General features: G+C 43.0%; 1 protein-coding gene across 1 annotated transcript; it reads left to right on the top strand.

Annotated features, from left to right (window-relative positions):
- Positions 1 to 47,405: 47,405 nt before the first annotated feature.
- Positions 47,406 to 129,909, top strand: STUM (stum, mechanosensory transduction mediator homolog). The gene is made up of 3 exons (XM_056568489.1): positions 47,406 to 47,635; positions 101,370 to 101,549; positions 128,911 to 129,909. Exons 1-3 carry the CDS (start codon positions 47,476 to 47,478, stop codon positions 128,943 to 128,945), a joined length of 375 nt encoding a protein of 124 aa, XP_056424464.1. The 5' UTR covers positions 47,406 to 47,475; the 3' UTR covers positions 128,946 to 129,909.
- The last annotated feature ends 635 nt before the right edge of the window (positions 129,910 to 130,544 follow it).

The raw sequence follows: 130,544 nt of genomic DNA, 5'->3' as shown, positions 1-130,544 counted from the left end.
GTGTTGTAGTGTATGGTCTGTATACAGGGGATCTATAGGACATGCAGTAATGATGTGTTGTAGTGTATGGTCTGTATACAGGGGATCTATAGGACATGTAGTAATGATGTGTTGTAGTGTATGGTCTGTATACAGGGGATCTATAGGACATGTAGTAATGATGTGTTGTAGTGTATGGTCTGTATACAGGGGATCTATAGGACATGTAGTAATGATGTGTTGTAGTGTATGGTCTATATACAGGGGATCTATAGGACATGTAGTAATGATGTGTTGTAGTGTATTATCTGTATACAGGGGATCTATAGGACATGCAGTAATGATGTGTTGTAGTGTATGGTCTGTATACAGGGATCTATAGGACATGCAGTAATGATGTGTTGTAGTGTATGATCTGTATACAGGGGGATCTATAGGACATGCAGTAATGATGTGTTGTAGTGTATGGTCTGTATACAGGGGATCTATAGGACATGTAGTAATGATATACTGTAGTGTATGGTCTGTATACAGGGGATCTATAGGACATGTAGTAATGATGTGTTGTAGTGTATGGTCTGTATACAGGGGGATCTATAGGACATGTAGTAATGATGTGTTGTAGTGTATGGTCTGTATACAGGGGCCCTATAGGACATGTAGTAATGATGTGTTGTAGTGTATGGTCTGTATACAGGGGATATATAGGACATGTAGTAATGATGTGTTGTAGTGTATGGTCTGTATACAGGGGATCTATAGGACATGCAGTAATGATGTGTTGTAGTGTATGGTCTGTATACAGGGGATCTATAGGACATGTAGTAATGATGTGTTGTAGTGTATGGTCTGTATACAGGGGATCTATAGGACATGCAGTAATGATGTGTTGTAGTGTATGGTCTGTATACAGGGGATCTATAGGACATGTAGTAATGATGTGTTGTAGTGTATGATCTGTATACAGGGGGATCTATAGGACATGCAGTAATGATGTGTTGTAGTGTATGGTCTGTATACAGGGGATCTATAGGACATGCAGTAATGATATGTTGTAGTGTATGGTCTGTATACAGGAGATCTATAGGACATGTAGTAATGATGTGTTGTAGTGTATGGTCTGTATACAGGGGATCTATAGGACATGCAGTAATGATATACTGTAGTGTATGGTCTGTATACAGGGGATCTATAGGACATGTAGTAATGATGTGTTGTAGTGTATGGTCTGTATACAGGGGGATCTATAGGACATGCAGTAATGATGTGTTGTAGTGTATGGTCTGTATACAGGGGATCTATAGGACATGTAGTAATGATGTGTTGTAGTGTAATGGTCTGTATACAGGGGATCTATAGGACATGCAGTAATGATGTGTTGTAGTGTATGGTCTGTATACAGGGGGATCTATAGGACATGTAGTAATGATGTGTTGTAGTGTATGGTCTGTATACAGGGGATCTATAGGACATGTAGTAATGATGTGCTGTAGTGTATGGTCTGTATACAGGGGGATCTATAGGACATGTAGTAATGATGTGTTGTAGTGTATGGTCTGTATACAGGGGATCTATAGGACATGTAGTAATGATGTGTTGTAGTGTATGGTCTGTATACAGGGGATCTATAGGACATGCAGTAATGATGTGTTGTAGTGTATGGTCTGTATACAGGGGGATCTATAGGACATGTAGTAATGATGTGTTGTAGTGTATGATCTGTATACAGGGGATTCTATAGGACATGTAGTAATGATGTGTTGTAGTGTATGGTCTGTATACAGGGGATCTATAGGACATGTAGTAATGATGTGTTGTAGTGTATAGTCTGTATACAGGGGGTCTATAGGACATGTAGTAATGATGTGTTGTAGTGTATGGTCTGTATACAGGGGATCTATAGGACATGCAGTAATGATATGTTGTAGTGTATGGTCTGTATACAGGGGCCCTATAGGACATGTAGTAATGATGTGTTGTAGTGTATGGTCTGTATACAGGGGATCTATAGGACATGTAGTAATGATATGTTGTAGTGTATAGTCTGTATACAGGGGGTCTATAGGACATGTAGTAATGATGTGTTGTAGTGTATGGTCTGTATACAGGGGATCTATAGGACATGTAGTAATGATGTGTTGTAGTGTATGGTCTGTATACAGGGGGATCTATAGGACATGCAGTAATGATGTGTTGTAGTGTATGGTCTGTATACAGGGGGATCTATAGGACATGTAGTAATGATGTGTTGTAGTGTATGGTCTGTATACAGGGGATCTATAGGACATGTAGTAATGATGTGTTGTAGTGTATGGTCTGTATACAGGGGGATCTATAGGACATGTAGTAATGATGTGTTGTAGTGTATGGTCTGTATACAGGGGATCTATAGGACATGTAGTAATGATGTGTTGTAGTGTATGGTCTGTATACAGGGGATCTATAGGACATGTAGTAATGATGTGTTGTAGTGTATGGTCTGTATACAGGGGGATCTATAGGACATGCAGTAATGATGTGTTGTAGTGTATGGTCTGTATACAGGGGATCTATAGGACATGCAGTAATGATATACTGTAGTGTATGGTCTGTATACAGGGGATCTATAGGACATGTAGTAATGATGTGTTGTAGTGTATGGTCTGTATACAGGGGATCTATAGGACATGCAGTAATGATGTGTTGTAGTGTATGGTCTGTATACAGGAGATCTATAGGACATGCAGTAATGATGTGTTGTAGTGTATGGTCTGTATACAGGGGATCTATAGGACATGTAGTAATGATGTGTTGTAGTGTATGGTCTGTATACAGGGGATCTATGGGACATGTAGTAATGATGTGTTGTAGTGTATGATCTGTATACAGGGGCCCTATAGGACATGCAGTAATGATGTGTTGTAGTGTATGATCTGTATACAGGGGATCTATAGGACATGTAGTAATGATGTGTTGTAGTGTATGGTCTGTATACAGGGGATCTATAGGACATGCAGTAATGATGTGTTGTAGTGTATGGTCTGTATACAGGGGGTCTATAGGACATGTAGTAATGATGTGTTGTAGTGTATGGTCTGTATACAGGGGGATCTATAGGACATGTAGTAATGATGTGTTGTAGTGTATGGTCTGTATACAGGGGCCCTATAGGACATGTAGTAATGATGTGTTGTAGTGTATGGTCTGTATACAGGGGATCTATAGGACATGCAGTAATGATGTGTTGTAGTGTATGGTCTGTATACAGGGGATCTATAGGACATGTAGTAATGATGTGTTGTAGTGTATGGTCTGTATACAGGGGATCTATAGGACATGCAGTAATGATGTGTTGTAGTGTATGGTCTGTATACAGGGGCCCTATAGGACATGTAGTAATGATGTGTTGTAGTGTACGGTCTGTATACAGGGGATCTATAGGACATGCAGTAATGATGTGTTGTAGTGTATGGTCTGTATACAGGGGGATCTATAGGACATGTAGTAATGATGTGTTGTAGTGTATGGTCTGTATACAGGAGATCTATAGGACATGCAGTAATGATGTGTTGTAGTGTATGGTCTGTATACAGGGGATCTATAGGACATGCAGTAATGATATATTGTAGTGTATGGTCTGTATACAGGGGATCTATAGGACATGCAGTAATGATGTGTTGTAGTGTATGGTCTGTATACAGGGGATATATAGGGCATGTAGTAATGATGTGTTGTAGTGTATGGTCTGTATACAGGGGATCTATAGGACATGTAGTAATGATGTGTTGTAGTGTATGGTCTGTATACAGGGGATCTATGGGACATGTAGTAATGATGTGTTGTAGTGTATGATCTGTATACAGGGGCCCTATAGGACATGCAGTAATGATGTGTTGTAGTGTATGATCTGTATACAGGGGATCTATAGGACATGTAGTAATGATGTGTTGTAGTGTATGGTCTGTATACAGGGGATCTATAGGACATGCAGTAATGATGTGTTGTAGTGTATGGTCTGTATACAGGGGGATCTATAGGACATGTAGTAATGATGTGTTGTAGTGTATGGTCTGTATACAGGGGCCCTATAGGACATGTAGTAATGATGTGTTGTAGTGTATGGTCTGTATACAGGGGATCTATAGGACATGTAGTAATGATGTGTTGTAGTGTATGGTCTGTATACAGGGGATCTATAGGACATGCAGTAATGATGTGTTGTAGTGTATGGTCTGTATACAGGGGCCCTATAGGACATGTAGTAATGATGTGTTGTAGTGTACGGTCTGTATACAGGGGATCTATAGGACATGCAGTAATGATGTGTTGTAGTGTATGGTCTGTATACAGGGGCCCTATAGGACATGCAGTAATGATGTGTTGTAGTGTATGGTCTGTATACAGGGGCCCTATAGGACATGCAGTAATGATGTGTTGTAGTGTATGGTCTGTATACAGGGGATCTATAGGACATGTAGTAATGATGTGTTGTAGTGTATGGTCTGTATACAGGGGATCTATAGGACATGTAGTAATGATGTGTTGTAGTGTATGGTCTGTATACAGGGGATCTATAGGACATGCAGTAATGATATGTTGTAGTGTATGGTCTGTATACAGGGGCCCTATAGGACATGTAGTAATGATGTGTTGTAGTGTATGGTCTGTATACAGGGGATCTATAGGACATGTAGTAATGATATGTTGTAGTGTATAGTCTGTATACAGGGGGTCTATAGGACATGTAGTAATGATGTGTTGTAGTGTATGGTCTGTATACAGGGGATCTATAGGACATGTAGTAATGATGTGTTGTAGTGTATGGTCTGTATACAGGGGGATCTATAGGACATGCAGTAATGATGTGTTGTAGTGTATGGTCTGTATACAGGGGATCTATAGGACATGTAGTAATGATGTGTTGTAGTGTATGGTCTGTATACAGGGGGATCTATAGGACATGTAGTAATGATGTGTTGTAGTGTATGGTCTGTATACAGGGGATCTATAGGACATGTAGTAATGATGTGTTGTAGTGTATGGTCTGTATACAGGGGATCTATAGGACATGTAGTAATGATGTGTTGTAGTGTATGGTCTGTATACAGGGGGATCTATAGGACATGCAGTAATGATGTGTTGTAGTGTATGGTCTGTATACAGGGGATCTATAGGACATGCAGTAATGATATACTGTAGTGTATGGTCTGTATACAGGGGATCTATAGGACATGTAGTAATGATGTGTTGTAGTGTATGGTCTGTATACAGGGGATCTATAGGACATGTAGTAATGATGTGTTGTAGTGTATGGTCTGTATACAGGAGATCTATAGGACATGTAGTAATGATGTGTTGTAGTGTATGGTCTGTATACAGGGGATCTATAGGACATGTAGTAATGATGTGTTGTAGTGTATGGTCTGTATACAGGGGATCTATAGGACATGCAGTAATGATGTGTTGTAGTGTATGGTCTGTATACAGGAGATCTATAGGACATGCAGTAATGATGTGTTGTAGTGTATGGTCTGTATACAGGGGATCTATAGGACATGCAGTAATGATGTGTTGTAGTGTATGGTCTGTATACAGGGGATCTATAGGACATGTAGTAATGATGTGTTGTAGTGTATGGTCTGTATACAGGGGATCTATAGGACATGTAGTAATGATGTGTTGTAGTGTATGGTCTGTATACAGGGGATCTATAGGACATGTAGTAATGATGTGTTGTAGTGTATGGTCTGTATACAGGAGATCTATAGGACATGTAGTAATGATGTGTTGTAGTGTATGGTCTGTATACAGGGGATCTATAGGACATGTAGTAATGATGTGTTGTAGTGTATGGTCTGTATACAGGGGATCTATAGGACATGCAGTAATGATGTGCTGTAGTGTATGGTCTGTATACAGGGGATCTATAGGACATGTAGTAATGATGTGTTGTAGTGTATGATCTGTATACAGGGGGATCTATAGGACATGTAGTAATGATGTGTTGTAGTGTATGGTCTGTATACAGGGGATCTATAGGACATGCAGTAATGATGTGTTGTAGTGTATGGTCTGTATACAGGGGATCTATAGGACATGTAGTAATGATGTGTTGTAGTGTATGGTCTGTATACAGGGGATCTATAGGACATGTAGTAATGATGTGTTGTAGTGTATGGTCTGTATACAGGGGATCTATAGGACATGCAGTAATTATGTGTTGTAGTGTATGGTCTGTATACAGGGGGATCTATAGGACATGTAGTAATGATGTGTTGTAGTGTATGGTCTGTATACAGGAGATCTATAGGACATGCAGTAATGATGTGTTGTAGTGTATGGTCTGTATACAGGGGCCCTATAGGACATGTAGTAATGATGTGTTGTAGTGTATGGTCTGTATACAGGGGATCTATAGGACATGCAGTAATGATGTGTTGTAGTGTATGGTCTGTATACAGGGGATCTATAGGACATGCAGTAATGATATATTGTAGTGTATGGTCTGTATACAGGGGATCTATAGGACATGTAGTAATGATGTGTTGTAGTGTATGGTCTGTATACAGGGGGATCTATAGGACATGTAGTAATGATGTGTTGTAGTGTATGGTCTGTATACAGGGGATATATAGGGCATGTAGTAATGATGTGTTGTAGTGTATGGTCTGTATACAGGGGATCTATAGGACATGTAGTAATGATGTGTTGTAGTGTATGGTCTGTATACAGGGGGATCTATAGGACATGCAGTAATGATGTGTTGTAGTGTATGGTCTGTATACAGGGGATCTATGGGACATGTAGTAATGATGTGTTGTAGTGTATGGTCTGTATACAGGGGATCTATGGGACATGTAGTAATGATGTGTTGTAGTGTATGATCTGTATACAGGGGCCCTATAGGACATGCAGTAATGATGTGTTGTAGTGTATGATCTGTATACAGGGGATCTATAGGACATGTAGTAATGATGTGTTGTAGTGTATGGTCTGTATACAGGGGATCTATAGGACATGCAGTAATGATGTGTTGTAGTGTATGGTCTGTATACAGGGGGATCTATAGGACATGTAGTAATGATGTGTTGTAGTGTATGGTCTGTATACAGGGGCCCTATAGGACATGTAGTAATGATGTGTTGTAGTGTATGGTCTGTATACAGGGGATCTATAGGACATGTAGTAATGATGTGTTGTAGTGTATGGTCTGTATACAGGGGATCTATAGGACATGCAGTAATGATGTGTTGTAGTGTATGGTCTGTATACAGGGGGATCTATAGGACATGTAGTAATGATGTGTTGTAGTGTATGGTCTGTATACAGGGGGATCTATAGGACATGTAGTAATGATGTGTTGTAGTGTATGGTCTGTATACAGGGGCCCTATAGGACATGTAGTAATGATGTGTTGTAGTGTACGGTCTGTATACAGGAGATCTATAGGACATGCAGTAATGATGTGTTGTAGTGTATGGTCTGTATACAGGGGATATATAGGACATGTAGTAATGATGTGTTGTAGTGTATAGTCTGTATACAGGGGCCCTATAGGACATGCAGTAATGATGTGTTGTAGTGTATGGTCTGTATACAGGGGCCCTATAGGACATGCAGTAATGATGTGTTGTAGTGTATGGTCTGTATACAGGGGCCCTATAGGACATGCAGTAATGATGTGTTGTAGTGTATGGTCTGTATACAGGGGATCTATAGGACATGTAGTAATGATGTGTTGTAGTGTATGGTCTGTATACAGGGGATCTATAGGACATGTAGTAATGATGTGTTGTAGTGTATGGTCTGTATACAGGGGCCCTATAGGACATGCAGTAATGATGTACAGGATATATTTAGCCTCCTGTTCACACACGGACTTACATTAGTTCTTTGCTCTCGTCCTTTCATCACAGATCTGGCGCTCGTCCTCTTTGAAGTTGTGAATATCCTACATTTTCCTGCTCATTACTCTTCAGTTTGCTAAATATTTACAGGCGACCAACAAATACGATCGCCTCCGACGTCGCCTCCAAATATTTATTTTTTCTGCTTCATTAATTGATGTTTGGGAAAAATACAACAATTAGAGTGAAATAAAGGAATAAAAAACAAACCTGTTGGTGAATGAATCTTTACAGGAAGCTCCGTGGAGAAATGATCTTTAATTGAGTATTTCAAGAAACTTTTTCCCTGGGGGGATCTATAGGACATGTAGTAATGATGTGTTGTAGTGTATGGTCTGTATACAGGGGGATCTATAGGACATGTAGTAATGATGTGTTGTAGTGTATGGTCTGTATACAGGGGATCTATAGGACATGCAGTAATGATATACTGTAGTGTATGGTCTGTATACAGGGGATCTATAGGACATGTAGTAATGATGTGTTGTAGTGTATGGTCTGTATACAGGGGGATCTATAGGACATGTAGTAATGATGTGTTGTAGTGTATGGTCTGTATACAGGGGATCTATAGGACATGCAGTAATGATATACTGTAGTGTATGGTCTGTATACAGGGGATCTATAGGACATGTAGTAATGATGTGTTGTAGTGTATGGTCTGTATACAGGGGGATCTATAGGACATGCAGTAATGATGTGTTGTAGTGTATGGTCTGTATACAGGGGATCTATAGGACATGTAGTAATGATGTGTTGTAGTGTATGGTCTGTATACAGGGGATCTATAGGACATGCAGTAATGATGTGTTGTAGTGTATGGTCTGTATACAGGGGGATCTATAGGACATGTAGTAATGATGTGTTGTAGTGTATGGTCTGTATACAGGGGGATCTATAGGACATGTAGTAATGATGTGTTGTAGTGTATGGTCTGTATACAGGGGATCTATAGGACATGTAGTAATGATGTGTTGTAGTGTATGGTCTGTATACAGGGGATCTATAGGACATGCAGTAATGATGTGTTGTAGTGTATGGTCTGTATACAGGGGGATCTATAGGACATGTAGTAATGATGTGTTGTAGTGTATGATCTGTATACAGGGGATCTATAGGACATGTAGTAATGATGTGTTGTAGTGTATGGTCTGTATACAGGGGATCTATAGGACATGTAGTAATGATGTGTTGTAGTGTATGGTCTGTATACAGGGGATCTATAGGACATGCAGTAATGATGTGTTGTAGTGTATGGTCTGTATACAGGGGATCTATAGGACATGCAGTAATGATGTGTTGTAGTGTATGGTCTGTATACAGGGGATCTATAGGACATGTAGTAATGATGTGTTGTAGTGTATAGTCTGTATACAGGGGGTCTATAGGACATGTAGTAATGATGTGTTGTAGTGTATGGTCTGTATACAGGGGATCTATAGGACATGCAGTAATGATATGTTGTAGTGTATGGTCTGTATACAGGGGCCCTATAGGACATGTAGTAATGATGTGTTGTAGTGTATGGTCTGTATACAGGGGGTCTATAGGACATGTAGTAATGATGTGTTGTAGTGTATGGTCTGTATACAGGGGATCTATAGGACATGTAGTAATGATATGTTGTAGTGTATAGTCTGTATACAGGGGGTCTATAGGACATGTAGTAATGATGTGTTGTAGTGTATGGTCTGTATACAGGGTATCTATAGGACATGTAGTAATGATGTGTTGTAGTGTACGGTCTGTATACAGGGGATCTATAGGACATGTAGTAATGATGTGTTGTAGTGTATGGTCTGTATACAGGGGATCTATAGGACATGCAGTAATGATGTGTTGTAGTGTATGGTCTGTATACAGGGGATCTATAGGACATGTAGTAATGATGTGTTGTAGTGTACGGTCTGTATACAGGGGGATCTATAGGACATGTAGTAATGATGTGTTGTAGTGTATGGTCTGTATACAGGGGGATCTATAGGACATGCAGTAATGATGTGTTGTAGTGTATGGTCTGTATACAGGGGATCTATAGGACATGTAGTAATGATGTGTTGTAGTGTATGGTCTGTATACAGGGGGATCTATAGGACATGTGTCACGATGCCGGCTGGCAGGTAGTGGACCCTCTGTGCCAGAGAGGGATTGGCGTGGACCGTGCTAGTGGACCGGTTCTAAGCCACTACTGGTTTTCACCAGAGCCCGCCGCAAAGCGGGATGGTCTTGCTGCGGCGGTAGTGACCAGGTCGTATCCACTAGCAACGGCTCACCTCTCTGGCTGCTGAAGATAGGCGCGGTACAAGGGAGTAGACAGAAGCAAGGTCGGACGTAGCAGAAGGTCGGGGCAGGCAGCAAGGATCGTAGTCAGGGGCAACGGCAGAAGGTCTGGAAACACAGGCAAGAAACACACAAGGAACGCTTTCACTGGCACTAAGGCAACAAGATCCGGCAAGGGAGTGCAAGGGAAGTGAGGTAATATAGGGAAGTGCACAGGTGAAAACCCTAATTGGAACCACTGCGCCAATCAGCGGCGCAGTGGCCCTTTAAATCGCAGAGACCCGGCGCGCGCGCGCCCTAGGGAGCGGGGCCGCGCGCGCCGGGACAGAACAGACGGGGAGCGAGTCAGGTAGGGGAGCCGGGGTGCGCATCGCGAGCGGGCGCTACCCGCATCGCGAATCGCATCCCGGCTGGCAGCAGGATCGCAGCGCCCCGGGTCAGAGGACGTGACCGGAGCGCTGCAGCGGAGGGAGTGAAGCGAGCGCTCCGGGGAGGAGCGGGGACCCGGAGCGCTCGGCGTAACAGTACCCCCCCCCTTGGGTCTCCCCCTCTTCTTGGAGCCTGAGAACCTGAGGAGCAGACTTTTGTCAAGGATGTTGTCCTCAGGTTCCCAGGATCTCTCTTCAGGACCACAACCCTCCCAGTCTACTAAAAAAAAATTTTTCCCTCTGACCTTTTTGGCAGCCAAAATTTCCTTGACCGAGAAGACGTCCGAGGAGCCGGAAACAGGAGTGGGAGGAACAGATTTGGGAGAAAAACGGTTGAGGATGAGTGGTTTGAGAAGAGAGACGTGAAAGGCATTAGGGATACGAAGAGAAGGAGGAAGAAGAAGTTTATAAGAGACAGGATTAATTTGACACAAAATTTTGAAAGGACCAAGATAGCGTGGTCCCAACTTGTAGCTAGGGACACGGAAGCGGACATATTTAGCGGAGAGCCATACCTTGTCTCCAGGGGAAAAAACGGGGGGAGCTCTTCTTTTCTTATCCGCGAACCTCTTCATGCGTGAAGAAGCCTGTAAGAGAGAATTTTGGGTCTCTCTCCATATAATGGAAAGGTCACGAGAAATTTCATCCACAGCGGGCAGACCAGAGGGCAAGGGGGTAGGGAGGGGGGGAAGAGGGTGACGGCCGTACACCACGAAAAATGGGGATTTGGAGGAAGATTCAGAGACCCTGAAGTTATACGAAAATTCGGCCCATGGAAGGAGATCTGCCCAGTCATCCTGGCGGGAGGAAACAAAATGTCGCAAATAATCACCCAGGATCTGGTTAATTCTTTCTACTTGTCCATTGGACTGGGGATGATATGCAGAGGAAAAATTTAATTTAATCTTGAGTTGTTTACAGAGAGCCCTCCAGAATTTAGACACGAATTGGACCCCTCTATCCGAGACAATCTGCGTAGGCAACCCGTGAAGACGAAAAATGTGTACAAAAAATTGTTTAGCCAACTGAGGCGCAGAAGGAAGACCAGGAAGAGGGATGAAATGTGCCATTTTGGAGAATCGATCAACGACCACCCAAATAACGGTGTTGCCACGGGAAGGGGGTAAATCAGTAATAAAATCCATACCAATCAGAGACCAAGGCTGTTCGGGGACAGGCAGAGGATGAAGAAAACCAGCGGGCTTCTGGCGAGGAGTCTTATCCCGGGCACAGATAGTGCAGGCTCGCACAAAGTCCCCAACATCCGTCTCCAGAGTCGGCCACCAATAGAAGCGGGAGATGAGTTGCACAGATTTCTTGATGCCCGCATGACCTGCGAGATGGGAGGAGTGACCCCATTTGAGGATTCCGAGGCGTTGGCGTGGAGAAACAAAGGTCTTTCCTGGAGGAGTCTGCCTGATGGAGGCAGGAGAAGTGGAGATCAGGCAGTCAGGTGGAATGATGTGTTGCGGAGGGAGATCAACTTCTGAGGCATCCGAGGAACGAGAGAGAGCATCGGCCCTAATGTTCTTATCGGCAGGACGAAAGTGAATCTCAAAATTAAATCGGGCAAAGAACAGAGACCACCGGGCCTGGCGAGGATTCAGCCGTTGGGCCGACTGGAGGTAGGAGAGGTTCTTGTGGTCGGTGTAGATAATAACAGGAAATCTTGATCCCTCCAGCAGATGCCTCCATTCCTCAAGTGCTAATTTAATGGCTAGAAGCTCTCGATCCCCGATGGAGTAGTTCCTCTCCGCTGGAGAGAAGGTCCTAGAGAAAAAACCACAAGTGACAGCATGCCCGGAAGGATTTTTTTGTAGAAGAACAGCTCCAGCTCCTACTGAGGAGGCATCAACCTCCAATAGGAAGGGTTTGGAAGGGTCAGGTCTGGAGAGCACGGGAGCCGAAGAAAAGGCAGACTTGAGTCGTTTAAAGGAGTCTTCTGCTTGAGGAGGCCAGGACTTGGGATCAGCATTTTTCTTGGTTAAAGCCACGATAGGAGCCACAATGGTAGAAAAATGTGGAATAAATTGCCTGTAATAATTGGCGAACCCCAAAAAGCGTTGGATAGCACGGAGTCCGGAGGGGCGTGGCCAATTTAAGACGGCAGAGAGTTTGTCTGGATCCATCTGTAGTCCCTGGCCAGAGACCAAATATCCTAGAAAAGGAAGAGATTGGCATTCAAACAGACATTTCTCAATTTTGGCATAGAGTTGGTTGTCACGAAGTCTCTGAAGAACCATACGGACATGCTGGCGGTGTTCTTCTAGATTGGCAGAAAAAATTAGGATATCGTCCAGATATACCACAACACAGGAGTATAACAGATCACGAAAAATTTCATTGACAAAGTCTTGGAAGACGGCAGGGGCATTGCACAGTCCAAAGGGCATGACCAGATACTCAAAGTGTCCATCTCTGGTGTTAAATGCCGTTTTCCACTCGTCCCCCTCTCTGATGCGGATGAGGTTATAGGCGCCTCTTAAGTCCAATTTAGTGAAGATGTGGGCACCTTGGAGGCGATCAAAGAGTTCAGAGATGAGGGGTAAGGGGTAGCGGTTCTTAACCGTGATTTTATTAAGACCGCGGTAGTCAATGCAAGGACGTAGGGAGCCATCTTTTTTGGACACAAAGAAAAATCCGGCTCCGGCAGGAGAGGAGGATTTACGGATAAAGCCCTTTTTTAGATTCTCCTGGACGTATTCGGACATGGCAAGAGTCTCTGGGGCAGAGAGAGGATAAATTCTGCCCCGGGGTGGAGTAGTACCCGGGAGGAGGTCGATAGGGCAATCATAAGGCCTGTGAGGAGGTAGAGTCTCAGCTTGTTTTTTGCAGAAAACATCCGCGAAGTCCATATAGGCCTTAGGGAGACCGGTTACTGGAGGAACCACAGAGTTACGGCAAGGGTTACTGGGAACCGGTTTTAGACAGTTCTTGGAACAAGAGGACCCCCAACTCTTGATCTCCCCAGTGGACCAATCCAGGGTTGGGGAATGAAGTTGAAGCCAGGGAAGTCCAAGGAGAATCTCCGAGGTGCAATTGGGGAGGACCAAAAGTTCAATCCTCTCATGATGAGATCCGATGCTCATAAGAAGGGGCTCCGTGCGGAAACGTATGGTACAGTCCAATCTTTCATTATTTACACAATTGATGTAGAGGGGTCTGGCGAGACTGGTCACTGGGATGTTGAACCTGTTGACGAGCGAGGCCAAAATAAAATTTCCTGCAGATCCAGAGTCCAAGAAGGCCACTGTAGAGAAGGAGAAGGCAGAGGCAGACATCCGCACAGGCACAGTAAGACGTGGAGAAGCAGAGTAGACATCAAGGACTGTCTCACCTTTGTGCGGAGTCAGCGTACGTCTTTCCAGGCGGGGAGGACGGATAGGACAATCCCTCAGGAAGTGTTCGGTACTAGCACAGTACAGGCAGAGGTTCTCCATACGGCGTCGTGTCCTCTCTTGAGGTGTCAGGCGAGACCGGTCGACCTGCATAGCCTCCACGGCGGGAGGCACAGGAACAGATTGCAGGGGACCAGAGGAGAGAGGAGCCGAGGAGACGAAACGCCTCGTGCGAACAGAGTCCATATCTTGGCGGAGTTCCTGACGCCTTTCAGAAAAACGCATGTCAATGCGAGTGGCTAGGTGAATAAGTTCATGTAGATTAGCAGGAATTTCTCGTGCGGCCAGAACATCTTTAATGTTGCTGGATAGGCCTTTTTTGAAGGTCGCGCAGAGGGCCTCATTATTCCAGGACAATTCTGAAGCAAGTGTACGGAATTGTACGGCATACTCGCCAACGGAAGAATTACCCTGGACCAGGTTCAACAGGGCAGTCTCAGCAGAAGAGGCTCGGGCAGGTTCCTCAAAGACACTTCGGATTTCCGAGAAGAAGGAGTGTACAGAGGCAGTGACGGGGTCATTGCGGTCCCAGAGCGGTGTGGCCCATGACAGGGCTTTTCCGGTCAGAAGACTGACTACGAAAGCCACCTTAGACCTTTCAGTGGGAAACAGGTCCGACATCATCTCCAGATGCAGGGAACATTGGGAAAGAAAGCCACGGCAAAACTTAGAGTCCCCATCAAATTTATCCGGCAAGGATAAGCGTATCCCAGGAGCGGCCACTCGCTGCGGAGGAGGTGCAGGAGCTGGCGGAGGAGATGACTGCTGAAGCTGTGGTAGCAACTGTTGTAGCATAACGGTCAGTTGAGACAGCTGTTGGCCTTGTTGCGCTATCTGTTGTGACTGCTGGGCGACCACCGTGGTGAGGTCAGCGACAACTGGCAGAGGAACTTCAGCGGGATCCATGGCCGGATCTACTGTCACGATGCCGGCTGGCAGGTAGTGGACCCTCTGTGCCAGAGAGGGATTGGCGTGGACCGTGCTAGTGGACCGGTTCTAAGCCACTACTGGTTTTCACCAGAGCCCGCCGCAAAGCGGGATGGTCTTGCTGCGGCGGTAGTGACCAGGTCGTATCCACTAGCAACGGCTCACCTCTCTGGCTGCTGAAGATAGGCGCGGTACAAGGGAGTAGGCAGAAGCAAGGTCGGACGTAGCAGAAGGTCGGGGCAGGCAGCAAGGATCGTAGTCAGGGGCAACGGCAGAAGGTCTGGAAACACAGGCAAGAAACACACAAGGAACGCTTTCACTGGCACTAAGGCAACAAGATCCGGCAAGGGAGTGCAAGGGAAGTGAGGTAATATAGGGAAGTGCACAGGTGAAAACCCTAATTGGAACCACTGCGCCAATCAGCGGCGCAGTGGCCCTTTAAATCGCAGAGACCCGGCGCGCGCGCGCCCTAGGGAGCGGGGCCGCGCGCGCCGGGACAGAACAGACGGGGAGCGAGTCAGGTAGGGGAGCCGGGGTGCGCATCGCGAGCGGGCGCTACCCGCATCGCGAATCGCATCCCGGCTGGCAGCAGGATCGCAGCGCCCCGGGTCAGAGGACGTGACCGGAGCGCTGCAGCGGAGGGAGTGAAGCGAGCGCTCCGGGGAGGAGCGGGGACCCGGAGCGCTCGGCGTAACAACATGTAGTAATGATGTGTTGTAGTGTATGGTCTGTATACAGGGGATCTATAGGACATGTAGTAATGATGTGTTGTAGTGTATGGTCTGTATACAGGGGATCTATAGGACATGTAGTAATGATGTGTTGTAGTGTATGGTCTGTATACAGGGGGATCTATAGGACATGCAGTAATGATGTGTTGTAGTGTATGGTCTGTATACAGGGGATCTATAGGACATGCAGTAATGATATACTGTAGTGTATGGTCTGTATACAGGGGATCTATAGGACATGTAGTAATGATGTGTTGTAGTGTATGGTCTGTATACAGGGGATCTATAGGACATGTAGTAATGATGTGTTGTAGTGTATGGTCTGTATACAGGGGATCTATAGGACATGCAGTAATGATGTGTTGTAGTGTATGGTCTGTATACAGGAGATCTATAGGACATGCAGTAATGATGTGTTGTAGTGTATGGTCTGTATACAGGGGATCTATAGGACATGCAGTAATGATGTGTTGTAGTGTATGGTCTGTATACAGGGGATCTATAGGACATGTAGTAATGATGTGTTGTAGTGTATGGTCTGTATACAGGGGATCTATAGGACATGTAGTAATGATGTGTTGTAGTGTATGGTCTGTATACAGGGGGATCTATAGGACATGTAGTAATGATGTGTTGTAGTGTATGGTCTGTATACAGGGGGTCTATAGGACATGCAGTAATGATGTGCTGTAGTGTATGGTCTGTATACAGGGGATCTATAGGACATGTAGTAATGATGTGTTGTAGTGTATGATCTGTATACAGGGGGATCTATAGGACATGTAGTAATAATGTGTTGTAGTGTATGGTCTGTATACAGGGGCCCTATAGGACATGTAGTAATGATGTGTTGTAGTGTATGGTCTGTATACAGGGGATCTATAGGACATGTAGTAATGATGTGTTGTAGTGTATGGTCTGTATACAGGGGATCTATAGGACATGCAGTAATTATGTGTTGTAGTGTATGATCTGTATACAGGGGATCTATAGGACATGCAGTAATGATGTGTTGTAGTGTATGGTCTGTATACAGGGGGATCTATAGGACATGTAGTAATGATGTGTTGTAGTGTATGGTCTGTATACAGGAGATCTATAGGACATGCAGTAATGATGTGTTGTAGTGTATGGTCTGTATACAGGGGATCTATAGGACATGCAGTAATGATATATTGTAGTGTATGGTCTGTATACAGGGGGATCTATAGGACATGTAGTAATGATGTGTTGTAGTGTATGGTCTGTATACAGGGGATATATAGGACATGTAGTAATGATGTGTTGTAGTGTATGGTCTGTATACAGGGGATCTATGGGACATGTAGTAATGATGTGTTGTAGTGTATGATCTGTATACAGGGGGATCTATAGGACATGCAGTAATGATGTGTTGTAGTGTATGATCTGTATACAGGGGATCTATAGGACATGTAGTAATGATGTGTTGTAGTGTATGGTCTGTATACAGGGGGATCTATAGGACATGTAGTAATGATGTGTTGTAGTGTATGGTCTGTATACAGGGGCCCTATAGGACATGTAGTAATGATGTGTTGTAGTGTACGGTCTGTATACAGGAGATCTATAGGACATGCAGTAATGATGTGTTGTAGTGTATGGTCTGTATACAGGGGCCCTATAGGACATGCAGTAATGATGTGTTGTAGTGTATGGTCTGTATACAGGGGCCCTATAGGACATGTAGTAATGATGTGTTGTAGTGTATGGTCTGTATACAGGGGATATATAGGACATGCAGTAATGATGTGTTGTAGTGTACGGTCTGTATACAGGGGATCTATAGGACATGCAGTAATGATGTGTTGTAGTGTATGGTCTGTATACAGGGGCCCTATAGGACATGCAGTAATGATGTGTTGTAGTGTATGGTCTGTATACAGGGGATCTATAGGACATGTAGTAATGATGTGTTGTAGTGTATGGTCTGTATACAGGGGCCCTATAGGACATGTAGTAATGATGTGTTGTAGTGTATGGTCTGTATACAGGGGGATCTATAGGACATGTAGTAATGATGTGTTGTAGTGTATGGTCTGTATACAGGGGATCTATAGGACATGTAGTAATGATGTGTTGTAGTGTATGGTCTGTATACAGGGGATCTATAGGACATGCAGTAATTATGTGTTGTAGTGTATGGTCTGTATACAGGGGGATCTATAGGACATGTAGTAATGATGTGTTGTAGTGTATGGTCTGTATACAGGAGATCTATAGGACATGCAGTAATGATGTGTTGTAGTGTATGGTCTGTATACAGGGGATCTATAGGACATGCAGTAATGATATATTGTAGTGTATGGTCTGTATACAGGGGATCTATAGGACATGCAGTAATGATGTGTTGTAGTGTATGGTCTGTATACAGGGGATATATAGGACATGTAGTAATGATGTGTTGTAGTGTATGGTCTGTATACAGGGGATCTATAGGACATGTAGTAATGATGTGTTGTAGTGTATGGTCTGTATACAGGGGATCTATGGGACATGTAGTAATGATGTGTTGTAGTGTATGATCTGTATACAGGGGCCCTATAGGACATGCAGTAATGATGTGTTGTAGTGTATGATCTGTATACAGGGGATCTATAGGACATGTAGTAATGATGTGTTGTAGTGTATGGTCTGTATACAGGGGGATCTATAGGACATGCAGTAATGATGTGTTGTAGTGTATGGTCTGTATACAGGGGCCCTATAGGACATGTAGTAATGATGTGTTGTAGTGTATGGTCTGTATACAGGGGATCTATAGGACATGCAGTAATGATGTGTTGTAGTGTATGGTCTGTATACAGGGGCCCTATAGGACATGTAGTAATGATGTGTTGTAGTGTACGGTCTGTATACAGGAGATCTATAGGACATGTAGTAATGATGTGTTGTAGTGTATGGTCTGTATACAGGGGGATCTATAGGACATGTAGTAATGATGTGTTGTAGTGTATAGTCTGTATACAGGAGATCTATAGGACATGCAGTAATGATGTGTTGTAGTGTATGGTCTGTATACAGGGGCCCTATAGGACATGCAGTAATGATGTGTTGTAGTGTATGGTCTGTATACAGGGGATCTATAGGACATGCAGTAATGATGTGTTGTAGTGTATGGTCTGTATACAGGGGATCTATAGGACATGCAGTAATGATGTGTTGTAGTGTATGATCTGTATACAGGGGATCTATAGGACATGCAGTAATGATGTGTTGTAGTGTATGGTCTGTATACAGGGGATCTATAGGACATGCAGTAATGATGTGTTGTAGTGTATGGTCTGTATACAGGGGCCCTATAGGACATGCAGTAATGATGTGTTGTAGTGTATGGTCTGTATACAGGGGATCTATAGGACATGTAGTAATGATGTGTTGTAGTGTATGGTCTGTATACAGGGGATCTATAGGACATGTAGTAATGATGTGTTGTAGTGTATGGTCTGTATACAGGGGCCCTATAGGACATGCAGTAATGATGTACAGGATATATTTAGCCTCCTGTTCACACACGGACTTACATTAGTTCTTTGCTCTCGTCCTTTCATCACAGATCTGGCGCTCGTCCTCTTTGAAGTTGTGAATATCCTACATTTTCCTGCTCATTACTCTTCAGTTTGCTAAATATTTACAGGCGACCAACAAATACGATCGCCTCCGACGTCGCCTCCAAATATTTATTTTTTCTGCTTCATTAATTGATGTTTGGGAAAAATACAACAATTAGAGTGAAATAAAGGAATAAAAAACAAACCTGTTGGTGAATGAATCTTTACAGGAAGCTCCGTGGAGAAATGATCTTTAATTGAGTATTTCAAGAAACTTTTTCCCTGTAAATTTTCAAAGCAGATGAAGAAATCAGCAGGGAATAGCCGGAGGCAGAGAAACCCGGCGGAGGAGACAGGACCATTAACTACTTAGGAGCAGCAACAAGGCAAGGAAATGAGTAGAGTGCGGATAGATAGGTAGATATGTGGTGAGCTTGTGGGGATGTAGGGTAGGAAGGGTGTAGCTGTGCAGTGATGAAACGGTGTTGGATTAACTCTTAACTATCGTGACGCCAGGGTGCGGGTTCTTCCTCTATATATATATTTTTAGGTTTTAGGTTTAGGTCACGTAGATTTAGGATTGAGTTTAGTTGAACTCACGGTTTTGTATTTGTAAGTTAGCAGGCTTCAGGCCTAGATTTGTCTTGCAGGTATACACGGAACTGCTCTCTCTCTGCTAGTCCGGAACCCAAGAGACCGAGGATTGGGTAACAGCGCCCTTATATGGAAAGGGGGCAGACTCATAGCTTATTGGATCCCACCAACCGTCAGTCCTTTCACAAAGCATTGTGGTACATCATGTGACCCACTCACGTGACCTGGAAGGTCCTTAAGCTTAATCTAACAGTAGGCATAGTAGTCATGTGACCTAAGGTCCTGGAAGTACTATACATATATATGCAATCTCCACCACAGCACTTGGAGTTATACATATATATATATATATATATATATATATATATATTAGAGATGAGCAAACTTACAGTAAATTTGATTCGTCACGAACTTCTCGGCTTGGCAGTTGATGACTTATCCTGCGTAAATTAGTTCAGCTTTCAGGTGCTCCGGTGGGCTGGAAAAGGTGGATACATTCCTAGGGAAGAGTCTCCTAGGACTGTACCCACCTTTTCCAGCCCATCGGAGCACCTGAAAGCTGAACTAATTTACGCAGGATAAGCCATCAACTGCCGAGCCGAGAAATTCGTGACGAATCGAATTTACTGTAAGTTCGCTCATCTCTAATATATATACCGGTAGGATCCTCCTAGTGGGATAACCCCTTTTCACCTCTTCCTTCTTAAATTTTATGTGTTTGATGTATATAATTTGTATAAAATATATATATATATATATATATTATACAAATTACATACATCAAACACATAAAATTTAAGAAGGAAGAGGTGAAAAGGGGTTATCCCACTAGGAGGATCCTACCGGTACGCAGGAACTCTGACTTTGGGGACTAAGCACACAAGGTACGGTACAATGTACAGTATCGGGACACCACAGATAGGATATAAGTATAAGTAATAGTGAGCTGATAGGGGCAGGCTGTGTGGGAGCTCTGGTCATTAGCTTCACTCTTCAATAGTGTTCAAGGAACAGCAGCACACCAAAATGTGTGCAAAAAGTGGTATACGTTTATTCCATCAATCCAGTGCAATCCAGAGCAACGTTTCTGCGACCTCACGTCGCCATTTTCAAGCTCAACTGAGTGATCCCATGTGCTTATTTATATATACATAGTAATTAACATCATTAGCCAATTATCATGTAATAATGTTAATTACTATGTATATATAAGTAAGCACATGGGATCACTCAGTTGAGCTTGAAAATGGCGACGTGAGGTCGCAGAAACGTTGCTCTGGATTGATGGAATAAACGTATACACCACTTTTTGGACAAACTTTGTGTGCTGCTGTTCCTTGAACACTAGATAGATAGATAGATAGATATATATATATAGATTAGATAGATAGATAAACAAAGAATAAGTTGGCCAGCACTATTGTTTCCAAACTATCATACGGACCTGGCTTACAGGTGCAGGCTGCTGGGTTAAATATACAGCAACAGGAGAATACAGCAGCACACTGCTAGCACAAAGATATAGATAAAACATGAGCATATAGATACAACATGAGAAGCTATTCAGCTATGGTGCAGTAATGAAATAGTGAGATACTTAGCTTGCAATTTGGCGGCCAAATAGCTTGAACCGTCCCACCACGGTAAGGTGATCTCATTGGGGCGGACCCTACACGATGAATATGCCTCTGTATGAATAGATAGATAGATAGGAGATAGATAGATAGATAGGAGATAGATAGATAGATAGATAGATGGATAGATATGAGATAGATAGATAGATAAATAGATAGATGGATAGATATGAGATAGATGGGATATGGGATAGATAGATAGATAGATAGATAGATAGATAAAGAAAAAGATAGATAGATAGATAGATATGAGATATATAGGATATGCAGGGCCGGTTTTAGGCTTAGCATGGCCCTAGGCTAAATCAAAAGTGGGGCCCCAAAAGTCGTAATAGTTCACTAACCAGATTTGCAAATTTTTGGTCACTTCCAATACCATAAAAAATATCTAAAAAGCAATTGAAAAGCCCCATTAAAACAAAAATGGTACCGATAAAAACTACAAATCAGAGCGCAAAAAATTACCCTCATACATCCCAATATACAGAAAAATAAAAGAGTTATAGGGATCAGAATAGTACAATTTAATCTTTTTGTGCAGTCCCCCCACATTAGGTTGGCAGTACAGTTCCCCCCACATTAGGTTGGCAGTACAGTTCCCCCCACATTAGGTTGGCAGTACAGTTCCCCCACATTAGGTACAGTACAGTTCCCCCACATTAGGTGCAGTACATTTCCCCCACATTAGGTGCAATACAGTTCCCCCACATTAGGTGCAATACAGTTCCCCCACATTAGGTGCAGTACAGTTCCCCCACATTAGGTGCAGTATAGTTCCCCTACATTAGGTGCAGTACAGTTCCCCCCTTATTAGGTTGGCAGTACAGTTTCTCCCACATTAGGTTGGCAGTACAGTTCCCCCCACATTAGGTTGGCAGTACAGTTCCCCCCACATTAGGTTGGCAGTACAGTTCCCCCCACATTAGGTTGGCAGTACAGTTACCCCCACATTAGGTTGGCAGTACAGTTACCCCCACATTAGGTTGGCAGTACAGTTCCCCCCCCCCATTAGGTTGGCAGTACAGTTCCCCCCCCATTAGGTTGGCAGTACAGTTCCCCCCACATTAGGTTGGCAGTACAGTTCCCCCCCCATTAGGTTGGCAGTACAGTTCCCCCCACATTAGGTTGGCAGTACAGTTCCCCCCACATTAGGATGGCAGTACAGTTCCCCCCACATTAGGTTGGCAGTACAGTCCCCCCCCCCACATTAGGTGCAGTATAGTTCCCCCCACATTAGGTGCAGTATAATTCCCCCACATTAGGTGCAGTATAGTTCCCCCACATTAGGTGCAGTATTGCTCCCCCACATTAGGCAGGCAGTGTTCCCCACATTAGGTGCAGTACAGTTCCCCCACAGACATTCAGCTTTCAGCTATATACAGTGCATGGCTGGAGGCTGTATGTCTGTGTAGTGCCCCACTTCAGTGTTCCGACCACCGGTCCTCCAGTCAGGGGTCACGATCTACTGCTATGGCCCATAGACCAAAGCAGTAGGTCCCGGGACCGGAGGACCGGTGTTCGGAGCACCGAAGAGGACGTGCTGCCAGCTGGAGCTGGTGACTTACCATTCCGGCCGGCGCGCGTCCTCCTTACAGCTCCGCTCCTCCGTCAGTGACGTCCCTACGTGCACTAACTCCCGTTTAAAGTTAACGCGGTGGGTGCCACAGAAAGGTAACTGGGACATCCTTGTGTCCCAAAAAGATTTTTCGGGTCACAGGAATGTTCAGAATGTGACAGGGGCCCCTGCGGGCTGCTCAGTGGCGGCTGCGGATCCCCCCCGGGCTTGATTAGGCCTATGCTGGGAAGCCGGCAGGGGCCCCCTGGGGGATGGGGGCCCTAGGCAATTGCCTGGTTTGCCCCCCCCCCCTAAGACCAGCCCTGCCCCTGAGGTCAAGGACCACCCTTCAGGAGTAACAACCTTAGGTCCAGAATCAACCGGCACCAAGTCAGGTTTTTCTATGTATGTTGCCTCATACCCTTATGTGAAAATTGTTGTAGAGGGGGTACATTTAGAGGCCTTGATTGACATGGGTTCCCAGGTATCCACTATCCCACAAGAAGTGTTTTATAGGTATTGGGGACCTGAAATGTTGTGTGAACCCGACGACATGGATTTTAAAGTGGTGGCAGGGAACGGGAAACCAGTACCCAGGCATGTGTACTGGAGGGGCAAGCTGTGCATAACTAGCTTGCCCCCTGACTGGTGAGCAGTTAAGGGGTTAAGAAATGTACAGGCAAGGATTTTAGCTCCCTCCCCTGCCTGCAAAACTTGTGGGTAAATATAGTGGTATGTCCCATGGGTGGGGGGGGGGGGGGAGGAGTGCACCAATCAGGGGTTTAATAGTTTACCGGGCTTTCAGGGGCCCTCCCCTGGGTATTTATAGCTGTGGTGCCTCCCTTCCCCCCCTCAATCTGCCCAGGACCCGGAGTTTTGCCCACCCTCCCTCCCTTTTTTGTATGTCTGTTTATTGTAAGTCACAGCTTGGCGGTAAGAAGACGGTGAAAGCGGGGTCAACCCGGGGTAGACCTCCACACAGGACGGTGTGGCAGCACCTCTCGGGTTGGCAAGAAGCCAATCGGTGTCTTTGTTACAGTTAAATTGTTATTTATATAAGTAATTTTATAAATAAAGCTGTGGCCGATCCCCACCCACGGAAAAGTTGAATTGTTGTTGTGTCAGTTATTATTTAATTATTTATTGTAGTAAGGGGGAGGGGTAGTTATAGCCTGCTAGGAGCTAATTGGGTCTCAACAGTCTGGGAGCCCACCATACAAGTGGGAGAGTATGTCCTTAGAGGACAAGGTGTAATTATAACTAATGTAAATGATAAAAGTGCAGCAGAATTTATCCTAGGGATGAACATTATGAGACACTGTTTTGAGGAGATTGTAGGGTCACTGCATGCATCTCTCCCTCACATGTCACCCTCAGGCCGGCGAGCTGCGCAACACCATCTAAAGACCCTGCAAGCTGAACAGAAGTTCGTCAACCACCAAGGGGAGATCTGTTGTGTGAGGATTCAGGATATAAGGTCTGTGACCCTCCAACCACAGACGGAAACAGTCATTTGGTGTTGTGCCCGACCAGGGGTGAAGAATCAAGATAATCGGGCCTTATTGGAACCAATTCAATTGGAAGACTACCCTCTGGTCCGAGCAGCGAGGAGTCTGGTGACCGTCACAAATGGAAGAGTTCCAGTTCGAGTGGTTAACCTATCGGATGTCGCTACCAGGCTGCCCAAGTATACTCCTGTCGCTCAGCTCTACCATCTTGGGCCCAAGGATGTATTGACAAAGCCGCAAGTAGCCCGACAGCGGACCGCCCAGATTACACATGTCGGCTCCATGTGTAATGTGGGCGGTCCGCTGTCAGGACTCAGCTGCAAATTGGGGATGAGAACACTCCTAGAGACCAGGTTGGTGGGGTTATCCAAGTGGCCAAACAATATCAGGAGGCCTTCAGCAAACACCCCACTGATTTTGGCCGGACCACGATGATCCAGCATCGGAGCCTAACCGAAGATAGCCCTCCAATCAAAGAAAGACATCGCCCAGTGGCCCCTGGTATGTACCAGACAGTGAAAAAGATGTTGACAGAGATGAAGTAGGCTGCTGTCATCCGGGAGAGCCAAAGTCCTTGGGCTGTCCCTTTGGTCCTTGTCAAAAAGAAAGACGGAACTATTCGCTTTTGTGTGGATTACAGAAGGCTGAATAACGTCACTCACAAAGATGCCTACCCTCTACCTCGAAAAGAAGAATCTCTAACCGCCTTGGGATAAGCTGCCTATTTCTCTACACTAGTCTTGACTAGTGGATATTGGCAAGTAACGATGGCAGAGGAAGACCGTGAGAAGACAGCGTTTGTGACCCTGATGGGGCTTTTCGAGTTCAAAAGTATGCCCTTTGGGTTATGTAATGCACCAGCCACCTTTCAACGCCTAATGGAAAGATGCCTTGGACATCTCAACTTCCAGAGTGTGCTCCTATATCTGGACAATGTCATAGTTTATTCCAAGACATATCAAGAGCATCTGGACCATTTGAAGGAGGCGTTTCAAGTTCTGATTCAGCACGGGCTAAAGATCAAACCCTCTAAGTGCCATCTACTGAAGCCACAGGTCCACTATCTTGGACATGTAGTTAGCGCAGAAGGTGGTCAGTCTGATCCAGAGAAAGTGAGTGTTGTTAAAGGGGTACTCCGGTCCTTAGACGCTCCGCCCCTCAATACAAGCCTATGGGAGGAGGCATGACAGCTGTCACACCCCCTCCCATAGGCTTGCATTGAGGGGCGGAGCGTGACATCACAAGGTGGGCGGAGGCGTGACGTCACACGCTGCCGGCCCCATGGTCGCCGGTTATCAGACCTGGAGCGAACATGCTCCGGGGACTGATTTTAACTGGGGTGCTGCGTGCAAGATCACGGGGGTCCCCAGCGGCGGGACCCCCGCGGTCAGGCATCTTATCCCCTATCCTTTGGATAGGGGATAAGATGTATAAGCGCCGAAGTACCCCTTTAAGGACTGGCCTACCCCGCGTATGGTGCGGGACATCAGGAGCTTCCGGGATTCCCTGGCTACTACCGGCGCTTCCTCCCTCACTTCGCACAAATTGCTGGACCCCTTACAGCTCTTCTCTGGGGTACCGCAAAGGAGAACTACAACGGAAGACTCCCGATCCAGTGGGCTGAGGAACAAGAGACAGCGTTCCAAGCTTTGAAGTACCTGCTCACTGAGCCGCCTATCTTGGCGTATCCTGATTATGGTCAGCCCTTTAGGCTGTACACTGATACCAGCTTCGAAGGCCTGGGAGCTGTCCTCTCCCAGGTACAAAAAGGTAAAGAAAGGGTGATAGCCTACGCCAGCAGACATCTGCGAGGAGCAGAGAAGAATGACACCAACTACAGTTCTTTTAAGTTGGAACTCCTTGCCTTGGTCTGGGCGGTGACTGAAAATTTTAAGGACTATCTAGCAGCCACCCCTTTCACCGTTTACACTGAAAACAACACGGCACACCTGAATACAGCGAAACTGGGAGCCATTGAGCAGCATTGGGCCTCTAGACTGGCCAACTACAACTTCAACATTAAATACAGAAGTGGCAAGTCTAACGTGAATGCTGATGTGCTATCCAGTATGGCCCCTGGCGAAGAACCACCCACTGAGGACGAGTGGGAAGATGTGGAGATGCCCCCATTCTATCAAAGGTTCGTAAGTTAGAATGTTCTGACTACACAAAAAGGCGGTGAACCTGGATCTACCAAGGTTTCTGAGGACCATTATACGTGGAAGACTCTACAAGATGAGAGCCGAGTCATGGGGGATCTGTTGGACTACTTACTTAAGAAGAAAAAAAAGTAGCCACCCGTCTACGTCAGTCACAGTGTGACTTTGAATTGAAAAGGTTGTGGAGCCAAAGAAACCGACTGTTCCTCTATAAAGGACGGCTATACAGGAACTCATTGGATCCAGTCTCTGGTGAATGATTCCATCGGATCCGGATACCAAGAAGAGATGCTGCCATGGTCCTGAATGCCTATCATGATCAGTTGGGACACTTTGGAATCCATAAAACTGAAGCCACCATCAGAAAGAGGTTCTATTGGGGGGATGTGAGCAGACATCGAGAAATGGTGCGGAGAATGTACTGTCTGCAATGTCACCAAGAACCTCCGCAAGGATGCGAGAGCACCCCTACATTCCATTTAAACCGAAAGGCCCAACCAGCTGGTCGCTTTGGATCATGTGAAGCTGTCTTCTACACGCTCGGGCTATACTTACGCCCTTACCATGGTGGACCACTATTCCAAGTGGGAGGTGGTAGTGCCCGTCAAGGACCTCACGGCAAAGACTGCAGCGCAGATGTTTTATACCCACAGGGTCCAGACCTTGGGATGACCTTGGGAGTCGGTTTTTGCGGATCGAGGAACCGCCTTTGAAGCCCAGCTGTTCCAGGAAATGTGCCAGTTCCACGACTGCAAGAAGCTCCGGATTACAGCTTGCCACCACCAAGGGAATGGACGGTGTGAGAGAATAAACCAGGTCTTCATACATATGCTGAGAGCTGCGTCAGTGTCCAAGCACGAAGAATGGCCACGACTCCTGCCCGAGCTGCTGGAAATCTATAATACCACCATCCACTGCTCCACAGGCTACACTCCCTTCTTCCTTATGATGGGTTGACATGGGCAACTTCCTAAAGACCAAGCCTTTGGGCTGCAAGCACCCTTCAACAACTCTCCACAAGCCTCACAAGACTGGGTCTCTGAACACCAGCGGAGGATTCAAGAAGCCAAGGAGATTGTTGGAAAAAAAAATGGGCGAGGCCCAGGAACGTCGGTGGAGAGACTACAATCACCACGCATCTGCTAAGCCGTTGCAACTGGGAGACAGAGTCTGGCTCAGGAAATTCCCTAGGACACACAAGTTGGACTCCATCTGGGAGACAGAGCCTTATACCATCACTGCTGTGCCATACCCCGATTCAGATGTCTATGAGGTTCAGAAGACTGGATTTGAACCGCAGGTGGTTCATAGCAATCAAATTAAATTGTGCCTTAGGGAGGACTTACCGGAGCTGCCTCCTCCTGCCCCCATAGCTGACAGACCGGTGAGGGTCCCAGGAGAAGAGATTCACCCATCAATGGACATTCCGATGTTCTCTCCTCTCCAATCTGCAATGTTCTGTGGAGTACCCTGTCCAGCTCCAGCACAACCATCATTAATTAGTCTCCTCTCCTGCTACAAACTTGTCTCCAAAGACAACTCCAGGAAGGTCAGAACCCTTCTGACCCATTACAATGGCTTCTCTCAGTCCAGGACTGAATAGGACTCCTGCATCCAGCCCTCAAGCTGGTCCCTCCGGGACTGAAGTCACAAGAGAACCAACAGTGGAAGATGTTCCTGAAAGCCAAGAGGTGATGTTGCGTCGGTCTCAAAGGTCGACACAGGGAAACATTCCTCTCAGATACCAAGACTGACTTAATTCAATATATTGAACACATAGTACATCTCATAACTCTCATTAGTGTACTTCCAATAAAATTCCGTACACATAATTCCAAAACATATCTAACATAAAGAAAAAAAAAACTCAGCTTTTGGGACTGTAACATGCTATTTTCCAGTTCCATACCACTGTTTATGCACTAACATGTGTTTCCTTTGTCCTTTACGTGTTCAGGGTGCTTTTTCTGGCCAGAAGATGCTCCTGTAGCTCACTAAAATACATGTATCGTGAAAGGTAACAGTATGTAAGTGTTATCTAGTCAGAGTTATAGGGGTAAGAGTGTAATACCTATAGACCCTAGTAGCTAAGGCATTGGTCAGAAAGCCTCAGGCAACCCAATCCGAAACAAGTGTATAACTTAGGTAATAAATATGTGGTATAATAAAAATGTGGTATAGAACAAAATAGTAAGTGAGATTATTATTCTGGTATGTAGAAACATCAAAGTCGTTATACATACTTCTAGTCGTATATTAGTCTATTTGTCAGTCAATAAAAAAATTATAAAATATCAGTCAAATGTTATTCGGTATTAAATCTCATGCATAGGTGCATAATAAAGTAAAGTAACATGGTGATACCATGCTTACCAACCCTGTTTGTGACTTAATTCATTATAATCTTGTTGGAGCTTGCATGGACATTCTATTATGCGCAAGGACTCTCTCTTGTTATTGCCTACAGCCCGATTAAGGACATTCTTCATTATGCCCAGGACTGTGTTGGACTTTCTCATTTCATGCCTCTGTCTTTGGCGACCTTCGTTGAGGACAACTTATTTTAAGTAAGGGGGTTTGTGGTGTCCCGGTACAGGACTTAGTCCTGTCCCTCTGTCTAAAGTCCCCTCAGCCAGAGTCACTCCATGCTAATGGGCTCTCCTGAAGAGTTAACCCCTGGTCGCCTCTTAACCCCTTAAGGACTCAGGGTTTTTCAGTTTTTGCACTTTCGTTTTTTCCTCCTTACCTTTTAAAAATCATAACCCTTTCAATTTTCCACCTAAAAATCCATATTATGGCTTGTTTTTTGCGTCGCCAATTCTACTTTGCAGTGAAATTAGTCGTTTTACCCAAAAATGCACGGCAAAATGGAAAAAAAAATCATTGTGCGACAAAATTGAAGAAAAACGCCATTTTGTAACTTTTGGGGGCTTCCGTTTCTACGCAGTGCATATTTCGGTAAAAATTACACCTTATTATTCTGTAGGTCCATACGGTTAAAATGATACCCTACTTATATAGGTTTGATTTTGTCGCACTTCTGGAAAAAATCATAACTACATGCAGGAAAATTTATACGTTCAAAAATGTCATCTTCTGACCCCTATAACTTTTTTTATTTTTCCACGTACAGGACGGTATGAGGACTCATTTTTTGCGCCGTGATCTGAAGTTTTTATCGGTATGATTTTTGTTTTGATCGGACTTTTTGATCACTTTTTATTCATTTTTTAGTGGTATAAAAAGTGACTTTTGACTTTGGAATTTTTTTGCGCGTACGCCATTGGCCGTGCGGTTTAATTAATGATATATTTTTATAGTTCGGACATTTACGCACGCGGCGATACCACATATTTTTATTTTTATTTTTTTTTACACTGTTTTATTTTTTTTTATGGGAAAAGGGGGGTGATTAGCCGCGGGTCCCGGCCGTTGATGAGCGTCGGGACCGACGCGATATGATGCGGGATCGCGGCGCGATCCCGCTTCATATCGCGGGAGCCGGCGCAGGACGTAAATATACGTCCTGCGTCGTTAAGGGGTTAATGATGTAATATTCAATGTATATATTTATATATTTAAAATATAGGATGCCTCTGTATAGGTCCTTAGAGGTCACGTGTCTTTAATTTATGTTATACTATGGTTCAAGGACCTTTGGGTCGTGTGTTATACCCAGAGTTCCTTGGGTCAGGACTGACAGGATTGGCTATCCAATGAGCTTTGTTCAACCCCCTTAATATATAAGGGGCTGCTTCCACTAAACTCACTCTCTTAGTTCCGGACTATCAAGCAGCACTAATCTTATATCGCATCATCAATTCAAGTTAGGCCTGAAGCCTGAAGCCGATTCTTCCGCAGCCACTAAACCGTGAGTTATCCAGCTCAAAATTACTAAAATCCTGTGTGACTACTGCAACTCAATTATCATAAATTCAGTAGCACAGCAGCTAGCAAATCAAAGCTCAGCGATATCTCAGAAGTCCCAGCAACCCTGTGAGGAACCTGAACTACGTTCTCTATACAAAGACTGTCTTGTTATCTGCAGTTGCATAAAATAAGCAGTAAATTATATTCTGGTTTTCATAAATATCTGCTGTGGACATTCCGTTATTTCTCCCTACCGTTTATGGGATGGTTGGCGGTAGACCCATTAACCATTAGGAAACCCACCCTGGCGTCACGATAACAAAGGGTTAATTCCAATACCCCACACTAGTACTCGTAACACCCTATTCCACCATTCCACCCAAGACACCACATATTATATAGCAGTATTAGTATAAAGGGTAATAGTAGTATTTGTCACGATTCGGCTTACAGGTAGTGGATCCTCTGTGTCAGCGAGGGATTGGCGTGGACCGTGCTGGTGGACCGGTTCTAAGAGGCTACTGGTGTTCACCAGAGCCCGCCGCAAAGCGGGATGGTCTTGCTGCGGCAGTAGCAACCAGGTCGTATCCACTGGCAACGGCTCAACCTCGCTGACTGCTGAGAAGGCGTGGGACAGAAGGACTAGGCAGAGGCAAGGTCAGACGTAGCAGAAGGTCGGGGCAGGCGGCAAGGTTCGTAGTCAAGATGGATAGCAGGAGTTCAGGTAACACAGGCTTTGGACAACACTAAACGCTTTCACTGGCACAAGGCAACAAGATCCGGCCAGGGAGTGCAGGGGCAGTGAGCAGATATAGCCAGGGAGCAGGTGGAAGCCAATTAAGCTAATTGGGCCAGGCACCAATCATTGGTGCACTGGCCCTTTAAGTCTCAGAGAGCTGGCGCGCGCGCGCGCCCTAGAGAGCGGAGCCGCGCGCGCCAGCACATGACAGCAGGAGACCGGGACGGGTAAGTGACTTGGGATGCGATTCGCGAGCGGGCGCGTCCCGCTGTGCGAATCGCATCCCCGACGGCCATGTCAGTGCAGCGCTCCCGGTCAGCGGGACTGACCGGGGCGCTGCAGGGAGAGAGACGCCGTGAGCGCTCCGGGGAGGAGCAGGGACCCGGAGCGCTCGGCGTAACAGTACCCCCCCCTTAGGTCTCCCCCTTTTTTTGTCCGACAACTGCTTTACCTGGGACGAGGACACCGGGAGTAAATGGAGGGTTTCCTCAAAGGCAGGCAGTACAGCAGGAGTGGGAATGGGGAGGGAGGGCAGAGGGCGAAGCCTGGCACGGGGCAGTGTGTCACCAGGACGGGGGCCATGAGGAGGCACTGAGGCTTGCCTGACGGGACTGGGAGGGGGGGAGAGGCACTTCCTATGGCAAGCAGAGTCCCAGTTCTTGATCTCCCCGGTGGTCCAGTCAAGGGTGGGAGAATGAAGCCGGAGCCATGGCAGACCGAGGAGGACCTCAGAGGTACAGTTGGGAAGGACGAAGAACTCAATCACTTCGTGATGGGTTCCAATACACATCAAGAGAGGTTCTGTGCGGTAACGCACGGTGCAATCCAATCTGACTCCGTTGACCGCGGAAATGTAGAGCGGCTTGACGAGACGGGTCACCGGGATGCAGAATTTATTCACCAAAGACTCCAAAATTAAATTCCCAGAGGCACCAGAGTCCAAGCAGGCCACGGCTGAGAGGGAGGAGTTGGCTGAAGGAGAAATCCGCACGGGCACCGTGAGACGTGGAGAAGCAGACTTTGAACCAAGAGACGCCACACCCACGTGAGCTGGGTGCGTGCGTGCGTTTCCCAGACGTGGAGGACGAATAGGGCAATCCACCAAGAAATGCTCAGTACTGGCACAATACAGACAAAGATTTTCTTCCCTACGGCGATTCCTCTCTTCCTGGGTCAGGCGAGACCGATCCACTTGCATGGCCTCCTCGGCGGGAGGCACAGGCGTAGACTGCAAAGGATGCTGTGGGAGAGGTGCCCAGAGATCTAAGTCTTTTTCCTGGCGGAGCTCCTGATGTCTCTCAGAAAAACGCATGTCAATGCGGGTGGCCAAATGGATAAGTTCTTGCAGGTTGGCAGGAATCTCTCGTGCGGCCAGCACATCCTTGATGCTACTGGATAGGCCTTTTTTAAAGGTCGCGCAGAGAGCCTCGTTATTCCATGATAATTCGGAAGCAAGAGTACGAAATTGGATGGCGTACTCGCCCACTAAAGAATTACCCTGGACCAGGTTCAGCAGGGCAGTCTCGGCAGAAGAAGCTCGGGCTGGTTCCTCGAAGACACTACGGACTTCAGCGAAGAAGGACTGGACTGTGGCTGTGGCAGGATCATTGCGGTCCCAGAGCGGTGTGGCCCAAGACAAGGCCTTTCCTGAAAGAAGGCTCACTACGAACGCCACCTTAGACCGTTCTGTAGGAAACAAGTCCGACAACATCTCCATATGCAGGGAACATTGGGACAGAAATCCACGGCAGAGTCTAGAGTCCCCATCAAATTTGTCCGGCAAGGACAAGCGGAGGCTAGGAGCGGCCACTCGCTGCGGAGGAGGTGCAGGAGATGGTTGCTGCTGTAGCAGAGGCAGAAGTTGCTGTAACGTGGCGGTCAACTGCGACAGCTGCTGTCCTTGTTGGGCAATCTGCTGCGATTGCTGAGCGACCACCGTGGGAAGGTCAGCGAGACTTGGCAGCGGCACCTCAGCGGGATCCATGGCCGGATCTACTGTCACGATTCGGCTTACAGGTAGTGGATCCTCTGTGTCAGCGAGGGATTGACGTGGACCGTGCTGGTGGACCGGTTCTAAGAGGCTACTGGTGTTCACCAGAGCCCGCGCAAAGCGGGATGGTCTTGCTGCGGCAGTAGCAACCAGGTCGTATCCACTAGCAACGGCTCAACCTCGCTGACTGCTGAGAAGGCGTGGGACAGAAGGACTAGGCAGAGGCAAGGTCAGACGTAGCAGAAGGTCGGGGCAGGCGGCAAGGTTCGTAGTCAAGATGGATAGCAGGAGTTCAGGTAACACAGGCTTTGGACAACACTAAACGCTTTCACTGGCACAAGGCAACAAGATCCGGCCAGGGAGTGCAGGGGCAGTGAGCAGATATAGCCAGGGAGCAGGTGGAAGCCAATTAAGCTAATTGGGCCAGGCACCAATCATTGGTGCACTGGCCCTTTAAGTCTCAGAGAGCTGGCGCGCGCGCGCCCTAGAGAGCGGAGCCGCGCACGCCAGCACATGACAGCAGGAGACCGGGACGGGTAAGTGACTTGGGATGCGATTCGCGAGCGGGCGCGTCCCGCTGTGCGAATAGCATCCCCCACGGCCATGTCAGTGCAGCGCTCCCGGTCAGCGGGACTGACCGGGGCGCTGCAGGGAGAGAGACGCCGTGAGCGCTCCGGGGAGGAGCAGGGACCCGGAGCGCTCGGCGTAACAGTATTCCTGTGAAGTATTATATTGCAGTATTAGTATAAAGGGTAATAGTAGTATTCCTGTGATGTATTATATAGCAGTAGTATTAGTATAAGGGGTAGTAGTAGTATTCCTGTGATGTATTATATAGCAGTATTAGTATAAGGGGTAGTAGTAGTATTCCTGTGATGTATTATATAGCAGTATTAGTATAAGGGATAGTAGTAGCATTCCTGTGATGTATTATATAGCAGTATTAGTATAAGGGGTAGTAGTGTTCCTGTGATGTATTATATTGCAGTATTATTAGTATAAGGAGTAGTAGTAGTATTTCTGTGATGTATTATATAGCAGTATTAGTATAAGGGGTAGTAGTAGTATTCCTGTGATGTATTATATAACAGTGGTATTAGTATAAGGAGTAGTAGTAGTATTCCTGTGATGTATTATATAGCAGTATTAGTATAAGGGGTAGATGTAGTATTCCTGTGATGTATTATATAGCAGTATTATTAGTATAAGGGGTAGTAGTAGTGTTCCTGTGATGTATTATATAGCAGTATTTTTATGAGGGGTAGTAGTAGTATTTCTGTGATGTATTATATAGCAATATTAGTATAAGGGGTAGTTGTAGTAGTATTCCTGTGATGTATTATATAGCAGTATAAGTATAAGGGGTAGTTGTAGTAGTATTCCTGTGATGTATTATATAGCAGTATTAGTATAAGGGGTAGTTGTAGTAGTATTCCTGTGATGTATTATATAGCAGTATTAGTATAAGGGGTAGTAGTAATATTCATGTGGTGTATTATATAGCAGTATTAGTATAAGGGGTAGTAGTAGTAGTATTTCTGTGATGTCTTATATAGCAGTATTAGTATAAGGGGTAGTAGTAGTATTCCTGTGATGTACTATATAGCAGTATTAGTATACGGGGTAGTAGTAGTATTTCTGTGATGTCTTATATAGCAGTATTAACATAAGGGGTAGTAGTAGTATTCCTGTGATGTATTATATAGCAGTATTAGTACAAGGGGTAGTAGTAGTATTTCTGTGATGTATCATATAGCAGTATTAGTATAAGGAGTAGTAGTAGTATTCCTGTGATGTATTATATAGCAGTATTAGCATAAGGAGTAGTAGTAGTGTTCCTGTGATGTATTATATAGCAGTATTATTAGTATAAGGGGTAGTAGTAGTATTCCTGTGATGTATTATATTGCAGTATTATTATGAGGGGTAGTAGTAGTATTCCTGTGATGTATTATATTGCAGTATTAGTATAAGGAGTAGTAGTAGTGTTCCTGTGATGTATTATATTGCAGTATTATTATGAGGGGTAGTAGTAGTATTCCTGTGATGTATTATATAGCAGTATTAGTATTCCTGTAATGTGTTATATAGCAGTATTATTAGTATAAGGGGTAGTAGTAGTATTCATGTGATGTATTATATATCAGTATTAGTATAAGAAGGAGTAGTAGTATTCCTGTGATGTATTATATAGCAGTACTATTATTAGTATAAGGGGTAGTAGTAGTAGTATTCATGTGATGTATTATAAAGCAGTAGTATTAGTATAAGGGGTGGTAGTAGTAGTAGTAGTATTCATGTGATGTATTATATAGCAGTAGTATTAGTATAAGGAGTAGTAGTAGTATTCATGTGATGTATTATATAGCAGTATTAGTATAAGGGGTAGTAGTAGTAGTATTCCTGTGATGTATTATATATTAGTATCATTAGTATAAGGAGTAGTATTCCTGTGATGTATTATATAGCAGTAGTATTAATATAAGGAGTAGTAGTAGCATTCATGTGATGTATTATATAGCAGTATTAGTATAAGGGGTAGTAGTAGTAGTAATGCTGTGATGTATTATATAGCAGTAGTATTAGTATAAGGAGTAGTAGTAGTATTTCTGTGATGTATCATATAGCAGTATTAGTATAAGGAGTAGTTGTAGTATTCCTGTGATGTATTATATAGCAGTATTATTATGAGGGGTAGTAGTAGTATTCCTGTGATGTGTTATATAGCAGTATTAGTATAAGGAGTAGTAGTGGTGTTCCTGTGATGTATTATATTGCAGTATTATTAGTATAAGGAGTAGTAGTGTTCCTGTGATGTATTATATTGCAGTATTATTAGTATAAGGAGTAGTAGTAGTGTTCCTGTGATGTATTATATTGCAGTATTATTAGTATAAGGAGTAATAGTAGTATTCCTGTGATGTATTATATTGCAGTATTATTATGAGGGGTAGTAGTAGTATTCCTGTGATGTATTATATTGCAGTATTAGTATAAGGAGTAGTAGTAGTATTCCTGTGATGTATTATATAGCAGTATTATTATGAGGGGTAGTAGTAGTAGTATTCCTGTGATGTATTATATTGCAGTATTATTAGTATAAGGAGTAGTAGTAGTGTTCCTGTGATGTATTATATTGCAGTATTATTAGTATAAGGAGTAGTAGTAGTATTCCTGTGATGTATTATATTGCAGTATTATTATGAGGGGTAGTAGTAGTATTCCTGTGATGTATTATATTGCAGTATTAGTATAAGGAGTAGAAGTAGTATTCCTGTGATGTATTATATAGCAGTATTATTATGAAGGGTAGTAGTAGTAGTATTCCTGTGATGTATTATATAGCAGTATTATGAGGGGTAGTAGTAGTATTCCTGTGATGTATTATATAGCAGTATTAGTATTCCTGTGATGTGTTATATAGCAGTATTATTAGTATAAGGGGTAGTAGTAGTATTCATGTGATGTATTATATATCAGTATTAGTATAAGAAGAAGTAGTAGTATTCCTGTGATGTATTATATAGCAGTACTATTATTAGTATAAGGGGTAGTAGTAGTAGTATTCATGTGATGTATTATATAGCAGTAGTATTAGTATAAGGGGTAGTAGTAGTAGTAGTATTCATGTGATGTATTATATAGCAGTAGTATTAGTATAAGGAGTAGTAGTAGTATTCATGTGATGTATTATATAGCAGTATTAGTATAAGGGGTAGTAGTAGTAGTATTCCTGTGATGTATTATATATTAGTATCAGTAGTATAAGGAGTAGTATTCCTGTGATGTATTATATAGCAGTAGTATTAGTATAAGGAGTAGTAGTAGTATTCATGTGATGTATTATATAGCAGTATTAGTATAAGGGGTAGTAGTAGTAGTATTGCTGTGATGTATTATATAGCAGTAGTATTAGTATAAGGAGTAGTAGCAGTATTCCTGTGATGTATTATATAGCAGTATTAGTATAAGGGGAAGTAGTATTCCTGTGATGTATTATATTGCAGTATTATTAGTATAATGAGTAGTAGTAGTATTCCTGTGATGTATTATATAGCAGTATCATTAGTATAAGGGGTAGTAGTAGTAGTATTCATGTGATGTATTATATAGCAGTAGTATTAGTATAAGGAGTAGTAGTAGTATTCCTGTGATGTATTATATAGCAGTAGTATTAGTATAAGGAGGAGTAGTAGTATTCCTGTGATGTTTTATATTGCAGTATTATTAGTATAAGGGGTATTAGTAGTAGTATTCATGTGATGTATTACATAGCAGTAGTATTAGTATAAGGAGTAGTAGTAGTAGTATTCATGTGATGTATTATTTTGCAGTATTATTAGTATAAGGGGTATTAGTAGTAGTATTCATGTGATGTATTATATAGCAGTAGTATTAGTATAAGGAGTAGTAGTAGTAGTAGTATTAATGCGATGTATTATATAGCAGTAATATTAGTATAAGGAAGAGTAGTAGTATTCCTGTGATGCATTATATAGCTGTAGTATTAGTATAAGGAGTTGTAGTAGTATTCCTGTGATGTATTATATATTAGTAGTATTAGTATAAGGAGTAGTAGTAGTATTTCTGTGATGTATTATATAGCAGTAGTATTAGTATAAGGAGTAGTAGTAGTATTCATGTGATTTATTATATAGTAGTATTAGTATAAGGAGTTGTAGTAGTATTCATGTGATGTATTATATAGCAGTATTAGTATAAGGGGTAGTAGTAGTAGTATTGCTGTGATGTATTATATAGCAGTAGTATTAGTATAAGGAGTAGTAGTAGAATTCATGTGATGTATTATATAGCATTATTATTAGTATAAGGAGTAGTAGTAGTATTCCTGTGATGTATTATATAGCAGTATTAGTATAAGGGGTAGTAGTATTCCTGTGATGTATTATATTGCAGTATTATTAGTATAAGGAGTAGTAGTAGTATTCCTGTGATGTATTATATAGCAGTATCATTCGTATAAGGGGTAGTAGTAGTAGTATTCATGTGATCTATTATATAGCAGTAGTATTAGTATAAGGAGTAGTAGTAGTATTCCTGTGATGTATTATATAGCAGTAATAGTATAAGGAGTAGTAGTAGTATTCCTGTGATGTATTATATAGCAGTAGTATTAGTATAAGGAGTAGTAGTAGTATTCCTGTGATGTATTATATAGCAGTATTAGTATAAGGAGTAGTAGTAGTATTCCTGTGATGTATTTTATAGCAGTGGTATTAGTATAAGGAGTAGTAGTTGTATTCCTGTGATGTATTATATAGCAGTAGTATTAATATAAGGAGTAGTAGTAGTATTCCTGTGATGTATTATATAGCAGTAGTATTTGTATAAGGAGTAGTAGTAGTATTCCTGTGATGTATTATGTTACAGTATTATTAGTATAGGGGGAATTAGTAGTAGTATTCATGTGATGTATTATATAGCTGTAGTATTAGTATAAGGAGTAGTAGTAGTATTCCTGTGATGTATTATATAGCAGTATTAGTATAAGGAGTAGTAGTGGTATTCCTGTGATGTATTATATAGCAGTATTAGTATAAGGAGTAGTAGTAGTATTCCTGTGATGTATTGTATTGCAGTATTATTAGTATAAGGGGTATTAGTAGTAGTATTCATGTGATGTATTATATAGCAGTATTAGTATAAGGGGTAGTAGTATTCCTGTGATGTATTATATTGCAGTATTATTAGTATAAGGGGTATTAGTAGTAGTATTCATGTGATGTATTATATAGCAGTATTATTTGTATAAGGAGTAGTAGTAGTATTCCTGTGATGTATTATATAGCAGTATTAGTATAAGGAGTAGTAGTAGTATTCCTGTGATGTATTATATTGCAGTATTATTAGTATAAGGGGTATTAGTAGTAATATTCCTGTGATGTATCATATAGCAGTATTAGTATAAGGAGTAGTATTCCTGTGATGTATTATATAGCAGTAGTATTAGTATAAGGAGTAGTAGTAGTATTCCTGTGATGCATTATATAGCAGTAGTATTAGTATAAGGAGTAGTAGTAGTATTCATGTGATGTATTATATAGCAGTAGTATTAGTATAAGGAGTAGTAGTAGTATTCATGTGATGCATTATATAGCAGTAGTATTAGTATAAGGAGTAGTAATAGTATTCATGTGATGTATTATATAGCAGTAGTATTAGTATAAGGAGTAGTAGTAGTATTCATGTGATGTATTTTATAGCAGTAGTATTAGTATAAGGAGTAGTAGTAGCATTCCTGTGATGTATTATATAGCAGTAGTATTAGTATAAGGAGTAGTAGTAGTATTCCTGTGATGTATTATATAGCAGTAGTATTAGTATAAGGAGTAGTAGTAGTATTCATGTGATGTATTATATAGCAGTAGTATTAGTATAAGGAGTAGTAGTAGTATTCCTGTGATGCATTATATTGCAATATTATTAGTATAAGGAGTAGTAGTAGTATTCCAGTGATGTATTATATTGCAGTATTATTAGTATAAGGAGTAGTAGTAGTAGTATTCCTGTGATGCATTATATAGCAGTAGTATTAGTATAAGGAGTAGTAGTAGTATTCATGTCATGTATTATATAGCAGTAGTATTAGTATAAGGAGTAGTAGTAGTATTCATGTGATGTATTATATAGCAGTAGTATTAGTATAAGGAGTAGTAGTAGTATTCATGTGATGCATTATATAGCAGTAGTATTAGTATAAGGAGTAGTAGTAGTATTCATGTGATGTATTATATAGCAGTAGTATTAGTATAAGGAGTAGTAGTAGTATTCATGTGATGTATTATATAGCAGTAGTATTAGTATAAGGAGTAGTAGTAGTATTTCTGTGATGCATTATATAGCAGTAGTATTAGTATAAGGAGTAGTAGTTTTCATGTCATGTATTATATAGCAGTAGTATTAGTATAAGGAGTAGTAGTAGTATTCATGTGATGTATTATATAACAGTAGTATTAGTATAAGGGGTATTAGCAGTATTCCTGTGATGTATTATATAGCAGTATTAGTATAAGGAGTAGTAGTAGTATTCCTGTGATGTATTATATAGCAGTATTAGTATAAGGAGTAGTAGTAGTATTCCTGTGATGTATTGTATTGCAGTATTATTAGTATAAGGGGTATTAGTAGTAGTATTCATGTGATGTATTATATAGCAGTATTAGTATAAGGGGTAGTAGTAGTATTCCTGTGATGTATTATATTGCAGTATTATTTGTATAAGGAGTAGGAGTAGTATTCCTGTGATGTATTATATAGCAGTATTAGTATAAGGAGTAGTAGTAGTATTCCTGTGATGTATTATATTGCAGTATTATTAGTATAAGGGGTATTAGTAGTAGTATTCCTGTGATGTATCATATAGCAGTATTAGTATAAGGAGTAGTATTCCTGTGATGTATTATATAGCAGTAGTATTAGTATAAGGAGTAGTAGTAGTATTCCTGTGATGCATTATATAGCAGTAGTATTAGATTAGTATAAGGAGTAGTAGTAGTATTCATGTGATGTATTATATAGCAGTAGTATTAGTATAAGGAGTAGTAGTAGTATTCATGTGATGCATTATATAGCAGTAGTATTAGTATAAGGAGTAGTAATAGTATTCATGTGATGTATTATATAGCAGTAGTATTAGTATAAGGAGTAGTAGTAGTATTCATGTGATGTATTATATAGCAGTAGTATTAGTATAGGGAGTAGTAGTAGTATTCATGTGATGTATTTTATAGCAGTAGTATTAGTATAAGGAGTAGTAGTAGTATTCCTGTGATGTATTATATAGCAGTAGTATTAGTATAAGGAGTAGTAGTAGTATTCCTGTGATGTATTATATTGCAGTATTATTAGTATAAGGAGTAGTAGTAGTATTCCTGTGATGTATTATATTGCAGTATTATTAGTATAAGGAGTAGTAGTAGTAGTATTCCTGTGATGCATTATATAGCAGTAGTATTAGTATAAGGAGTAGTAGTAGTATTCATGTCATGTATTATATAGCAGTAGTATTAGTATAAGGAGTAGTAATAGTAGTATTCATGTGATGTATTATATAGCAGTAGTATTAGTATAAGGAGTAGTAGTAGTATTCATGTGATGCATTATATAGCAGTAGTATTAGTATAAGGAGTAGTAGTAGTATTCATGTGATGTATTATATAGCAGTAGTATTAGTATAAGGAGTAGTAGTAGTATTCATGTGATGTATTATATAGCAGTAGTATTAGTATAAGGAGTAGTAGTAGTATTTCTGTGATGCATTATATAGCAGTAGTATTAGTATAAGGAGTAGTAGTAGTATTCATGTCATGTATTATATAGCAGTAGTATTAGTATAAGGAGTAGTAGTAGTATTCATGTGATGTATTATATAACAGTAGTATTAGTATAAGGGGTATTAGCAGTATTCATGTGATGTATTATATAGCAGTAGTATTAGTATAAGGAGTAGTAGTAGTATTCATGTGATGTATTATATAACAGTAGTATTGGTATAAGGGGTATTAGTAGTAGTATTCCTGTGATGCATTATATAGCAGTAGTATTAGTATAAGGAGAAGTAGTAGTATTCCTGTGATGTATTATATTGCAGTATTATTAGTATAAGGAGTAGTAGTAGTAGTATTCCTGTGATGCATTATATAGCAGTAGTATTAGTATAAGGAGTAGTAGTAGTATTCATGTGATGTATTATATAGCAGTAGTATTAGTATAAGGAGTAGTAGTAGTATTCATGTGATGCATTATATAGCAGTAGTATTAGTATAAGGAGTAGTAGTAGTATTCATGTGATGCATTATATAGCAGTAGTATTAGTATAAGGAGTAGTAGTAGTATTTATGTGATGTATTACATAGCAGTAGCATTAGTATAAGGAGTAGTAGTAGTATTCATGTGATGTATTATATAGCAGTAGTATTAGTATAAGGAGGAGTAGTAGTATTCATGTGATGTATTATATAGCAGTATTATTAGTATAAGGAGTAGTAGTAGTATTCATGTGATGTATTATATAGCAGTAGTATTAGTATAAGGAGTAGTAGTAGTATTCATGTGATGCATTATATAGCAGTAGTATTAGTATAAGGAGTAGTAGTAGTATTCATGTGATGTATTATATAGCAGTAGCATTAGTATAAGGAGTAGTAGTAGTATTCGTGTGATGCATTATATAGCAGTAGTATTAGTATAAGGAGTAGTGGTAGTATTCATGTGATGTATTAGATAGCAGTAGTATTAATATAAGGAGGAGTAGTAGTATTCCTGTGATGCATTATATAGCAGTATCATTAGTATAAGGAGTAGTAGTAGTATTCCTGTGATGCATTATATAGCTGTATCATTAGTATAAGGAGTAGTAGTAGTACTCCTGTGATGTATTATATAGCAGTAGTATTAGTATAAGGAGTAGTAGTAGTATTTCTGTGATGTATTATATAGCAGTATTAGTATAAGGAGTAGTAGTAGTATTCCTGTGATGTATTATATAGCAGTAGTATTAGTATAAGGAGTAGTAGTAGTATTCCTGTGATGTATTATATAGCAGTATTAGTATAAGGAGTAGTAGTAGTATTCCTGTGATGTATTATATAGCAGTGGTATTAGTATAAGGAGTAGTAGTAGTATTCCTGTGATGTATTATATAGCAGTAGTATTAATATAAGAAGTAGTAGTAGTATTCCTGTGATGTATTATATAGCAGTAGTATTTGTATAAGGAGTAGTAGTAGTATTCCTGTGATGTATTATGTTGCAGTATTATTAGTATAAGGGGTATTAGTAGTAGTATTCATGTGATGTATTATATAGCCGTAGTATTAGTATAAGGAGTAGTAGTAGTATTCCTGTGATGTATTATATAGCAGTATTAGTATAAGGAGTAGTAGTAGTATTCCTGTGATGTATTATATAGCAGTATTAGTATAAGGAGTAGTAGTAGTATTCCTGTGATGTATTGTATTGCAGTATTATTAGTATAAGGGGTATTAGTAGTAGTATTCATGTGATGTATTATATAGCAGTATTAGTATGAGGGGTAGTAGTAGTATTCCTGTGATGTATTATATTGCAGTATTATTAGTATAAGGGGTATTAGTAGTAGTATTCATGTGATGTATTATATAGCAGTATTATTTGTATAAGGAGTAGGAGTAGTATTCCTGTGATTTATTATATAGCAGTATTAGTATAAGGAGTAGTAGTAGTATTCCTGTGATGTATTATATAGCAGTATTAGTATAAGGAGTAGTATTCCTGTGATGTGTTATATAGCAGTAGTATTAGTATAAGGAGTAGTAGTAGTATTCCTGTGATGCATTATATAGCAGTAGTATTAGTATAAGGAGTAGTAGTAGTATTCATGTGATGTATTATATAGCAGTAGTATTAGTATAAGGAGTAGTAGTAGTAGTATTCATGTGATGCATTATATAGCAGTAGTATTAGTATAAGGAGTAGTAATAGTATTCATGTGATGTATTATATAGCAGTAGTATTAGTATAAGGAGTAGTAGTAGTATTCCTGTGATGTATTATATAGCAGTAGTATTAGTATAAGGAGTAGCAGTAGTATTCATTTGATGTATTATATAGCAGTAGTATTAGTATAAGGAGTAGTAGTAGTAGTATTCCTGTGATGTATTATATTGCAGTATTATTAGTATAAGGAGTAGTAGTAGTAGTAGTATTCCTGTGATGCATTATATAGCAGTAGTATTAGTAGAAGGAGTAGTAGTAGTATTCATGTCATGTATTATATAGCAGTAGTATTAGTATAAGGAGTAGTAGTAGTATTCATGTGATGTATTATATAGCAGTAGTATTAGTATAAGGAGTAGTAGTAGTATTCATGTGATGCATTATATAGCAGTAGTATTAGTATAAGGAGTAGTAGTAGTATTCATGTGATGTATTATATAGCAGTAGTATTAGTATAAGGAGTAGTAGTAGTAGTATTCATGTGATGTATTATATAGCAGTAGTATTAGTATAAGGAGTAGTAGTAGTATTTCTGTGATGCATTATATAGCAGTAGTATTAGTATAAGGAGTAGTAGTAGTATTCATGTCATGTATTATATAGCAGTAGTATTAGTATAAGGAGTAGTAGTAGTATTCATGTGATGTATTATATAACAGTAGTATTAGTATAAGGGGTATTAGCAGTATTCATGTGATGCATTATATAGCAGTAGTATTAGTATAAGGAGTAGTAATAGTATTCATGTGATGTATTATATAGCAGTAGTATTAGTATAAGGAGTAGTAGTAGTATTCATGTGATGTATTATATAGCAGTAGTATTAGTATAAGGAGTAGTAGTAGTATTCATGTGATGTATTTTATAGCAGTAGTATTAGTATAAGGAGTAGTAGTAGTATTCCTGTGATGTATTATATAGCAGTAGTATTAGTATAAGGAGTAGTAGTAGTATTCCTGTGATGTATTACATAACAGTAGGATTAGTATAAGGAGTAGTAGTAGTATTCCTGTGATGTATTATATAGCAGTAGTATTAGTATAAGGAGTAGTAGTAGTATTCCTGTGATGTATTATATAGCAGTAGTATTAGTATAAGGAGTAGTAGTAGTATTCATGTGATGTATTATATAGCAGTAGTATTAGTATAAGGAGTAGTAGTAGTATTCCTGTGATGTATTATATTGCAGTATTATTAGTATAAGGAGTAGTAGTAGAATTCCTGTGATGTATTATATTGCAGTATTATTAGTATAAGGAGTAGTATTAGTAGTATTCCTGTGATGCATTATATAGCAGTAGTATTAGTATAAGGAGTAGTAGTAGTATTCATGTCATGTATTATATAGCAGTACTATTAGTATAAGGAGTAGTAATAGTAGTATTCATGTGATGTATTATATAGCAGTAGTATTAGTATAAGGAGTAGTAGTAGTATTCATGTGATGCATTATATAGCAGTAGTATTAGTATAAGGAGTAGTAGTAGTATTCATGTCATGTATTATATAGCAGTAGTATTAGTATAAGGAGTAGTAGTAGTATTCATGTGATGTATTATATAACAGTAGTATTAGTATAAGGGGTATTAGCAGTATTCATGTGATGTATTATATAGCAGTAGTATTAGTATAAGGAGTAGTAGTAGTATTCATGTGATGTATTATATAACAGTAGTATTGGTATAAGGGGTATTAGTAGTAGTATTCCTGTGATGCATTATATAGCAGTAGTATTAGTATAAGGAGTAGTAGTAGTATTCCTGTGATGTATTATATTGCAGTATTATTAGTATAAGGAGTAGTAGTAGTAGTATTCCTGTGATGCATTATATAGCAGTAGTATTAGTATAAGGAGTAGTAGTAGTATTCATGTGATGTATTATATAGCAGTAGTATTAGTATAAGGAGTAGTAGTAGTATTCATGTGATGCATTATATAGCAGTAGTATAAGGAGTAGTAGTAGTATTCATGTGATGTATTCTATAGCAGTAGCATTAGTATAAGGAGTAGTAGTAGTATTCATGTGATGTATTATATAGCAGTAGTATTAGTATAAGGAGGAGTAGTAGTATTCATGTGATGTATTATATAGCAGTATTATTAGTATAAGGAGTAGTAGTAGTATTCATGTGATGTATTATATAGCAGTAGTATTAGTATAAGGAGTAGTAGTAGTATTCATGTGATGCATTATATAGCAGTAGTATTAGTATAAGGAGTAGTAGTAGTATTCATGTGATGTATTATATAGCAGTAGCATTAGTATAAGGAGTAGTAGTAGTATTCATGTGATGTATTAGATAGCAGTAGTATTAATATAAGGAGGAGTAGTAGTATTCCTGTGATGTATTATATAGCAGTATCATTAGTATAAGGAGTAGTAGTAGTATTCCTGTGATGCATTATATAGCTGTATCATTAGTATAAGGAGTAGTAGTAGTATTCCTGTGATGTATTATATAGCAGTAGTATTAGTATAAGGAGTAGTAGTAGTATTTCTGTGATGTATTATATAGCAGTATTAGTATAAGGAGTAGTAGTAGTATTCCTGTGATGTATTATATAGCAGTAGTATTAGTATAAGGAGGAGGAGTATTCATGTGATGTATTATATAGCAGTAGTATTAGTATAAGGAGTAGTAGTAGTATTCATGTGATGTATTATATAGCAGTAGCATCAGTATAAAGAGTAGTAGTATTCCTGTGATGTATTATATAGCAGTTTCATTAGTATAAGGAGTAGTAGTAGTATTCATGTGATGTATTATATAGCAGTAGTATTAGTATAAGGAGTAGTAGTATTCATGTGATGTATTATATAGCAGTAGTTTTAGTATAAGGAGTAGTAGTAGTATTCATGTGATGTATTATATAGCAGTAGCATTAGTATAAGGAGTAGTAGTATTCCTGTGATGTATTATATAGCAGTTTCATTAGTATAAGGAGTAGTAGTAGTATTCCTGTGATGTATTATATAGCAGTATCATTAGTATAAGGAGTAGTAGTATTCCTGTGATGTATTATATAGCAGTTTCATTAGTATAAGGAGTAGTAGTAGTATTCCTGTGATGTATTATATAGCAGTAGTATTAGTATAAGGAGTAGTAGTAGTATTCATGTGATGCATTATATAGCAGTAGTATTAGTATAAGGAGTAGTAGTAGTATTCATGTGATGCATTATATAGCAGTAGTATTAGTATAAGGAGTAGTAGTATTCCTGTGATGTATTATATAGCAGTATCATTATTATAAGGAGTAGTAGTAGTATTCCTGTGATGTATTATATAGCAGTATTATTAGTATAAGGAGTAATAGTATTCCTGTGATGTATTATATAGCAGTATCATTAGTATAAGGAGTAGTAGTATTCCTGTGTTGCATTATATAGCAGTATCATTAGTATAAGGAGTAGTAGTATTCCTGTGATGTATTATATAGCAGTATCATTAGTATAAGGAGTAGTAGTATTCCTGTGATGCATTATATAGCAGTATCATTAGTATAAGGAGTAGTAGTATTCCTGTGATGCATTATATAGCAGTATCATTAGTATAAGGAGTAATAGTATTCCTGTGATGTGCGCAGCTCTGGAGCAGGGATGAGGAGGAGGGATAACAGGGAGGAGGAGGAGGAGAGACTCAGCACAGTCTTCTCTGTCGCCATCTGACCCCACAACCCTCCACAACTTCCAGGACTCACATCTCCTCTGAGGGCAGAGCTGAGGGCACCATGGACATCAAGGAAGGGGACACAATAGAGAAGGGCGCAGCCAGTGGGGTGGTGGTCCAAGTGAGGGAGAAGAAAGGACCCCTCAGAGCTGCCATCCCCTATATGCCTTTCCCTGTGGCTGTCATCTGCCTCTTCCTCAATACTTTTGTGCCAGGGCTGGGTAAGTGCCATCTTATTTATATCATGAAGGGTGATGTGGGGTGATAGGCAGCTGTGGGCAGGAGAGCCCGTCCGGAGCCTAGAGAGCTGGGCTCCGCTCCCACCATCCACCTGTTCACTGGAAAGTTTGTTTCATGATGAAATCTGTTTATTCCGGGCAGAATTGTTACACAGGTGTTACTGACACAATGTAACAGACCGACAGCACTGATAGAATGTGACAGCACTGATACAATACAATACTGATACAATGTAACACTGATACAATATAATACTCATACAATGTAACACTGATACAATATTATACTGACACAATGTAACAGACTGACAGCACTGATAGAATGTGACAGCACTGATACAATACAATACTGATACAATGTAACACAGATACACTACAATACTGATACAATGTAACACTGATACAATATAATACTGATACAATGTAACAGACTGACAGCACTGATAGAATGTGACAGCACTGATACAATACAATACTGATACAATGTAACACAGATACACTACAATACTGATACAATGTAACACTGATACAATATAATACTGATACAATGTAACAGACTGACAGCACTGATAGAATGTGACAGCACTGATACAATACAATACTGATACAATGTAACACTGATACAATATAATACTTATACAATGTAACACTGATACAATATAATACTGATACAATGTAACACTGATACACTACAATACTGACACAATGTAACAGACCGACCGCACTGATAGAATGTGACAGCACTGATACAATACAATACTGATACAATGTAACACTGATACAATATAATACTCATACAATGTAACACTGATACAATATAATACTCATACGATGTAACACTGATACAATATAATACTCATACGATGTAACACTGATACAATATAATACTCATACGATGTAACACACTGATATAACTGATACAAGGTAACATACTGACAGCACTGATACAATGTAACACACTAATACTGTATAACTAATGCAATGTAACACACTGACAGCACTGATACAATATAATACTGATACAATGTAACACACTGATATAACTGATACAATGTAACACAAAGAGAACTAATGAGATGTAATACTGATACAATGTAACACACTGATACATTGTACCAATGGTAGAACTGATACAATGTATCACAGTGATATACCTAATACAATGTATCACACTGATATGTAAAATACTGTTGCAATGTAATAAACTGATAGACTGTAACACACTGATAAAACTGATACAATGTAGCACAGGGATAGGAATGATAAAATAACACACTGATACAATGTCATATGTGGATAGAACTGATAGAATGTAACACTAATAGAAGTTATACAATATAATACACTGATAGAATGTAACGCACTAATAGAAGTTATACAATATAATACAATGTAACACTAATAGAAGTTATACAATATAATACACTGATAGAATGTAACGCACTAATAGAAGTTATACAATATAATACACTGATAGAATGTAACGCACTAATAGAAGTTATACAATATAATACACTGATAGAATGTAACACTAATAGAAGTTATACAATATAATACAATGTAACACTAATAGAAGTTATACAATATAATACACTGATAGAATGTAACGCACTAATAGAAGTTATACAATATAATACACTGATAGAATGTAACACACTAATAGAAGTTATACAATATAATACACTGATAGAATGTAACACTAATAGAAGTTATACAATATAATACAATGTAACACTAATAGAAGTTATACAATATAATACACTGATAGAACTGTAGCACATGGATAAACATTACTGACAAAATACTGTAATATCACTGATATATTGTAGCTCTAGGACACAGACAAGACTGATGGAGCACACTAATAAAATGTACCAACCTGATGTGACTGATCCCGTGTTGCAGTCCTGGATATAAGGTGACACAGTGTGCGCACTATAAAGGCAATGCAGTTCATCACATATTTATAGAAGAATTCACATGAAACTGGTAGAAGATTCTTATTACAGATGACACTTATCAAAAGACGAGCTGTAATATACAGGTTTATAGGATTAAGAAAAGGAGAGTCCTGCTAACTCCTCCCACACACAGTGATTGACAGCTAACTCCTCCCACACACAGTGATTGACAGCTTACTCCTCCCTCACACATTGATTGACAACTTACTCCTCCCACACACAATGATTGACATCTTACTCCTCCCTCACACAGTGATTGACAGCTTACTCCTCCCACACACAGTGATTGACATCTTACTCCTCCCACACATAGCGATTGACATCTTACTCCTCCCACACACAATGATTGACAGCTTACTCCTCCCACACACAGTGATTGACAGCTTACTCCTCCCTCACACAGTGATTGACATCTTACTCCTCCCACTCATAGTGATTGACATCTTACTCCTCCCACACATAGTTATTGACAGCTTACTCCTCCCACACACAGTGATTGACATCTTACTCCTCCCTCACACAGTGATTGACAGCTAACTCCTCCCACACACAGTGATTGACAGCTTACTCCTCCCTCACACATTGACAACTTACTCCTCCCACACACAATGATTGACATCTTACTCCTCCCTCACACAGTGATTGACAGCTTACTCCTCCCACACACAGTGATTGACATCTTACTCCTCTCACACATAGCGATTGACATCTTACTCCTCCCACACACAATGATTGACAGCTTACTCCTCCCACACACAGTGATTGACAGCTTACTCCTCCCTCACACAGTGATTGACATCTTACTCCTCCCACACATAGTGATTGACATCTTACTCCTCCCACACACAGTGATTGACATCTTACTCCTCCCTCACACAGTGATTGACAGCTAACTCCTCCCACACACAGTGATTGACAGCTTACTCCTCCCTCACACATTGATTGACAACTTACTCCTCCCACACACAATGATTGACATCTTACTCCTCCCTCACACAGTGATTGACATCTTACTCCTCCCACACATAGTGATTGACAGCTTACTCCTCCCACACACAGTGATTGACAGCTTACTCCTCCCACACACACTGAGTGACAGCTTACTCCTTCCACACAAAATGATTGACAGCTTACTCCTCCCACACACAGTGATTGACATCTTACTCCTCCCACACATAGTGATTGACAGCTTACTCCTCCCACACACAGTGATTGACAGCTTACTCCTCCCACACACACTGAGTGACAGCTTACTCCTTCCACACAAAATGATTGACAGCTTACTCTTTCCACACACAATGATTGACAGCTTACTCCTCCCTCACACAGTGATTGACAAACTTACTCCTCCCTCAAAAAAGTGATTGACAGCTTGCTCCTCCCACACAGTGATTGACAGCATACTCCTCCCACACACCATGATTGACAGCTTACTCCTCCCACACACCATGATTGACAGCTTACTTCTCCCACGCACAGTGATTGACAGCTTACTCCTCCCACACAGTGATTGACAGCATACTCCACCCCCACACCATGATTGACAGCTTACTCCTCCCACACAGTGATTGACAGCGTACTCCACCCCCACACCATGATTGACAGCTTACTCCTCCCACACACAATGATTGACAGCTTTCTCCTTCCACACAGTGATTGACAGCTTAATTCTCCCACACAGTGATTGACAGCTGACTCCTCCCACACAGTGATTGACAGCTGACTCCACCTACACAAAGTGATTGACAGCTTAGTCCACCTACACAAAGTGATTGACAGTTTACTCCACCCACGCATAGTGATTGACAGCTTACTCAACACAGGCTAATCAATGTCTCTCTTAGGAGTCCTGTCAGAATTGACTGCTTTTTCCTGCTCCAAATAATATATAATATCTAGTATTGTGATATAACTGATACAATGTAACACACTAGCATTGTGATATAACTGATACAATGTAACATACTAGCATTGTGATATAACTGATACAATGTAACACACTAGCATTGTGATATAACTGATACAATGTAACATACTAGTATTGTGATATAACTGATACAATGTAACACACTAGCATTGTGATATAACTGATACAATGTAACACACTGGTATTGTGATATAACTGATACAATGTAACACACTAGCATTGTGATATAACTGATACATTGTAACACACTAGTATTGTGATATAACTGATACAATGTAACACACTAGCATTGTGATATAACTGATACAATGTAACGCACTAGCATTGTGATATAACTGATACAGTGTAACACACTAGCATTATGATACAACTGATACAATGTAACACACTGGTATTGTGATATAACTGATACAATGTAACACACTGGTATTGTGATATAACTGATACAATGTAACACACTGGTATTGTGATATAACTGATACAATGTAACACACTGGTATTGTGATATAACTGATACAATGTAACACACTGGTATTGTGATATAACTGATACATTGTAACACACTAGTATTGTGATATAACTGATACAATGTAACACACTTGTATTCTGTTGCACTGATACAATGGAACACACTAGTATTGTGATATAACTGATACATTGTAACACACTAGTATTGTGATATAACTGATACATTGTAACACACTAGTATTCTGTTGAACTGATACAATGTAACACACTTGTATTCTGTTGCACTGATACAATGGAACACACTAGTATTGTGATATAACTGATAGAATGTAACACACTAATATTGTGATATAACTGATACATTGTAACACACTAGTATTGTGATATAACTGATACAATGTAACACACTAGCATTGTGATATAACTGATACAATGTAACGCACTAGCATTGTGATATAACTGATACAGTGTAACACACTAGCATTATGATATAACTGATACAATGTAACACACTGGTATTGTGATATAACTGATACAATGTAACACACTGGTATTGTGATATAACTGATACAATGTAACACACTGGTATTGTGATATAACTGATACAATGTAACACACTGGTATTGTGATATAACTGATACATTGTAACACACTGGTATTGTGATATAACTGATACAATGTAACACACTGGTATTGTGATATAACTGATACAATGTAACACACTGGTATTGTGATATAACTGATACAGTGTAACACACTAGCATTATGATATAACTAATACAATGTAACACACTAGCATTGTTATATAACTGATACAATGTAACACACTAGCAATGTGATATAACTGATACAATGTAACACACTAGTATTGTGATATAACTGATACAATGTAACACACTAGTATTGTGATATAACTGATACAATGTAACACACTGGTATTGTGATATAACTGATACATTGTAACACACTAGTATTGTGATACAACTGATACATTGTAACACACTAGTATTGTGATATAACTGATACATTGTAACACACTAGTATTGTGATATAACTGATACATTGTAACACACTAGTATTGTGATATAACTGATACATTGTAACACACTAGTATTCTGTTGCACTGATACAATGTAACACACTTGTATTCTGTTGCACTGATACAATGTAACACACTAGTATTGTGATATAACTGATACAATGTAACACACTAGTATTCTGTTGCACTGATACATTGTAACACACTAGTATTGTGATATAACTGATACATTGTAACACACTAGAATTCTGTTGCACTGATACATTGTAACACACTAGTATTGTGATATAACTGATACATTGTAACACACTAGTATTGTGATATAACTGATACATTGTAACACACTAGAATTCTGTTGCACTGATACATTGTAACACACTAGTATTGTGATATAACTGATACATTGTAACACACTAGTATTGTGATATAACTGATACATTGTAACACACTAGTATTCTGTTGCACTGATACATTGTAACACACTAGTATTCTGTTGCACTGATACAATGTAACCCACTTTAGTGCTGATCAATGACCGTGTCCCGGACGTATCTAGCTGATTACATCTGACAAGAGATCAGCGGCGCGGACGGTGTAACCAGCCGTGGTTATGTATATGGATGAGGTTGTTGAGCAGAGGGAAGGTGTCGGTGCTATGTGTCAGGCATTAATATATAAACAATATAACCAGTGCACACAGCAGGATACGGCGGCTCCATCGTGTCTATAAATGGGATTATTTCTGGGACATGGGGACAGAGTAGACTTTGTGCTGTAGCTGGAACCTTATGATTAGGGGGCGATCATGATTGAAACTGGGTCACTGCTTCTTTAATATTCCTATGGAGGGGACTGTGATTGTTTCTAATGGCACAGATGTTGCAGAACTTCTTGTTGCAGAATCAGCTGAGCAAGTTTTTGGATCCCATTATACCCAACCACCAGGGATACTAAATATTAAAAAATAAACCATGGTGAATATAGGATATTTAACCCCTTTATTACCCTAGACCACCAGGGAATACTAGAAACAATAAAATATACCAAAGCGCACAAAGGATATCTAACCTCTGTATCACCCAAGAACACTAGGGATACTAGAAAGTAGAAAATAAATCAGAGTGGATAAAGGATATCAAACATCTTTACCACCCTAGACCACCAGGGACACTAGAAATAATAAAAAAAAAAAAAAGCCATGGTGGATAAATAATATCCTTTTCCACCCTAGTCCACCAGGAATACTAAAAATAATACAATAAACCAGTGTGGATAAAAGATACCAAAACCTCTTTACCACCCTAGACCACCAGGGATACTAGAAATAAAAGCATAAGCTATGGTTGATAAACAATATCCTCTACCACCATAGACAACCAGGAATGCTAGAAATTTGAAAATAAACCAGGTTGGATACAAGAAAACCCCTTTACCATCCTATACCCAAAAGGATACTAGAAATAATAAATTAAATAAGGGTGAATAATAGATATTTTTAACACCCTAGTCCACCAGGAACACTAGATATAATAAAATAAGTCATGGTTGATAAACAATATTTACCATAGATCACCAGAAATACTAGAAATTAGAAAATAAACCAGGATGGATAAGGAATATTTAACCCCTTTACCACCCTATACCACCAGGGATACTAGAAATAATAAAATAAATCAATGTGGATAAAAAAGATATTAAATCCCTTTATAACTTTAAATGAACAGGAATGCTAGAAATTTGAAAATAAACAAGGGTGAATGAAAGAATATCAAATACCGTAACCACCCTAGACCACCAGGAATACTAGAAATAATAAAAAGAATAAGGGTAAATACAGGACCCCATTACCACCCTAGATCACCAAAGATACTTGAAATAATAAAATAAGCCGCAATGGATAAACAATGTCAAACTCTTTACTACCTTAGACCACCAGGAGTACTAAAAGAGAAAAACAGACAGTGTTGATCAATGATATCAAACCCTTTTTGCCACCCTAGACCACCAGGGATACTATACATAATTCAAAAAACAGGGTGTTTAAAGGATATTAAACTCCTTCATCACCCTAGACCACCAGGGATACTAGAAATTTGAAAATAAACCAGAATAGACAGAGGATATCACTAGTGTTGAGCGTGAATATTAGCAATTCGAATATTTGTAATACAGTAACCCCCCGACGTGCGATGGCCCCGACATATGATCAAATCGGCATACGATGCTTTTATATGTCGGGGCCATCGCATTAACTGCTATCAGACAGCGCAAAATGCTTAAGCTGCTGTCTTATAGCAGTTTAAGCATCCCGGACAGGTTCACTTACCTATCCCCGCTGCTCCGGGTCCACTTCGCGATCCTCTGGCATTTTCTGCATCTTCTCCGGGGTCCGGGCCTTGCTTTCCGGCGTCGTTAATACATCGCTGCACACGCCCTCCCGGCGTCGCAACGTAATAACGTCACCAGAAAGCGAGGCCCGGACACCGGAGAAGATGCGGAAAAAGCCGGAGGATCCTGAAGAAGACGCCGGAGCAGCGGACAGCATCGGGAGCCCCTGGGACAGCATCGGGAGCGGTGAGGACCTGGTCCGGAGCGGCGGGGACAGGTGAGTATAACTTCCTATACTTTACATTGCACGGATCCCTCAACATACGATGGATTCGACAAACGATGGGTCATTTGGAAGGAATTACCATCGTATGTTGAGGGACCACTGTACATATTTTTTCCCACAGAACACATCACAGTGATCTCATCTCTCCCGGCTTCCAGCTTGTGATCTAAAGAAGACTTCTATATTATTTACTGTATTAGACTGGAGAGCGAATATTCACAAATAACGTCACTAAAATTAGACCCATTATCACTTCTGTATAGACCAAGAATATTAGGAGATAGATAGATAGATATGAGATAGATATATAGATAGATATGAGATAGATAGATAGATAGGAGATAGATAGATATGAGATAGATAGATAGATAGATATGAGATAGATAGGAGATAGATAGATATGAGATAGATAGATAGATATGAGATAGATAGATATGAGATAGATAGATAGATGATAGATAGATAGATAGATAGATAGATATGAGATAGATAGATATGAGATAGATAGATATGAGATAGATAGATATGAGATAGATAGATAGATAGATATGAGATAGATAAATATGAGATAGATAGATATGAGATAGATATGAGATAGATAGATCGATATGAGATAGATGTGAGATAGATAGATATGAGATAGATATGAGATAGATATGAGATAGATAGATATGAGATAGATAGATAGATAGATATGAGATAGGTAGATATGAGATAGATATGAGATAGATAGATAGATATGAGATAGATAGATATGAGATAGATAGATATGCGATAGATAGATATGAGATAGATAGATATGAGATAGATAGGTAGATATGAGATAGATAGATAGATATGAGATAGATAGGTAGATATGAGATAGATAGATATGAGATAGATAGGTAGATATGAGATAGATAGGTAGATATGAGATAGATAGATAGATATGAGATAGATAGATATGAGATAGATAGGTAGATATGAGATAGATAGATATGAGATAGATAGGTAGATATGAGATAGATAGATATGAGATAGATAGATATGAGATAGATAGGTAGATATGAGATAGATAGATATGAGATAGATAGATATGAGATAGATAGATATGAGATAGATAGATAGATATGAGATAGATAGATATGAGATAGATAGGTAGATATGAGATAGATAGATATGAGATAGATAGGTAGATATGAGATAGATAGGTAGATATGAGATAGATAGATAGATATGAGATAGATAGGTTAGATAGATATGAGATAGATAGATATGAGATAGATAGGTTAGATAGATATGAGATAGATAGGTTAGATAGGATAGATAATACAGATAGGTTGATAGTTGTCCGCATTTACGCAAACGAAAATAACCGCAAATATATCGAATATGCAAATTTCTCGAATAATGGACAAATATTCATCCATATATTTGCGAAATATCCCAAATTTGAATATGGCATATGCCTCTCATCACTAGATATCACACCAGGAAACAAGAAATGAGAAAATAATCCCCATGGATACAGGATAGCATAGTTATTCAATTCCCTAGACCACCAGGGATACTAGAAATTGGAAATAAACTCAGATTGATAAAGGGTTAAAAAAAAAACTCCTTTGTTTCCCTTTATCAAAAAAAATAATACTATAAAAGTGAACTGCAACGAGTAAAGGATATAAAACTCCTTTATTATTTCCCTAGACCACCAGGGATACTAGAAATTAACCATTAAGCCACTATAGCATCCACTATATACTTTTCCTAAACCACGCTATGTAAATTGTCTGATATAATACGTGTATATAGTGGGGGTGGGGGGTGGGGTGGAATGAACTGGTGCCAGAAAGTTAAACAGATTTGTAAATTACTTCTATTAAAAAAATCTTTACTCTTCCAGTACTTATTAGCAGCTCTATGCTACAGAGGAAATTATTTTCTTTTTGAATTTCTTTTTTTGTCATGACCACAGTACTCTCTGCTGACACCTCTGTCCGTGTCAGGAACTGTCCAGAGCAGCATAGGTTTGCTATGGGGATTTTCTCCTGCTCTGGACAGTTCATGATACGGGCATCAGGTGTCAGCAGAGAGCACTAAGGACAAGACAAAAAAGAAATTCAAAAAGAAAATAATTTTCTCTGTAGCATACAGCTGCTAAAAAGTACTGGAAGTAATTTACAAATCTGTTTAACTTTCTGGCACCAGTTCATTTAAAGAATTTTTTTTTTCCACCGGAGTGCCCCTTTAAAAAGGAAATTATACATCAAGCTCCCCCTAGTGGTGGATGTTGATAGCTATAATTTAACCCCTTAATGGGGTATTCCAGGCCAAAACTTATTTTTATATATCAACTGGCTCCAGAAAGTTAAACAGATTTGTAAATTACTTCTATTAAAAAATCTTACTCCTTCCAATAGTTATTAGCTTCTGAAGTTGAGTTGTTGTTTTCTGTCTAACTGCTCAATGATGATATCACGTCCCGGGAGCTGTGCAGTTCCTATGGGGATATTCTCCCATCATGCACAGCTCCCGGGACGTGACATCATCATTGAGCAGTTAGACAGAAAACTTCAGAAGCTAATAACTATTGGAAGGATTAAGATTTTTTAATAGAAGTAATTTACAAATCTGTTTAACTTTCCGGAGCCAGTTGATATGTATATATATATATATATATATATATATATATATATATATATATATATATATAAAGGTTGTGCCTGGAATACCCCTTTAAGGATTCAGAATTTTATTTTTTTTTGCCCCAAAAAAAAAAAAAAAAAAGTTAGCAGCAATTTAACCCCTTGGGGTTGCAGATTTTTTTTTTTTTTTTTTTGCAAAACTACAACTCTCAGCATGCCCAGACAGCCTTTGGCTGTCTGGGCATTCTGGGAGTTGTAGTTTTGCAACAGCTGGAGGCACGCTGGTTGGAAACACTCTAGAGCAGTGATACTCAACTGATGGACCTCAATCTAGACCGATATCACAGCCGCCAATTGTCTGGGAAACGGCAAGAGAAGGGATCCAATCTCCCTGCATTCAACTGTATTAGTGTCTTTAAGACGCAGATGCAGCTGAATAGTGGAGCGCTGGCCGGGGGAAGGGAGAAAGAGCTGCCCAATTCTTCTGCTCTGGCCAGGCCTGACTAGAAGAGACCAGAGCAGCGATGCAACGTGGGGGTCGGGACAGGTGCGTATTTTCAGGGAGACAGTTGTGTTCTCCAACCTGTTTGACAATATTATATTTAGGGGCTCAACATGTGGCAGTATTGTATTCAGGGGCACAGTGTGTGGCAGTATTGTATTCATGGGCACAGTGTGTGGCAGTATTGTATTCATGGGCACAGTGTGTGGCAGTATTGTATTCAGGGGCACAGTGTGTGGCAGTATTATATTCAGGGGCACAGTGTGTGGCAGTATTATATTCAGGGGCACAGTGTGTGGCAGTATTGTATTCAGGGGAACAGTGTGTGGCAGTATTGTATTCAGGGGCACAGTGTGTGGCAGTATTGTATTCACGGGTACAGTGTGTGGCAGTATTGTATTCATGGGTACAGTGTGTGGCAGTATTGTATTCAGGGGCACAGTGTGTGGCAGTATTGTATTCATGGGCACAGTGTGCAGCAGTATAATATTCAGGGTACACTGTGCAGCAGTATTATATTCAGGGGTACAGTGTGTGGCAGTATAATATTTAGAGGGCACAGTGTGTGGCAGTATAATATTCAGGGGTACAGTGTGTGGCAGTATTATATTCAGGGGCACAGTATGTGGCAGTATAATATTTAGAGGGCACAGTGTGTGGCAGTATAATATTCAGGATAGGGTATGTGGCAGTATTGAATTTAGGGGTACAGTGTGCAGCAGTATAATAATCAGGGTACAGTATGTGGCAATATAATATCCAGGGGCACAGTCCTTCGTATATTATATTGAAGGGAACAGTATTTGCCAGTATTGTATTTAAGGGCACAGTGTGTGCCAGTTTTTTATTCAGGGAACAGTGTAAGGGCAGTATAATACTCAGGGGCACAGTGTTTAACAGTATAGTATTCAAGGGTACAGAGTATGTGGCAGCATTATATTCAAGGGCACAATATGTAGCAGTATTATACTGTATATAGGGGCACAGTGTGTAGCAGTATGAGATTCAGAGGCACAGTGTGTGACAGTATTATATTTAGAGGGTACAGTGTGTATCAGGATTAGATTGAAAGGCACGGTGTGTGGCAGTATTATATTCAAGGGCACAGTATGTGGCAGTATTATATTCAAGGGCACAGTATGTGGCAGTATTATATTAAAGGGTACAGTATGTGGCAGTATTATATTCAAGGGTACAGTATGTGGCAGTATTATATTCAAGGGTACAGTATGTGGCAGTATTATATTCAAGGACACAGTATGTGGCAGTATTATATTCAAGGGCACAGTATGTGGCAGTATTATATTCAAGAGTACAGTATGTGGCAGTATTATATTCAGGGTTACAGTATGTGGCAGTATTATATTCAAGGGCACAGTATGTGGCAGTATTATATTCAAGAGTACAGTATGTGGCAGTATTATATTCAAGGGTACAGTATGTGGCAGTATTATATTCAAGGGCACAGTATGTGGCAGTATTATATTCAAGGGCACAGTATGTGGCAGTATTATATTCAAGGGTACAGTATGTGGCAGTATTATATTCAAGGGTACAGTATGTGGCAGTATTATATTCAGGGGTACAGTATGTGGCAGTATTATATTCAAGGGTACAGTATGTGGCAGTATTATATTCAAGGGTACAGTATGTGGCAGTATTATATTCAAGGGCACAGTATGTGGCAGTATTATATTCAAGGGTACAGTATGTGGCAGTATTATATTCAAGGGCACAGTATGTGGCAGTATTATATTCAAGGGCACAGTATGTGGCAGTATTATATTCAAGGGTACAGTATGTGGCAGTATTATATTGAAGGGTACAGTATGTGGCAGTATTATATTCAAGGGTACAGTATGTGGCAGTATTATATTCAAGCGTACAGTATGTGGCAGTATTCAGGTCATACAGGCAACAGGGGATTTACATACTACGTGCTGTATGTATTGCAACATCTGGAGAGCCACAGTTTGGAGACCATTGGTCTAGGGGATCTGTATTTAGTTACAGGGTCTTCTCTGGGGTCTGTATTTATTTTGTAAGTTCCATACACTTGTATGGAACAGATTCCTATAATGTCTGGACGTAAAAATGTATAGATTTTTTTGCTACCTGGGTATGTGAGCCAAAGACCCCCCCCCAGCTCTATTTGTAGTGGTTTGGGGGGCACTATTTCGTTGTTCACCTCTGGCAGCCAAAATGCTAGGTGGGCCCCCTGAATGTCACGTAAAATAAACTTTCTTTGTGTCATGGAAGGAGCTGTGAGCAGAATCCCGGGCGGCTCCGGTCACATTAATGTCTCCTTGTTTACACTTCCGAGGCCGCTGTAAATCTCCATCCAGAATTGTTTGCAACAAGGGATCGCGGCCGTTCCGACTCTGTAGGAAATCGTAGCTGGCGGTAAGTGGGAACATAATCTGCTCGGACGGATTCGCAAATGTAATATTTATTATTTACAGGACTTTCTCTGATTCTTCCTATGTGAGGTGAAATATCTGTGGCAAAGAGAATGCATTGTATTGTATCAGGTCACAGGGGTCAGGAAAATATGTAATAAAGGGGCACTCCGGTGGATTTTAAAAAAATTTTTTTTAAATCAACTGTTGCCAGATTTGTAAATTACTTCTATTAAAAAATTTTAACCCTTCCAGTACTTATCAGCTGCTGTATGCTCCATAGGAAGTTCTTTTCTTTTTAAACATATTTTCTGTCTGACCACAGTGCTCTCTGCTGACACCTCTGTCCGTGTCAGGAACTGTCCAGAGCAGGATAGGTTTGCTATGGGGATTTGCTCCTGCTCTGGACAGTTCCTGACAGAGGTGGCAGCAGAGAGCACTGTGGTCAGAATGGAAGGAACTACACAACCTTCTCTGGAGATGGCATGCTTTTCCGGGCATGCTGGGAGCTGCAGTTTTGCAACAGCTGGAGGCACACTGGTTGGGACACAGTGGGCTAAGTGCATGCAGATGACATATACATATATAGTAAAATACACTGCATAGCAATACATTTACAGAAATAGACCTGAGACTGAGCTGGAGACCTTTGAGGCAACAGCCACCCGAACAGTGTTCATGGTAGCAAAAGGTGACCCTGCTCTGGGACATCACAACCGAGTGCAAGGATGTCAGCAGCCCAACACAAGCATTTTCAGCATGTTCCCGGTGTCTAGTAGGCCCCAAGCCCCAAAGCAGACTATGGCCTACGAGAGGACAACATAAACAGGGAAAGACTCAGGAACACAAGGAAGAATGTGCCATAGAAATGGAGCTAGGTGACTATATATATTTTAAGGTGTTCGAAAGAAAAACTCTATAGGGAGGTGCGCATAAAAGATAAGCGGCACAAAGGGGTATTATTTTTGAATGGGGACACAAAGGAGGCAATTACTGTGCAGGGTATTAATGGGACACTGTTATGGAGGCATGAAAAGTGTCATTTATTTTGTAAAGCCTACAGGGGGCACAAGAATAATATTACTATAATATTACTATTACGAGACCTAAACAAGGTCTCTGTTATTACCAAGAGAGTAATAATTCTTTTTTTATATAGCGCACGCAGGTTCTGCAGCGTTGTACACTGAAATTGGTCCCTGGGGGCTCTTAATCTAAAGTATGTTTTAAAGTGTGGGTGTGGGGGACACAAATACGGGGGGAACCTACAAACTCCTTGCAGATGTTGTACACTGGTATTATTGGTAATATTAGTCTTAGTATACAGGATTTGGTCAGTAACAGTATGATGGCAATATGTATGGTGATTATATTCCTCTTTGTATACTGGTATTATTGGTAATATTGGTCTCAGTATACAGGATGTGGTCAGTAACAGTATGATGGCAATATGTATGGTGATTATATTCCTCCTTGTATACTGGTATTATTGGTAATATTGGTCTCAGTATACAGGATGTGGTCAGTAACAGTATGATGGTAATATGTATGGTGATAATATTCCTCCTTGTATACTGGTATTATTGGTCTCAGTATACAGGATTTGGTCAGTAACAGTATGATGGTACTATGTATGGTGATTATATTTCTCCTTGTATACTGGTATTATTGGTAATATTGGTCTCAGTATACAGGATGTGGTCAGTAACAGTATGATGGCAATATGTATGGTGATTATATTCCTCCTTGTATACTGGTATTATTGGTAATATTGGTCTCAGTATACAGGATGTGGTCAGTAACAGTATGATGGTAATATGTATGGTGATTATATTCCTCCTTGTATACTGGTATTATTGGTCTCAGTATACAGTATTTGGTCAGTAACAGTATGATGGTAATATGTATGGTGATTATATTCCTCCTTGTATACCGGTATTATTGATAATATTGGTCTCAGTATACAGGATTTGGTCAGTAACAGTATGATGGTACTATGTATGGTGATTATATTCCTCCTTGTATACCGGTATTATTGATAATATTAGTCTCAGTATACAGGATTTGGTCAGTAACAGTATGATGGTAATATGTATGGTGATAATATTCCTCCTTGTATACTGGTATAATTGGCAATATTGGTCTCAGTATATAGGATTTGGTCAATAACAGTATGATGGTAATATGTATGGTGATAATATTCCTCCTTGTATACGGGTATTCTTGGTAATATTAGCTAGGAGTAAAATTATTTTGCAGTATACTATTATACTTACATTGCATTCTAAAAGTCCTTTACACCCTTCTCATTATGGAGTATCGGAGCAATATAGCATGTGAAAAAAGTGAAAGGGTGTAACAATTTTCTGAACGCAGTGTATGCGCTGGGTCCCTGTGCAGCTCCTTAGCTGGTGCCTGTATTTGCTGACTCTTTGCACTCAGAGCTATATACTGGGGACCTGGATATATCCTGTCTGTAGATGTCAGGTCTCCAAGGAGTAACGACTGATGGAAGAGACAACACAACAACAGATGGAACCTACAGTATGTCAGGGACAGGGACCTACATATGGAAAGTGACGTGTGAGTGGCGGCTTCTAGGCAGCACTGTAAGATCTAAGGGGGCACTATACATTATGTGGGGCACTATACATTCTGTAGAAGCACTGTAAATTCTGTAGGGCACTGATCATTCTATAAAAGCACTGTAACTTCTATGGGGAGCACTGTACGTTCTATAGAAGCACTGTAAATTTTATAGGGATGCTTTACATTCTGTAGAAGCACTGTAAGTTCTATGGGGGCACTGTACATTCTATAGAAGCACTGTAAGTTTTATAGGGACATTTTACATTTAAAGGGGTACTCCGGTGCTAAGACATCTTATCCCCTATCCAAAGGATAGGGGATAAGATGCCTGATCGTGGGAGTCCCGCAGCTGGGGACGCCCGTGATCATGCACGCGGCACCCAGTTTGTAATCAGTTCCCGGAGCGTGTTCGCTCCGGGTCTGATTAAGGCGACTACAGGGCCGGCGCCATGTGACGTCACACCTCCGCCCCCGTGTGACGTCACGCTCCGCCCCTCAATGCAAGCCGACGGGAGGGGGCATGATAGCCATCATGCCCCCTCCCGTCAACTTGCATTGAGGGGCGGAGCGTGACGTCACACGCCGCCGGCCCTGTAGTCGCCCGTAATCAGACCCAGGGCGAACACGCTCCGGGGACTGATTACAAACGGGGTGCCGCATGCATGATCACGGGCGTCCCCAGCGGCGGGACTCCCGCGATCAGGCATCTTATCCCCTGTCCTTTGGATAGGGGATAAGATGTGTAAGCACCGGAGTACCCGGAGCTTTACATTCTGTAGAAGCACTGTAAGTTCTATGGGGGCACTGTAAAGTTTTATAGGGATGTTTTACATTTAAGTTCTATGGGAGCATTGTACATTCTATAGAAGCACTGTAACTTCTGAGGGGGCACTGTACATTCTGTAGAAACATTGTAAATCCTATGTCTGCACTGTACATTCTATAGAAGCACTGTAAGTTCTATTTGGGCACTGTACATTCTATGGAAGCACTAGGTTTTATAGGGACATTTTACATTCTGTAGAGGCACTGTAAGTTCTATGGGGGCATGGTACATTCTATAGAAGCACTAAGTTTTATAGGGGCATTTTACATTGTATTTGGGCACTGTAAGTTCTATTTGGGCACTGAACATTCTATGGGGTACTGAACATTCTATGAGGACACTGTCCATTCTATAGAAGTACTGTACATGCTATGGGGCACTGTCCATTCTATAGAAGTACTGTACATTCTATGCGGCACTGTCCATTCTATAGAAGCACTGTACATTCTACGCAGCACTGTACATTCTATAGCAGCACTGTAAATTCTATAGGGCACTGTCCATTCTATAGAAGCACTGTACATTCTATGCGGCACTGTCCATTCTATGGGGGCACTGTCCATTCTATAGAAGTACTGTACATTCTATGGGGGCACTGTCCATTCTATAGAAGTACTGTACATTCTATGCGGCACTGTCCATTCTATAGAAGCACTGTACATTCTATGCGGCACTGTACATTCTATAGAAGCACTGTAAATTCTATAGGGCACTGTCCATTCTATAGAAGCACTGTACATTCTATGCGGCACTGTCCATTCTATAGAAGTACTGTACATTCTATGGGGGCACTGTCCATTCTATAGAAGTACTGTACATTCTATGGGGGCACTGTCCATTCTATAGAAGTACTGTACATTCTATGGTGGCACTGTCCATTCTATAGAAGTACTGTACATTCTATGGGGGCACTGTCCATTCTATAGAAGTAGTGTACATTCTATGGGGGCACTGTCCATTCTATAGAAGTACTGTACATTCTATGGGGGCACTGTCCATTCTATAGAAGTACTGTACATTCTATGGGGGCACTGTCCATTCTATAGAAGCACTGTAAATTCTATAGGGCACTGTCCATTCTATAGAAGTACTGTACATTCTATGGGGGCACTGTCCATTCTATAGAAGTACTGTACATTCTATGCGGCACTGTCCATTCTATAGAAGTACTGTACATTCTATGGGGGCACTGTCCATTCTATAGAAGTACTGTACATTCTATGGGGGCAATGTCCATTCTATAGAAGTACTGTACATTCTATGGGGGCACTGTCCATTCTATAGAAGTACTGTACATTCTATGGGGGCAATGTCCATTCTATAGAAGTAGTGTACATGCTATGGGGGCAATGTCCATTCTATAGAAGTAGTGTACATGCTATGGGGCACTGTCCATTCTATAGAAGAACTGTCCATTCTATGGGGCACTGTCCATTCTATAGAAGTACTGTACATTCTATGGGGGCAATGTCCATTCTATAGAAGTAGTGTACATGCTATGGGGCACTGTCCATTCTATAGAAGTACTGTACATTCTATGCGGCACTGTCCATTCTATAGAAGTACTGTACATTCTATGGGGCACTGTACATTCTATAGAAGCACTGTAAATTCTATAGGGCACTGTCCATTCTATAGAAGCACTGTAAGTTCTATAGGGCACTGTCCATTCTATAGAAGCACTGTAAATTTTATGAGGGCACTGCCCATTCTATAGAAGCACTGTACATTCTATGGGGGTACTGAACATTCTATGAGGGCACTGTACATTCTATGAGGGCACTGTAAGTTCTATAGAAGCACTGTACATTCTATGAGGGCACTGCCCATTCTATAGAAGCACTGTACATTCTATGGGGGTACTGAACATTCTATGAGGGCACTGTACATTCTATAGAAGCACTGTAAGTTCTATGGGGCACTGTACATTCTATAGAAGCACTGTAAGTATTTTTCGGCACTGTAAATTCTATAGAAGCACTGTAAGTTCTATAGTACAGATCAAGGCACATTGGATAATATGGTATAGCCTTATAATGTCTTTCTCTACATTGTTGCCGCTAACAATACAGACTTTTGGTTTTATATAAAGTTATGATTTTGCTTGGCAGCAGCCGCCTGGCATTGATAGCTACAGTTCAGCTTCCCAGTGACCTTTTCTATGTCATCTGTTCTCTCTGTCAGTGTATTATAAAGTGATGTCAGCCATAATGAAGCCAATCTATAGACCAGGATGACATATAGTTGTAATATGTGATGGGGGGGGGGGGGGGGTGATATGGCGCCGTCATTAGCAGCGGATGGGGAATCTCCGTGAATTGTGTATGATGCTTATTGGTCTCCGGAGGACGGTGTCACAACCTCAGGGATTCAGCGCACATAAATATTTGCTGCCATTGACAAAATACGCTGTGATATTGTGCGACCGGTGTTATATGTTGGATGTCTGTAGATGTGATATATTGTTATAATAAATGCAATTGTGAATTCATCTATATCATGTTTTTCTTTATCAATGTTCCCAATCAGGACACCTCCAGCTAATGCAAAACTACAACTCCCAGCATGCCCGGACAGCCCAAGGCTGTCCGGGCATGCTGGGTGTTGTTGTTTTGCAACAGCTGGAGGCGCCCTGATTGGGAACACTGATCTATATTAAACTTAATTTATTTGAAATTAAATGTCAGCTATATTCTTGTATATAGGAGCAGTATTATAGTAGTTATATTCTTGTATATAGGAGCAGTATTATAGTAGTTATATTCTTGTATATAGGAGGCAATTTTTATTGTGCAAACAAACAAAATTACAATTAACATAATTTCTTACAATGCAAAACAAAAATAACAAGCATTGTACACACAATGACTACTCAACTAGAGTATGTACAGAGTAATATTAAACTTAGAAAGTCCACATTTGCTGGAAAAGGAAAAACACAAAAAATGTAATAAAATAACATGACATCATCTGTGTTAAACCAAAGAGACATTCCTCCATAATTTCCCATTATTTTGGTTCCTCCGTATCTCTAATGACTTTACCCACTGGAGCTCGGACATGATCTGTCTTACTGCTGTGATGTGGTGGAATGGCTCATTGTGTATGGACACTCTAGTTCTCATGTGCCAATGGTAATATTTAATGATTGTTATAATTATGTACATTGTCCCCCTGTCTACAGTCCTGTTACTGGATGGTACAGCATATATGATGTCAGGATACGTCAGGTTCTGCAGTAATGGGATGTTCAGCTTACTGGACACTTCTTCCCATATCCTCCTCCCGGCCCTGCAGTCAGATATGAAATGCTCCATGGTCTCCTCCTGCTGACAACCCAGAGGACAGTTCCTATCTGAGACACTTAGATATTTCAGGTTACCCCTGACAAAGAGCCTCCCATGGAGCGACAGCCAAGCTATGTCAAAGAATTTTGCGGGGAGTCGTTTCCCATTGAGGAACTTAAGACTTTCCTGTAAAGTGCTGGTCACACAGTCCCTCAAGGCAAGTGGAGAGCAGAAGAAAGCCCTACAAACCCTTACGTATAGATCCTTCCTTGGCTTACTCTCTATATAGGACTTCTCAATGCGCCATCTCTTCAGACATCTGAGCCCGTATTCCAGGTACGGGGGGAGGTAGTCACGCGTCCATCTCCCCCTCTTGAGACTGCCGCCTCGCACCCAAGACTCTGCAAAAGGCAATATCCAGTCCCTGATACTATTCGCCCACAGGGAGCTGTTTGAGTCCATGCAACCAAAATTAACTTTTAGAAACATGGAGTCAAAGAACACCCTTGGATTCAGCATATCCAACCCACCCTCTCTCCTCTGTAGGTAGGTGATCCCTCTTTTTATCAGGTTCAACCTGTTCCCCCAGAACATTTGGAAGAACAGGCTAAAGAGCCGAGCAGAGAAAGATTCTGGCAAAGGAAAAACAACAGAGACATACAAAAAGACAGGGACCAGGTAAGTCTTCAACATTTTAACCCTTTCTCTATAGGTCAGCCTCCAGTTCTTCCATCGCTGAACCTTTGCATTTCCGGCTTCCAACTTCTCTTCCCAATTTAATTTGGCGTTATCGTCCCTCCCGAATTTGACCCCTAGGATTTTAATATAGGAGGAGGCTCTCACAAATTGGAGCAGATCAAAGTCTGGATCAGAATCAGATATCCAGAGAGCTTGACTCTTCTCAAGGTTGACCAGAGACCCTGAGGCCTCCGAGTAACTTCTGATGGCTGCAGACAACATCTCCACCTCACGAGGCTCAGATATCACTACAGTCACATCATCCGCGTAGGCAACAACACTCAGGGGTAGGCAGTGGGGGACCGGCACCCCCTGAAAACCACACTCCTGCAGTGACCTCAGAAACGGGTCTAAGGCAAACACATACAGCAGCGGACTCAGTGGGCAACCTTGTCTCACCCCCGCCTCAACCCTGAAGGTGTCACCTTGCCAACCATTGATCAGAGGAAAGCTCTCGGCCTCACAATACAAAGTCTTCAGCCAATCGATGAATTGTCCCGGAATACCGTACTTTGACAAAGTGGCCCATAGATACTCGTGATCTACTCTGTCAAAGGCTTTAGCCTGGTCAAGACTCACAACATATCTCCCACACCTCAGGGCTTTACATCTCTCAAACATCTCCCTTATGGAGATCACTGCCCCAGAGATGTTCCGCCCTTTTACTGTGCCATACTGACAGCCTGCCAACAGTGCCGGGGACAGACAAACTAACCTAGAAAACAGGATTTTTGCCAGAATCTTCCTGTCGACATTCAAGAGGGCAATCGGCCTCCAGTTCTTGATGTCACTCGGCTCTTTACCTTTAGACAGCAGAATCAGCGAGGACACTCTCATGGATGGAGGCATCAGGTGACTTTCTAGACAATTTGTGTAAACATCCACGAGGATTGGAGCCAAGAGGTCTCTGAATGTCTTATAGAATTCTGCTGTTATCCCATCCGGACCTGGTGCCTTCTTCAGATGTAACTTATCAATGGCCTCTTTGACCTCTGCCACCGTCAATTCTGCTGTCAAAGGAGAAAAGTCCAAATCATTAGTATCAGGGAGCGGAGTTGTCTCCAAGAATTGGGTCATCTTGTCTCTATCCAAAACCTTCCTCTGAAACAAGTCAGCATAGTACGATCTCACCACCCCCAGGATACCCTCCCGAGATTCCTGCAAAACACCCTGGGAGTCAGTGAGACCGGTGACAGATTTATTTGCCACCCGCTCCCGGCAATTCTCAAAGGGATCAGGAGACCCTAAGGACCCATAATCCCGTTCAAGAACCAGGGAGGTATACCTGCTGTACTGATACTGCCTTATCTCAGATTTCAGCCGGTCTATCCTTTGTTGGTCCCCACCCGCCGAATACAGTGACTCCAATTCTTTGCGCAGCTTGAGATACTGGCCATACTTACTCTTCCCCTTTATAACTGACAGTCTCTTTAAGAGGGTTCTGATCTCATCCTTGACATCCTCCCACCAGGCGGCCATATCATCATAGAAGTCCACCCTCTCTAGCTGACCCTGTATAAGAGAGTGAACCTGTCTCTGCACAGAAGGATCCTCTAATAGGCTGGAATTCAGTCTCCACAACCCTCTACCTGTCTCAGGACACCGTGTGACACCCAAACAGAAATATAAGGCCAGATGGTCAGAATAAGGGACGATCTTCTCATCTTTCTCACCAATCGTCTCTGTAGGACTAACCAGAGCCAAATCTATCCTACTGCTTCTTCCACCACAAAAATAGGTATACTTTGCCTTCCGACCACCCTGCACAAACACATCTGACAACCCGGCCTGTAGAATGATGTTGTTTAAGACCTTGGAGTCTCGTGTCAGAGGTCTATTAGAGGATCTGTCACTAGTTGTTCTGGAGGCATTAAAATCTCCAGCCAAGATGACGGGGACAGACGTGAAGAGATATGGCTTCACTTCATTATAAAGGTTAACCCTTTCAGTCACTGTCTGTGAACCATAGATATTAATGAGTCGGAGCCTTCTACCCCGAATAGTAACTTCTAGCATTAGGCACCTTCCCATCAATACCTCTGTCAGCCTATGTACAGTTACATCATTGGTGGTAAACAGAATAGAGACCCCGGCACTTGGTTCCACAGCCAGTGACCAAAAGGATGGACCAGACCGCCATTCCTGCTCTGCCTCACGTAACAGTCCTTGAGTATTTAAACGTGTCTCCTGTAAGAAGAAGATGTCAGCATCAATAGACTTTAGATGGTCATATACGACGTGTCTGGTCCTCCTCACTCTGACACTGTTCACATTACTGGAGAACACTTTAAGGGTAAAGTCGGCCATCATAACAAAGGAAAGCAGAAGAAGCAGATATGTCACCCCCATCATCACAGATCTGAGTCCGAGCCCTCCTGCTGACCACCTGTTTCCATGTCCGATTCGGACAGACGTTTATCCCGCGGGGGTCTCCTTTTTGTGGGGGGATCACCCTCTTGGTCCTCATTAAATTCATCTACCACTCGCTTCAACTCCCTCTCCATCTCTTCCTCAGCGTCTGACTCTGACAACACACTGTACCTATTTGTGATGGTCATTACACCTGACCCGGGGTCTACTTTCTTTTTGGAGGGCTTTTGGACAGTGGTCCATTCCTCCTCAGGCTTACGGCTGGTTTTGTCTTTTTTCCGTCTCTTCTGCGGATTTATTGATGCTGGGGCGGAAGAAGACATGGCCACAACCTGCTCAGTGACCTCCCTGTTCCCCTCAGTGGCTCCTGGCTGGGACTGGTTGGGCACTGTGTCACCAATATTGTCACCCATATTGTCACCCCTAGTGTCACCTACAGTGTCACCCATATTGTCACCCCTAGTGTTATGCTGAGGCTTGGGCTGTGTCACTGCTGACCCGGACACCAACGTCTCCTCCTCCAGGTCCTCTGCCCCCTCCAGCAGGTCCTCATCAGGGAAGTCCTTACAGATGTTATGCCAGGCGTCAGGACAGTCCCTGTGGGAGTGACCGGTCTTACCACAGAGGTTGCAGCGGATATTCTGGCAGGTGGCGCTGACATGGCCGATCTCCCCACATAAATTACACTTCACCAGGGTGCACACACTCGCGATATGACCGGTCTTCCCACACTTGAAGCATTTTCTGGGCTGACCTGCATAGAAGCAAACCCCTTTCTCCTGACCAATGAAAAATGAATTGGGCAGATGTTGGGTAATGTTATTAATCTGCCGTAACTTTACCAGGACCTTCCACCCGCCCGTCCATATGCCGTCCTCATCCCTGGTCTTAGTCAGGTCTGACATTAGGTCACAGTGCCTTTTTAACCATACAACAATATCCTGGGGGGGACAGACTCGTTCCAGAATATAATGGTGACGTTCGCTGTGTCCGGTCTGGAGATGGGGACAAAGCTGAACTTATTCCAGCCATCAGCATCTCTCACCCGGGTGACATGGGCCCAGAAGCGGTCCAGGTCAGACATGAGTTTGAAGCTGACGTCATAGCCCTGCCTGTCAGGAAGGTTTATCACTGCCAGGATGTTAGATGGCAGGAAGCCCATTTGGTGGCACAGAAGTTCACGGACCACAAACCTCCTGTCAGGCAGCTCCTCCTTGGCCCCTCTATGTCTGAACCTGACCACGTTCCTCCTCTTGAAAGCCTGACCCGTGTAGTTTACATTAGACATGAATGGTGACCCACGACTCCAGGCATTACCAGAGGAGGCGCCACTACTTCTACCCTCCTGCTGTACTTGGGGGCGCTGTGATGGCTGCTGACCAGCCGTACTAGGGGGGTCTGACACTTGTGTGACTAAAGGGGGGAAGTGTTGTGCATCAGACTGTACAGCCCCCTCCCCACCATCAACCTCTATACTCTGGGGGTCACAAGCCTCTGAAGGCTGAACTAATGGTGGACCTGACCCCAGAGATGACCCCAGATCCCACACAGACTGTGAAGCGCCCCCCTCTGCAGACACATTATCAGTAATATCACATACAGTCATATCAGTGCAGTCACTGGCAGCATGATCCTGCACTACAGAGCCCAGCAAGCCCTGCAGAGCCATGTCCTGTGAACTCTCTGCTGCACTGCTGCCTTCAGGTAAGAGTCCACAGTCCTGCTGCTCTCTACTGCGCCCAGGGGCTTGTGGTGACTGCACAACGGTTACAGAGTTACCTTCTGGTAGGAGTCCATAGTCCTGCTTCACCGTGCTGACTGCTGGGACTTGTGGTACCTCTGGAGGAGTCTCTGCAGGTCTCTGATGTTGCTGGACGCTTGCTTCTGCTTGTCTGTACAAATCCCCTTTTTCAAAAGGGAAGCTGGCTGGTCTGAGGAGTGGTCTTGCACAGGACTGCTGGATGTCCTCTTGTCTTGTACAGGACTGCTGGGTGTCCCCTGGTGAGGCTGAAGACTTAGGTGCAGCAGTAGATGGAGATGACTTTGTTGCTGGTCTTTCCTTATATCCCTCAAATCGCTGCTGGTTTCTGAAGGTCTCAGCGACTGGTCCCATCTGGTCCAATACGTCCTCCATGTCCTGCACAGTGTCAGCGAGCTGCACAGCGAGGGAGCTCAGCTTCTTATCATGTACAGCCTGGTTATTGGGGTTTGCTGCCTTTAGCTTGTAAATACATTCAATTTGTTTCTGCAGCTGTAACTTTGTCTTTTTTAAAGTCTCAAGTCTCTTTACCAGAGCTGGGATCTGCTCGGCCAAACATAGTTCAGGCGCCCGCTGAGTATTGGGGGGCCGCACTGGTGGGGTACTCACAGGACTCTGCTTCTGAGGTGGGATCTGTCTCGGTGCTGTGGTCACTGCTGCAGGGTCACAATCTCCAGACTGGGGACTGGGCCCCTGGTTCTTCTCAGTGACCGCACTTGTGGCCCCCTGAAGCCTTCCTGCTGTACTCCCTCTGGTCCCCTCTGGCGTGCTTGTAACTTTTGCGCTGCTCCCGCTCCCGTATCGTGTGCGGTCAGAACGTATCAGAACAGGCTGCTGCAGATTCTCCTGCATGGTCTGCTTCTCCAGGGATGTTCTCCTCTGTCTGACTGCAGGAGAGGTGGATTGTACCTGCAGCCATTACCTTACTTGATGAAGTTTCTTTCCTCACTTCCACAACTTTCTTCTCATCTGTGCTTCTTGCTGCACCAGAACTGACAACATTCTGAACATTTCTCACATCCATAGAAACTTTAGGATTTTCATCCATGGTTTGTGGTGTCCGGGGATTAATTCCCAGAATAGGCCGAGAAGCCTGGGCCTTGCTTGGGGAGCTTCCCCACCCAGGGTGGCCCCGCCCCGGGCTTTCTCCAGACATCAGGAGAGCTACACAGACACAACCTCTCAGCTAGGAGGCAGTATTATAGTAGTTATATTCTTGTATATAGGAGCAGTATTATAGTAGTTATATTCTTGTATATAGGAGCAGTATTATAGTAGTTATATTCTTGTATATAGGGGCAGTATTATAGTAGTTATATTCTTGTATATAGGAGGCAGTATTATAGTAGTTATATTCTTGTATATAGGAGCAGTATTATAGTAGTTATATTCTTGTATATAGGAGCAGTATTATAGTAGTTATATTCTTGTATATAGAAGGCAGTATTATAGTAGTTATATTCTTGTATATAGGAGCAGTATTATAGTAGTTATATTCTTGTATATAGGGATAGTATTATAGTAGTTATATTCTTGTGCATAGGAGGCAGTATTATAGTAGTCATATTCTTGTATATAGGAGCAGTATTATAGTAGTTATATTCTTGTATATAGGAAGCAGTATTATAGTAGATATATTCTTGTATATAGGAACAGTATTATAGTAGTTATATTCTTATATATAGGAGCAGTATTATAGTAGTTATATTCTTGTATATAGGAGGCAGTATTATAGTAGTTATATTCTTGTATATAGGAGCAGTATTGTAGTAGTTATATTCTTGTATATAGGAGCAGTATTATAGTAGTTATATTCTTGTATATAGGAGCAGTATTATAGTAGTTATATTCTTGTATATAGGAGCAGTATTATAGTAGTTATATTCTTGTATATAGGAGCAGTATTATAGTAGTTATATTCTTGTATATAGGGGCAGTATTATAGTAGTTATATTCTTGTATATAGGAGCAGTATTATAGTAGTTATATTCTTGTATATAGGGGCAGTATTATAGTAGTTATATATTCTTGTATATAGGAGCAGTATTATAGTAGTTATATTCTTGTATATAGAAGGCAGTATTATAGTAGTTATATTCTTGTATATAGAAGGCAGTATTATAGTAGTTATATTCTTGTATATAGGGATAGTATTATAGTAGTTATATTCTTGTGCATAGGAGGCAGTATTATAGTAGTTATATTCTTGTATATAGGAGCAGTATTATAGTAGTTATATTCTTGTATATAGGAAGCAGTATTATAGTAGATATATTCTTGTATATAGGAACAGTATTATAGTAGTTATATTCTTATATATAGGAGCAGTATTATAGTAGTTATATTCTTGTATATAGGAGGCAGTATTATAGTAGTTATATTCTTGTATATAGGAGCAGTATTGTAGTAGTTATATTCTTGTATATAGGAGCAGTATTATAGTAGTTATATTCTTGTATATAGGAGCAGTATTATAGTAGTTATATTCTTGTATATAGGAGCAGTATTATAGTAGTTATATTCTTGTATATAGGAGCAGTATTATAGTAGTTATATTCTTGTATATAGGGACAGTATTATAGCAGTTATATTCTTGTATATAGGGGCAGTATTATAGCAGTTATATTCTTGTATATAGGAGGCAGTATTATAGCAGTTATATTCTTGTATATAGGAGGCAGTATTATAGCAGTTATATTCTTGTATATAGGGGCAGTATTATAGTAGTTATATTCTTGTATATAGGAGCAGTATTATAGTAGTTATATTCTTGTATATAGGAGCAGTATTATAGTAGTTATATTCTTGTATATAGGAGCAGTATTATAGTAGTTATATTCTTGTATATAGGGACAGTATTATAGCAGTTATATTCTTGTATATAGGGGCAGTATTATAGCAGTTATATTCTTGTATATAGGAGGCAGTATTATAGCAGTTATATTCTTGTATATAGGAGGCAGTATTATAGCAGTTATATTCTTGTATATAGGAGCAGTATTATAGTAGTTATATTCTTGGAAATCTTTCGTGATCTTCTATATACCTGTGTTGTGGTCTACCTGGACGATATTTTGATTTTTTCTGCTAACCTAGAAGAACACCGCCAGCATGTCCGCATGGTTCCTCAGAGACTTTGGGACAATCAATTATATGCCAAAATGGAAAAATGTCTCTTTGAATGTCAATCTCTTCCCTTCCTAGGATATTTAGTCTCTGGCCAGGGACTCCAAATGGACCCGGACAAACTATCAGCCGTATTGGATTGGCCACGCCCCTCCGGACTCCGTGCTATCCAAAATTTTTTGGGGTTTGCCAATTATTACAGACAATTTATTCCACACTTCTCCACTATTGTGGCCCCAATCGTGGCCCTAACCAAGAAAAACGCCAATCCTAAGTCCTGGTCTCCCCAAGCGGAAGACGCATTCAATCATCTCAAGACTGCCTTTTCTTCTGCTCCCGTACTCTCCAGACCTGATCCATCTAAGCCCTTCTCGCTGGAGGTAGACGCCTCCTCGGTGGGAGCTGGAGCAGTACTCCTACAGAAAAATTCTTCCGGACATGCTGTTACTTGTGGTTTCTTTACTAGGACCTTCTCTCCGGCGAAGAAAAACTACTCCATTGGTGATCGAGAATTACTGGCCATAAAATTGGCGCTTGAGGAATGGAGGCACCTGTTGGAGGGATCCAAATACCCAGTTCACAAGAATCTCTCTTATCTCCAGTCTGCCCAACATCTGAACCCTCGCCAGGCTAGATGGTCGTTGTTCTTTGCCCGTTTTAACTTTGAGATTCATTTTCGCCCTGCTGACAAGAGCATTAGGGCCAATGCCCTCTCTCGTTCATCAGATGCCTCTGAAGTGGAAGCCTCCCCGCAACACATTATTCCTCCGGACTGTCTGATCTCCTCTTCTCCAGCCTCCATCAGACAAACTCCTCCAGGGAAGACCTTCGTTTCTCCACGCCAGCGCCTCAGGATTCTCAAGTGGGGACACTCTTCCCACCTCGCAGGCCATGCGGGCATCAAAAAAATCCATCCAGTTCATCTCTCGATTTTATTGGTGGCCTACCCTGGAAGCTGATGTTGTTGATTTTGTGCGGGCTTGTACAGTCTGTGCCCGGGACAAGACCCCTCGCCAGAAGCCTGCCGGTCTCCTCCATCCTCTGCCTGTTCCTGAGCGACCATGGTCTCAGATTGGTATGGACTTTATTACTGACTTACCTTTATCCCATGGCAACACAGTTATTTGGGTGGTCGTTGATCGTTTCTCCAAGATGGCACATTTTATCCCTCTTCCAGGTCTTCCTTCTGCGCCTCAGTTGGCGAAACAATTTTTTTTGCACATTTTTCGCCTTCACGGGCTTCCTACGCATATTGTCTCGGATAGAGGCGTTCAATTTGTGTCGAAATTCTGGAGGGCCCTCTGTAATCAGCTTAAAATCAAGTTAAACTTCTCGTCTTCTTATCATCCCCAATCCAATGGGCAAGTAGAAAGAATTAATCAGGTTCTTGGTGATTATTTGCGACATTTTGTTTCCTCTCGCCAGGATGACTGGGCCGATCTTCTACCATGGGCCGAATTCTCGTACAATTTCAGAGTCTCTGAATCTTCCGCTAAATCCCCATTCTTCGTGGTGTACGGCCGTCACCCTCTTCCCCCCCTTCCCACTCCCATGCCTTCTGGTTTGCCCGCTGTTGATGAGGTGACTCGGGACTTCTCCACCATCTGGAAAGAGACTCAAAATTCTCTCTTACAGGCCTCATCCCGGGTGAAGAAACATGCCGATAAAAAAAAGAAGAACTCCCCCTGTTTTTTCTCCCGGAGACAAAGTGTGGCTCTCCGCCAAGTATGTCCGCTTTCGTGTCCCCAGTTATAAACTGGGACCACGTTATCTTGGTCCTTTTAAAATCAAATGCCAAATCAACCCTGTCTCCTACAAACTCCTTCTTCCTCCTTCTCTCCGTATTGCCAATGCTTTCCATGTCTCTCTCCTTAAACCACTCATCCTTAACCGCTTCTCTCCCAAAGTTGTTTCTCCCACTCCTGTCTCCGGGTCCTCTGACATCTTCTCGGTGAAAGAAATTCTGGCATCCAAGACGGTCAGAGGTAAAAAAAAATTCTTGTAGATTGGGAGAATTGCGGCCCAGAGGAGAGGTCATGGGAACCAGAGGACAACATCCTTGACAAGAACCTTATCCTCAAATTCTCAGGTTCTAAAAAGAGGGGGAGACCCAAGGGGGGGGGCGGGTACTGTTACGCCGAGCGCTCCGGGTCCCCGCTCCTCCCCGGAGCGCTCACAGCGTTCTCCTGTTCGCAGCGCCCCAGTCAGACCCGCTGACCGGGTGCGCTGCGATAATGTCCCCAGTCGGGATGCGATTTGCGATGCGGGACGCGCCCGCTCGCGATGCGCATCCCGACCCGCTTACCAGACTCGTTCCCCGTCTTTGCTGTCCCGGCGCGCGTGTCCTTGCTTCCTAGGGCGCGCGTGCCGGGTCTTTGCGATTTAAAGGGCCGGTGCGCCACTGATTGGCGCATCGGTTTTAATCAGTACCTTCACCTGTGCACTTCCCTATTTATACCTCACTTCCCCTGCACTCCCTCGCCGGATCTTGTTGCCATCGTGCCAGTGAAAGCGTTTCCTTGTGTGTTCCTAGCCTGTGTTCCAGACCTCCTGCCGTTGCCCCTGACTACGATCCTTGCTGCCTGCCCTGACCTTCTGCTACGTCCGACCCTGCTCTTGTCTCATCCCTTGTACCGCGCCTATCTTCAGCAGTCAGAGAGGTTGAGCCGTTGCCGGTGGATACGACCTGGTTGCTACCGCCGCTGCAAGACCATCCCGCTTTGCGGTGGGCTCTGGTGAATACCAGTAGCAACTTAGAACCGGTCCAACGACACGGTCTACGCCAATCCCTCTCTGGCACAGAGGATCCACCTCCAGCCAGCCGAATCGTGACAAGTAGTTATATTCTTGTATATAGGAGCAGTATTATAGTAGTTATATTCTTGTATATAGGAGCAGTATTATAGTAGTTATATTCTTGTATATAGGAGCAGTATTATAGTAGTTATATTCTTGTATATATAGAAGGCAGTATTATAGTAGTTGTATTCTTGTATATAGGAGCAGTATTATAGTAGTTATATTCTTGTATATAGGAGCAGTATTATAGTAGTTATATTCTTGTATATAGGAGCAGTATTATAGTAGTTATATTCTTGTATATAGGAGCAGTATTATAGTAGTTATATTCTTGTATATAGGAGCAGTATTATAGTAGTTATATTCTTGTATATAGGAGCAGTATTATAGTAGTTATATTCTTGTATATAGGAGCAGTATTATAGTAGTTATATTCTTGTATATAGGAAGCAGTATTATAGTAGTTATATTCTTGTATATATAGGGGCAGTATTATAGTAGTTATATTCTTGTATATAGGAGCAGTATTATAGTAGTTATATTCTTGTATATAGGAGCAGTATTATAGTAGTTATATTCTTGTATATAGGAGCAGTATTATAGTAGTTATATTCTTGTATATAGGAGCAGTATTATAGTAGTTATATTCTTGTATATAGGAGGAATATTATAGTAGTTATATTCTTGTATATAGGAGCAGTATTATAGTAGCTTTATTCTTGTATATAGGAGCAGTATTATAGTAGTTATATTCTTGTATATAGGAGCAGCATTATAGTAGTTATATTCTTGTATATAGGAGCAGTATTATAGTAGTTATCTTCTTGTATATAGGAGGCAGTATTATAGTAGTTATATTCTTGTATATAGGAGCAGTATTATAGTAGTTATCTTCTTGTATATAGGGGCAGTATTATAGTAGTTATATTCTTGTATATAGGAGCAGTATTATAGTAGTTATCTTCTTGTATATAGGAGGCAGTATTATAGTAGTTATATTCTTGTATATAGGAGCAGTATTATAGTAGTTATATTCTTGTATATAGGAGCAGTATTATAGTAGATATATTCTTGTATATAGGAGCAGTATTATAGTAGTTATATTCTTGTATATAGGAGCAGTATTATAGTAATTATATTCTTGTATATAGGAGCAGTATTATAATAGTTATATTCTTGTATATAGGAGCAGTATTATAGTAGTTATATTCTTGTATATAGGAGCAGTATTATAGTAGTTATATTCTTGTATATAGGAGCAGTATTATAGTAGTTATATTCTTGTATATAGGAGCAGTATTATAGTAGTTATATTCTTGTATATAGGAGGCAGTATTATAGTAGTTATATTCTTGTATATAGGAGCAGTATTATAGTAGTTATATTCTTGTATATAGGAGCAGTATTATAGTAATTATATTCTTGTATATAGGAGCAGTATTATAGTAATTATATTCTTGTATATAGGAGCAGTATTATAATAGTTATATTCTTGTATATAGGAGCAGTATTATAGTAGTTATATTCTTGTATATAGGAGCAGTATTATAGTAGATATATTCTTGTATATAGGAGCAGTATTATAGTATATATATTCTTGTATATAGGAGCAGTATTATAGTAGTTATATTCTTGTATATAGGAGGAATATTATAGTAGTTATATTCTTGTATATAGGAGCAGTATTATAGTAGTTATATTCTTGTATATAGGAGCAGTATTATAGTAGTTATATTCTTGTATATAGGAGCAGTATTATAATAGTTATATTCTTGTATATAGGAGCAGTATTATAGTAGTTATATTCTTGTATATAGGAGCAGTATTATAGTAGTTATATTCTTGTATATAGGAGCAGTATTATAGTAGTTATATTCTATATTAGTGTTTCCCAACCAGGACACCTCCAGCTGTTGCAAAACTTCAACTCCCAGCATGCCCGGACAGCCAACGGCTGTCCGGGCATGCTGGTAGTTGTAGTTTAGCAACAGCTGGAGGCCCCCTGGTTGGGAAACACTGCTCTATATGAGCGCTCAGACTGATGCTGACACATTATTTGTCCCATTGTTTACAGGTTGGGGGTAGATGTTCACTTTCTCTGTGGTGGGTGCTGGACTCTCGCCCTCCCGGCTGGGTATATACTGGTATGGGCAGAGTTTAGTGCGGGTGAATGGAGACGTCTCTTGGCATGGCATTTGCAGGGATGCTGCTTCCTACAGAACAATCTGTCACACTGGAAATGGCTCACGACACAATCTATTCCTGGAGAGAGATGGCTGATATGAGTGGACAGCTCCTTGTGCTTCCTTCTCTCCATCTTGGGCAGCCGCTTCTTTCCTTGGCTGAGAATCCACACACAGATGGCTTAAAGGGCAACTCCAGTCATGACTGATATTAACATCATTGGAGCGGTAAACATCTCTCTATGATACATGGTGAAGAATACTTTTCGTTATATACAGTTCTGCTGATAAAGAAGCACTCCAGGTTTTCATTTTTTTGTTTGCCCACATCAGGCACACTGACCATCTCCAGTCCTACATTGACATCTGCCGCTGCATTAATGTGTTTCATGACTGTAACTGGGTCATGTAATCCCCAGTCTGATTCACCGAAAATCAGGGGGGGGGGGGGAGATTTATCAAAACCTGTCAAGAGGAAAAGTTGCTGAGTTGCCCATAGCAACCAATCATTTTTCAGAGGCCTTTTAAAAAAAATGAAATAAGACATCTGATTGGTTGCCATGGGCAACTCAGCAACTTTTCCAGAGTGTTTAATGTATCAGAGGAAGTGGTCAGTCCTGGGTCAGCTGACTTCCTGTGAACTACAGAATAATAACCTATCAGATCGCTTCCCTCCCAGCTCTATCTGTATATTGCTGCTGCTGCTATCTCTATGTGATCAGGATGTATAGTAGTTATATACCTCCCCTCACAGCTCTATCTGTATACTGCTGCTATCTCTATGTGATCAGGATATAAAGTAGTTATACACCTCCCCTCACAGCTCTATCTGTATACTGCTGCTATCTCTATGGGATCAGGATATATAATAGTCATACACCTCCCCTCCAGATCTATCTGTATACTGCTGTTATCTCTATGGGATCAGGATATATAATAGTTATACACCTCCCCTCCCAGCTCTCTCTGTATATTGCTGCTGCTATCTCTATGTGTTCAGGATGTATTGTAGTTATACACCTCCCCTCCCAGCTCTATCTGTATACTGCTGCTATCTCTATGGGTTCAGGGTATATAGTAGTTATACACCTCCCCTCCAGCTCTCTGTATACTGCTGCTATCTCTTTGGGATCAGTAGATATAGTAGTTATGCACCTCCCCTCCAGCTCTATCTGTATACTGCTGCTATCTCTATGGGATCAGGATATATAGTAGTTATACACCTCTCCTCCAGCTCTCTGTATACTGCTGCTATCTCTTTGGGATCAGTATATATAGTAGTTATGCACCTCCCCTCCAGCTCTATCTGTATACTGCTGCGATCTCTATGTGTTCAGGATGTATTGTAGTTATGCACCTCCCCTCCAGCTCTATCTATATACTGCTGCTATCTCTATAGGATCAGGATATATAGTAGTTATACACCTTCCCTCCTGTTTTAGCTATATACTGCTGCTATCTTTATGGGATCAGGATATATAGTAGTTATACATCTCCCCTCCAGCTCTAGCTGTATACTGCTGCTATCTCTATTGGATCAGAATATATAATAGTTATACACCTTCCCTCCAGTTCTATCTATATACTGCTGCTATCTTTATGGGATCAGGATATATTTGTATACCTTCCCTGAGGCTGTGTTGATACGTTGTGTTTTTCAAGTTTATTTTCAAGTTTCTAACCTAAACGCAGTAAAGAAATGTGAAAAATGCTACAATAATTTAATGTGTGGTCACATCCTAAAGACTTTTCTTCATAAAACACTAGAATTCTGATTATAAGTCAAATCACTTTCTCCTTAAGGTTACGTTCCCACCTGGCATATAGGCAGTGTATTTTACGCTGCATAAAATCTGCAGCAGCAGTTGTGTAGTGAGTTCTGGAGGCGGAGCCACCGTCACAGTCACGCCGGCACACGGCCCCGCCTCCAAAACTCACTACACACATAGGACTGCCGCCGGAAAGCCTTGTGTGTATCGTGACCGAGGGATACGCAGCGTATTCCTGCTGATGCTGCCGATTTTAGGCAGCGTGAAATACGCTGCGTATACGCCAGGTGGGAACGTACCCTAAGGCGGTATTTCTCTAAAAAAAATCACTTTTAAATAAGAAAACGCAACTGAAGAAAACTGCACATATTGTGAACTGACACCACCCACTTATAAGTCTAATCAGTTCACCTTTATGACCTCCAGCACCAGCAGCCTAATTAGATGACCAGGTGCAGTGATCAGACTCCACCCCCTCTCCCTGCAAAGCCAGAGGATACATATTATTATATGGGAACTAAATGGCGGTATAATGTAATTAATGTAAAGTGCATATGGCAAAGTTATCTTGGCACTGTATGATAGAATGAAATGGGCTACATATGACGGTGTTATCTCAGCACTATATGACTGTATACGGAATTACGTAGAGAACTGTGCGATAACTATATAGTATTAGTATGTTGGGCTCTTTCAGCAAGCATATCATTTGTGCACAAGATGGCGGTATTATGTTGGCTGTATATGGCAATGTTATCTACGCACTATATGGAGGAAGTGTATTATTGGGCACATGATGGCGAAATTAGGCTAGGTTCAGACTATGGAATCTCCGGGCAGAAAATTACCGCCCGGAGATTCCGAGTTCCGCCTGCGCCGACTGAATTAGTCTGCGCTAGGACCGCGCGGACACTGCAGTCTCCTATAGACTGCTATGTGTTCCGCTAGGATTTCCGCCTGAAGAAAGAGCAACCCCTTTCTTCAGGCGGAAATTTTCCGGAAAACCATTCACTACACTATGCATTATAGTAAGCGGAATTTCTGCCGGAAATTTCAAAGTGAAAATTCCGGCGGAAATTCCGCAGTCTGAACCTAGCCTTAAAGGGGTACTCCAGTGGAAAACTTTTTTTTTTTTTTTTTTTTTAAACAACTGATGCCAGAAAGTTAAACAGATTTGTAAATGACTTCTATTAAAAAATCTTAATCCTTCCAGTACTTATTAGCTGCTGAATACTACAGAGGAAATTATTTTCTTTTTGGAACACAGAGCTCTCTGCTGACATCACAAGCACAGTGCTCTCTGCTGACACCTCTGTCCGTTTTAGGAACTGTCCAGAGCAGAATATGTTTGCTATGGGGATTTTCTCCTGCTCTGGACAGTTCTTAAAATGGACAGAGATGTCAGCAGAGAGCACTGTGCTCGTGATGTCAGCAGAGAGCTCTGTGTTCCAAAAAGAAAAGAATTTCCTCTGTAATATTCAGCAGCTAATAAGTACTGGAAGGATTAAGATTTTTTTAATAGAAGTAATTTACAGATCTTTTTAACTTTCTGGCACCAGTTGTACAAAGCTTTGTTATTTTGGAGCTGTATGACCATATGGTAGCATTACGTAGGCTGAAATTTAAATGACTACTGTCTGTAATGGTAAGGATGGGATGTGGAGCGAGTACCTCCAGCAGCACAGAGTATTTCAGGAGAACTTTGTGGTGATCGTGTTAGGACTGAGCACGGATATGTAAGGCGCAGGAGTCGCCATTAATTTCGCACATAGCCTTAATACATCTCTCAGCCGCCCCCACCCCAAGGGAATCATTTCATCTAATATTCCATTCAATACGGCTCCTTCAAGCGTAGTGAGTTTTTATTTCCACTGGGAATTAATTTTATAATTGATGTAATTAGGGATAATGACCGCCCCGACAGAAATTATCCGCAACGTAGATAGCGGCGGCTTGAAAAAGCTATTTACACGATTGGGAAATATGGAGCCGTAATAACCTGGGTGTGGAGAAAGATGTTTACGTTCAGCAGTGCTTCCTAACCAGTGGATCTCCAGCTGTTGCAAAACTACAACTCACAGCATGCCCGGACAGCCTTCGGCTGTCCGGGCATGCTGGGAGTTGTAGTTTTGCAACAGCTGGAGGCACCCTGGTTCAGAAACACTGCTCTGAGCATTGCTGTTGGTCTCCCATTCACTGCCCAGACCATGATACCTGCTGCTTAGTATGCTGGGAGTTGTAGTTTTGAAACAGCTGGAGGCACCCTGGTTGGGAAACACTGCTCTGAACATTGTTGTTGGTCTCCCATCCACCGTCCAGACCATGATACTTGCTGCTTAGCATGCTGGGAGTTGTAATTTTGCAACAGCTGGAGGCACCCTGGTTGGAAAACATTGCTCTGAGCTTTGCTGTTGGTCTCCCATTCACTGCCCAGACCATGATACCTGCTGCTTATCATGCTGGGAGTTGTAGTTTTGAAACAGCTGGAGGCACCCTGGTTGGGAAACACTGCTCTGAACATTGTTGTTGGTCTCCCATCCACCGTCCAGACCATGATACTTGCTGCTTAGCATGCTGGGAGTTGTAATTTTGCAACAGCTGGAGGCACCCTGTATGATAGAATGAAATGGGCTACATATGACGGTGTTATCTCAGCACTATATGACTGTATACGGAATTACGTAGAGAACTGTGCGATAACTATATAGTATTAGTATGTTGGGCTCTTTCAGCAAGCATATCATTTGTGCACAAGATGGCGGTATTATGTTGGCTGTATATGGCAATGTTATCTACGCACTATATGGAGGAAGTGTATTATTGGGCACATGATGGCGAAATTAGGCTAGGTTCAGACTATGGAATCTCCGGGCAGAAAATTACCGCCCGGAGATTCCGAGTTCCGCCTGCGCCGACTGAATTAGTCTGCGCTAGGACCGCGCGGACACTGCAGTCTCCTATAGACTGCTATGTGTTCCGCTAGGATTTCCGCCTGAAGAAAGAGCAACCCCTTTCTTCAGGCGGAAATTTTCCGGAAAACCATTCACTACACTATGCATTATAGTAAGCGGAATTTCTGCCGGAAATTTCAAAGTGAAAATTCCGGCGGAAATTCCGCAGTCTGAACCTAGCCTTAAAGGGGTACTCCAGTGGAAAACTTTTTTTTTTTTTTTTTTTTTAAACAACTGATGCCAGAAAGTTAAACAGATTTGTAAATGACTTCTATTAAAAAATCTTAATCCTTCCAGTACTTATTAGCTGCTGAATACTACAGAGGAAATTATTTTCTTTTTGGAACACAGAGCTCTCTGCTGACATCACAAGCACAGTGCTCTCTGCTGACACCTCTGTCCGTTTTAGGAACTGTCCAGAGCAGAATATGTTTGCTATGGGGATTTTCTCCTGCTCTGGACAGTTCTTAAAATGGACAGAGATGTCAGCAGAGAGCACTGTGCTCGTGATGTCAGCAGAGAGCTCTGTGTTCCAAAAAGAAAAGAATTTCCTCTGTAATATTCAGCAGCTAATAAGTACTGGAAGGATTAAGATTTTTTTAATAGAAGTAATTTACAGATCTTTTTAACTTTCTGGCACCAGTTGTACAAAGCTTTGTTATTTTGGAGCTGTATGACCATATGGTAGCATTACGTAGGCTGAAATTTAAATGACTACTGTCTGTAATGGTAAGGATGGGATGTGGAGCGAGTACCTCCAGCAGCACAGAGTATTTCAGGAGAACTTTGTGGTGATCGTGTTAGGACTGAGCACGGATATGTAAGGCGCAGGAGTCGCCATTAATTTCGCACATAGCCTTAATACATCTCTCAGCCGCCCCCACCCCAAGGGAATCATTTCATCTAATATTCCATTCAATACGGCTCCTTCAAGCGTAGTGAGTTTTTATTTCCACTGGGAATTAATTTTATAATTGATGTAATTAGGGATAATGACCGCCCCGACAGAAATTATCCGCAACGTAGATAGCGGCGGCTTGAAAAAGCTATTTACACGATTGGGAAATATGGAGCCGTAATAACCTGGGTGTGGAGAAAGATGTTTACGTTCAGCAGTGCTTCCTAACCAGTGGATCTCCAGCTGTTGCAAAACTACAACTCACAGCATGCCCGGACAGCCTTCGGCTGTCCGGGCATGCTGGGAGTTGTAGTTTTGCAACAGCTGGAGGCACCCTGGTTCAGAAACACTGCTCTGAGCATTGCTGTTGGTCTCCCATTCACTGCCCAGACCATGATACCTGCTGCTTAGTATGCTGGGAGTTGTAGTTTTGAAACAGCTGGAGGCACCCTGGTTGGGAAACACTGCTCTGAACATTGTTGTTGGTCTCCCATCCACCGTCCAGACCATGATACTTGCTGCTTAGCATGCTGGGAGTTGTAATTTTGCAACAGCTGGAGGCACCCTGGTTGGAAAACATTGCTCTGAGCTTTGCTGTTGGTCTCCCATTCACTGCCCAGACCATGATACCTGCTGCTTATCATGCTGGGAGTTGTAGTTTTGAAACAGCTGGAGGCACCCTGGTTGGGAAACACTGCTCTGAACATTGTTGTTGGTCTCCCATCCACCGTCCAGACCATGATACTTGCTGCTTAGCATGCTGGGAGTTGTAATTTTGCAACAGCTGGAGGCACCCTGGTTGGTAAACACTGCTCTGAGCATTGCTGTTGGTCTCCCATTCACTGCCCAGACCATGATACCTGCTGCTTATCATGCTGGGAGTTGTAGTTTTGAAACAGCTGGAGGCACACTGGTTGGGAAACACTGATTTAGAAGGAAGTTAGATACTTAGGTTTGTATTCAGAAATGTTTGGGAGATGGTGGAAATATGAGACCGTAATAACCTAGGTGTGGAGAAAGATTTTTACTTTCAGCAGTGTTTCCCAACCAGTGTGCCTCCAGCTGTTCCAAAACTACAACTTCCAGTATGCCCGAACAGCCGAAGGGTTGGGAAACACTGCTCTGAGCATTGTTGTTGGTCTCCCATCCTCTGCCCAGACCATGATACCTGCTGCTTAGCATGCTGGGAGGTGTGGTTTTTCAACAGCTGGAGGCACACTGGTTGGGAAACACTGACTTAGAAGGAAGTGAGATACTTAGGTTTGTATTCAGAAATGTTTGGGAGATGGTGGAAATATGAGGCCGTAATAACCTGGGTGTGGAGAAAGATGTTTACTTTCAGCAGTTCTTCCCAACCATTGTGCCTCCAGCTGTTGCAAAACTACAACTTCCAGTATGCCCGGACAGCCGAAGGCTGGGCATGCTGGGAGTTGTAGTTTTGCAACAGCTGGAGGCCCACTGGTTGGGAAACACTGCTCTGATCATTGCTGTTGGTCTTCCATCCACTGCCTAGACCATGATACTTGCTGCTTAGCATGCTGGGAGTTGTAGTTTTGCAACAGGTGGAGACACCCTGGTTGGGAAACACTGCTCTGACCATTGTTGTTGGTCTCCCACCCACTGCCCAGACCAGGATACCTGCTGCTTAGCATGCTGGGAGTTGTCGTTTTGAAACAGCTGGAGGCACACTGGTTGGGGAACACTGACTTAGAAGGAAGTTAGATACTTAGGTCTGTATTCAGAAATGTTTGGGAGATGGTGGAAATATGAGGCCGTAATAACCTGGGTGTGGAGAAAGATGTTTACTTTCAGCAGTTCTTCCCAACCAGTGTGCCTCCAGCTGTTGCAAAACTACAACTTCCAGTATGGCCGGACAGCCGAAGGCTGGGCATGCTGGGAGTTGTAGATTTGCAACAGCTGGAGACACCCTGGTTTGGAAGCACAGCTCTGAGCATTGTTGGTCTCCCATCCACCTGCTGCTTAGTGCTTAGCATGCTGGGAGGTGTAGTTTTGAAACAGCTGGAGGCACACTGTTTGGCAAACACTGACTTAGAAGGAAGTGAGATAGTTAGGTCTGTATTCAGATATATTTGGGAGATGGTGGGTTCAGAGTTGTGGCTGGTCCCTGGTCCCTAGTATTATCAAGGACACATGGAGGGGTGAGGGGGTTATGACAGATTTTGCATTGAGGCCCAATGACGTCTTATTTATTTATTTATTTATTTTTGGCGCAGAACACAGAGCAGATGACGCCTCCTCCACCTGGGATTACCCCGACTTCTCTCGGCAGTCACTTGACTTTTACTTAATGTATTTGCCATGTTGTGTATTAACACTTTGTATTGATTAAAGTGAGCACTGAGGGGGAAAAAACGAACGCAAGCAGAGCCGCTCGGGGGGGTTTAGCACAACTGGAGAAAAAAAAAGCGGGGCACTTGCCTATGGAGACTGGTCAAATGGCTACTTTTATTTAAAGGGGTATTCCAGGCAAAAACTTTTTTTTTATATATCAACTGGCTCCGGAAAGTTAAACAGATTTGTAAATTACTTCTATTAAAAAATCTTAATCCTTCCAATAGTTATTAGCTTCTGAAGTTGAGTTGCTGTTTTCTGTCTAACTGCTCTCTGATGACTCACGTCCCGGGAGCTGTGCAGCTCCTATGGGGATATTCTCCCATCATGCACAGCTCCCGGGACGTGACATCATCATTGAGCAGTTAGACAGAAAACTTCAGAAGCTAATAACTATTGGAAGGATTAAGATTTTTTAATAGAAGTAATTTACAAATCTGTTTAACTTTCCGGAGCCAGTTGATATATAAAAAAAAAAGTTTTTGCCTGGAATACCCCTTTAAGAAAGTGATTTGTTGCTAAGTGCAACCAATATACATGGCTAAAACATAGATACATACAGACATTTGGGAGATTTATCAGAACCTGTGCAGAGGTGGTGCAGTTGCCCATAGCAACCAATCAGAGTTCTTATTTCAAAATGAAAGAAGCAATATCATTGGTTGCTATGGGCAACTGCACCATTCTTCTTCTACACATGTTTTAATAAATCTCCCCCAATACTGTCATACAAAGCCAAAGAATTCTTCTGTAAAGTGTCCACATAACACTGTATTTTAGTGTCTAAGTGATGGCGCCATATAGTACTTAAAGGGGCACTCCACTGGGAAACTTTTTTTTTTTTTAAATCAACTATTGCCAGAAAGTTAAACAGATTTGTAAATTACTTCTATTTAAAAATCTTAATCCTTCCAGTACTTATCAGCTGCTGGTATGATCCACAGGAAGTTCTTTTCCTTTTGAATTTCCTTTCTGTCCTGTGGAAACCTTATTATTTTTTTTTAAATCAACTGGTGCCAGAAAGTTAAACACATTTGTAAATGACTTCTATTAAAAAAAAAAATCTTAATTCTTCCAGTATTCTTCCAGTTATTAGCCACTGAATACTACAGAGGAAATTATTTTCTTTTTTGGAACACAGAGCTCTCTGCTGACATCATGAGCACAGTGCTCTCTGCTGACACCTCTGTCCATTTTAGGAACTGTCCAGAGCAAGATCGGTTTGCTTTTAGGATTTGCTCCTACTCTGGACAGTTCCTAAAATGGGCAGAGGTGTCAGCAGAGAGCACTGTGGTCAGACAGAAAGGAAATTCAAAAAGAAGAACTTCCTGTGGAGAATTTAGCAGCTGATAAGTATTGGAAGGATAAAGATTTTTAAATAGAAGTCAATTGCAAATCTGTTTAACTTTCTGGCACCAGTTGATTTAAAAAAAAAAAATGATATGTTTTCCAGTGGAGTACCCCTTTAAGATACCATACATAGTTACCCACAGTCCTGGGAAACAGCTGCAAAAGGGGTGGCTTTTGATATCTTAGGGCATGTTGTAATTATCTTTTGGGGTGGTCTCCATGATGGCAGCTATATCGTATAGTGTCCATATAACACTGCCAAATGTTTCCCACATAATACCGCTAATTTAACACTCAAATAAAACTACCATTCTGAAATCCAAATAATGCCGCCACATAGTGCCATAATAGGGAAGGGTGAATGATAAAGTCCCTGGTGGTTTAGGGCACCTCATGAAAGGGGTATTCTGCGGGGGCGACTGCATTTATTAGATACTTATCCGCTATCATGCTACAACATATTCTTTTTTTATAATCTGTTTCTTCTTTCCTATTGTAAGTTGTTATTTATCATTTTTTGTACATTATTATGGAGGCGGCCATCTTGCCGGAGCCTTTTTTTAAACAGCATTTAGAGATATGCTTTACTGCAAGCTCCATGGACATAGGCAACAGAAGATAAGAGCTGCCCCATTCACATGAATGGGAAATGTTATTGGGCGTGCTCTGTGACCTTTTCATTTGTCATTTTATAGGGGGGAGACTGAGTGGTGAGATTTATCTCAGTAAGACAAACCTATATAACTTGCTCGAATCTCTGCCTATAAAGCTGTGTTTTCCAACCAGGGTGCCTCCAGCTGTTGCAATACTACAACTCCCAGCATGGCCGGACAGCCAACGGCTGTCCGGCCACGCTGGGAATTGTAGTTTTGCAACAGCTGGAGGCATCCTGGTTGTGAAAACAATGCTATAGGCTGTCCGGGCATGCTGGGAGTTGTAGTTTTGCAAGAGCTGGAGGCACCCTGCTTGGGAAAACACTGCTATAGGCTGTCCGGGCATGTTGGCAGTTGTAGTTTTGCAACAGCTGGAGGTACCCTGGTTGGGAAAACACTGCTATAGTCTGTCTGGGCATGCTGGGAGTTGTAGTTTTGCAACAGCTGGAGGCACCCTGGTTGGGAGAACAATGCTATAGGCTGTCCGAGCATGCTGGGAGTTGGAGTTTTGCAACAGCTGGAGGAAGCCTGGTTGGAAAAACACTGCTATAGGCTGTCTGGGCATATTGGGAGTGGTAGTTTTGCAACAGCTGGAGGCACCCTGGTTGGGAAAACACTGCTATAGTCTGTCCGGGCATGTTGGGAGTTGTAGTTTTGCAACAGCTGGAGGCACCCTGGTTGGAAAAACACTGCTATAGGCTGTCTGGGCATATTGGGAGTGGTAGTTTTGCAACAGCTGGAGGCACCCTGGTTGGGAAAACACTGCTATAGTCTGTCTGGGCATGTTGGGAGTTGTAGTTTTGCAACAGCTGAAGGCACGCTAGTTGGGAAGCAGTTGGGTTCTGTACAATGTCACTGACTCATCTGCGGAATTACGGGCATCGGTCTCCGTGCCCCCGTGGGAGACGTGTAATAGGATACGGGTAAATATTTATAGTAAGTGCTGGGCACAGGGCACCATCTCCAGACAAGAGAATATTTACTTCCCAGATCTTAAAGGGCAACTCCTCCTAAAGTGCACCTCTACCCCCAAACCGAAAGATAAAGGGACTAAGAGAGCAACAGTTTACAGAGGGCTAAACCTTATAAATGATTGGCCAGTGGTCTCCAACTTGTTGCAAAACTACAACTCCCAGCGGCCTTTAAATGTGCAAAACATGCTGGGAGTTGTAGTTCTGCAAATGCCGGACAGCCAGAGGGTGTTGGGGCATGGTTGGAGTTAGAGTTTTGCAACAGATGCAGAGTGGCAGGTTGTTAGGGCATTATGGGAGTTGTAGTTTCGCAACAGCTTAGGAACCACTGGTTGGCAGGGCATGATGGGAGTTGTTGTTCTGCACCAGCTGTAGTGTTGCAGCTTGTTAAGACATAATAGGAATGGTGGTTTTGCAACAGCTGGAGAGCCGCAGGTTGTTAGGGAATGATGGGAGTTGTAGTTTTACAATAGCTGAAGAGCCTTTGGTTGGTAGGACATGATGGGAGTTGTAGTTTTACAACGGCTGGAGAGCTACAAGTTGGAGAACATTCCTTCAGATAATAACTAAAGGTAGAATTCCCCTTTAAGATGGAATGTAACATCTGTATTCAGTTTTCTAAGGCACAAATAGTAGTGATCAGCGGTGCGGGGATCAGCGAGTCCTGTGTGTGCCCCCCCCCCCCCCCCCCCCCCAGAACTTTCTATGTGATTTACTGCTCGTTCTGCCGCTTTCCCCTCTTCTCTGCTCCCGTCTGCCAAATCAATTTGCAGAAATGTAATTTGTTAATGTGAATTAGTTATGCAAAATAGTTCTGACTAATTGAATTATTCCATATTCTACATCCCGGCCAAAAAAGAAATGTAAAGTTCCATGTATGAGGCTGACAACATCGTGTGACCCTTCTGGAAAGACAGTTCGTGTGGAGGCAAAACCACAAGACCCCAGGGCCGCAGCCCATGGTAAAAAAAAACCTAAATCAGGGGTCTCAGACTCCCGGCCATTTGCAGCCTGCGGAACGAAATTTTGCAGCCCGCACCAGGGATCTGGAATTTGTATCGCCCAACAACCGGGACGTGCCATTCCGGGCAGGTGATTTCTTCAGGCATTTTGCTTCGGGCATGCAGGGCTTCCGCAAACACTGCTACATGGGACCCGGTGCACATATGACGGGGCAACCAGTCAGGGGACTTCCTGGCGGAGGTGCGCGCGGTGAGTGACGTAATCGCAAGCGCCACGCAGGGACGCCGACATCCTGCGCAGCACATGCAATGATGTCACTTATATCGTGCATCTCCTCCAGGAAGTCCCCACAGGCAGATGTAAGTAGCGCTGTCCAGGTGGGGAATCTGTGCTAATGCTACCTAATGTGAGGAAACTGTGCTGCGCTACCTAATGTGGGGAAACTGTGCTGCGCTACCTAATGTGGGGAAACTGTGCTGCGCTACCTAATGTGGGGAAACTGTGCCACGCTACCTAATGTGGGGAAACTGTGCTGCGCTACCTAATGTGGGGAAACTGTGCTGCGCTACCTAATGTGGGGAAACTGTGCTGCGCTACCTAATGTGGGGAAACTGTACTGCGCTACCTAATGTGGGGAATCTGTGCTAATGCTGCCTAATGTGGGGAAACTGTGCTGTGCTACCTAATGTGGGAAAACTGCTGCCTACCTAATGCTCCCCCCCCCCCCCAGCAGTAGCACCCCTATCATCTGTCAGCTCATGCTATTACCACAGGGGGGTAGGGGGAATGGGGGGGGGGTGTTGCTGGTGGATGATGGGGGTGCTACTGCTGGTGGGGGGTGCTGCTGGTAGATGATGAGGGGCACATGATGGGGCATTATATGTGAGGGGCGCATGATGGGGGCATTATATGTGAGGGGCGCATGATGGGGGCATTATATGTGAGGGGCGCATGATGGGGGCATTATATGTGAGGGGCGCATGATGGGAGCATTATATGTGAGGGGCGCATGATGGGAGCATTATATGTGAGGGGCGCATGATGGGGGCATTATATGTGAGGAGCGCATGATGGGGGCATTATATGTGAGGGGCCATGATGGGGGCATTATATGTGAGGGGCGCATGATGGGGGCATTATATGTGAGGGGCGCATGATGGGGGCATTATATGTGAGGGGCGCATGATGGGGGCATTATATGTGAGGGGCGCATGATGGGGGCATTATATGTGAGGGGCGCATGATGGGGGCATTATATGTGAGGGGCGCATGATGGGGGCATTATATGTGAGGGGCGCATGATGGGGGCATTATATGTGAGGGGCGCATGATGGGGGCATTATATGTGAGGGGCGCATGATGGGGGCATTATATGTGAGGGGCTCATGATGGGGGCATTATATGTGAGGGGCGCATGATGGGGGCATTATATGTGAGGGGCGCATGATGGGGGCATTATATGTGAGGGGCGCATGATGGGAGCATTATATGTGAGGGGCGCATGATGGGAGCATTATATGTGAGGGGCGCATGATGGGGGCATTATATGTGAGGAGCGCATGATGGGGGCATTATATGTGAGGGGCCATGATGGGGGCATTATATGTGAGGGGCGCATGATGGGGGCATTATATGTGAGGGGCGCATGATGGGGGCATTATATGTGAGGGGCGCATGATGGGGGCATTATATGTGAGGGGCGCATGATGGGGGCATTATATGTGAGGGGCGCATGATGGGGGCATTATATGTGAGGGGCGCATGATGGGGGCATTATATGTGAGGGGCGCATGATGGGGGCATTATATGTGAGGGGCGCATGATGGGGGCATTATATGTGAGGGGCGCATGATGGGGGCATTATATGTGAGGGGCTCATGATGGGGGCATTATATGTGAGGGGCCATGATGGGGGCATTATATGTGAGGGGCTCATGATGGGGGCATTATATGTGAGGGGCTCATGATGGGGGCATTATATGTGAGGGGCGCATGATGGGGGCATTATATGTGAGGGGCGCATGATGGGGGCATTATATGTGAGGGGCGCATGATGGGGGCATTATATGTGAGGGGCGCATGATGAGGGCATTATATGTGAGGGGCGCATGATGGGGGCATTATATGTGAGGGGCCATGATGGGGGCATTATATGTGAGGGGCCATGATGGGGGCATTATATGTGAGGGGCGCATGATGGGGGCATTATATGGGAGGGGCGCATGATGGGGGCATTATATGTGAGGGGAGCATGATAGGGGCATTATATGTGAGGGGCGCATGATGGGGGCATTATATGTGAGGGGCGCATGATGGGGGAATTATATGGGAGGGGCGCATGATGGGGGCATTATATGTGAGGGGAGCATGATAGGGGCATTATATGTGAGGGGCGCATGATGGGGGCATTATATGTGAGGGGCGCATGATGGGGGCATTATATGTGAGGGGCGCATGATGGGGGCATTATATGTGAGGGGAGCATGATGGGGGCATTATATGTGAGGGGCGCATTATGGGGGCATTATATGTGAGGGGCGCATGATGGGGGCATTATATGTGAGGGGCACATGATGGGGGCATTATATGTGAGGGGCGCATTATGGGGGCATTATATGTGAGGGGCGCATGATGGGGGCATTATATGTGAGGGGCGCATGATGGGGGCATTATATGTGAGGGGCACATGATGGGGGCATTATATGTGAGGGGCGCTTGCGGCCCAGCCTCACCAAGCCTCTACCTCCAGTGACCCCCAGATAATTTGAGTTTGAGACCCCTGCCCTGAATGTAACTTTTATTATACTCATTTAAAATATAAAATATAAACGCATCCAAACAGAAATGATCAAACTGGATCAGTGATAATGTACGTAGTAATAGAACATAAACATACAGCATATTCCCTGTTATATAGAGTAATAAGACTACGGCGCTGCAGTACACCGTAAAATGCTCTATCACTGAACTATTAAAAGTGTAACTGTCTTGTCTTCCCCGACATGTTTCGCTGTAACAACGGCGTCATCAAGAGGCTAACTGCCATAGTAGTAGTGGATAGTAGGGTAGTAGTGTGGTTACTGAGGATTCCCTGCAGTACAGAGTGTTTCAGGACAGTAATGTGGTTACTGAGGATTCCCTGCAGCACAGAGTGTTTCAGGACAGTAATGTGGTTACTGAGGATTCCCTGCAGTACAGAGTGTTTCAGGACAGTAATGTGGTTACTGAGGATTCCCTGCAGTACAGAGTGTTTCAGGACAGTAGTGTGGTTACTGAGGATTCCCTGCAGCACAGAGTGTTTCAGGACAGTAATGTGGTTACTGAGGATTCCCTGCAGCACAGAGTGTTTCAGGACAGTAATGTGGTTACTGAGGATTCCCTGCAGCACAGAGTGTTTCAGGACAGTAATGTGGTTACTGAGGATTCCTTGCAGCACAGAGTGTTTCAGGACAGTAATGTGGTTACTGAGGATTCCCTGCAGCACAGAGTGTTTCAGGACAGTAGTGTGGTTACTGAGGATTCCCTGCAGCACAGAGTGTTTCAGGACAGTAGTGCGGTTACTGAGGATTCCCTGCAGCACAGAGTGTTTCAGGACAGTAATGTGGTTACTGAGGATTCCCTGCAGCACAGAGTGTTTCAGGACAGTAATGTGGTTACTGAGGATTCCCTGCAGTACAGAGTGTTTCAGGACAGTAGTGTGGTTACTGAGGATTCCCTGCAGTACAGAGTGTTTCAGGACAGTAGTGTGGTTACTGAGGATTCCCTGCAGTACAGAGTGTTTCAGGACAGTAGTGCGGTTACTGAGGATTCCCTGCAGTACAGAGTGTTTCAGGACAGTAGTGTGGTTACTGAGGATTCCCTGCAGCACAGAGTGTTTCAGGACAGTAGTGCGGTTACTGAGGATTCCCTGCAGTACAGAGTGTTTCAGGACAGTAATGTGGTTACTGAGGATTCCCTGCAGTACAGAGTGTTTCAGGACAGTAGTGTGGTTACTGAGGATTCCCTGCAGCACAGAGTGTTTCAGGACAGTAATGTGGTTACTGAGGATTCCCTGCAGCACAGAGTGTTTCAGGACAGTAATGTGGTTACTGAGGATTCCCTGCAGCACAGAGTGTTTCAGGACAGTAATGTGGTTACTGAGGATTCCTTGCAGCACAGAGTGTTTCAGGACAGTAATGTGGTTACTGAGGATTCCCTGCAGCACAGAGTGTTTCAGGACAGTAGTGTGGTTACTGAGGATTCCCTGCAGCACAGAGTGTTTCAGGACAGTAATGTGGTTACTGAGGATTCCCAGCAGCACAGAGTGTTTCAGGACAGTAGTGTGGTTACTGAGGATTCCCTGCAGCACAGAGTGTTTCAGGACAGTAGTGCGGTTACTGAGGATTCCCTGCAGCACAGAGTGTTTCAGGACAGTAATGTGGTTACTGAGGATTCCCTGCAGCACAGAGTGTTTCAGGACAGTAATGTGGTTACTGAGGATTCCCTGCAGTACAGAGTGTTTCAGGACAGTAATGTGGTTACTGAGGATTCCCTGCAGCACAGAGTGTTTCAGGACAGTAGTGTGGTTACTGAGGATTTCCTGCAGTACAGAGTGTTTCAGGACAGTAATGTGGTTACTGAGGATTCCCTGCAGTACAGAGTGTTTCAGGACAGTAATGTGGTTACTGAGGATTCCCTGCAGCACAGAGTGTTTCAGGACAGTAATGTGGTTACTGAGGATTCCCTGCAGCACAGAGTGTTTCAGGACAGTAGTGCGGTTACTGAGGATTCCCTGCAGGACAGAGTGTTTCAGGACAGTAGTGCGGTTACTGAGGATTCCCTGCAGTACAGAGTGTTTCAGGACAGTAATGCGGTTACTGAGGATTCCCTGCAGCACAGAGTGTTTCAGGACAGTAGTGCGGTTACTGAGGATTCCCTGCAGCACAGAGTGTTTCAGGACAGTAGTGCGGTTACTGAGGATTCCCTGCAGCACAGAGTGTTTCAGGACAGTAGTGCGGTTACTGAGGATTCCCTGCAGTACAGAGTGTTTCAGGACAGTAATGTGGTTACTGAGGATTCCCTGCAGTACAGAGTGTTTCAGGACAGTAGTGTGGTTACTGAGGATTCCCTGCAGCACAGAGTGTTTCAGGACAGTAATGTGGTTACTGAGGATTCCCTGCAGCACAGAGTGTTTCAGGACAGTAATGTGGTTACTGAGGATTCCCTGCAGGACAGAGTGTTTCAGGACAGTAATGTGGTTACTGAGGATTCCCTGCAGGACAGAGTGTTTTAGGACAGTAATGTGGTTACTGAGGATTCCTTGCAGCACAGAGTGTTTCAGGACAGTAATGTGGTTACTGAGGATTCCCTGCAGCACAGAGTGTTTCAGGACAGTAATGTGGTTACTGAGGATTCCTTGCAGCACAGAGTGTTTCAGGACAGTAATGTGGTTACTGAGGATTCCCTGCAGCACAGAGTGTTTCAGGACAGTAGTGTGGTTACTGAGGATTCCCTGCAGCACAGAGTGTTTCAGGACAGTAGTGCGGTTACTGAGGATTCCCTGCAGGACAGAGTGTTTCAGGACAGTAATGTGGTTACTGAGGATTCCCTGCAGCACAGAGTGTTTCAGGACAGTAGTGTGGTTACTGAGGATTTCCTGCAGTACAGAGTGTTTCAGGACAGTAATGTGGTTACTGAGGATTCCCTGCAGTACAGAGTGTTTCAGGACAGTAATGTGGTTACTGAGGATTCCCTGCAGCACAGAGTGTTTCAGGACAGTAATGTGGTTACTGAGGATTCCCTGCAGGACAGAGTGTTTCAGGACAGTAATGTGGTTACTGAGGATTCCCTGCAGGACAGAGTGTTTCAGGACAGTAGTGCGGTTACTGAGGATTCCCTGCAGCACAGAGTGTTTCAGGACAGTAGTGCGGTTACTGAGGATTCCCTGCAGTACAGAGTGTTTCAGGACAGTAATGTGGTTACTGAGGATTCCCTGCAGTACAGAGTGTTTCAGGACAGTAGTGTGGTTACTGAGGATTCCCTGCAGCACAGAGTGTTTCAGGACAGTAATGTGGTTACTGAGGATTCCCTGCAGCACAGAGTGTTTCAGGACAGTAATGTGGTTACTGAGGATTCCCTGCAGGACAGAGTGTTTTAGGACAGTAATGTGGTTACTGAGGATTCCCTGCAGGACAGAGTGTTTTAGGACAGTAATGTGGTTACTGAGGATTCCTTGCAGCACAGAGTGTTTCAGGACAGTAATGTGGTTACTGAGGATTCCCTGCAGGACAGAGTGTTTCAGGACAGTAGTGTGGTTACTGAGGATTCCCTGCAGCACAGAGTGTTTCAGGACAGTAATGTGGTTACTGAGGATTCCCTGCAGGACAGAGTGTTTTAGGACAGTAATTTGGTTACTGAGGATTCCCTGCAGGACAGAGTGTTTCAGGACAGTAATGTGGTTACTGAGGATTCCCTGCAGGACAGAGTGTTTCAGGACAGTAATGTGGTTACTGAGGATTCCCTGCAGGACAGAGTGTTTCAGGACAGTAGTGTGGTTACTGAGGATTCCCTGCAGTACAGAGTGTTTCAGGACAGTAGTGTGGTTACTGAGGATTCCCTGCAGCACAGAGTGTTTCAGGACAGTAATGTGGTTACTGAGGATTCCCTGCAGCACAGAGTGTTTCAGGACAGTAATGTGGTTACTGAGGATTCCCTGCAGCACAGAGTGTTTCAGGACAGTAGTGTTCAGTGACCTGTTGCACAGCATTTTATTTTATTTAAATTTTTTTTGTGGTTAAAGGGGTACTCCGGCACTAAGACATCTTATCCCCTATCCAAAGGATAGGGGATAAGATGCCTGATTGCGGGGATCCTGCACGCAGCACCCCGTTACAATCAGTCCCCGGAGCGTGTGACATCACGGCCCCGCCCCTGTGTGACGCCACGCTCCGCCCCCTCAATGCAAGCCTATGGGAGGGGGCGTGGCACGCCCCCTCCCATAGGCTTGCAATGAGGGGGCGGAGATGTCTTAGCACCGGAGTACCCCTTTAAAAATGCTGCATCTAGATGTTAGCTGGGAGTCAATAGGGAATTAAAAAAATTACAAACCCGCTTGGTGTTTTTCGCTCTACTTGGACATGTTTTTGGCAGCGTGCTGACTCTATGGGGGACATGTATCAATGTTTGCTTATGTATTCCTATTTTTTGCTTCTTTTTTTCTTACAATTTTTTTTTTTTTTGCTTATGTGCGGCTTATTTATCACCTGGTTTCATCCTGTTGATACATTTTTTTTCATGTAAGCCATTTTTTTTTTTTTGCTTTGGTAGCAGCTTTTTCTGCTCCATGTCTGAGCTGGAGTAAATTTAGTCGTTTTTTTCATGTGACGCGACTTTTTGACTTTTTTGCGACTTTCGCACTTGATATATCTCTGACCACTGCAAGTCAAAATCACTTTTTGCTTTGGTAAGCAGGTTTCTTTTTTTTTTTTTCTTAGGGCACTGCACAATCAAAAAATAGAGTAGTCGCACATACGACTTTTTTTGCAACTATTTTAAAGGGGTATTCCAGGGAAAAACTTTTATATATATATATATATATATATATATATATATATATATATAAATATATATATATATCTCAACTGGCTCCAGAAAGTTAAACAGATTTGTAAATTACGCCTATTAAAAAATCTTAATCCTTTCAGTACTTATGAGCTTCTGAAGTTAAGGTTGTGCTTTTCTGTCTAAGTGCTCTCTGATGGCACGTGTCTCGGGAACCGCCCAGTTTAGAAGAGGTTTGCTATGGGGATTTGCTTCTAAACTGGGCGGTTCCCGAGACACGTGTCATCAGAGAGAACTTAGACAGAAAAGAACAACCTTAACTTCAGAAGCTCATAAGTACTGAAAGGATTAAGATTTTTTAATAGAATTAATTTACAAATCTGTTTAACTTTCTGGAGCCAGTTGATATATATAAAAAAAAGTTTTTTCCTGGAATACCCCTTTAATGTATGACTAATGGATCACTATAGAAGTATTTTGTCATCTCCATTTTCTTGCATTTTATCTGGGCACTATATTACGGTATTATGTGGAATGTGTATGACAATTCTTCTTGGTCTTGTATGGCGGTATTATGTGTGCTTATATTACGGTATTATGTGGAATGTGTATGACAATTCTTCTTGGTCTTGTATGGCGGTATTATGTGTGCTTATATTACGGTATTATGTGGAATGTGTATGACAATTCTTCTTGGTCTTGTATGGCGGTATTATGTGTGCTTATATTACGGTATTATGTGGAATGTGTATGACAATTCTTCTTGGTCTTGTATGGCGGTATTATGTGTGCTTATATTACGGTATTATGTGGAATGTGTATGACAATTCTTCTTGGTCTTGTATGGCGGTATTATGCGTGCTTATATTACGGTATTATGTGGAATGTGTATGACAATTCTTCTTGGTCTTGTATGGCGGTATTATGCGTGCTTATATTACGGTATTATGTGGAATGTGTATGACAATTCTTCTTGGTCTTGTATGGCGGTATTATGTGTGCTTGCCCAGCATTTTCTCCTGTATGCTAATTTTTCATCTTCTCTGTCGTCTCTTTCAGGGACGTTCGTGTCGGCGTTCACGGTGCTGTGCGGAGCCAGGACGGACCTCCCCGACCGCCACATATGCTGCGTGTTCTGGCTGAACATAGCCGCTGCCCTCATCCAAATCCTCACAGCGATTATCATGGTCGGATGGATCATGAGCATATTCTGGGGGATGGACATGGTCATCCTGGCAAGTAAGTGGCTCATTGGGTTTTACAGGAGGTGTCATCATATCCATTCCAAAAGTGGGGAGCAAGAAATATCACAGATATACTTTACTCTAATACTTTCCCAACCAGTGTGTCTCCAGCTGTTGCAAAACTGAAACTCCCAGCATGCCCGGACAGCTGATGACTGTCTGGGCATGCTGGGAGTTGTAGTTTTGCAATAGCTGGAGACACATTGATTGAGAAACTCTGCTTTATATTTTACTGGGTTGCCTTTACATTACCCCAGCATACATGAACCAGCTCTAGCTGTATACTGCTTCTGCCATCTCTATGGGATCAGGATATGTAGTAGTTATACACCTCCCCTCCAGCTCTATCTGTATACTGCTGCTATCTCTATGGGGTCAGGATATATAGTAGTTATACACCTCCCCTCCAGCACTATATGTATACTGCTGCTATCTCTATGGGATCAGGATATATGGTAGTTATACCCCTCCCCTCCAGCTCTATCTGTATACTGCTGCTAGATCTATGGGATCAGGATATATAGTAGTTATACATCTCCCCTCCAGCTCTATCTGTATACTGCTGCTGTCTCCATAGGATCAGGCTATATAGTAGTTATACACCTCCCATCACGCTCTATCTGTGTACTGCTGCTATCTCTATGGGATCATGATATATGGTAGTTATACATCTCCCATCCAGCTCTATCTGTATACTGCTATCTCAATGGGATCAGGATACATAGTAGTTATACACCTTCCCTCCTAGCTCTATCTGTATACTGCTGCTTCTATCTCTACTGGATCAGGATTTATAGTAGTTATACACCTCCCCTCCAGGTCTATCTGTATACTGCTGCTATCTCTATGGGATCAGGATATATAGTAGTTATAAACCTCCCCTCCAGCTCTATCTGTATACTGCTGCTGTCTCTATAAGATCAGGCTATATAGTAGTTATACACCTTCCATCCAGCGCTATCTATATACTGATGCTGCTATCTCTATGGAATCAGGATATATAGTAGTTATACACCTCCCCTCCAGCTCTATCTGTATACTGCTGCTATCTCTATGGGATCAGGATATATAGTAGTTATACACCTCCCCTCCCAGCTCTATCTGTATACTGCTGCTATCTCTATGGGATCAGGATATATAGTAGTTATACATCTCCCCTCCAGCTCTATCTGTTTACTGCTGCTATCTCTATGGGATCAGGATATATAGTAGTTATACACCTCCCCTCCAGCTCTATCTGTATACTGCTGCTATCTCTATGGGATCAGGATATATAGTAGTTATACCCCTCTCCTCCAGCTCTATCTGTATACTGCTGCTATCTCTATGGGATTAGAATATATAGTAGTTATCCATCTCCCCCTGCAGCTCTATCTGTATACTGCTGCTGCTATCTCTATGGGATCAGGATATATAGTAGTTATACATCTCCCCTCCAGCTCTATCTGTATACTGTTGCTATCTCTATGGGATCAGGATATATAGTAGTTATACATCTCCCCTTCAGCTCTATCTGTATACTGCTGCTATCTCTATGGGATCAGGATATATAGTAGTTATAAACCTCCTCTCCAGCTCTCTGTATACTGCTGCTATCTCTATGGGATCAGGATATATAGTAGTTATACCCCTCCCCTCCAGCTCTATCTGTATACTGCTGCTGCTGTCTCTATAGGATCAGGCTATATAGTAGTTATACACCTCCCCTCCAGCTCTATCTGTATACTGCTGCTATCTCTATGGGATCAGGATATATAGTAGTTATACACCTCGCCTCCAGCTCTATCTGTACACTGCTGTTGCTATCTCTATGGGATCAGGATATATAGTAGTTATACACCTCCCCTCCAGCTCTATCTGTATACTGCTGCTATCTCTATGGGATTAGGATATATAGTAGTTATCCATCTCCCCCTCCAGCTCTATCTGTATACTGCTGCTGCTATCTCTATGGGATCAGGATATATAGTGGTTATACATCTCCCCTCCAGCTCTATCTGTATACTGCTGCTGCTATCTCTATGGGATCAGGATATATAGTAGTTATAAACCTCCTCTCCAGCTCTATATGTATACTGCTGCTATCTCTATGGGATCAGGATATATAGTAGTTATACATCTCCCCTCCATCTCTATCTGTATACTGCTGCTGCTATCTCTATGGGATCAGGATATATAGTAGTTATACATCTCCCCTCCATCTCTATCTGTATACTGCTGCTGCTATCTCTATGGGATCAGGATATATAGTAGTTATACATCTCCCCTCCATCTCTATCTGTATACTGCTGCTGCTATCTCTATGGGATCAGGATATATAGTAGTTATACATCTCCCCTCAATCTCTATCTGTATACTGCTGCTATCTCTATGGGATCAGGATATATAATAGTTATACACCTCCCCTCCAGCTCTATCTGTATACTGCTGCTATCTCTATGGGATCAGGATATATGGTAGTTATACCCCTCCCCTCCAGCTCTATCTGTATACTGCTGCTAGATCTATGGGATCAGGATATATAGTAGTTATACATCTCCCCTCCAGCTCTATCTGTATACTGCTGCTGTCTCCATAGGATCAGGCTATATAGTAGTTATACACCTCCCATCACGCTCTATCTGTGTACTGCTGCTATCTCTATGGGATCATGATATATGGTAGTTATACATCTCCCATCCAGCTCTATCTGTATACTGCTATCTCAATGGGATCAGGATACATAGTAGTTATACACCTTCCCTCCTAGCTCTATCTGTATACTGCTGCTATCTCTACTGGATCAGGATTTATAGTAGTTATACACCTCCCCTCCAGGTCTATCTGTATACTGCTGCTATCTCTATGGGATCAGGATATATAGTAGTTATAAACCTCCCCTCCAGCTCTATCTGTATACTGCTGCTGTCTCTATAAGATCAGGCTATATAGTAGTTATACACCTTCCATCCAGCGCTATCTATATACTGATGCTGCTATCTCTATGGAATCAGGATATATAGTAGTTATACACCTCCCCTCCAGCTCTATCTGTATACTGCTGCTATCTCTATGGGATCAGGATATATAGTAGTTATACACCTCCCCTCCCAGCTCTATCTGTATACTGCTGCTATCTCTATGGGATCAGGATATATAGTAGTTATACATCTCCCCTCCAGCTCTATCTGTTTACTGCTGCTATCTCTATGGGATCAGGATATATAGTAGTTATACACCTCCCCTCCAGCTCTATCTGTATACTGCTGCTATCTCTATGGGATCAGGATATATAGTAGTTATACCCCTCTCCTCCAGCTCTATCTGTATACTGCTGCTATCTCTATGGGATTAGAATACATAGTAGTTATCCATCTCCCCCTCCAGCTCTATCTGTATACTGCTGCTGCTATCTCTATGGGATCAGGATATATAGTAGTTATACATCTCCCCTCCAGCTCTATCTGTATACTGTTGCTATCTCTATGGGATCAGGATATATAGTAGTTATACATCTCCCCTTCAGCTCTATCTGTATACTGCTGCTATCTCTATGGGATCAGGATATATAGTAGTTATAAACCTCCTCTCCAGCTCTCTGTATACTGCTGCTATCTCTATGGGATCAGGATATATAGTAGTTATACCCCTCCCCTCCAGCTCTATCTGTATACTGCTGCTGCTGTCTCTATAGGATCAGGCTATATAGTAGTTATACACCTCCCCTCCAGCTCTATCTGTATACTGCTGCTATCTCTATGGGATCAGGATATATAGTAGTTATACACCTCGCCTCCAGCTCTATCTGTACACTGCTGTTGCTATCTCTATGGGATCAGGATATATAGTAGTTATACACCTGCCCTCCAGCTCTATCTGTATACTGCTGCTATCTCTATGGGATTAGGATATATAGTAGTTATCCATCTCCCCCTCCAGCTCTATCTGTATACTGCTGCTGCTATCTCTATGGGATCAGGATATATAGTAGTTATAAACCTCCTCTCCAGCTCTATCTGTATACTGCTGCTATCTCTATGGGATCAGGATATATAGTAGTTATACATCTCCCCTCCATCTCTATCTGTATACTGCTGCTGCTATCTCTATGGGATCAGGATATATAGTAGTTATACATCTCCCCTCCATCTCTATCTGTATACTGCTGCTGCTATCTCTATGGGATCAGGATATATAGTAGTTATACATCTCCCCTCCATCTCTATCTGTATACTGCTGCTGCTATCTCTATGGGATCAGGATATATAGTAGTTATACATCTCCCCTCAATCTCTATCTGTATACTGCTGCTATCTCTATGGGATCAGGATATATAATAGTTATACACCTCCCCTCCAGCTCTATCTGTATACTGCTGCTATCTCTATGGGATCAGGATATATAGTAGTTATACCCCTCTCCTCCAGCTCTATCTGTATACTGCTGCAGCTATCTCTATGGGATCAGGATATATAGTAGTTATACACCTCCCCTCAGGCTGCTTTCATGGTTCGTTGTGGATCGTGGTTCCACCAAAAATCAAGGCTATTAGCATGTATGCATTCCTTGGTTTCCCAACAGAACGTTGTCTATTTGATACGCCACATATTTGGGATACATCTACAGTAAAACATTTGGCAGTAATATTAGATCATGTTCCACGCTCTGTTGCAACATTTCCCAACCAGGGTGCCTCCAGCTGTTGCAAAACTACAACTCCCAGCATGCCCGGACAGCCAATGGCTGTCCGGGCATGCTGGGAGTTGTAGTTTTACAACAGCTGGAGGCCACCTGGTTGGGAAACATTGCTTTATAGGTAGAGATTTGAGCAAGTTATAGGGATGGCAGGTTTTGTCAGGTGATTACTGGGGGGACATGAAAGAAAAGAGAGCTTACTGAGGTAATAGGGCTGACAATGATACAATGGAAATCCATATTTATATATATATATATATATATATATATATATATATATATATATGTATGTGTGGTGTCCCGGTACCGTATTACATACCGTATCTTGGTAGGGGTCCCCAAAGTCTGAGTTCCTAGGAACCGTGGGGTCCTCAGGTCTAGTCCTCCCCTAGTCACCCCTTAAATAATTAATATCTTATTAAAGTAAATGTAAATAAATGTATATATAAAGTGTACTTTCCTTGCGCTAGCGTCGCAGGACCTGCGGGTCACGTGACGATGTTCTAGTCTCTATGGTAGTTCAAAAAGGACCTTTGGAGGTTCATGTGATACCCACAATGCCTTGTAAAGCTGATTGACAGATGGCGTGGACCAATCCTAAAACGGCTTAGCCCCTGCCCATATAAGGGAGCTGCGGCCATTATTCACTCTCTTGGCTTGCTGTCACTGAATGAGGTAGGACCTCCGCAACTTTCAACGACAATTACTAGGCCAAAGCCTTGCGGCCTCGGCTGAATTACACAGCGAGTTCTTCTAAATTCCGCGCAATTATCAGAAAGGACCCTGGACCTAAACATAACCCTAAATCCAGCGGATCTGCGCATAATAAATCCCTACAAGTAAAAGAACTTACTAAAAGTCCCAACCAACAGTCAATCTCAGCTAAGCATTTCATAGACTCTGTTACAAAGACTGTTCTTATGTTCGCATGTTACAGAAAATCTTCAGTAAAAGTTTATGCAAGTTTTCAGCAAAGCTCTGGTTGTGGACAATACTTTATTCTGCAAACACCTATCGTCCTTGGGAAGGGTGGCGATAGGCCATACAGCATTTAACCCTCACCCTGGCGTCACGACTGACAAGGGTTAATAGCACCCTTTATAACCTGCACAGCAACATCCCGACCACCATTCACACCCACGAGGCACCACATATATATTAATATATATTCATATGAGTCTTACAGATTCCCGGTCATCACCAAGTAGACTAAATGCTCTTATCTGGCTCTGAGATCTCTGTCTGCCAGTAAGATATTTGTTCTATTAGAAGAATGCGGCCGGGGAATTATCCGCTGAGGTTTTCTATAAACGTTCTCGATCACCCGGGCTCCGCTCTGTAAACATGTGAGATCCAGAAGCTGCTGAAGGCAGACATATTTACAGGAGCCAGGATATATGAGTTCTATACGGGACGTATACACTATGGGAGGAATATTGTGTTGCCGGCCCCGGAATGTTAAGGACGAACTCACTTGGATATGTTTGGGCATCTAAGTCGCAACACACGTCCTTCTGCGAGAAGAGAGGAATGTACGTATTATATATTACAGAGTACACAGCGTTACCCGGACTACCTACATAAACCTTGGTCTCTGGACCTCATATCCCATCCTGATATCCTGACCTCATATCTCGTCCTACTATTCTGTCCTCATATCCCATCTTTATATCCTGTTCTCATATCCCGTCCTCATAGACCGTCCTCACATCCCAATCTGATATTTTGTACTCTTATCTCATCCTTATATCGCAACTTCATATACCGTCCTATCCTATTATCATATCCAGATCTCATATCCCGTCCTCCCATCCTCATATCATGTCCTCATATCCTGCCCTCATATCCCGTCCTCATATCCCGCCCTCATATCCCGCCCTCATATCCCGTCCTCATTTCCCGTCCTCATATCCCGTCCTCATATCCTGTCTTCACATCCCGACTTCATATCCCGCCCCCTAATATCCCGTCCTCATATCCCGTCCTCATATCCCGACCTCATATCCCGTCCTCATATCCCGACCTCATATCCCGACTTCGACTCTACTGTATCTTTAGTTGACATATAAGTAACATGGGACCAAGTTTCATCAAAATATCTCCAGACGTTTTGGAAGTGATGCTTGAACATACATCAAGTTTTATATATATAGACTAGTTAAAGGGGTACTCCAGTGAAAAACTTTTTTTTTAATGAACTGGTGCCTCTGTCTGTCTCAGGAACTGTCCAGAGCAGGAGCAAATCCCCATAGCAAACCTCTCCTGCTCTGGACAGTTCCTGACATGGACAGAGGTGTCAGCAGAGAGCACTGTGGTCAGACTGGAAAGAAATTTTAAAAGTAAAAAACTTCCTGTGGAGCATTGCTGTATGCTCCACAGGAAGTTTTTTACTTTTAAAATTTCTTTCCAGTCTGACCACAGTGCTCGCTGCTGACACCTCTGTCCATGTGATAAGCACTGGAAGGATTACAATTTTTAAATAGAAGTAATTTACAAATCTGTTTAATGTTCTGACACCAGTTGATTTAAAAAAAATTGTTTATAACCGGAGTACCCCTTTAATGGGGTTGTCTAATTTTTTACAGTCTCTTTTCAGATGGATCTCCTGAAAATAAGTTGATAAGTAGGTGTTATCTCTCTGGGATGTCCAGATATCTGCTGTAATTCCTAAGAGACTAGGACAGCAAGTGTAAAAAAAAATTTTTGCAGCACTCCTGCAGGAGAAAAAGGGAATTACATGGTGTTCATTGAAGTCAATAGGCTGCAGGTCTCATGTGTAGACATGTCAGGTCCTCCAGAGTGTGAGACACTTTTTGGGCATGTTCACACATACAGGATCCTGCGCAGATTTGATGCGCAGGATTTGTACCTGCAGATTAGAAGCTGTGCTCAGTCATTCTGAATGGGAGTCTCCTCTTTCCTTTCTGTTGATGGAGGGCCCCTATTTGGTCGCTGGAACAAAGTGGCCCTTAAAGCAAGAAAAAAAAAAATGTTTTCAAATCAACTGGAGCCAGAAAGTTATACAGATTTGTAAATTACTTCTATATAAAAATCTTAATCCTTCCAGGATTTATTAGCTGCTGTATGCTCCAGAGGAAGTTGTGTAGTTCTTTCCAGTCTGACCACAGTGCTCTCTGCTCCCACCTCTGTCCATGTCAGGAACTGTTCAGAGTACAAGCAAATCCCCATAGCAAACCTCACCTGCTCTGGACAGTTCCCGACACAGACAGAGGGGTCAGCAGAGAGCACATCCTGTGAAACACAGCTGTTCAGTGTGAGAAGTGTGCGGGTGTGTCCCTGTTTGAGCTCTCCAGGACTTCCAAGAGAACTACAGAGGCAGGTGTTCTAACTGCTTTTCCCAGGAGGGTGGCAGACTCCTGGGGAGAGCCTCCCCTGCATGGAGCCCCGGAAATCTCGAGCCTCCACTTCCCGTTCTTCCAGGCTGGCGGGGGGTGGAGAGAAAACTGCAACAGCCATTGTTCCGGCCGGAGGAAGAAAATCTGGCAGAGTCTGCAGCAATGCAGGCTCTGCTTCCACGGCGACGGGTGCCAACCAGAGATCTGGAGGAAGCAAGGCGAGGAGGAAAAGAGTGGAGATGTGGGCAGAGAGAGGGCCCAAGGAGTCGAGCGATACAAACTGCTCCCGCATGGCCGCACGCTTTGCGGAATATGACCAGTGCGGTAAGGAGCTGAGGATGGCCAGGGAGGATCTACGTGTGGCTCAGAATCTGGTGAGCACGGGGTCCAAAAAGAACAGGCCAGAGCTAAGAAAGAGGATCACAGCGCTGAAAATCGAGATTGTGAAGCTGGAGGAGAGGAGAGACGAGATCCTGGAGGGAAGCGGTCTTTTCCAGGAAAAGCTGATTAATGAAGACCGTTTTGCCGCCACGAAATCCCCAGGTAAGGTGGAGGTGGATGATGGGGAGAGTAGTGGCGGTGAAGAAAGTGAGGATGGTGGTGATGAGGAAAAGGATGAGAATGTGGAGGAAGACGCTGTGCCTGTGGCTGCTCCCTGTAACACCCAGGCCACCCAGGACAGCTATATTGAACCGGCCCAGGTGGCTCTTCCTTCAAGTGAGAGCGAGGAGGATGATGTGGAGAGTGAGGCTGGGGGATTGCTAAGGGCGATAGTCATGCAGGAGTCCCCAGCCCACCTCCAGCATTTCACCTTTGGTGATGATCTCTGTGATGATGTGGCAGTGAAGAGGAAAAAGCAAAAGACACAAGAATCAGTGAAGTACGCGTTTGTTCCTTTCCAGCAGTCTGGGCCAGCTGCAAAGCTGGTTCAGGCTGCTGGGCCCCCCAGACTGCCAGACTCCGTTTCTGTGGTGGAACGGAGCCAGCATGGGGGGTACAGCATGGCGTCAGTAAAAGCTGCAGACGCAATAGATGTGAAGCCCACCCATCCTGCCGGTAGGGAGGGGCAGGATGGGCTTATGGTGGGAAGCGCGAGTTATGCCCCTGTGTGCTCGGGGGGCGGTTCCCCGAGTACTGTGGGCATTACCGGCACTGCGGGGCACTCCCCTGTGAGGGGGGGGAGTGTCCGGGCGCCGGGATTATCCACAGAGCCTGTGAAGTTGGGTGAAGCAGGTGCTGGCGCTGTGGGAGGAGCTGGGGTGCGCCCGGTGGGGCAGCCCCAGAATCAAGATATGATATCAGCCATGAAGACGAAACCATCGGCGTCGACCCCAGCAGCGGCTAAGCCAGCACAAAGGACTTTACTAAAGCCAGCCATACTACAAGTCCCAGCCAGCCCAGAATTTGTTAGTCAGGACAAGAATGTAGGATGTGATATTGATGGGTGTAGTAGTGTTGTGGGTGAGAGGAGTGTATGTGGGAGTGTCAGTGGATTGAATGTTGATGGGAGTGGTAGTAGTATGGCTGGAAATAAAGAGGTTGAGAGTTGTGGTGTGAATGGTGTTGTAAGTGGTTCTGGGTCTGGTCCGGCTGCCCCCCCGGCAGTGACTGCTCCTAGGAGCTATGCTAATGTCGCTGCCGGGGGTTCAGGGGGGTCCCCGTCTCCGTCCGGCCCTGGGGGCCATTTGCAACAGCGCCTCCTGGAGGCTCTACGCAGGGGTGACAGGTCGATCCAGGTAGAGGGAAGGGGTGAGGTCGACCTGTCTTTCTGGATAGAGAGGCACGGTTTGGGGGCTTTCCGAGAGCGGAATGGGGAGGTGGTCTGGTCCCTCCCGACAACCGGGCAGGACAATAACCGTAGGAATGTGGTCCGTCTGATTTGGAGGGGCGAGGATGCGTGCCCACCTCGCGCTAAAGTGGTTGAGCTCCTCCTTCAGATGGAATTCAGGGCGAGTGACATCTTTGCCCTGATTCACCCCTACGGATCGTCTGAGTTTGACGTCAGTTTCGTTCCGCCAGAGGGTCTCGAACTCTTCTGGTCGAATTACGAAGTGGCAAAAAACGAGCCCAGCTGGCGGGATTTCGCCGTAAAGGCGATTTCCCGTCAGAATGCTGTCAAGAAGGTGACCGTTTTGACCCGTAACGAGTCACTTTCTTGTTATGACATCATGACCTGGCTCGGACGGTATGGGGATGTGACGGACATGCCCAAGAAAAACTTGGATGAGCACGGGATCTGGTCCGGGGCCTGGACGTTTTCCGTCAAACTCAAGCGTTCAGGCAGTACGGTTGCCCACATTCCGTCAGCCGCCTTCCTTGGACGTGATAGGATCCAGGTCTTCTACCAGGGGCAGCCTAAGGTCTGTCACAGGTGTGGCAGCCCCACCCACTTTAGCGCAGCCTGTACTGTACAGGTCTGCGCTTTGTGTGGTGGGGTGGGACATCTGGCCGCATCCTGTAGGCAGATCCGGTGCCACCTGTGTGGTGTCCTTGGGCACCCATTTAGCCGTTGTCCTAGCGCCTTCGCCCGTGCAGCGGCCGCTCCGGCTGAGGAGAGCTGTGAAGTTGCCTTGGCCGGGGAGGGTATGGGCAGGGATGGGGGTGCAACAGGGCTTGTGAGGAGGAAAAAGGGCCCCGCCAAACTAAGGCGGGAGGAAAATCGTAGAAGGAGTAGGGAGCTGGAGAGTGCCCAGGTGACGGGGGTAGCTCCGGCCTCTGCTCCTGAAGCTGGCCCTGTAACCGCTGAAGCCCTGAAGGAGGATGTGCTGGATGGGGAGATCAGGAGGCTTCACAGAGAGGAAGGCAATATGGCCGACCCTTCCGATTCCTCCCGCTATGAAAGTGTGGATGAGGAGAGTGGGGAGAGGCCTAAAAAGAAAGACAAGGGCAAAAGGAAAGGGAGAAAGAAGAGGTCAGAGCCCTCTGTTCCTTGTACTACGGGCCAGGTTCAAAACGGAAGCCTGACTGCCCCCCCTCTGGTTGACCTGTCAAACCGGTACCTCATCCTCGATACCATCTCCTCCCCCTCCTTGGCTGGGGAGGGTGAGGGCGAGGTGCCTAGGGAGAAAGAGCCTCTGGGAGGAACTGGGCCCTGTCCTATTGAGGCACCTTCCTCAGAGGGCAGGGCTAGACCGGGGCCGGACGGAGACGGGGATAATATGGATCTATCTGAATCGAAAAAAAGATCCAAGAGTGGTCCTTCCCTCTCGTCTTCTTCGGGGGATGAGGGGGCAAAAAAGAAGGGAAAACAAAAGTAAAGGGTGTGGCCGTCTAATTTAATCACCCTGTATGGCGGCACTCACCCCATTGACGCTGGCATCTATTAATTGTGCCAGCATAAAGTCGGATACGGCTAGATTCGCAGCCTTTGATTTTCTCGGCCGCGTTGAAGCCGACATTTTCTTTTTACAGGAGACCAGGTTGTCAGATCTAGCCTCTCTGGTAAAAGCCAGAAGAGAGTGGAGGCGCGGTCCCTCCCACTGGTCTCTTGCGGCTGAGCCGTATAGTGGGGTGGCGGTCCTTTTTACCGCTCCTGTTGAATGCCGACGGGTTATTGAATTAGAAATGGGGAGGTGCCTGATCTTAGATGTCTTCATGAAGGGACAAGAGCTCCGGCTCATTAACATCTACGCCCCGCAAAGTAAGCGGGGCCGTAAAGATCTCTTTATGAGGATTAAGCCCTTTCTTTTTACGAGTCGGCAGGTGATCTTTGGAGGGGACTTCAATAATGTCACGAGGTCCCAAGATAGGAGAGGCTCCAATAGTCCGCTGACTTGCGATAGTGTGGCGCTGATTAGCATAGCTAGAGAAGCTCGCTCAGAGGATGCCCACATCCGGAGCCCCTCGGGCCACGCGGGTTTCACCTATCATCAAGGTAGTCGCAGGTCTAGGATAGATAGGTTTTATTTAAAGGAGGAAGCCGTCTCTTCTGCAGTGTCCGTGGTTGAGGTGGAGTTCTCCGATCACTGTATGATTTTGTTTTCCCTGAATGTTTCAGAAACCCCCCGGATGGGAAAAGGTTATTGGAAGCTGAATTCGTCCCTCCTGGAGGAAGCGGAGATAAGACAGTCCTTTGAGGATTTTCTTCAGAGTCAGGTACCTTTACTGGACCTATGTAGTAGTAAGTCAGAGTGGTGGGAGATATTCAAGAAGCGGGTTGCGGCGTTCTTCCGCCAGCTCTCGAGCCTCAGGTCCCTGAACAGGTATCGCCTGTATCAGGGTCTGAGGAGGAAACTCGAGCTTCTCGTCTCGACTGGAGGTAGCTGGGAGGATATCTCCAGAGTGAAGTCCTTGCTGATGAGGTGTCAGTACGATAGGCACGCATCTTTGGTTTTTGAGAGGGATTTCGGGAAGTACCGCTCGCCCGACCCTTACAGAAACTGTAAGATGTCAGTGAGTAGTAAAGTCATTTCAGGACTGATTGATAGTACAGGATCTCTGAATCGGTCCAGATCAGGGATCTTGGAGATCGTCAGATCCTTTTACTCTCACCTCTTGGGAAGGAAGGATCTAAATCGAGACGGGATGTCGGGTTTCCTGGCTGAAACCATTCCTGAGCCAGGGGTAGACCCCTCTCTTGGCGTTTTGGCAGAAGAGATCAGGGAAGAGGAAGTGAGACTAGCGATCGAGGGGCTTGCCCCCAAGAAGTCGCCAGGTCCGGATGGCTTAACATCTGAGTGGTACAGGACCTTTAAGGAGTCTTTAGCGTCCCTCTTGACTGAGGTATTCAATGAGTGTCTCTCCTCGGGCACTCTGCCAAAGTCAATGAGGAGGTCAGCCCTGATTCTTCTCTCAAAGGGTAAAGATCCCAGCCGTATTGAGAATTGGAGACCCATAGCTCTTCTCAATACGGACAGGAAGCTTCTGGCCAAGATACTGTTTAATCGGCTGGTGAAGTTTGCACCCCGGCTCCTTTCGGAGGCCCAGCACTGCACTGTTCCAGGCCGAAGCACCTTAAGTGCTGTCCTTAGTGTCAGGGAGGCAGTGGAGCGGAGTAGTGCGGGTTTCTGGAAGGGGTACTTGCTGTCCTTGGATCAGGCCAAAGCATTTGATCGGATGAACCACGAGTACCTCTGGTCCGTCCTCCTGAGGTATGGCTTACCGAGTACTTTTGTTAATTGGCTTAAGATCTTGTATGCAGAGGCAGAGAGTTTCCCGCTGGTGAACGGGTGGTTTGGCCACTCTTTTGGAGTGGGGTCTGGAGTCCGTCAGGGTTGTCCTTTGAGCCCGCTGTTATATGTGTTCGCGATCGATCCCTTCCTTAGGAGGGTGAGTTGCGGACCGTTGGCGGGAGTCGGGATGAGTTTGGCGGAGCCGGGGGCCATCCAGGGGGTAGTGGCGTACGCCGACGATGTCACTATTTTCGTCTCCTCGAGAGAGAGGGGGTTGATGTGGTGATGTCGGAGGTGGAACGCTACTCGGAGGCATCCGGGTCTAAGATCAACCGGGATAAGTGTGAGAGTCTCTGGCTGGGAGGGGGGGATCCCACGTTTGATCTCCCGGACACCCTTCCAGGGCCCCAAGAATCAGCAAAAGTCTTAGGCATCACATTTGGCCAGGATGATTATCCCACCAAAAACTGGGATGGTAAGCTCCAGGATGCCACTCAGAAGGTGAACCAGTGGAAGGGTTGGTCTTTGACCCTCAGGGAAAGGGTACACCTGATCAAATCGTACCTGCTCCCCTTGTTTATCTACCTGGGCAGCGTATGTATCTTGCCAGAGGCTTACTACACTAGGATCTACAGCCTGTTTTTTCAACTGTTATGGGGGAACAGGATGAACCTAGTCAAGAGGGAGGTTACGTACCGCACGAGGAGACTAGGGGGTTTATCTATGGTAAACCCTGTGGTGTTCTTAACAAACACCTTTTTAAAAGCTAACATCTCAAACCTCTGGTCAGAGAGGGCTCCTCCGTGGGTACTCTCCTGCAGGGAGTGGTTTCGGCCTTTCTTCCAGGAATGGGAGACAGGAGGGCAAGTGAAGGACCTCCGTACGCCCCATGGATATCTTCCGGCTTACGCTACCCCGACTCTGAAGGCGATACGTCGGTGGGGTCTGGGAGTGTGGGAGATCAGGACCCAGTCAAGGCAGTTCCTTGACAAACGGGTTCTGTTGACCCACTTCCAGAAGCCTCTGGCACTCAGGGACTGCCCAGGTCGGGATCTGAGGGTGGGGTTGTACCTTTTAAACATGAAAAGGATCCCCCAGAAGTTTTGGGACTTGGCCTGGCGCTGCTTTCAGGGGAAGCTATATGTAAGGGACAACCTGAAGTGCAGGAACTCTGATGACCGGGGATGTCCCCGAGAAGAGTGTGGGGACACGCTGGAAAGCATGGACCACTTCCTGCTTCATTGTCCCTTTAATATAGGGGTTTACAACCGGGTGGGCGCTTCCATCGGCTGGAGTCAACTTGCCGGCCTTACCTATCCGGAGTGGGCTTATGGGGCATTCAGGACACTGGGTGACCGAGACCGGGGCACTTTATTCTTAGTTAGTTTAGTGGTTAGGTACTACACGTGGAATGCACGGTGTTTAGTGTCGACCCAGCAGAAAATCCTCTCCGAGGTGGAGGTCTGTAGGAATATCACCGGTGACCTCGGGAAGATCAGGTCTTTGGAGTATGGCAGTCTTGGTACCAGTAGGGCTTCTCTCCTGTGGAGAGGGTTTTCTTTTGATGTGCCCTAGGTACTAGATCTTTTGGGTAGAGTACCTTTATTTTGGATAGGGGAAGTGTGATAGGGATAGAGATAGGGTGAGAGTAGGGTTAGCTTTAATGGTGGGATAGAATTAGGGAGAATTGTAGGGGGAGTTAGGAAAAGAGTTAAAAATTATTTTGGTGTATCAAGTCTGCCATCCTTCTTTCTGGTGGTGGGCTAATGCATGTGCACGCTAGCTTTTTTGTTTTGTTTTAAGCTGATATGGTATGAAGGGCTTACAGGCGACCAAACTTGGGCCTAAAGTGGGTTGTGGTTCAGTGTCTGTTAGTTAGTATGTATAAGTTTGTGTATAAGTTGGTTGGGTGGAGTGCTAGGTGGGGAGGGTGTATTTGTGGGTGGTGGTGTGTTTTCGTGTTTTTGGGGGACCTGACATGGGTCAGTTAAGGACAGAACTTTGTAAACTGTAGAGGAACGGTATGGACTCTGACCCATGTGCAGGAGGGGTGGTGTGGGTGAGGGCACAGTTCTAGTGTAGGGATTTCCTGTATTTTTCTTTTTTTTTCTTTTTTTCTTGTAGGTTTCTGTAAATAGGGTGCATATATTTATGTTTATATACTATATTTTATTAATTTCTATTAGTGATTTTGTATCTATTTGGTTTTGTATCTACATCGTTTTATATTGTCTCATATTATAGTTATGGCAGTCGGACCAGTTGTTGTGTTATGTGTTTTTGTTTATTTATTTATATTTTTAATTTTTATATTTTTAATTTATTTATTTTCCCCTTTTGTTTTGTTTCCCGAGTATGGATGGTTTTGAGTCACAGCCGGGTAGTGCTAATTTTATGTTTAAGCCAAGTTGTGCTGTTTATTTTTATTTATTTATTTATTTATTTTTATAATTATTATTATTTATTTATTTATTTATTTATTTTATTTTTTATTTTTTTACACCCCCCCCCCCCCGAGTATGGATGGTTTGAGTTACAGCCAGATAGTGCTAATTTTATGTTTATGTTTAAGCCAAGTTGTGCTGTTTTTATGTTCATTTTTGGTATGTGTGTCAGTGTGTTTTTGTTTGTTTGTTTTCTTTTTGCTTTGTAAAGCTGGGCTGGCCGGTTAGGCAGGGTTTTGTTTTTGATTTATATTATAGCTGGTTAAGCTTGTTTTTTGTTGTATTGGATAAGTTTTGTATTTTTATAATAAAAAGAGTGTCAGCAGAGAGCACTGTGCTCAGACTGGAAAGAACTACACAACTTCCTGTGGAGCATACAGCAGCTGATAAGTACTGGGTTATGATTTTTTATATAGAAGTAATTTACAAATCTGTATAACTTTCTGGCACCAGTTGATTTAAAATTTTTTTTTCCCCTGGAGTACCCCTTTAAAGGGAGGCTCCATCTTTTTTTAGCGGGATAAGATCACCAAACAGCCATAAGTGAACCCTTTTTTGGTTAAGTCCCGGGGCCGTGTGTACACTAACCATATAAATAGTGACTGCCAGGGGCATGACTAGGAACTGCTTAGTGAATAGGTTTTGGTTTCTCTTGAGAGTTTAAGGGATAAGAAAACATTTTCTGTGTCCATATTGTTTGTTGTTAACATCAGGGTAACAGATTCCTCCTTTGTGATGATCTCTGGGGTCCGCGCGGCTGGCGTACGCTCGCTCCATGCTGAGCCGCGGTGGCGTGAATAATTTCTACATTCCTGAAATAAAGTTGACCTATTTTTTTTTCCGCCTATCTGGTGTTTTACCTTTCACTGTTGGCACAAATATCCTTTACCCAAGACGCAGCTCGGCAGTGTCTTACTGACGGGCAGGCCGTAGGCGGAGGGATAACCCTCAGTCCCCTGAGCCTCCTCTCCTAAATAGGGAGTTCTCCTTTAATTAGCCCCCAGGGTCCCCTTAGTGAGACGTCTTCTAGTTATCCCCCCATGGGGCTGAGACAGGGCTTTGGACGCTTGTAGATGTCTAACAAGAAAAGACAACTAAGTCTTATTATAGCCGCTGTTTAAACATATTCAGAAAATTACAGATCCCTTAGAACTGCTCTGAATATATGGCGGTTTCGGAAATTGACGTCGCGTGGCGGCTATGCCTATGGGAATGTGACTACACGACCCTTCAGGTTTACCCATTAGGGGGGTAGAATGTAGGGTAGGATTGGCCTAAGCCACTTTTAAACTTTTCAAAGATGTCAGCAGCACATGATGTTCTGACTACCTGCTGCCACCACTAGGGGAGCTAACTGCATTCAAAATGATACAGCTTTCACTGATCTCAGTACTAGCTGTATAAACCTGCTTGTAAAGAGCTCCCCCTAGTGGTGACTGCAAACACAAAAAAATTGATCATTTAAATTAGTGTTCTCCAAACTGTGGACCTCCAGATGTTGCAAAACTGCAACTCCCAGCATTCCCATGACCACATGACCCTTCAGGTTTATCCATATAAAGTAGAAGGTAGGATAGGTTTGGCCTGTACCAATTTTATCAGTCAATCATCTTTGAGCTTCAGGCGTCAGCAGCACATGATAAACTTCTGATTACCTGCAGCAACCACTAGGGGAGCTAATTTTACTGTCCCACTGATATTAGCACTGGGTGTGTGTATGTATATATATATATATATATATATATATATATATATATGCGCTTGTAAGGAGCTCCCCTTAGAGGCAACTGCAAACACACACACAAAAAAAAAATGGATCATTTAAATCGGTGGTCTCCAAACTGTAGACCTTCAGAAGTTGCAAAACTACAACTGCCAGCATGCCCGGACAGCCAATGGCTGTCCGGGCATGCTGGCAGTTGTAGTTTTGCAACAGCTGAATGTCTATTGTTTGGAGACCACTGATTTAAATGGTCACTGTAATTTCATACAACTTACCTGTATATCATAACCTGTATATTACCTGTATATCATTTTATCCCCAGAGGAAAAAAAAAACTAAAGTCTGGGCCACTAGATGTCTCCCTTCTCTGTAATATGTTGTCCACTGCCTGTTGTTAAAGGGGTACTCTGGGGAACTAAACCCATAGCCCATCTTATCCCTCTCATCAACCTATTTAATTATAAATCAAATCTCATTCATTAGCCACATAGAGCCGTTTCCCCTCTTTGTTTGCCACTTGCATGCATGAAGTGATGGAATGACATCATCCAACCAACCACTCTGTCTCTGTCAAATCCCTCTCTAAAAGCAGCCCCCACCATGTGATTTCTGCCCTGCACTGATGAGTCATGCTCGCTTTAGTGCCGAGAACTGGGAGGTATGTGCAACCTTAGCCAATCAGACACTGAACCTCTCTCTGCTGCTCAGAGCAGGAGGGTGGGAGCTGCTCTCAGAGAGTTGTGCTTGAATTCTGGGCCTCTCTGCCTCCTCCAGAGGTGACTGAAAGCTAAACCAAGGCTTCCCTCTTATCTCAGACCATTCATAAAGATCTGGGCAGCTGTCCATTATGTAAGTTCCCCCACATTAGGTTGGCAGCATAGTACCCCATATTAGGTTGACAGTATAGTTCCCCCACATTAGGTCGACAGTATAGTTCCCCCACATTAGGTTGGTAGTATAGTTTCCCCCACATTAGGTTGTAGTTCCCCCACATTAGGTAGGCAGTATAGTTCCCCCCACATTAGATTGTAGTTCCCCCACATTAGGTTGGCAGTATAGTTTCCCCACATTAGGTTGTAGTTCCCCCCCATATTAAGTTGGCAGTATAGTTCCCCCACATTAGGTTGTAGTTCCCCAACATTAGGTTGGTAGTATAGTTTCCCCCACATTAGGTTGTAGTTCCCCAACATTAGGTTGGCAGTATAGTTCCCCCACATTAGGTTGTAGTTCCCCCACATTAGGTTGGCAGTATAGTTCCCCACATTAGGTTGGCAGTATAGTTCCCCCCACATTAGGTTGTAGTTCCCCAACATTAGGTTGGCAGTAGAGTTCCCCCACATTAGGTTGTAGTTCCCCACATTAGGTTGGCAGTATAGTTCCCCACATTGGGTTGGCAGTATAGTTCCCCACATTAGGTTGGCAGTATAGTTCCCCCCACATTAGTTTGGCAGTATAGTTCTCCCCACATTAGGTTGGCAGTATAGTTCCCCCACATTAGGTTGGTAGTATAGTTCCCCCACATTAGGTTGTAGTTCCCCCACAGTAGGTTGACAGTATAGTTCCCCCACATTAGGTTGTAGTTCCCCCACAGTAGGTTGGCAGTATAGTTCCCCCACATTAGGCTGGCAGTATAGGCCCCCCCCCCACATAAGGTTGGCAGTATAGTTCCCGCACATTAGGTTGGCAGTATAGTTCCCCCCACATTAGGTTGGCAGCATAGTTCCCCCACATTAGGTTGCAGTTCCCCCACATTAGGTTGGCAGTATACTTCCCCCACATTAGGTTGGCAGTATACTTCCCCCACATTAGGTTGCAGTTCCCCCACATTAGGTTGGCAGTATAGTTCCCACACATTAGGTTGCCAGTATAGTTCCCCCACATTAGTTTGGCAGTATAGTTCCCCCCCACATTAGGTTGGCAGTATAGTTCCCCCCCACATTAGGTTGGCAGTATAGTTCCCCCCACATTAGGTTGGCAGTATAGTTCCCCCCACCCCACATTAGGTTGGCAGTTTAGTTCGCCCCCACATTAGGTTTGCAGTATAGTTCCCCCACATTAGGTTGGCAGTATACCCACATTAGGTGCAGTATAGTTTCCCCGCAGACATACAGCCTTCAGCCATATACAGTATATGGCTGGAGGCTGTATGCCTGTATAGTGCCCCACTTCAGTGCTCCGTCCACCGCCCCTCCGGTCAGGGGTCACAATCTACTGCTATGGCCTATAGGCGTTGAGGAGCGGTGGTCGGAGCACTGAAGATGACGTGCCGCTGGTAACTTACCATTCTTGCGTCCTCGCTGCTTTGCTCCACACCACTCTGCTCTGCTCCTATGGGCGCACGCACGGGACATCAGTGACGTCCCTGCGCGCAGTAACCCCTGGCGGCCCCTGCATTCTTAAAGTTAACGCGGGGCAGCAGAAAGTTAACCGGGACATCCTTGTGTCCCGAAAATATTTTAGGGACACAGGGATGTCCTGAATGTGAGGGGGGGGGATTAATCTGGGGAGGGGGAGGGTATGGGCAATTGCCCCGTTGCCTCCCCCTGGATCCGCCACTGTGCAGCCCGCAGGGGGCCCCCTGGGGGCCCTGGGCAACTGCCCGGTTTGCCCCGCCTTAACGCCGGACCTGTACCTACAGAAGTAGCTATTACTGTGCATAGGGGGCTGTTACCACCTACAGAGGGAGCTGTTACTACCCACAGGGGGCTGTTACTATCTACAGGGGGCTGTTACTACCTACAGGGAGAGCTGTTATTATCCATGGGGGGAGCTGTTACTATGCACAGGGGGCTGTTACTACCTACAAGGGGCTGTTACTACCCACAGGGGGCTGTTATCACCCACAAGGGACTGTTTCTATCCACAGGGGGACTGTTTCTATCCACAGGGGGACTGTTTCTATCCACAGGGGGCTGTTACTACCTGCAGGGGGAGCTGTTTCTATCCACAGGGGGGGGGGGGGTGTTACTATTTACAGAGGGGCTTTTACTATCTACAGGGGGCTGTTACTATCCACAGGGGGGGCTGTTACTATCCGCAGGGGGGGCTGTTACTATCCACAGGGGGGACTGTTAATATCCAACAGGGGGGGGGGGGCTGTTACTATCCACAGGGGGGCTGTCACTATTTACAGGAGGGCTTTTACTACCTACGGGGGAGCTGTTACTACCTACAGGGGGGCTGTTACTATCCACAGGGGGCTGTTACTACCTACAGGGGAGCTGTTACTGTCCACAGGGGGCTATTACTATCCACAGGGGGTTGATACTACCTACAAGGGGCTGTTACTACCTACAAGGGGCTGCAATTAGCTACAGGGGGACTGTTACTACCTGCAGGGGAGCTATTACTACCTACAGGGGGACTGTTACTACCCGCAGGGGGGGCTGTTACTACCCGCAGGGGGGGCTGTTACTACCCGCAGGGGGAGCTGTTACTACCCACAGGGGGAGCTGTTACTACCTACAGGGGGAGCTGTTACTACCTATAGGAGAGCTGTTTCTACTCACAGGGGCTGTTACTACCTACAGGGGGAGCTGTTACTACCTACAGGGGGAGCTGTTACTACCTACAGGGGGAGCTGTTACTACCTACAGGGGGAGCTGTTATTACCTACAGGGGGACTGTTACTACCCATAGGGGGACTGTTACTACCCACAGAGGGCTGTTACTACCCACAGGGGAGCTGTAACTACCTACAAGGGGACTGTTACTACCTACAAGGGGACTGTTACTACCTACAAGGGGACTGTTATTACCCACAGGGGGACTGTTATTACCCACAGGGGGACTGTTACTACCCATAGGGGGACTGTTACTACCCACAGAGGGCTGTTACTACCCACAGGGGAGCTGTAACTACCTACAAGGGGACTGTTACTACCTACAAGGGGACTGTTACTACCTACAAGGGGACTGTTATTACCCACAGGGGGACTGTTATTACCCACAGGGGGACTGTTACTACCCACAGGGGCCTGTTACTACCCACAGGGGGCTGTTACTACCTACAGGGGGACTGTTACTACCTACAGGGGGCTGTTACTACCTACAGGGGGACTGTTACTACCTACAGGGGGACTGTTACTACCTACAAGGGGACTGTTACTACCTACAAGGGGACTGTTATTACCCACAGGGGGACTGTTATTACCCACAGGGGGCTGTTACTACCTACAGGGGGACTGTTACTACCTACAGGGGGACTGTTACTACCTACAGGGGGACTGTTACTACCCACAGGGGGACTGTTACTACCCACAGGGGGACTGTTACTACCCACAGGGGGCTGTTACTACCTATAGGAGAGCTGTTTCTACTCACAGGGGGTTGTTACTATCTACAGTGGAGCTGTTTCTACCCATAAGAAAGGAGGTGTGGGTTGGGGGGAACAGTTACTACATGGGACTGCAAAATAGCAGGGAGAAGGCATTTAGTAACAAGAGGTGGGAGAACAAGCAGCCATCACTGCTGGGGCTTCAGGTGACTGGGAAAGCTGGTTGACAGGCAGTACACAGTGCAGGGCCCACACTACTTTATATGTACAGCCTGTCACCTAGCTTTCCCATCTGTCTGGTGCAGCTGCCATATTAGAGACATGAAGGGACATAACACAGGTCACACTAGTGTTCTGCCCTTCAGGAGTCTTAGTGTAAGGCTTATAGTACTTCTCCAGCTTTACAGACTCCTGAATGGCAAAATACTAATGTGACATCTAGTCCTTCTCTTGGTGTCTCCAATATGGCTACTGCACCAGAAAGATAATCTCTTCAGGAGACTGGGAAAGCTGGATGACCTATCTATGTGGATAAACGAGAAGATGGGGACAGGATAAGGGACAGACAAGACAATAATCCAGTGTTTTCCAAACAGCTGTGGCAAAACTACAACTCCCAGCATGCCCGGACAGCCGCAGGCTGTCCGGGCATGCTGGGAGTTGTAGTTTTGCAGTTAGTTTTGCTCAACGTTGCGGCAGTTCCAGCTTTTTATTAAGATTTCTCATCCCGGCAAGTTCTGAAACATCCCGTCAGTGCTGGGAATTATTTGTTGCCGCCCAGCGCCGGAGCGGGAGGACGCGATTCACCAAACAGAGAGATCTAATTTTACACTGTTTTATCCTTGTTGGTTGTCATGGCGATAAATCTAAGAGAATGTACGGCAGAAGATTAACTCTTTGGAAAAAAAATATATATTTTCCAGCGTCTTGTCTGCGGGTAGAGATTACGGGCAGCTATGAGCGCGAGGATGACCCGTCATGTGACCCTGAAGAGATTGCTGGGACTTGTCTTTCACCAAGATGGCATGCACTTATAAATGATGAATGCTAAAACTTCTGAATGATCAGCGGCTTGTGCTCCGGAGCTGATCTCCCTGCTATAATTCAGTACAGGAAGTTGCGACCATTGTCGGCCATTTTGAAGCTTATGGAGCATTTGTCACCTGGTCACTAAGTAGTCTAATGAAAAAAAAAAACGTATCCACGATAAGTGTGTGTGTGTGGGGGGGGGGGGGTGTCCGAGCATTGGGTCCCCACCGCGATCTCCTGTATGGGCCCCAGGACTGCCAAGCCCCCTCCATACATCTCTATGGAATAGCCATTTGGCTATCATGGGCTCTCCCATAGAGAGATATGGAGGGGGCGTGGCGGCCCACCCTTCGGACGGGGGTCGTGACTCGCCGTTCCAGTGGAGAGCAGAGGACCCGCACAGAAGATTGCGGGGGACCTCAGCGCTCGGACCCCCGCCATCTACAACTTATCCCCTATACTGAATCACTAGTCAATAGGACCACGCAGACTTTGCCTTCCACCATAGACGTCAATGTCTGCGGAGCGGATTCCGCCTAAAGAAAGGACAAGTTTATTCTTTTGGCGGCTAAATTTTAGTGACGGAAAATCTTGCTAAATCCTGTTAAAAATCTGTAGTGTGCACTATGCAGCGGAATCTTATTACAAGCAATGGGAGTCTGCTGCACCGGAATTTCCAAGCAGAATTTCATAAGGAAATTCCACTCGGAAATTCCGTAGTGTGAACCGGCCAAAAGTTTTAACTATTTATCTAGGTCACAATCCCAAAATGCTTTTTTTGACCCGATGATGTTTTTCTGTCACAAATAGGGCACATGGCCTTATTACTGCATTTTGGGTTTAGTGCTTTTTTTTTTTATTTTATTTTTTTGGTGGAGGGGGGGGGGGGTAAGGGGGCAGTGGTTAGGGCGTTTGGTGGTATGATGAAGGCATAACACCCCAAAATAAATTCAGAACTTGGACCCAAAAATAGATGTAGACCCTTGACCAGGCCCCAAATACCCCCCCCCCACCCCCCAGATCAGGCTCCAAAACAAATTCAGACATCAGGTTAAATAGCGAAACGGTTGGCGGCAAATGTCTACGTGTTACCGCCAATGATTTCTTAATTTATTTTTGGGTTTGAATATCACATTTACAGACAGGGGGCGCTTTGTCAGGCGGAACCATTATAAAAGGAATCTTGGGGGGGATGATTTATCAGAAGCTGTGTAGAGGAAGAGTGGTGCTGTTGCCCATAGCAACCAATCAGATTTCCTCTTTCATTTTTAAACAGGCCCCTGAATAATGAAAGAGGCGATCTGATTGGTTGCTATGGGCAACAGCACCACTCTTCCTCTGCACAGGTTCTAATAAATCATCCCCCCCAGGATTCCTTTTATAAGGGTTCCGCCTGACACAGCGCCCCCTGTCTGTACCTGTGATATTCAAACTGAAAAAAAAATAAACAAACAAGTCGATGGCGGTAACACGTAGGCATTCGCCGCCGACCGTTTTGCTCACTTACACATAGTACTTATCCCCGCGGCCGCTGGTAATTGATCGGATCATGGGGCGCTAAATTTAGATAACTTCCTTTTAATGTATGCCAGGGTTCCAACAAATGGAGAAAATAAAAGGCAATTACGCGGCGGTGATGTGACAGCACTTTAGCACTTCACTTAATGCCGCTGATAACCGGATTAGCGCTAATTACAAGGAGTCTTCAAGTCATTATCTCTGTCAGACAAACCACAAACAGCGTTCCTTCCGCCGCGATATGGTAAATGCGTGAGCAGACACAGAGATAGTGCTTTATAGAAGAGTAATGTACTATATAGCAATGGTCTTTCATTTGTGGACCTCCAGATGTCGCAAAACTACAACCCCCAGCATGCCCGGACAGCCTTTGGCTGTCCGGGCATGCTGGGAGTTGTAGTTTTGAAACAGTTGGAGGTCCACAGTTTAGAAATGTGGTGGCCCGGTACCGTATTACATACCGTACCTAGTGTAGAGGTCCCCAAAGTCAGAGTAACTACGCTCAGGTAGGGTCCCTCAGGTGGGACAGCCCCTAGTCGCCTCTCCTTAAGTCTAATTCCTTAATGCTGATAACTGTATATATGTAATAGTAGTATATATCTAGGATAATGTATAGTACTTACCTTGTTTAGTGTCGCAGGACCTTTGGTCATGTGACCATGTTAATCTCCTCTATGGTATGTTGGAGGACCATAGGAGGTCCTTGGGTCACGTGTTACCCACAAATCTTTGTAATGGTTATTGACATCATTAATGGACCAATTAGCACTAGTCCAGCCCCTGCCCATATAAGGGAGCTGTAGCCAATTATCGCTCTCTTGGGTTGCTGCTCTCGTGGATTCCAGACTAACAGGATGGATCTGCACAACTTTCAAAGACACACTAGGCCTGAAAAACCTACCGTCCTCAGCAGAACTAAAACCGTGGGTTCTAAACTACTCCCCGCTAAAGCTAGCGTGACTACTGGACCGCAACTAATCCCCTAAATCCAGTGGAACAGCACCTAATATTTAAAGACTCTAAATTGCTAAAGTCCCAACCTTTGTCAATCTCCAGAGTAAGCAGTTGTATGCATAAGAGACTGTTCCATTATTGAAGCTTGCAGAAAATCTTCAGTAAAAGTTATACCTGTTTCAGAAAACTCTCCGGTTGTGGACATTCCATTATTATCTACCTCCCTATCGCTCTTGGGAAGGGTGGCGGCAGGAGAAGCATTACTGAGGAGCCCTCAAACTGGCATCACGAATAGCAAGGGTTAACAAGCACCCTTTAATAACTGCACAGCTACACTCCCCATACCCTACATCCCCCAGGCTATCACAGAAACCTCTACTATAAACCACTTTGTCATCACCATAAGTGAGGTATATCACTGCATAGCTAGTCAAGATTTTCATTCAGGCGTCTGGGAAAGTTGGGTTATTTCTTTTAGACAATTCCAAATCCAAAGCCTCCCTTTTTTTTACCCCCAAAGAGTTAAATGTTACCTTTTTTTTTTTGTCTGCACCTGCCTGTGTATAGTGTGTAACAGTGATGTGTATATATAGTTGTCTGGCGGAGAAGTACCCTGGGGTCGTTCAGTGTTGGTATTTCAGTATTTCAGCCTTGCATGATTTTGTATTCATAATTTCCTCTATTTTCTCCTTTTCCCCCCATGCTTCTCTCTGATGATATCCTTACTACACTTGTTTCACAGTCTCACAAGGTATGTAATCTATCTATCTATCTCATATCTATCTATCTCATATCTATCTATCTATCTATCTCATATCTATCCATCTCATATCTATCTATCTATCTCATATCTATCTATCTATCTATCTCGTATCTATCTATCTCATATCTATCCATCTCATATCTATATCTATCTATCTCATATCTATCTATCTATCTATCTATCTATCTCATATCTATCTCATATCTATCTATCTCATATCTATCTATCTCATATCTATCTATCTATCTATCTCATATCTATCTATCTATCTCATATCTATCCATCTCATATCTATCTATCTCTATCTATCTATCTCATATCTATTTATCTCATATCTATCTCATATCTATCTCATATCTATCTATCTATCTCATATCTATCTATCTATCTATCTCATATCTATCTATCTATCTATCTATCTATCTCATATCTATCTATCTATCTCATATCTATCTCATATCTATCTATCTCATATCTATCTATCTCATATCTATCTATCTCATATCTATCTATCTATCTCATATCTATCTATCTATTTCATATCTATCTATCTCATATCTATCTATCTATTTCATATCTATCTCATATCTATCTATCTCATATCTATCTATCTATCTATCTCATATCTATCTATCTATCTCATATCTATCTATCTATATATTTCATATCTATCTATCTCATATCTATCTATCTATCTATCTCATATCTATCTATCTCATATCTATATATCTATTTCATATCTATCTATCTATCTATCTATCTCATATCTATCTATCTCATATCTATATATCTCATATCTATCTCTATCTCATATCTATCTCTATCTCATATGTATCTCTATCTCATATGTATCTATCTATCTATCTCATATCTATCTATCTATCTCATATCTATCTCCTATCTATCTATCTATCGATCTATCTATCTCATATCTATCTTTCTATCTATCTCCTATCTATCTCATATCTATCTATCTATCTATCTCATATCTATCTATCTATCTATCTATCTCATATCTATCTATCTCTCTCTCATATCTCTCTCATATCTCTCTCATATCTATCTATCTCATATCTATCTATCTCATATCTATCTATCTATCTATCTATCTATCTATCTATCTATCTCATATCTATCTATCTATCTATCTATCTATCTCCTATCTATCTATCTATCTATCTATCTCCTATCTATCTATCTATCTATCTCATATCTATCTTTCTATCTATCTCCTATCTATATCATATCTATCTATCTATCTCATCTCTATCTATCTATCTCCTATCTATCTATCTATCTATCTATCTCCTATCTATCTATCTATCTATCTATCTCCTATCTATCTATCTATCTATCTCCTATCTATCTATCTATCTATCTCCTATCTATCTATCTATCTATCTCCTATCTATCTATCTATCTATCTCCTATCTATCTATCTATCTATCTATCTATCTATCTATAATATGTATCTACCTATTGTAACAATTCTGTCTACTTATTTGCAGGCTATAAGGAACAAGGCCTCCCCCAGCAGCTGTAACCACATCGTCCATCACGTAGCGGAGGCCAGAGATACACTTTTGTGCTTATGTCTTTTTCTAGAACAGTTTTACTCTAGAGAAGACAGGACACTCGGCACAACGTCGTCCTCAGGCAGCGGTGTATAAAGGGAACCGGCAATGTACAGACAAATGGAACCTACAACAATAACAGAAGAACCTTACCCATCGTATCCTGGGCCTGCCCTCCCTGAGGAGTCATCGGACGCTCCCGTCACTATTGGGAACCATCCATTCTCCTGACCTTCAGCGTCCACCTACTGTCCACCGTGTTTGGGCTAAATGGAGCAGGGAATTGGGTTCGAAATGAGAACCAAGCAATCAGCAAAGGAGCCTGCAGCGCCCTACACTCGCCAAGATGGAGGCCTACATATACACCCCGTGCCCATGACTCTTACTAACTTGGGACTGTATGGATGTAAAAACTTCCGTCTGAATATTCTGTATTTCTGAAAGAACATTCTTTGGTAAAGATCCAGAATTTTTATCGGTGTTATGTTCTCTTGTAAATATGAGGTATTTATACGTCCTTGGGCGACTGAACATTGAGCTTTGGAAAATGTAAAAAAAAAAATAATTTGGTAAATTTTTAATAGAACATCCATGGTTATAAACCTGGGCAGATACCAGGGCTGAAGGGACTCAATATAACCCTGTCCTCCAGGGGGCACTGTAAATACATGCACATTCTCTTGTTCCGCATACTCTGAGTGGGCGGAGTCTTCCTGCGCTGCTTCTTCTGAACCAATCAGAGGGCAAAGTGTGGCGCTTCAGGTCAGCTATAGGCTAGGTTCACACTGTCGCTGAGCTAAAGGGGCTTTGTACGTGAACCTGTTCAGAGGACGGGAGACAATATACTTCATGTCCTATTTTCTTTCTCTGCTTAAAGGGGTACTCCGGTGGAAAACCCTTTTTTAAATCAACTGGTGCCAGAAAGTTAAACAGATTGGTAAATTACTTCTATTACAAAATCTTAATACTTCCAGTACTTATTAGCTGCTAAATACTACAGGAGGAAATGGTTTTCTTTTTGGAACACAGAGCTCTCTGCTGACATCATGACCACAGTGCTCTCTGCTGACATCACGAGCACAGTGCTCTCTGCTGACATCATGACCACAGTGCTCTCTGCTGACATCTCTGTCCATTTTAGGAACTGTCCAGAGCAGCATATGTTTTCTATGGGGATTTTCTCCTACTCTGGACAGTCCTTAAAATGGTCAGAGATGTCAGCAGAGAGCACTGTGGTCGTGATGTCAGCAGAGAGCTCTGTGTTCCAAAAAGAAAAGAATTTCCTCTGCAGTATTCAGCAGCTAATAAGTACAGGAAGGATTAAGATTTTTTAATAGAAGTAATTTACAAATCTGTTTAACTTTCTGGCACCAGTTGATTTAGAAAAAAAAGTTTTCCACCGGAGTACCCCTTTAAAGGGGTTATCCGGCCAAAGACATCTTATCCCCTTTACTCCTCTATAATAGTGGACACCCGACGGAACGTTGTGCGAAGGGCCTGTTTGGCGCAGAACAGACGCTAAAAGGGACGAAGCCCAGCAGCAGTGTGAAGGAGCCCATTGCAAGATG

Source organism: Hyla sarda, chromosome 3, assembly GCF_029499605.1.
Source record: "Hyla sarda isolate aHylSar1 chromosome 3, aHylSar1.hap1, whole genome shotgun sequence".
Lineage (NCBI taxonomy): Eukaryota > Metazoa > Chordata > Amphibia > Anura > Hylidae > Hyla > Hyla sarda.
Note: the sequence above shows the minus strand (reverse complement) of the source record. Positions and strands in the feature narration are given on the sequence as shown.

Coding starts and splice junctions, on each gene's coding strand:
- STUM (XM_056568489.1), top strand. CDS start 47,476: ATGGACATCAAGGAAGGGGACACAATAGAGAAGGGCGCAGCCAGTGGG. Junction 47,636..101,369: donor TACTTTTGTGCCAGGGCTGG/GTAAGTGCCATC, acceptor CGTCTCTTTCAG/GGACGTTCGTGTCGGCGTTC. Junction 101,550..128,910: donor GGACATGGTCATCCTGGCAA/GTAAGTGGCTCA, acceptor ACTTATTTGCAG/GCTATAAGGAACAAGGCCTC.